The 121,896-nt window shown below is 52.4% G+C and overlaps 6 protein-coding genes across 12 annotated transcripts; 2 read left to right on the forward strand and 4 right to left on the reverse strand.

Annotated features, from left to right (window-relative positions):
- Window positions 1–10,838: 10,838 nt before the first annotated feature.
- On the reverse strand, window positions 10,839–26,021 carry LOC102514885 (zinc finger protein 77-like). Of its 2 annotated transcripts, none has more exons than XM_032466016.1 (4): window positions 25,867–26,021; window positions 18,331–18,457; window positions 16,237–16,417; window positions 10,839–15,827 (listed from the first exon to the last, which is right to left on the reverse strand). In XM_032466016.1, exons 1-4 carry the CDS (start codon window positions 25,867–25,869, stop codon window positions 14,684–14,686), a joined length of 1,455 nt encoding a protein of 484 aa, XP_032321907.1. In that variant the 5' UTR covers window positions 25,870–26,021; the 3' UTR covers window positions 10,839–14,683. The 2 variants fall into 2 exon arrangements, with proteins under 2 accessions (XP_032321907.1, XP_032321906.1); XM_032466015.1 differs by lacking the exon at window positions 25,867–26,021 and adding an exon at window positions 23,624–23,783.
- Window positions 26,022–34,161: 8,140 nt separating this feature from the next.
- Window positions 34,162–43,300, reverse strand: LOC102514625 (zinc finger protein 77). Its single transcript, XM_032466017.1, has 5 exons — window positions 42,932–43,300; window positions 40,700–40,792; window positions 37,274–37,400; window positions 36,085–36,262; window positions 34,162–35,695 (listed from the first exon to the last, which is right to left on the reverse strand). The coding sequence occupies exons 1-5, from the start codon at window positions 42,932–42,934 to the stop codon at window positions 34,504–34,506; spliced, it is 1,593 nt and encodes a 530-aa protein (XP_032321908.1). The 5' UTR covers window positions 42,935–43,300; the 3' UTR covers window positions 34,162–34,503.
- A 4,515-nt stretch (window positions 43,301–47,815) lies between these two features.
- On the forward strand, window positions 47,816–53,880 carry LOC102514370 (zinc finger protein 709-like). Its single transcript, XM_032466018.1, is given in 2 exon segments — window positions 47,816–48,578; window positions 48,976–53,880. A coding segment is annotated over 1 exon segment (942 nt). The 5' UTR covers window positions 47,816–48,578; window positions 48,976–49,114; the 3' UTR covers window positions 50,057–53,880.
- Window positions 53,881–56,003: 2,123 nt separating this feature from the next.
- Window positions 56,004–84,968, reverse strand: ZNF554 (zinc finger protein 554). The gene is made up of 8 exons (XM_032466378.1): window positions 84,736–84,968; window positions 80,202–80,276; window positions 77,842–77,968; window positions 76,291–76,482; window positions 74,599–75,776; window positions 61,413–61,599; window positions 60,808–60,991; window positions 56,004–60,421 (listed from the first exon to the last, which is right to left on the reverse strand). The coding sequence occupies exons 2-8, from the start codon at window positions 80,232–80,234 to the stop codon at window positions 58,885–58,887; spliced, it is 3,438 nt and encodes a 1,145-aa protein (XP_032322269.1). The 5' UTR covers window positions 80,235–80,276; window positions 84,736–84,968; the 3' UTR covers window positions 56,004–58,884.
- A 419-nt stretch (window positions 84,969–85,387) lies between these two features.
- THOP1 (thimet oligopeptidase 1) lies at window positions 85,388–104,966 on the reverse strand. Its single transcript, XM_032466014.1, is given in 14 exon segments — window positions 85,388–88,370; window positions 88,662–88,798; window positions 89,468–89,596; window positions 89,866–89,896; window positions 89,898–90,053; window positions 91,988–92,189; window positions 92,311–92,677; window positions 92,819–92,954; window positions 94,248–94,408; window positions 96,917–97,019; window positions 98,592–98,699; window positions 99,450–99,598; window positions 101,835–102,047; window positions 104,803–104,966. Coding segments are annotated over 14 exon segments (2,064 nt in total). The 5' UTR covers window positions 104,819–104,966; the 3' UTR covers window positions 85,388–88,214.
- A 1,515-nt stretch (window positions 104,967–106,481) lies between these two features.
- Window positions 106,482–121,231, forward strand: SGTA (small glutamine rich tetratricopeptide repeat containing alpha). 6 transcript variants are annotated; one of them, XM_032466021.1, is made up of 14 exons: window positions 106,566–106,631; window positions 111,395–111,597; window positions 112,048–112,221; window positions 112,427–112,564; window positions 113,779–113,885; window positions 114,097–114,181; window positions 114,913–115,012; window positions 115,814–115,918; window positions 116,568–116,706; window positions 117,308–117,370; window positions 118,217–118,254; window positions 118,760–118,849; window positions 119,014–119,136; window positions 119,987–121,231. In XM_032466021.1, exons 4-13 carry the CDS (start codon window positions 112,465–112,467, stop codon window positions 119,126–119,128), a joined length of 942 nt encoding a protein of 313 aa, XP_032321912.1. In that variant the 5' UTR covers window positions 106,566–106,631; window positions 111,395–111,597; window positions 112,048–112,221; window positions 112,427–112,464; the 3' UTR covers window positions 119,129–119,136; window positions 119,987–121,231. The 6 variants fall into 6 exon arrangements, with proteins under 6 accessions (XP_032321911.1, XP_032321912.1, XP_032321914.1 ...); XM_032466023.1 differs by having other exon boundaries at window positions 112,048–112,210; XM_032466024.1 differs by lacking the exon at window positions 112,048–112,221.
- The last annotated feature ends 665 nt before the right edge of the window (window positions 121,232–121,896 follow it).

Here is a 121,896-nt window from a genome sequence, read left to right on the forward strand (position 1 = left end):
GTATTTGCTGCACATACTTGTAAAACAGTACAGATATTTCTTCCCTTCCCCCCACCCAGAGGTAGCCATTTCTATAGCCATTTCTAGTTTGACATGTAGCCTTCTAGTCTCTGATTATGTAGGTTTTTTAAAGAAATATGTGTGCCCTTAACACGTGGTATTTAAATTTTTTTAATTGAAGTATAGTTGATTTACAATATTGTGTTAGTTTCTGGTGTATAGCAAAGTGATTCAGATTATATATTTTTTTCTTTTTTTATTCTTTTCCATTATGGTTTATTACAGGATGTTGAATATAGTTCCCTGTGCTATACAGTAGTACCATGTTGTTTATCTAGTTTATATATAGTAGTTGTTAATCTCAAATTGTTACGGAAATGACGGGCCAGCCAAGAAACAAGCACCACTCGGAAGGTTGGAGTACTCAGATTTATTACGCCGGCGGGCTCAGAGGGGCTTCTGCTCCAAAGATCTGAGCACCTCCAAGACGTGCACATGAGGTTTTATAGGGTTAATTACAAGTATGGGGCTATTAGCCAATAAGGCTCAAACAACAAAAAGCAAGGAATCAGTACACTGAAGCTTATCAATTTGGAACAGATCACGTTACTGACACTTGTTGAGCTTGTATTTACGAGTTAGCTTGTTAGCCCAGTAAACTAACACTAAACTTCAGATTTACAAGTTAGCCCGGCAGAACTTAGATCACTAAACCGACACTTATCACACTTAGATTTGTGACTTAGCTCGTTAGCCCAATAAACTGACACTAAACTTTAGATTTACGTGTTAGCCCAGCAGAACTCGGATCAGTAATCCGACACTTGTTACATTTAGATTTGTGACTTAGCTTGTTAGCCCACCTGGGCTTTTCCTTCACAAAATTCCTAGTTTATTCCTCCTTCCTCTTTCCCCTTGCTAACCGTAAGTTTGTTTTCTACCTTTGCATGTAAATCCAGTGTTTTTCCAACATGGGCAAGATCCTATACGAAAAATGTCAATCTGGGTGGGGAGGGTAATAGCTCAGTTGTAGAGCACAGGCTTAGCATGCACGTGGTCCTGGGTTCAATTCCCAGTACCTCCAGCAAAAAATAAATAAAATAAAGTTGGATAAATTGGAGTTCACAAAAAAATTAAACATTAAAACAATCAACCCAATTGTTGGGTTTGTGGCCAATTACCTGTGTCTAGTACTTCTGGGTTACCTTGGTGGATTTCTCCTCTCCAAGGCTGATTGGATAGCTCCTAAGAAATTTAGAAGATAGAAATTTCAGTCCTGTTCAGGCTACAGTTGATATTACTAGGTGGGACCCCTTCACCTGGCCAGTTAATAACACCTGCTCTGATGCTGGCCATAAATAGGAATTTTCCTTTAGGGTCACAGAGCTCAGTCAGAACAATGAGCTAAGTCTCAGTCAAAACCTATAACCTCCTGTTTATTAGCAGGATACCTCCCACAATCAAGGGATGGATTTATGTGGTTAACACCAGTCTGTGGTCATGTAAGTTTAAAGGCACCTCTAAGTTGGGAACACTTAAATCATACTAAGGATAATCAGCCTAGTAGCATGAGAAAGATAGGCTGGGTACCTGATGACAATGCCTGTGTAGCGTTACCCTTAGAGACAGTGATTGGTATGGAACAGACTAGGCCAAGCGACCAGGAATTCACTGGGTCGCACCTCATGGAACTCAGTGGTTCTGTGGTGCTAAATTATGGCCTTGGCTTTCACTGGGCTGGATAGGAAGATGTACCCTAGGGTTCTCTTGGACTCAAGGTCATGTACGCAACAATTTGGAGATGGCCCCAGCCAATTTACCACCAGTATGAGTCCAATGGGTCAAGAGATCTGTATTCCGCTGGCACGACCATTTAGCAGCTATTTTTGCACCTTCAGTAGGACCCGGGGATGTAATCAGCCATATAGAACCGTTAACAAAATTCTCTCAACAGGCTTTAAATGATAGTGATCAGGCTACTCGCCTGCTGAGTTCTCAGGTCTCTGTGATGAGAAGAGGGCCGCTGCAAAGCCCCATGGCCCCTGGCACCCTGCCAGCACCTCAGGGAGGCGCCTGTGCTGTAATTCAAACCACATGCTGGGTTTTCATCCCTGATGAATCCTCTAGTATAGCACGTTTCATGAGCCATATGAAAAATCAGATTTCCACCATGAGTGACCCCTCCCTAGCCCTGATGACCTCTTCACAACCTGGTTTGGTGTAGAAAGCTCTTGGCTTAAATATCATAACTCTATTAATACTATTAGCTGTATTATTTGTATTTTGCCTGTTTTACGAGATTATTGTTTCTTCTATTCCCAAATGTGTGACTGAGCCTCCGGTAAAAATAGTGATGATGAGGTGACTTGAAGCAGGTGAGCAGGTACATACTTTTTATGAGACCAACGATCATTACAGTGTAACTCTAGATATGGGAAGAAGCAACAGGAGAGAATTTTTTTCCTGGATCATGACAGACCAGTGAGTCATGTGTTCCAGGACTCTGGGCTAATGAGGCCCAGTCCTGTAGTAGCGCGCTGAGCGGCCTATCAGTGGAATCCTCGCCCGACCCAGGGATGAGTGCCCCTTTCACTGTGGGACGAAGTGGTCATGAAGTTCCTCCCAGCGCTTATGGCCATGAGGGAGCCATGCCAACTAAAACTTGGCACTTGCCATCTGCCTCTACAAGGATTAAGTCACGAGCCACCGAAGCTGCTGACCTTCAGCACACCCAGGAAGGAGTTCAGAGTGGAGCTCAGGAATGAGCGCTCTGTGCTCTGGGAAAAACTGGCAGAATAGGTCTTTAGAGAGCCCGATATTTTCAGGAGAAGATTTTATGAGCCCAAATTCTTGCATCTCCTCACGTCTAGAAAAGCACTAATATCATTAATGGAGCCATCTGCTCCTCGTGACGAGCAGCGACTTTCTGCAGAAAGAGTGTGTGTGACTGCATGGACCCCCCTCCACCAAAATCACGTTCGCACTGACCTCCCCTTCGTCGAAAGAGCTGTTACTCGGAGCTGTCTGAAGTGCTGTCTCCTGGGCTGTGGTCCTCCTTTGGCCCCAGATTGAAGTGAACTCTTGTACCTTTGTGAGAAGCCTTCTGGGTTGGCTGCAGGCTTCATTGTCAATTATGTTTCCTCCCCTTGGAGCAACATTTGAGCAGCAAAGCCCTGGGAAAAGCCCAGTGTCTGCAAAGAGCTGGGCCATAAGCTTACAGCGTCTCACACCCCTTTATAAAGATTAAGGGGACCACCTGCTGAGATGGAGGAGCCTAAGGACGGACTGGCTGACACTTCCTCTTTGCCCCATTGCTCTTTGCAGCTACTGCTTTTTTTTTTTTTTTTTAAACAAATTGAAGGTTTGTGGCAGCCCTATGTTGAGTATGTCTCTTGGCATCATGTTGCCAACAGCATTTTTTAGAAAGGCTTTAACATTTAAAACTTTAAAAAATTTATTTTAATTTTTTTAATTGCGGTATAGTTGATATACAGTGTTACAGAATTTTCAGGTGTACAAAATAGTGATTCACAATTTTTAAAGTTTATGTTACATTTGTATTTATAAAATATTGGGTTTATTATTACTTTTAATACCTATGTGTTGTGGGTTCTTTATTTTATTAATTTTTTTGCAGGGGAGGTAATTAGGCTTGCTTATTTATTTTTTTAATGGAGGTACTGGGGAGTGAACCCAGGACCTTGTGCACGCTAGGCATGCGCTCTGCCACTGACTATACCCTCACTGAATCAAAAGGCAAACTGTACTGCAGAGTGTCCACCACATTCTTTCACAACAAAGGGAAGAGAACAAAACATGGAGGTGAAATGGCTGCTTATAAAGTAAATGTTGACTAGTACAAAAACGAGTGAAATTGGTAACTAGGGGACTCGGGTAAATGGGTACCAGTGCTGACAGATGTCCTATGGGCAACTCTTGTAAACTGAAGAAAAAAAAAAAAAGCACAACCTGGAAGTTGAGAATTATGTGTTATTCAACAGGCATTCCGAGTACTCAAGCCTGGGATGCAGCCACTCAGATAGTTCTGAGGGGCTGTTCTGATGAGGTAAGGGAGGAGCCAGGATATATAGGAGTTCTGCGACAAAAACCAGGGAGAGGGACATCAAAAAATTACTGTAATTTAAAGAAAATTAGGCATTTCAAGGTAATGAATTTAGTGCTTTTCTATGTATGGGAAGATGCGAGAGTCTGGGCTCACTGAAATTATTCCTTTGATCTGCACCTCAACTATCTAGGGTCAGTATCCCCCTTTCCTCCATCCTGAATCCCTTCCGGGTGCACAGCTGGGGGCGGCGCAGGGGCTCCTGGCTTAATGGCTGGGACTTCCTTGCTTACTCATATGTCAGGCGACATTATTTGCCCACAATTCTTACATTTCTAAATCTCAGGCTAAGTTTTTCCAAACAGCATTCATTATTAATTCACAAAAACAACAAAAACAAAATAGTGTTTTAAATAAAGACAAATCAAAAGCAATTTATTTGTAATTGGAAGTCACTTTTCTACCATAGGAAAGCATTCTAAAATTTGTTTCTCTTAACTATAATTTTAGTGAACGTGAAAAAACCTCTTGCAAACCACAGAGAATGAATTTTTATAATTATGTAAGTAAAATGGTCAAGGACACTGAAGTTTACTTTTTTACTAGACCTCAAGTTGGAGGGTATTTTCTGAAATGAGCAGTCATAGGAAATGCTCTGTGTTTTGACCTGATTAATCAGAATATTGAGTTTTCAGGTCCAACCCAAACTTACTTAGCCTTTTTCTTAAATCAGTTAAAATAAGAGTTCAATTGCTTTGGCATTTCACAGCCTTTTAGATTTCAAATTTTTCTAGTGACACACTCAAACGGATCTAAAAAACATTTGCTCGCAGCGTAAAATGCACACCTGAGAAATGTGGCATCTCACACCTATGGCTGTGCTGAGACCAGTCCTGCACGGAGGCTGAGTTCTCGGGTCCCAATTCCCATCGGGAAAACGAACATGGGCCTTGGGTTGCTGCCTCAAGCCGCAGAGGTGGGGGCGGGACGAGGAGCCGGGCTTTCCTGTGTCAAAGGCCACACGTAAAAACCCAGCCTGACCGGCCTTGCACGTGGCCAAGTCACTGACAGTCTTTGTTCTTAGAGGGCACATTTCCACGGTGACCTCGCGCTGTGCCATATCCTGACTCCGGAGGTCACCAAGCCCCGTGTCCCGTCTTTTCTCATCTCCACTGGTATACGGCGCGAACCCGGAGGAAACTGAGCCTGGACTTGCAGGTGCAGGAGGAGGACGCCGGGGAGCCCAGAGCAGATGCCGCAGGGTCCCCGGGCGGGAGCGGGTTCTGCGTGCAGCCCAAGTCCCAGGAGGGGGACCGGCCACCTGTGTCCCCGTGGCCTGTCACTCAGGAGCAGGGACGGGGTCTGGTTGAACTGTCCAATCAGCGGCGACAGGGCGGGGTCCGGACAACGCGACAGTGAGGGTAGGATGGGGCCGGAAGGGCTGTCCATCAGGGCGGGGCCGGGCAAGGACTGCCGGCCAATCAGGGCGCAGGGCCCCGGGGAGCCATCCAATGAGGGCGCGCGGCGGGCGCGTTCCCAGCCCGAGGATGTAGCTCTGAGCCGCCCGCGGCGCTTGTGCGAACTTGTCCTCTGGGCCTCAGGTGCCGGCCCCCGTGGCTCTCACCTGCCCAGGTCGCGGGGCCGCGGGGAGGAGGCTTCGGAGAACCCGAAAGGAGGCGGAGATGGTGAGTGCCTAGCCCGGGGCCGAACGCGCGAAAGGCTTGTTGGAACCTGCGGAAAGCGGCGGCCGGCCGGGTCTCCCCGGGCCCCAGCCACCCAGGCGTCCCGGCCCGAGTCTCCCCCTCGGCCGCGGGGTGGGGTGCCAGCGTCCTGTCCCGTCCCCGCGCGACGTGCGGGGCGTCCAGATCGCGCCCTTGGCCCGGGGGGGGGGGGTGTCGGAGGGAGGACAGGACACCCTGACGCGGGCGGGCAGGCTTTGAGGGGGAGGGGGAGGGGGACCCGCCCTGGACCTGACAGACAGACAGTCACGTCCGGACTTGGTCAAGGAGCCTGTGATGCGAATAATGTTGCGATGGGGCCGAGGCTCGGTTTTCAGAGATACGCAGCGTCTCCCACCACACAGAAGACGGCTTTTCTGTTCTGTATGAGGAGGGGGAGCAACAGAGAATTCGGGCGAGTGCGGGCAGTGCGCTGACTGCAGGACCAGCGTGTCTGGACCGGACAGGACCCCCTGGGTCAGCCTGTTCTCTGGAGAAGCTGACCAGGGGCTTGTTCCGAACCTCAGTGTTGCTCAGAGGTGGAAACGACCCCACGTTTAGGGCATGTGGGGAGGGAGCTTGAAGGTGTCGGGTAACAAATGGGACACAGAGAGCTTGGTCAAGCCCAGATGTGAGGGGAGGATATGAAAGGCCGAACCCAGGCTCGCCCCTTCCTCGCACGCAGTGACATCACAGAGTCTTTGTGCTTAAACCAAGGGCACGGATCCACAGTGACCCCGCCCACGGCTGAACCCTCACTCAGGAGGTCCCCAGGCCCCCCTGCCCCGTGTAGAATGGTAATCAGTATTGAGGCTGCAGAGAATAAAGGGCTTTGCTTGGAGTCATAAGAATTGCAATTTGAGAGACATATTTGTATTAAACAAATCAAAAGAATGTTCTGGGGAAGAGAAAAAAGTCAGTAGCTTATAAGGAAAAGCCACAAGATTGTTAAAGTTATCTGGCAAGAATTGTGGTCCAGTCTGACACAGGGAAGGAAGTATTTGTCATTAAGGGACAGGTTGTCAGGAGTTATTTAGGATAAGGGTCCGCTAAGTATCTTGGCTTTCTGGGCCACTGGGCAGATGTTCTGGATGCCTGCATTAAGACAGTAAGTGGTCAAGGTTCAGAGTCCATCTGGGTATAGACCTGTGTAAGCCCCACTCAGTGGCCCCTGGCTGCATTTTAGAGCTCCGTTAGCAATATCGACTACATTCTGATTTTCCTTTCACACCTCTCCCCTCTTGTCAGGGCTCTGCAGTGTTCAGCGGGGGCAGCCATGGACAGGAGGCTCCGAGTGGGGGGAACTGAGTGAGGACTTTTCTATACACCGGAAGGTGTCTGTCTGGCCAGGGGCAGATTCTGCTCACAGCCCACCTTGGTGGCCAGATCCAGGTGCACGGGAGGAAGCCAGGCAGTAAAGGGCTGAAGCCAGCAACCTGCACTTCCATCTTGCTACCCCACGTGACCTCCAGCCCGCCCTGCACTCAGAATCCAGGCCTGCAACCTTGTCAACCAGGGTCCGAAAGGAGGTGTGCCCTGAGTCCGCCCAGTCTGGGCGCGAGGGATCGGAGCCCCGTCCAGTCGGGGGTGGTGACGTCACTCTCACCTGCGAGGCTTCGGGTTTGTGGGGCTGCCGGGTGGATGCTCTAGAGAGCGTGGAGTGGGGCCGGGTTTGTGAGGGGCTGGGGCTGGGGCCCGAACAGCAGGGCCTGGTCCACATTGGGCCAAAGCAGCTGCAGGTGGAGTAGCCCTACCAGACTGGAGCCACCTTCTTCTTTCAAGGTTGTGGTTTCAGGGGTTCAGGCAGAATCCTTGACTAGTAGGGGTCCAAGGAGGAACAGGACGACCCCCAGTGTGGGTGGTCAGGCGCTGGGGGCTCCCACCTTGGACCTGACATGTTTTTCAAGTCCCAGCCTGTCCAAGGAGTCTATTGCAATACTGTTCCCATGGGCACAAGGCTTGAAATTACAAACGCTGTTGGAACAGGGACGAGCCTTGGATCTTAGAAATGCACCGGCATCCCCAACCACACAGCAAAGGGCTTTCCTCTTCTATGTGAGGAGCCTGAGAGCAAGGCTGTTTGTCAGGACCCTGGCTCCCTGCGGGCAGCGCGTTCTCCACCCAGGTCTGCGGGAGCTTGTTCTGAGGCGCAGCGCTGCTCAGGGCGTGGGTGGGTGAGGAGAGATCCAAAGCCAGGTGCCTTTGGAGAAGTCTGAGCTAAATTTGGGTAAGAAATGGATGTTGACCTAAAAAATATAGTTATTTACTAGCAATGTTAGCGGGTGGGGGACCCCTAATTAGGAAGCTCACCAAAGTGTGGGTTCTTGCTGCCAGCCGTGAAAGAATTCACACAGCAGAGGCAGAGGGACGAAGTGGACTGCCACTTTATTGCTCAGAAGGGAGCGGTCAGCCAAGACGGGCAGTAGAGACAGCTCTGGCCTGGGTCGCGCCACGTGCACCTTTATGAGAGGCTTCCACCATCATGTGCTCTTTCCAGGTGTGATGAAACCAATCGGTCCTTGTATGGGCTTTTCCAGCGGCTGTTATGGCTATTGTTACCTGTCAGGGTGCTGGTGGGCATGTCACTTAGCAGTTAATGTGTTACCATGAATGCATAATGAGGCTCAAGTCAGACCCTCCACCCTCTTGGACTGGGCAGGTTCTAACCAGTTCTTGTGTCTTCCCTGCAGCTGTCTCCTGAAGCCTAGGTAAGAGTAATTGGTTTCTAGTTGAGGGAGGGGCAGGGGTATGATCCTGGGGGCAACAGCCTTGGTAACAAAAAGAAAATTGCCAGGTTGTAGATTATGGGTAAGATCCCAATACTTGGAAGTGCGGAAGGAGGGCTGAGTCGAGTGTCGGACTATCCCACGTAAGTGCTTCCTCCTCATTTCCAGCACTTGCAGTAGCCAGCCTCCTTTCGACCATCTCGAGGTGTGAAATGGGATCTTCTTGTGATTGTATGTTGGTTTTCACTGATGATCACTGACATTTAGCACTTGTTTGTTCATTTTTATGTGAAGCAGTCAGTTCACAGTGGTGTACAGCATGTTTCAGTTGTACACACACATGCAAACCTTTGCATTCTTTCTCATTACAGATTCCTGCAAGATACTGAATATAGTTCCCTGTGCTCTACAGTAGAAACTCATTGTTACCTATTTTATATATAGTAGTATCTTCAAATCTCAAACTCCCAACTTATCCCTTCCTATCCCCTTCCCCACTGGTAACAGTAAGTTTGTTTCTATGTCTGAGTCTGTTTCTGTTTTGTAAATAAGTTCATTTGTGTTTTGTTTTGTTTTGTTTTGTTTAAGATTCCACGTATAAATGACATTATATGGTATTTTTCTTTCTCTTTCTGGCCACTTTAGAATGACAGTCTCCTGGTCCATCTGTGTTGCTGCACATGGCATTAGTTTATTCTTTTTTTTTTTTTTTAACTTTTTTTTATTGAGTTATATGCATTTTACAATGTGTCAATTTCTAGTGTAGAGCACAATTTTTCAGTTATACATGAACATACATACATTCATTGTCATTCTCTTTCGCTATGAGCCACAAGATCTTGTATATACCTCCCTGTGTTACACAGTACAATCTTGTTTATCTGTTCTACATTTTGAAATCTCAGTCTGTCCCTTCCCACCCCCTGTCCCCCTGGCAACCACAAGTTTATATTTTTTGTCTATGAGTTTGTTTCTGTTTTGTATTTATGTTGTCGTTTTTTTTTAGATTCCGCATGTGAGCGATCTCATACAGTATTTTTCTTTCTCTTTCTGGCTTACTTCACTTAGAATGACATTCTCCAGGTGCATCCATGTTGCTATAATGGTGTTATGTTGGTATTTATGGCTGAGTAGTATTCCGTGGTATAAATATACCAAAACTTCTTTATCCAGTCATCTGTTGATGGACATATAGGTTGCTTCCACATCTTGGCTATTGTAAATAGTGCTGCTATTAACATTGGGGTGCGTATGTCTTTTGGAATTAGAGTCCCCCCAGAAAGATGCCCAGGAGCGGGATTGCTGGGTCATATGGCATGTCTAGGTTTAGTTTTTAAGGAACCTCCATACTGTTCTCCATAGTGGCTGCAGCAAACTGCATTCCCACCAGCAGTGTAGGAGGGTCCCGTTTTCTCCACACCCTCTCCAGCATTTATTGTTTGTGGACTTTTTAATGATGGCCATTCTGTCTGGTGTGAGGTGATACCTTATTGTAATTTTGACTTGCATTTCTCCAATAATTAGAGGTATTGACATTTTGTCATGTGCCTGTTGGCCATTTGTATGTCTTCATTGGAGAAATGTTTGTTTAGGTCTTCTGCCCATTTTTTGATTGGGTTGTTTGGGGTTTTTTTGTTGTTGTTACTGAGTTGTGTGAACTGTTGTATATTCTGGAAATTAAGTCCTTGTCAGTCACATCACTTGCAAATATTTTCTCCCAGTCCATATGTTGTTTTTTTGTTTTGTTTGTGGTTTCCTTTGCTATGAAAAAGCTTGTAAGTTTAACTAGGTCCCATTTGTTTATTTTTGCTTGTATTTCTATTGCCTGGGTTTTCTGCCCTAGGAGAACATTGTTAAAGTTTGTATCAGAGAATTTTTTGCCTATATTTTCTTCTAGGAGGCTTATAGTGTCTTGTCTTATGTTTAAGTCTTTAAGCCAGTTTGAGTTTTGGGTGCTTAATTAGTGAAGAATGTAAACAGAGGTTGGGCTTGAGGTAGTAAATTTAAGGGAGTATCAAGGTTTGTTGATGGAGGCTTCCCAGCCCTGAATCCCCACCTTCTATCTCAGGATGCAGGGAGTGCACTTTTCACACGGAACATTATTCCTTGCTTTTCAGGGAGGCAGGAGGTTCAGTGTTTCCTTTTTGCATTGTCTGCTTCCCAGGCAACTTCAGTTAAAAACAAGACCACACCATTAATTTCTTCTATTAATGATTTAAAGGAAAATCAAGACTGTACTACAGGTCGGCATTAGAGAGATTTCTATGTCATCATTACTGAGAGCTCAGGGTGAGAAATACATATGGATATCTGAAAAGACTGAGCAGAAACAAGACATGAAATGTGGTTTATTATAAGCCATGCGGAAGAGCTCAGTTGTCCAATACTAAAAGCACAGAATGAAGGTTAAACAGGGCTTTCTAGGCTGTCTCCAGGACACTGACAGGACACACTCAGGCATCTTCTGTTCCCATCCTGGTCAGCGCAGCAGAGACGGCTTTAAACAGGAACCAGCACTTCTGCTCGGCTGCACTGGGCAGGTTTGTTTTTCACACTGTCCAGTTCCACCTCTGTGAAAGCTCTCTGATCCTACACAGCCATGACTCAGAAACCTGTTTCCTAACAGGGACTGGCTCCCGGTGAACAACAGAAAGGAATCACAGGGCTGTGTACAAAGTCCCAGGGCTAGTGTTTCAGTTGCTCTCAAGCACTTTATGCTTCTGAGATGAGGACAGAGATGAGGCGGAGACATGACAGAAGATGTGGAATCCATCAGCACGGGTCCTGCAAGGGACAACCGTCCATCGGGATCTGCTCCTTTGGGATGAGAGTTCGATGCGGACATTGTGCGCCTTAAAAAAAGAAAATCTGATCCACTAGAGTAAGACCTTTTAACTTAATACTGATGGTGTGTTAGTTCCCACATCTGTCCATTTTCAGGGCTCCACAGGCCCTGTAAGGTGCACTGAAGAGGGACCGTGTTCACCTGTCACTGAGGCAGGTGTGTGACCATGAGGCACTGCAACCACATCCCTTTGTGAACTGTCAGCTTGCAACATTTTTTCCCAAGAAAGGTATCAAAAATTGTGTTTTATGAACCCCCCCTCCACTGCCATACCAGGAAAGAGTCTGAAAGACTTTGGACCCAATTCCTTTTTATTTTTTTTAAATTAGAAACAAATATTTTATTTTGGGGGGGTAATTAGGATTATTTATTTACTGGAGGTGCAGGGGCTTGAGCCCAGGACCTCGTGCACGCTAAGCCCGTGCTCCACCACTGCACTCCACCCGCTCCCTGCTTTCTGCCTCTATAGACTTGCTCATTCTCTGCGTTTCATATAAACGATATGATACTGCCTGTGGACATTTGTGGAGCCGCTTAACGTTCTAAGAAGTCTCTGATTTTGTGTCTTGGATCACTACTTCATTCCTCTTGTTGCAAATGATATTCCGTTGTGAGAATATACAGCATTTGCTTCTCCAGATCAGCCAGTGGCCTTTTGACTGGTTTCCACTTTTTGGCTATTGTGACTTATGCTGCTGTGAATATCTGTGTACCGTTTTTTGTGATGATGCTTGCTTTTCCCTCTCTTGGGCAGACAGGTACCTAGGATGATGCGGCCATGTCACACAGTGACTCAGTGTTCGTCATTTTGAGGACCGGCCAGACTGTCTCTCAAAGTGGCTTCACCATCTTAAATGACAGAAATTCAACTGAGTAACTTTTAAAGACCTCACAGGATTTACTGAAAGATCCGTGAATCAAGGCAGCAGCCCACTGAGCAAGCAGAAAAAGAGATCCAAGGACCTACAGAAATCATGGGCTTTAAAGACAGAAAAGGAGCAGAAAAAAGGAAAACTATTAGTGAAGAGTGCATCACTTCAGGCAAAGGCTGCATCGTTTGTTTCCTGAGGGGAACAGAAGCGGGGGAGCCTCTCAGCAGAACACCTCCTGCTGCAGACCAGGAACTGCCAGGTTGACTCAAAGGCCACGTTCCTGGGAAAAGGTGAGGCTGCAACTAGGTTCGTTATTACGTCTTGCTCGGCTGCTAAGACTCGATTTTGGACCTCTTGTTCCCATGAATCAGACTTTATTTTTTAAAAAGGTCTGAGGGCCAAGTGGGTGTGAAATTGGGGTGGGGGGAGACACTAGTGGACCCTGTGTACATACACTTGTGTATATTTTGGGCTCCATGTAGGTATGAACTCCCAGTGTCACGTGAAACACTGTTTTACTGTTCTGCTTACACTATCTTCTGGAACCAGAGGACCAGAGAGGCATGTACGTGGAATCTCCACATCCACCTCCCTCCCAGATGCTCACTGTGCTGCATTTCCTGTGCCACTGTGAGAGGTCAATGGAATCTCCAGGAAGGTGTGGTTCCGCTGAACGTTCTTTCTCTGTGGGTGAGGCTGGGATGCATACTTCCCAGAATCTCATCTTTATAACTCAGGTTAGAATACACCAATAGCCTACCTTGCAGGAGACTTGGAAGGTACAGTGAAGATGCTGTTCCCCTACAGACAGAAGCACCGAGGCACAGGGGACTGCTGGACAGCGGCTGGCAGCTTGTTTTTCTGATTACTGTGTCATTATTGCCCACTGTGTTCTATCAAGTAGGAACCCAAACCAAATGTATAAAAAAATGAAAGAAACACTAAGTAAACACACATAAAAATGCAAGGTAATTAAATATAGTAGGCTTACCATTTACAGAGCAGCCAGCTACAAGATAAAATGCCCACAAAGGGCCAAACATTTTCATAAGTGCTCATTTCCATCATGGAAGTTTCCAGAAACAAGAAATGCAGGGCCACTGCAGAGTTTCAGCAATGAAACAAAGGAAGTAGGTGTCCTGCACTTGTGGCTGCCACATTAAATCTGCCATGGCTGGAGGAAGGAACCAGCTCCTCTATTAGAGGAATAAGATGCTTCCTACACAAATCATGTCATAAGCCGAACTGTTGGACATGGAGGGGGTCACAGGGTGTGAGAAGATCACAGTATGAATGCCTGAAGGAGTGGCCTGATGGACACCAAAGACCTACAGGAACACGCAAGGGTCTGTGTGGACCAGAAACGCAAAGAGGAACCACAATGAGGGACCTTGGGGAGAAGTGTAGAATCTGCTGCCCAAGCGGGAACTAACGTCAAACACGTGTCTGCTTGGGGGCTGGCCCACGTGGGCAGGGCCAGGAGCCAGAAAACTGGGCCCAGTAAGTTCCCGTGTGTCTCCACCTCCTGACAGTACAGAAGACCTGAGGCTCATGGCTTCCTCACCTCTGTCCTCCAGACCTCATGCCTCTTCCTCTTCTCAGGAACTTCAACTCAGAACCACTGACAGGAGGACTCTGGGTTAGGCAGTCTCCCACCGGATTACCCACGCCCACAACACAACTCAGAAGAACCGTCTGCACACGAGCTTTCATCTTCACGCCACCGGGTCACTCAACTATCTCAATAAATCCTGTCCAATTTCCAACCACAATCAAGGACAATGAGCAGAGGTCAAGTTATAATGAACATAACCAGGTGAGACTGCTGTCTTCCAAGACCTCCCACAATGATTAATTTCTGTGAGGAACACAAGTGTAGTATCCGCTAGCAACAAAGAAATATGGAAGACACAGCTTTCTGTAATACAGACTCAAGGGGACAGTAAATACTGAGTCACAAAAAAAAATCACCTGTCACATGGACCAGAAGACATTTCAACAATACAGTTCTCACGTCAGGATCGCATACCAAGATCATAATCAAAAGTATGAAACAAAAATATTTTCATCTAAATTCACACGAAGTTCTACATGAAAAAAAATCAAAAACCAGACACTTCTTGCCATCCCTGGATTCAGAAGATATTATAGCGGAATTGAGGCAAGCACTGTATGACTGTATAATTAAAATCCAAGATAACAAAATGTAAGTAGTACACATGAAGGGGACATAGAGGAACAGTAATTATCTTAAGTGTTCAGATCACTACATGAACTAGAAATTAATACACTGGGATCCTTATTCAGGATGAGGCACTTATGGAGGGAAAACCGTATTTATAGCCATGAAAAGATTTCTGTCCTGCCCAGCTTTCACATACCAGATAAGTGAAGTGCTGAAGGTTCCCCCATCCTTTTGATTCATGTTCCTCTCCTGTGATGGCTCACATTTACAAGTTTTAAGGAGAAAGGAAGTCTCTCCCACAGTCCCTGTCATCAGAGTTCCCCCCGGGGTGTGTCTTCATGTGTCTCTGCAGGGAAATGAGACACCTGTAGGCTTTCGCACACTGCTGACACTCATACGGTTTCTCTTCGCTGTGTGTTACCATGTGCCCCTGCAGGGACCTGGGGTACCTGAAGGCTTTCCCACACTGCTGACACTGATAGGGTTTCTCTTCACTGTGTGTTTTCATATGTTCTCGAAGGGAAGAGGAAGTAATGAACGCTTTCCCACATTCTGTACATTCATAGGGTTTTACTCCACTGTGTGTTTTAACATGTTTTCTAAAGTACTTGGGACAACTGTAGGACCTCCCACACTCCTTACACACATAGGGCTTCTCTCCAGTGTGCACCCGTGCGTGTCCTTGCAGGGATTTGAGATACGGGAAGGCTCTCCCGCACTGCTGGCACTCGTAGGGCTTCTCCCCACTGTGTGTCCGCATGTGCTCCCGCAGGTAGGTGCACCAGCTGAACGCTTTGCCACACTGCTTGCACTCGTAGGGCTTCTCTCCCGTGTGCATCCTCACGTGTTCCCGGAAGTGTGAGACGCGAGTGAACGCTTTCCCACATTCTCTACATCCGTAGGGCTTCTCTCCAGTATGAGTTCTCACGTGCCGAGCAAGCTGGCAATAATAACTGAAGGATTTCCCACAGACTTCACACACATGGATTTTCTGTCCATAACGACCTTTTTCACGTCCCTGAAAGGATGAGGGGCAAATAACAGCTTTCCCAGCTTTCTTAGGCTCTGAGGGCTGTTCACTCCCATGACTCTTCACGTATCTCTTAGACACTCTCCCAGCATCCTGACATTTATAGGGTTTCTCTACAATGTCTGCTCCCCTAGGGGCGCACAGGCAGGAGACACAGATGCAGACTTGTCCACGTTCCTCACACGGACAAAGTCTGTGTCCAGGGTGAGATCTTAGCTGATTCTTCTGGAAAGAACAATCCATAAAGGCTTCTCCACACTTGGTGCGCTTGTAGGGCTGAATTCCAGTCTGATAACCTTCATGGACAGTAAGATTTAGAATCTGGTTCAGGGTTTCTCTGCACTGATGACCTTCTTTACCTCCACAGAGACTCTCCACCCAATGGTTTCTGTTCAAAATAGGAAGCACAGTACTGGGGATTTATAATTATTAATGATGTCTTTACTAGTAATTTATTGATGGATGTTGATGATTATCTTGACTATGTATTTTGCATCTGTACTGAATGGGCAAGTTTTCGCCACGCTCCGCATTTTCACGAAGTGCAACAAGCTTAATGCTTCAGCCGAGGGCTCAAACAGAACCACAGCCTTCAGTGTTTCTTATACACAGGGGTTCCTGATGGTTGTTTCCTGCTGAGTTCTATTTCAGACGCTCACATCCCATGTACTAAAGTGCTGTGTTGTAAAAATGCTGTGAATACATCATTGTTTAGCTAGGTTTGTACCTCTTCTTTAATCTCAAGTGAGTCGAACACTGGACAGAGACCCCCCTTCCCCTCTGGGAGAGCTACTCACCTCAAACGCCCATCCTGGGTTCGGTGGTGATGTCCCATGCTATGAAATGCCCAGCTTTCTCCCAAAACAGGCCTGGAGAGATTTCTTGTGAATCCTACTATTTTGCCTTCGCCGCAGAGCTCACCCTCCAGAGCACCCTGCTCAGGACTTAGCGCGCCGGCTCTGCCTTGAGAGTGAGAACCTGTAACAATCGGTAGCGTGACTAAACCCGTGGGGAAGAAACGACGGGACAACAGGAAGAAGAGAGACCAGATGTCGATTTCTTTTCATAGACTGAAAAAAAGAGTACATCAAATCTTACAAGGAATGACGCTCGTGTGATACTGTGGTGTGTAAGAAATATATATTTGATCATTCAGTTGACTGACATAGATTTCTCAGACAAACTGGGGCTTCATCTATAGTTCCCGCCTGACAGCTCCCCAAACCAACTTCCTGAATGACAAAAGCTATGGAATAGTGTCTGTTCCCCGTGCCTAGTTCCTGAACATGCCTCAGGATCAGGGGGGTGACATAGGTGACTTGTAATTCATAATAAATCCCTTCCATCACAACTGGGTTTCTATTAACGAAGGAAATTGTTGGAAAGAACTTAAGAACGGGAACTGGTTGCCAACAGAAACAACGATGTGATTAAAGGGTTGAGACTTTCAGTCCCACCCACACCCCCAGGTACCCCAACACCTCTGTGGATGGGGGAGGAGCCAAAGAGCGAATCAATTGCCAGAGATAGGAAACCTCTGTAAAAAAAAATAAAAAAAAGAAGTTCAGAGAGCTTCTGGGTTGGTGAACATATGGAAGTGTGGGAGACTGGCACCTGGAGAGGCACAGAACCTCGTTTTCTTGTGCATGTCTTCCATCTGGTTGTTCCTGAATTACACCCTTGCATGGGGAACGCGTAATGAAGTACTATGTTTCTGAGTTCTGTGAGCTACACTAATAAGTGAACTGAACCCGAGGAGCAGGTCACGGGAACCTCTGACTTAGAGCCGCTGGAAAGAAGGGCAGGAGAAAGCCCGGGCTCGAGACTGGCCTTGGACGTGCAGGGACATGCAGTGAGTCTTGTGGGCTAACTCCCTGAGCTGGGGAATCTGTGGCTGTCACTGGGCGGATGGTGGCAGGGCTAAGTTGAATCCTATGATGCCCTGCTGGTGTCCAATAACTGTTTGTTGGCCTTAATACACACACACACACACACACACACAAACATGTTGGAATTGGGTCCAAGCCTAATTTAACACACAAGCAAAGGAAAACTCTGAAGACCTCTGCCATCTGGAAGTTTGGCCATTATAGGGAAAATGAGTCAAAGGGGCAGCGTGTTCACTAAGAGATACTTCAAAAGGGATACTTCAAAGAGGCAAAGGGGAAAGGAGCTGGGCACAATGCACATCCCCAGATGCTCCCTTTCTAGCACGAGCAACAGAAAGACCTCTCGAGTGGGTGAGGGTGGGCGAGAAGCCCCACAGGGGGCCAGGTGAAGGACAAACGTCAAATTCACCAAGACTGAGTCCTGTTTCTAATGGGCACGTCCGTGTACCGCTCCCTCGCCCAGACCTACCCCTTCCGAGAGGGGCGCTCCTGCTGAGAGCAGGCCCGGGCCCCGGGGAAGCCCGCCTCCCCTGCCCCAGCCGCCACCGGGAGGGCGACGCTGTGGGGCTGCTGCCCTGCTCCCAAGAACAGCTCGCGCTGAGGGAGGGCGGGGGACACAGCATTCTGTGAGATGGGCTGGTGCCCTGTCCCCGTCACTGGGGACAGGCACGCGTGGATGAGACTGCAGCAGGTGGCCACACCTCACGTGTGCTGACCACAGCACTGCTCTCGCCGCCCAGTGACCCTGGAGGCTGTGCTCGCATTCACAGGATCAGGGAGCCTCTGATTAATCCCTAAAACTAGGGATGCTGACCAAGAGTAAAAAGTCAGTCGTACGTGAAGCTTTGTTTCCATGGAAACGCCATCTAAGTAGGTTCTACAAGGCGGGGACCACGCCTGCCTTCCTTTCAACATGTCCCCGTCCGTGTCCCTAATAAGAAAGAACAACCGTAAGAGTATCTGTTCCCTGAAGACTGGGTGGAGGTGTGACGCCAGCCTCACCCACGGAGGCCAGGTTCCTGAAGGTCTCCAGCATCACGTCTCTGTAGAGCCTCCTCTGAGCCGGGTCCAGCAGGGCCCACTCCTCCGCGGTGAAGTTCACAGCCACGTCTTCGAAGTCCACTGGGTCCTGAAAGAGACACTGTCTCAGCGAGGCTCCCTCTGCACCCACGTGTGGGGGGATGGGCCCGACAGCCGGCGACCCGGGCGCAATCCGGGACCCCTGGGCTTGCGCTCTTGTGGGAAGTGACTGTCCCCGAGCACATGGAATGCAGTTTCCCCAGCGATGGTGACTGCCGGACGCTGAAGCAGTGAGCAACAACAGTATTTGATAAAGATTCACATTATAATAAAAAACAATTTTTCCTTTTCTCTTTTCAAGAATTGTTTTGACTGAGAGAGCAGAACCGGAGGTGGTAAAGACTGAAAGTGACACCGTCCTTCAGGTAACGCGGGCCAGGACGCTGGGCTTGCTCCTAACTTCCCTCCTTGTCAGCTCCACAAACCGGAGCAGATGCCAGGAGGCCGTGAACACTGATGTTCCTGCTGCATCTGAACAAGTCTCACCTTGAGGCAGCCGCATGGATTGGCCTGGGCTAGAGCACCCACATCCAACAGAGGTGGAGCCTCGACCCCTGCCAGGGTGAGGGGACACTGAGGGCAAGATGCCAGGGGGCCCGGGCCCCGGCTCACCTGTGGAGGGGGCAGGCCTGGTTCCCGAGGGATATGTCAAGCCAGCAGGGCCTCTCAAACCAATAATCAAGTGCCCAGAAATGGAGGGAAATGCCCCACTAAAAAGTCAGGAGGAGCTGGTGGTAGTTGAGCCAAAGGCGACTTCAACACGGAGAACACACGGCTAATTAATGTCTTTAGGATGATATAAGATGATAGCACACTCATGAAATATAAAGCAAATAATTACTTTTAAAAATTCGAAGTTTAATCAAAAATACGTTTGAAAATGTAAATTTAAAAAAATCCCCACTATGTCAGCTACAAAAAAGGCAAGGCTGCATCTGGGGTTGGCTAACCCCACTCCTGACAAGATCCCTGTATTCTAAATACATTAAAAAATCAGGATAGTAATTACAAATCAGGGAGAACAGAAGACAGTACAATTGAATGAGGGGCAAAGAGCATGAGCATACATTTCTCCAAGTAATAAGGACAAATGGCCAGGACCCTCATGAAAATATGGGGCATTAGTCATCAGGGGAATGCACATCAAACCTACAGGCAGGTGCTTCTTCACGCCACCTCGCACGGGTGGATATAAGACAGACAGACAGACAGACAGACAAGTGCTGGCGAGGATGTGAGGAAGTGGGACCCCTCACACAGTTGTGGCAGGAAGGCACAATGGTGACGCCACTTTGGAAGACAGTCCAGCACGTTCCTCAAAATGAGTTAAATACGACACAGCAATCCCGCCCTGGGCCTCTGTCTACCTGGGAGAGACAAGAGCAAACTGACGCACAGTCACTCACAGCAGCGTGGTTCACAACAGCCCAAACAGGGAAACAGCTCAGAGGGCCATGGACTGACCTGGAGAAGCACACGCTGTGATCTCACATGGAGTGTCCCGGGCAACAAGAGGCGCGAAGTACTGGCCCGAGGCACAAAATCAATGAACTCCGAAAACATTAGCAGGACTCACAAAAGCAGACAGGCAGTGCCGCGTCATTTAGGTGAAAGGTGGAGCGTGAGCAAACCTATCAAGTAGGAAAGGCGATTAATAAACTGCCTGCACCAAGGCAGGCTGCGGGCCTGGGCCGGGGGGTGGCTGCCAGCAGATACGAGTGTTCCTTCTGGGTGATAAAAAAAATTGTCTAAAATTAGAATCTGGGATGGCTGCAAAACTCAGTAAATAAACTAACACCTTTGAATTTTCTACTTTAAACCAGGAAACTTCACAGTATAAAATTGTACCTCAATTAAAGCTGTTTAAAAAATAGACTCACACTAGATAAAGAAATCTTCAAACTCCAATGGCAAATTTATCCAAAAGCAGCAGAACCTGGGCAAATAAAAAACAACATGAATTGCATAAGGAACAAAACTATGGATGTTTTAGAGATTCAGCAGGTTGAGGAGACACTACAGACCAACTGTCAAGGGCGCAATGTGTGCAGAACTCAAGGCATGACACTGTTTCCACAGGGGATGAAAGCTTCTGGAACCCAGTCGGTTCCCTTGCAGTGCTACAGGGTGGAAATGCGGACTCCAGAGCCGCCTTAACAGAGGTTTCCTGGGGAGGAGCGATGGCGCCGCAGGCCCCGCCACACGCCAGGGCCCGCCCCAGTGGGAAGACAGGCAACAAACAACTAATAAGTAAGTTATCTGCTTATGTTAGATTAATGAGGTGCAAAAACAGAGCAGGGTGAGAGGACCCAGGGAGCTGGCGGGGTGCAGTTTAGGAAATGTGTTAAGAAGGGCCCCTCCTCACCCCCCCAGCGCCACCCCCAGCACCCCAGTAGCCCCGCCGTCTGTGGCACCCTGGGAAGAAGGGTAAGACAGCCGGAGGGCGCTGGGGATGGCCACCTACCACAGCGCCAGGCTCAGACGCCACAGGGAAAAAGCCCCCCCAAACCAAAAACAGCCTAGTTGCCATTAAAACTAATTTTATTTCTAAATTATGTCTATAAAAATATAAAAATTTTTAATGGATAAGTTCCAAAATATTCTTGAACAGCAAAAGCAGGACAAGGAAATGAATGGAGAGAGGAGGTACCTCCACAGAAAAGAGACCATGGGATCAGCTTCTCCCAAACACTTAAGAATTCTATGATTCTGTCCTTTCAACATACAACCTGGTTTCCGTAGGGGATGGTTCATTCTGTTTTGTTTGACTTAAGAAAAGCTACTTCTAAAAACAAATGGAACACAAATTTCTAAGAATAGCCAAGGTTTTCTATGGATCAAGGAGGTGAGATTTTCCCGAAAGGACATGAAACTTTTAAAACTGCAGTGACTAGGACTGGATGATTTTAACAGAAGGATAGATAAATACACCGATGGAAAAAAAAAAAATCACAAAAACAGGTGGATCTATGTGGATCTATTCAGAGCACATGCTGCTGGGCAGGGCCAGGTGATGACAGTCTAACATGTGGGGGCAGTGAGCACTGATCAGTGAGTATCTACAGGGGAGTAAGAAACCTTTTTCCTTGTCAATTGCATGCACAATAACCAATTCACTGTGGACTTAACTGTGAAAGAAGAAAGTGGGACACTGAGAAGTTACAGAGAAATGCGTTTGTAACTTGAGATTTGGGGGAGTTTTCTTACATAAGAAAAGGAAAAATCAGCTATAGAGGAAGGGATGGGTAAGTTCAATTCAAGCCTGTTCAAGTTAAGACTTGTCCACAAATGTGTGCAATAAAAAATGATAACCCACAATCTGGGAGAACATATTTGTATACCTAGAAATGAAAAAGATGAAAGCCCAGAGTATGTAAATAAAACGTAAGAAATCAGTAAACACACACATGAATTAAAGGTGAGAAAACAACTGAAAACTATTTCACAGAAGATGAACCACCACTTGGTAAGAAATGCTCAACACAACAGTTATCAGTAACACCCAATATACAATCACAGGGAGATCTACTTCATACATAATGGACACAAAGGATGGACAATCTAAGCTGGAGACTAAGTTGCTGGAAATGACACGGAATAAACACTCGGCTGCAGCCCTCCACTTTCTGGTATTTTTAACTTACCCATAATCTACAATCCCAGTTCTCCTAGATGTGAAATATTTATGATGCATTTACACTTGGAGACAAAAAAGAAAATAACAGCACTGTTGACAAATCAAAAATAAACGTGCTGGGGTGGGGGCCGAGCTCTGCGGAGCACCTACAAGGTACCTAGTTCACTTCCGGTACCTCCTTTTGATAAAGAAGGAGAAAGAAAAAAAAAAACACAAAATAAACGTGAGAAAACCCAAGTCTCATCCAGACTGAATGGAGGTATTAACCAGGGGGCCTCTGACACTAGCATGTGGGAAACAGACGGGGGCTGAGAACCAGAGAGAAGCCTTCTGGGGGACGTTACTGGTCTCGCACTGGTCACATTCACTTACTGCAAACTCAGCAGAAGCAAAATTAAATAGAACTGCTAGTGATGAAGGACAGATGTAAAACTGCAACAAAATCCCAAAACACCCCTCCCTGTCCCTGCATAGAACTGTCCCTTCTCCCCGAGCAATAACTCATTTGAAAAAAGGTCTCTTGCCTTGAAGTTTGGAGTTTTCAATTCCACAGGCTGGAAACTAGTGCTCTCGACTGCCCATGTGAAAATTATGAAACTAAGAAGAAGTGGGGGCAGGGGCAGAAGGGTGGCCTCACCCAGTACCACCTGACGCCCATTACAAGAAGAATTGTCTATTACTGACCCCAACAGAAAAACTGAAAACAAGAAAGAATCACCTTTCACAGGCCCCAGAGGAAAAGACGTACACACACTGCCTCTTCTACAAGAAACCAGCCTCCGCAGCCACTAGGCGATGAGGAACATCACCCTGAGGTCGCCATTTTCTCCACGGACTTTCCTTCAGTACAGCTCCTTCCAACTCCCTCTTTTTTCTCCAATAAATAAATCTGTTAGACTTGCCTGAGTCTTTCGCTATACCTTGTCTGTCCTAAATTGTAATTTTTTACTGTTGCTGAATAAATCCGTCTTTGCTGGCAAATAACAGCTATTTTTAACGTCAGCACCCATTTCTGACCCAAACGTTACTCCAGCTTCTCTCCGCAAAGGCCCCAGACTCGGGGTCACTCGCCCCTACACCTCCCAAACTGAGCAACAGAGCTGAAATCAAGTGCCCTGTGGCCTGGGCCGAGAATGCCCTGACCAGAGGACCTCTGACGCTGTCAAACGGCCTTCCTCTCACCCTCCCTTCAGAGAAGAGGAAAGGCCTTGTGTGTGTGGCTGGAGACGCTGCCACGTCCCTGAGGTCCAGCCCCGCCCCTACTACAACACTACCTGCAACACCGACTCCCCGACCAACTCCGGACTCGACTTCCTCTGTCCCGCCCAGGGCGGGGCCCCAGCGCGTGACCGTCCGCGCCGGGGGTCGTCCCGTCCCCGCTCAGACACCCACCGGCCCAAGACTGGGTCGGAACTCACGGGACCCCCCGCGAGGACCGGGCAGGACGCCGGGACCCCGCACCGCGGTCCGCGGTGGAGACTAGGGTCCGGACGGCGGGCGGGGCGTCCGGACCCGCGGCCGCCTCCCGCCAGTTCAAACCAGGCCCAGCCGGTCTCGGCGCCAGCCCCGCGCACTCACCATTTCAGCCTCTCTCCGCGCTTCCAGGTCGTGCTCTGCGCGGCCGGCAGCCCAAGGGCTCAGGCAGGTTAGAGCGACAGCGACCCGACACCTGAGGTCGCCTGAGGTAGGTGCACAGGCACGCCCAAGCGGCGGAGAACGACGTCACCGCGTAAGCGAATGCGCCCGCCCCCGCTCCTGATTGGATGGGGCTCTGGACCACCCCCTTTAGAGGCCTTGATTGACAACGTAGCCGGCCTGGATTAAGCGAAGGGCGGGCTGTAGGTCACGTGGCCGAGCAGGGCGGAAGTGCGGGTTGCCTGCTTCAGGTCTTTACTACCTGGATTCCCCAGGGACAGGGGGACAAGGCCCCAGGATGGGCTTTTAGCCGAATCTGCTTCTGACCACAAAGACACAGCACCAGCGCACCTTCGCCTGAACAGAGAGGTGCTGACTCAGTTTCCCCTCCCTAGTATCCCCTGTCCAGAGCTGCACTCTCCCCAGACAAGGGCCAGGACAAGAGGGGACAGGTGTGAAAGGAAAAGGAAAACGGAGTCGGTATGGCTAAGCGAGCTCTCTAAAATGGAGCCAGGGGGTCACTGAGGAAGTGGGGTTTATGCAGGTCTCCACCAGGATGGAATCTGAACTTTTGGCCACTTACTAACTTAATGCAGGCATCAGGAGTATCTGTCCAATGGCCCAGAAAGTCAAGATACTTATCCGACCCTTACCCTAAATAACTCCTGACAGCCTATCCCTTAAGGACAGAGTCGATCAGAATTCACGCCAGATGACTTTAATAACCTTGTAAGCTGCCTCCTACTCTCTCTTCCCTAGAACAATTTTATGCTGTTGATGAAATATTGATCAACAGTCGGTCTAAAAGTGCAAATAGAGAATTTTACTTGAGCAAATCTGAGGATTATAACCCAGCAGCTTCTCAGAAAATTCTGACGACTGTTTTGCTTGCTAGAAGTCTAAGGCATAGTTATATCCCTTTTTGAGACACAGGATCATACAACAAAATGACACAGTGACATTTCACATAAAGTTCACCAAAGATGCATAGTCCAGAGCTGCACCAGATCACCATGACCCCCAGCAGGATTTAGGAAGAATGTTATCTTCTAAGGAGTTACATTGCTGGTGGCAGAAGAAGGAAACAAAATTTGATCTTTCTGATTGAGCAGACATTCCTGCCTTTGAGAGGATCTGGATAATGTATAATGCAGATGCACACTGCACATTAGGGACGGCTCAAACAGGACAAGGAGTATCTTATGCTTACAATTTCTCTTCATGCCTCAAACATAAATTGTATTCCATGAACTCAAATATGTGTTCCCAAGTTGCAATTTTAAGACCCCCCCTACTCCTCCCCAATAAAGCTCTTTTTTCTTTGCAGCCATAATTCTGATTATTGTTCTACATGGGACAGGAGGGCCTGGGGTCCTCCTAAGTCAGGGATTAGCCCATAGGCAAGGTCACTGTGGATCTGTTGCCTTTAATACCAAGACACTGTGACCCTCCCTGCATGTAAGGCAGTGGCCAGCCCCAGTTTGACTTTTACCCGCCCTCCTGCCCTGCACGCATCTGGGCTTGACCAAGCTCTCTGTGTCCCATTTGTTACCCGACACCTTCAAGCTCCCTCCCCACATGCCCTAAACGTGGGGTCGTTTCCACCTCTGAGCAACACTGAGGTTCGGAACAAGCCCCTGGTCAGCTTCTCCAGAGAACAGGCTGACCCAGGGGGTCCTGTCCGGTCCAGACACGCTGGTCCTGCAGTCAGCGCACTGCCCGCACTCGCCCGAATTCTCTGTTGCTCCCCCTCCTCATACAGAACAGAAAAGCCGTCTTCTGTGTGGTGGGAGACGCTGCGTATCTCTGAAAAGCCGAGCCTCGGCCCCATCGCAACATTATTCGCATCACAGGCTCCTTGACCAAGTCCGGACGTGACTGTCTGTCTGTCAGGTCCAGGGCGGGTCCCCCTCCCCCTCCCCCTCAAAGCCTGCCCGCCCGCGTCAGGGTGTCCTGTCCTCCCTCCGACACCCCCCCCCCGGGCCAAGGGCGCGATCTGGACGCCCCGCACGTCGCGCGGGGACGGGACAGGACGCTGGCACCCCACCCCGCGGCCGAGGGGGAGACTCGGGCCGGGACGCCTGGGTGGCTGGGGCCCGGGGAGACCCGGCCGGCCGCCGCTTTCGGCAGGTTCCGGCCGGTTCGAACAAGCCTTTCGCGCGTTCGGTCCCGGGCTAGGCACTCACCATCTCCGCCTCCTTTCGGGTTCTCCGAAGCCTCCTCCCCGCGGCCCCGCGACCTGGGCAGGTGAGAGCCACGGGGGCCGGCACCTGAGGCCCAGAGGACAAGTTCGCACAAGCGCCGCGGGCGGCTCAGAGCTACATCCTCGGGCTGGGAACGCGCCCGCCGCGCGCCCTCATTGGATGGCTCCCCGGGGCCCTGCGCCCTGATTGGCCGGCAGTCCTTGCCCGGCCCCGCCCTGATGGACAGCCCTTCCGGCCCCATCCTACCCTCACTGTCGCGTTGTCCGGACCCCGCCCTGTCGCCGCTGATTGGACAGTTCAACCAGACCCCGTCCCTGCTCCTGAGTGACAGGCCACGGGGACACAGGTGGCCGGTCCCCCTCCTGGGACTTGGGCTGCACGCAGAACCCGCTCCCGCCCGGGGACCCTGCGGCATCTGCTCTGGGCTCCCCGGCGTCCTCCTCCTGCACCTGCAAGTCCAGGCTCAGTTTCCTCCGGGTTCGCGCCGTATACCAGTGGATGTGAGAAAACATGGGTCCGAGGGCTTCACGGATGTACATAAAACATAAACAATCTATAATGGGAATAGAAAAGACTTTTATTTGAGCCAAACTGAGGACTGTAGCCCGCAGACAGCCTCCGGGATAACTCTGAGGAACTGCTCTGGAGAAGCATGGTTTTCAGCAGTTTTTATCTTGTCAGCACTCCCAAACAACATCAAACAAGTCAGGGATACATTCCTTCAAGGTTTCAAAAACAAACACCTGCAAGGACACAAGGAGTCAGTGTGGTTCCGTACCTGGGGAGGGAGTCATCATTGCAGGTGTATCAGCATTGGTGTCCCGGGAAGGGAGGCATTTAGTCTTCATTTTTAACACAAACATTCCTTACCTCTGGTAAATGCACGCTTTCCTTTAATAGTCAAAGCAGATGTACAATGTATGTTTGATAGCCTGCAAACAGGCTATCTTAGTTAGCATGAATTTCGAGTTAAATCGTGTCTAAGCCAGAATGACTTCCGCAAACCTCAATTGGTGATGATTTCTTTTATCAGCTTGGTCAGGGCCTGGCCTAGGGCGAGGGACGTCACGGAGAAATGTGACCTTTAACAAAGATTTTCAGGGACGTCACCTTGTGCAAGGCAGTGCCAGGCTCTGTCCCTGTCTGACCTTTGACACTGGGAGGCTGTGCCCTTTGTCCCTTCTCCCAACTCTGAGGCTTGAGGTCAGCTATCCAAGGCTACGGGACCTTTCCCCAGTAGGTCGGCCTGAGGCCTGCCTTCCTGCAGACTCAGCACAGCCACTTAGATTTCTTAGTTCTCAGGTGTGCATTTCACATGCGGAGAAATTCACATCACATCAGCTTTAAGTCAGTCCCAGTGAACTGTAAACTGTGAAAGGCTATACTGTACAGTGTTGGTTGTACAGCTGTGAGATATACAAAAAGCCAGAGTTTTAAACTTGAGTGTGAACCTTACAGATGTGAATTACCTTTTCATTTAAGAATGAATTATAAGGCCATTATAGCATACCATTACCTCCTGGTCACCACTGAAATGCTTTCTGTCTCTGGATTGACCCGTTATGGACATTTTAGATATACATAAACGGACTCATACACCACTGAACTTTTGTGTCTGGCTTTGTTCTTCAGCATAATATTGTCAGGGTTCATTCACGTTGCAGCCTGAGCCAGAGTTTCCTTCCTTTCTATGGCTGATTAATTTCCCATCCTATGTACAGGGTACAATTTGTTTATCCTTCATCCACTGATGGACATTCTGGACGTTTCCACCTTTTGGCCATTTTGAACAGAGCTGCAACCACCATTCATGTACACGTGTTTGAGCATCTGTCTCAATGCAGGCAGGAGTGGAGTAGCTGGGTCACAGGGCAGTTCTATGCTTAACTTTTTGAGGAACCACGAAGCTCTTACCTGCAGTGGCTGCACCATTTCCCAACCCCACCATCAGTGTACAATGTTCTAATCTCTCCACATCCTCGACAACACTTCTTTATAATATCTGACTTAAATGCATGTCAGGTCATTTTAATTGTTTTCTTACTAAATTGTTCAGTCAGCAAATACCATATTTCCTTGATCTAAGATCCATGTTTTTATAAAATGTTTTAATGTTTTTTCATCAGTGGTGATTCTTACATTCTGTGTTTCTTAAAGAAAAAGAAAGGTTTCTTCTAAATTTTTACTTTGTACAAGACAAGGGGAAGTTTAAAAAAGTGATTAAACATGATACCCTCAAAAAAATTTACTGAATAAGTGACCTTTGACTACTTGTATATGCATTTTTTCATAAACTTTTTCATGAAGATGCCCTTTCAAAGTTGTGGGAGTTCTCACGTTATTTCAGAATTACTAATAAATTTGTCATGTATAAATTCTGAATAGCAGAAATTCCTTTTCTCCATTTATGAGATAATTTGAGATAGCTTTTTTTTTTTCTTGTTAGGAGGAGGCATCAGACCTGCTGGAGATAGTTTTTTAAATTGAAGTATAGTTGATTTACAATCTTGTGTTAGTTTCTGGTGTACAGCATAGTGATTCAGTTATACACACACACATATACATACATATATATATTCTTTTCCATTATAGGCCATTACAAGATATTGAATATAGTTCCCTGTGCTGTACAGTAGGACCTTGTTTATCTACTTTATATATAGTAGTTAGTATCTGCAAATCCCAAGCTCCCTATTTATCCCTTCCCCCACCCCTTTCCACCTTGGTAACCATAAGTTTGTTTTCTATGTCTGTGAGTCTGTTTATTTTGTAAATAAGTTCTTTTGTGTCATTTTAAAAGATTCCACATATAAGTGATATCATATGATATTTGTCTTTCTCTCTGACTTACTTCACTGAATATGATAATCTCTAGGTCCATCCATGTTGCTGCAAATGGCATGATTTCATTCTTTTTTATGGCTGAGTAATATTCCATTGTATAAATTTATTACAACTTCTTTATCCAGTTATCTGTCAATGGACTTTTGTAAGGAGACAGTTCTTAAATGTGATACTGTGGTGAGTGATGTGACTTGACAGCCTAACATTTTACTGCAAGATACACATGCATAATAATGCATAAAATGTACTTTTGACACAAGTATTACAAAATAAGCACCCAACTGTTTAGCAACAAAAATTCAACCGAGTAAATCTGTAGATCATATGGACTTCTTTGAACAGTTAATGAGTTGGGTATCTAGCAAACAGAAAGGGGCTCCACTGAGTTGCAGAAAAGAAAAGGTCTGTGAAGGCAGAGAGGTGACAGGAGGAAAGTATCAGCAAGGGTCACTGTTTCAGGCAAGGGGGCCTCCTAAGCAAACAGGGACATCGCCGTCCAGTGACCACCTCACCAGTGTTAACCAGAAAATCCCAGGTTCAAGGCCTTATCCCTGGGGGAAGTTAAAACTGCAGTTTAGGTTAAGTGTTAAGTCCTGGATTGCCAATGTGGGGTTTTGCACAAGTCACCCCATCTCGGGTCTGCTGTGTTTGTTATTAACAACTCCCACCTTCTGAATGTAATCTGGTGCAGTCACAATGGGAACCAGTACAGAGGTTCCTGTAATAACTAAACATAGAGTTACCATTTGATCCAGCAATCTTACTCCTGGGCATGTATCTGGGAAAGACGAACCTCTAATTCAAAAAGACACATGCACCTTAACGTTCATAGCAGCACTATTTATAACAGCCAAGACGTGGACAACCTAAGTGCCCATCAATGGATGAATGGGTAAGGAAGATGTGAGAGCTATATAATGGAATATTACTCAGCCATAGAAAAGAATGAAATAATGCCATTTGCAGCAACATGGATGGGCCTAGAGGTTATCATGCTAAATCAGACAGAGAAAGACAAAGATATGGTATCACTTACATGTGGAATCTAAAAAATGATACAAATGAATTTACTGACAAAACAGAAACAGACTCACAGACAGAGAAAACTTACAGTTACCAAAGAGGAAAGCGGTGAGGAGGGGTAAAAGAGGAGTTTGGGATTAGCAGATACACACTACTATATATAAAATAGATAAACAAAAAGGTTCTACTGTGTAGCACAGTTTATTCAATATGTTATAATAACCTGTAATGGAAAATATGAAAGAGGATACATACATGTATAACTGAATCACTTTGCTGTGCCTGAGAAATTAACACGACATTGTAAACCAACTAGACTTCACTAAAAAGATGAGTACATGGGCAGCCTTAGCTTAAAACTTCCCCAGTTTTGCTCCTCAGGGAGACTGCTTTGGGAAAGATCCCCTATCTTCTCCTTACTTGCTGCAAGCAATAAATCCTTCCTTCTCCAGAAAACAAAACAATTCGCACCTTTTGATCAGACTCTCAGCTTCACTGAGAGATGTTATGTTATTTTAAGGCATGAGCACCACCCCCAGCTACCCCTCTGTCCCTCTCTCAATCTTGTGGATTTTGTTCATCTTCTGTGAGGCATCTGCAGGTCATTAAGCTTTTTGTCCAATTCCTATGATATTCCTAAGTCACTGTTTCAGGCTCATAATCTTTAAGTCCATCATTATCTTGGTTCCTTTTCTGATGTTTGTGAAAGGAATATCAAAATGGTGTCAGTGCTGCTAAGAGAGCTCTCTTAAATGGAGCCAGGGATGTATGTATGTATGTGCAAGACTGGGACATTATGCTGTACATCAGAAATGGACATACTGTGACTGATTATCCTTCAATTAAAAACAAAACATAATAGGACCCTCCCCCCCAACCAAGTCATTCCCTTGCCATGCAGGCAATTGCACGTGGCTTGCCGTGGTTGCAGACCCCAAGTTGTAATTCTCCGCTGATTCAAAATAAACCCATCTTTTCTAGAGAGAAATAAAAATAAAATAAAGTTAGACCAGTTACTGTCTTAATGCAGGCATTGAGAACTTCTGCCCAATGGGGAAGAAAGTCAAAATGCTTATCAGAGCCTTAGCCCAAAGCATCTCCTGACAGCCATCCCTCACAAACATTTCCTTTCTTGTGTCAGAGTACAGCCACTCAGCTTTCACCTGTATAAACCCCCGACTCGTTCTCTTCCCTGGAACACTCTTGGTTTTACCAGAGTCTGTCTCCTCTGAGTTGCAATTCTTAAGACCCCCAAAAAAGGTCTCTGTTCCCTGCAACCTCAACTGTTATCGGTCGACACGTCCTAATCTTAAGGAGATTGTTGGTTTGGTGGTAACAGGCTGCAAGAATGTGTCTAAAGCCTCTGAGAGGAGGCGTTAATGCGCCAGGGAGATTATTACTACGACAGGCAGGATATTCCCCAGTGACTGGGGTGCACTTCACAGCCTCGGTCCTGAAGACCCAAATTAGCAACAATCAAGGCAGTCAAAGACAGACCTCACTGGAGGAGTCACTCTCTCTCTGGCTTTTTTTTTTAATTTTATTTTGTATTGAAATGTAGTTGATTTACAATGTTAGTTTCAGCTGTACAGCCAAGTGATTCAGATATACATATACATACATTTTTTCATATTCTTTCTATATAGCTTATTACAAGATATTGAATATGGTTTCCTGTCCTATACAGTAGGTCCCTGTTTATCTGTTTTGCATATAATAGTGTGTATCTGCAAATCCCAAACTCCTTATTTACCCCTCCCTGCCTCCTTCCCCCTTCCCTAACCATAGTTTGTTTTCTATGTCTGAGTCTTTTTGGTTTGTAAATAGAATTTGTACCATTTTTTGGAGATCCCATATATGAATGATACATGCTGTTTTCCTTTCTGACTGACTTCATTTAATATAACCTCTAGTCTATACATTTTGCTGCAAATGGCAGTATTTCATTTTTTTAAATGCCTGAGAAGTATCTCATTGTCTAAATACACCACAGCTTTCTTATCCAGTCATCTGGTGATGGACATTAGGGCTGTTCCCGTGTCTTGGCTATTGTAACTAGTGCTGCTGTGAACACGGGGGTGCAGGTGTCTTTCTGAATTGAGAGTTTTCTCTGGGTATGTGCCCAGGAGTGGGACTGCTGGATCACACGGAAAGTCTATTTTTAGTTTTCTAAGGAACGTCCATAGTGTTTTCTGTGATCTCTGCATCAATTCACACTCGCAACAACAGTGCAGGAGGGTTCCTCTTTCTCCACACCCTGTCCAGTATTTTTAAAAATAGGTATTTCTAGCTCTGGGACCATAGCTCCCCAACAGGTTCCTGGAAGGTGGTATGCTTATTAATTCTGACTATGACGGATCTCATTTTAGTATTTATTTCTCTTTCTTCCCTCCCTCTCCCCATTTCTTTCTTATACTTTGGGTCACTTGGAGTCAAACTAATGCCTACAAGGAGCATGCCGCCGAGCTGGAAACTGTGTGGTAGTTTACAGTGCACCTCATTGCATGGAAATGTTCTTGATTTGACCGGTTATCTGGTACCAACCCAACCCATTCTGTGACCAACTTATCCTAACGTGGGTGCCTCTGAGTTCAGTGGCAAGTGTTCTGACAGTTCTTAAGTTCTTGATCTATGACCACCAATTTTTGTGGATGTTTGGTTTCTAAGATCCACGTTAGCAGTAGCCTTTATCTACACAAAATGAGACAAACACACACGCGCACCCAACCAAACCAGCAAGAGCCCAGACGTGTGACCACAGGTGGGTTGGGGGGGCTGTGCGCACCGCCAGCACTTCCCAGTGCGGGCCGAGGAAGGAGACCCCAGCACGAGGGGCTGGCGGACTGGAGCTGGGGCGAGGACTGTGCCGGCAGCCCCAGCAAGCGGGAGCTGTGGGATGCAGCTTGGGAAAGGGACTCCAAACAAGCAGGAAATTACAGACCAAACTAAGGACCAGGGACTCGGGTTCCGGATGGGACCATCTTCCAGCGCAAGCTGACCCACTAAACCCTGGACTGGAAAGCCAGTTTGACTGGCGTGCAACACAAAGCGAGCAGAGCTCAGAGCTGACAGGAACTTACCCACAGCCCTCAGAGACATGGTGAGAAAGACAGCGAACTCAGAAAAGGGCTTGTGGGCATCACGCCCGTGTTTCTTTCCTCTGAATATTGTTGGAATGCCCTTCAATCCCACTGTTGACACCAAATCTGTTCAACAGCAGAAATTCACTGAGTAAACTTAAAGATCAAATTTAATTAGTTGAAACAATTGATGACGCAGGCAGCATCTCGTCCAGCAAGTAGAGCGGTGCACCACTGAGCTGCGGGAAGGAAGGTCATCAGCACACTGTTTAGAAAGCTGTGTCTGCAAGAGAAAATGCCCAAAAAACTGCCCCAGATACACTCCTAAGTGGTTATTTCAATCATGGAAGAATCTAGAAACAAGAAATTCAGGGTCAGTATAAACTCTCAACAATGCAGCCAGGGAAGCAGGTTCCTGCTGCCGTATTAAATGTGGAGGAAGGAACATCCCCCCTACTAGAGGAACACGAGGCTTCCTACAGAAATCATGCAGGAAGGTCTGCTGGACGGGGGCAGGTCTGCTGGACGGGGTCAGGCATGAGAAGATCACTAAGTATGAACCTGAAAACCAAAGAGGATTCATGCAGGAACTTGGTGAGAAGCACCCAAGAAGGAACTAATGTCAAACACGTGTCTGCTTGGGGGCTGGCCCACGTGGGCAGGGCCAGGAGCCAGAAAACTGGGCCCAGTAAGTTCCCGTGTGTCTCCACCTCCTGACAGTACAGAAGACCTGAGGCTCATGGCTTCCTCACCTCTGTCCTCCAGACCTCATGCCTCTTCCTCTTCTCAGGAACTTCAACTCAGAACCACTGACAGGAGGACTCTGGGTTAGGCAGTCTCCCACCGGATTACCCACGCCCACAACACAACTCAGAAGAACCGTCTGCACATGAGCTTTCATCTTCACGCCACCGGGTCAGTTACTCAATGCATCATGTCCAATATCCAACCAAAATCAGGGACAATGGGCAGAGGCCAAGTTACAAACATAACCAGGTAAGATTGTCACCTTCCAAGACCTCCCACAATTCCTAGTTTCTGTGAGGAACACACACATACACGGCATTACTAGCAACAAACAAACATGGAAGACGCACCTCTCAGTAACAGACTCAAGGAGGACAAGGGTAGAGTCGGGAGATGCCAGCGCCTGCGACGCTGGACCAGACAGGACGTTTCAACAGTGCCGGTGGCCTATCAGGATCACAACACCAAGAAAGAATCAAAAACCTTTTCATCTAAAAATTATACCAACTCGCACATGAAAAAAAAAAAAAGCTGAAAACCACTTCCACCCCTGGGTTCAAAAGACACTGTAATGGAAACAAGACAAGTTTTTATATGACTGTGTAATTATGTAAAGTCCAAGATAACAAAATGCGAGTAGCCCCGGTGAAGGGGACACAGAAGGACAGCGACGATCTTAAGGGTTCAGATCAGGACACGAACTAGAAGTCAACACACTGGATCCTTATCCAGGATGAGGCACTTATGGAGGAAAACCTGTGTTCATATCCAAGAAAAGATTTCTGTCCTGCCCTGAGTTTTCACATATAAAGTAAGTGATGTGCTTAAGGTCCCCCCACCTCCTTTTGATGTGTATTTCTCTCCTGTGATCGCTCACATTTACGAGATTTTAAAGGGGAAGGAAGCCTCCCCCGAGTCCTCGTATTCAGAGTTTCTCCCCAGCGTGTGTCCTCATGTGTCCTCGCAGGTTTACGGGATACCAGAAGGCTTTCCCACACTGAGGACACTCATAGGGCTTCTCCTCGCTGTGCGTCCTCACGTGCTTCCGTAATGACGAGGGCCAACAGAAAGCTTTCCCACACTGTGTGCATCTGTAGGCTCTCTCCCCACTGTGTGTCCTCACGTGTCCTCGAAGGGAGGCATGGCGCGTGAAGGCTTTCCCGCAGTGCTGACATTCGAAGGGTCTCTCCCCGGTGTGCGTCCTCTCATGCTCTCGAAGGGACGTGGAACAACTGTAGGCTTTCCCACATTCCGCACACGCGTACGGTTTCACTCCACTGTGCATTCTCACGTGCTTTTTAAAATACCGCTCGTGCCTGAAGGCTTTCCCACAGTGCTGACATTCATAGGGCTTCTCTTCACTGTGCGTTCGTACGTGCTCTCGAAGGGACGAGGAACAACTGTAGGCTTTCCCACACTCCATACATTCGTGGGGCTTCAACCCACTGTGTGTCTTCATGTGCCTTCTGAAGTACCTGGGACAACTGAAGGCCTTCCCACACTCCTTACACACGTGCGGCTTCTCTCCAGCGTGTCCCCTCGTGTGTCTTCCCAGGGGTCTGGGGTACCAGAAGGCTTCCCCACACTCCTTACACTCATAGGGCTTTTCCCCCATGTGAGTTCTCACGTGCCGCAAAAGGTAGGAATAATACGTAAAGGATTTCCCACATACTTCACACACGTGGACTTTCTGTCCAGAGTGACCTCTCAGATGGTCTCGAAAGGAAGAGGGACAAGTGACAGCTTTTCCAGATTTTTTACAGTCAAAGGACTGCTCACTCCCATGACTCTTCACATCTCTCTTAAACACTCTCTCAGCACCCCTGGCGTTTGCAGGGGACAGAACAACGTCTGTTCCCCCAAGACTGCACGGGCAGGAGACACAGTTGCAGGCTTGCCCGCACTCCTCGCACCGATGAGGTTTGTGTCCACTGTGAGATCTCAGCTGATTCTCCAAGAGAGAGTGGCCCCTGAAGGCTCTTCCACACTCATTGCACTTACGGAGCTGAAGTGCGGTCAGACCGCCCTTGTCCTCAGGACGGTCTGGAGTCTGGTTCAGGGTTTCTCCACACTGACGACCTTCGTTACCTCCAAAGAGACTCTCCACCCAATGACTTCTGTTCAAAATCAGAAGCACAGTATTAGGGATTAATGATTATTAATCATCTCTTTGTTTATAACTTATTGATGGATAGTAATGATTATTTTGACTATGTATTTGCCATTTGCACTAAATGGGCAAGTTTTCCCCACTGTCTGCATTGTTTCAAAGTGCAACAAGTTTAATGCTCTGGCTGGGGCTCAAACAGAGCCGTAACTTTCAGTGTTTTCCACACATGAGATTTCCTGATGGTCGCTTCCTACTGAACTCTGTCTCAGACACTCAGTATCTACATCATATTTATAAAAGTATTGTGCTATAAAGATTCCGTGGGTACATAATTGTTCAGCTAGGTTTACACCTAACAGCGTGCCAAGCCCCCCCTCCTCAGTGGGAGCCACTCACCTCAAACGCCTCTCCTGGGCTTGGCGATCCCTGTTGTTACGAAACATCAAATTTTCTCCAAAAACAGACCAGGAATCATTTCCTGGGAATCCTACCAGGCTTTGTTCACTGGATATTTCACCCTCTAAAATAGCCCACCAAGAACTTGATCCACTGGTGTTAACTTGAGAGCAAGAACCTGCAACATTGGTAACATCGCTTAATTTCTTTGAAAAAAATTGTGGTATAATTGAAAGAAAACAGACCATATGCAGACTTCTTTTCATAGATTGATCCGAAAATGCAAACATGTTTTTTAAGGAAAAGTGGACACAAAAACAAAGGAAACTCTGAGGACCTCGATGATTTGGGACTTTGGGCGTCACAGGGAGAATGAGTCACAGTGGCAGTCTGCTCACTAAGAGGCACTTCAAGAAGAATGGAGACTGATGTTGAGGTCACTGTCATCGGAGAGGCCAAGGGGAAAGGAGCTGGGCGCAACGCACGTCCCCAGATGCTCCCTTTCTAGCACGAGCAACAGAAAGACCTCTCGAGTGGGTGAGGGTGGGCGAGAAGCCCCACAGGGGGCCAGGTGAAGGACAAATGTCAAATTCACCAAGACTGAGTCCTGTTTCTAATGGGCACGTCCGGGTACCGCTCCCTCGCCCAGACCTGCCCCTTCCGAGAGGGGCGCTCCTGCTGAGAGCAGGCCCGGGCCCCGGGGAAGCCCGCCTCCCCTGCCCCAGCCGCCACCGGGAGGGCGACGCCTGTGGGGCTGCTGCCCTGCTCCCAAGAACAGCTCGCGCTGAGGGAGGGCGGGGGACACAGCATTCTGTGAGACGGGCCGGTGCCCTGTCCCCGTCATTGGGGACAGGCACGCGTGGATGAGACTGCAGCAGGTGGCCACGCCACACGTGTGCTGACCACAGCGCTGCTCTCACCGCCCCGTGACCCTGGAGGCTGTGCTCGCATTCACAGGATCAGGGAGCCTCTGATTAATCCCTAAAACTAGGGATGCTGACCAAGAGTAAAAAGTCAGTCGTACGTGAAGCTTTGTTTCCTTGGAAACGCCATCTAAGTAGGTTCTACAAGGCGGGGACCACGCCTGCCTTCCTTTCAACATGTCCCCGTCCGTGTCCCTAATAAGAAAGAACAACCGTAAGAGTATCTGTTCCCTGAAGACTGGGTGGAGGTGTGACGCCAGCCTCACCCACGGAGGCCAGGTTCCTGAAGGTCTCCAGCATCACGTCTCTGTAGAGCCTCCTCTGAGCCGGGTCCAGCAGGGCCCACTCCTCCGCGGTGAAGTTCACAGCCACGTCTTCGAAGTCCACCGGGTCCTGAAAGAGACACTGTCTCAGCGAGGCTCCCTCTGCACCCACGTGTGGGGGGATGGGCCCGACAGCCGGCGACCCGGGCGCAATCCGGGACCCCTGGGCTTGCGCTCTTGTGGGAAGTGACAGTCCCCGAGCACATGGAATGCAGTTTCCCCAGCGACGGTGACTGCCAGACACTGAAGCAGTGAGCGACAAGAATACATGTAGACTTAGAGGCACAAGATTAAAAACAGCTGCATTTACTGAGAGATCAGATCCTGAGACACAGGAAAGACTGGAGTGAAGTCATTGTTCAGGTCACATGGAAATGGACACCTGGCTTGGTCAGAAGTTACTACTGTGTTTTCACCTCCAAGAACTGGAACCAAAATGTCAGGATGCTGTGAACACTTCGGTTTCCAGTGCTGCTGGTCTGAACCACTCTTCATTCGAAGGCAGCTGTGTCAAGGAGCCTGGGCCCGTGCCCTCAGAGGGGACAGAGGCAGAGACACGCCCCCTCCCAGGGCGAGGGGACATTGCGGGCAGACGCAGGTGGGGCCCGGGGCCCAGCTCACCTGTTGGGGGGCAGGCCTGGTTCCTGAGGGATCCGTCAAGCCAGCAGGGCCTCTCAAACCAATAACCAAGGGCCCGGGATTCAAGGAAGATCCCCCACAAAGAAGAGCTGTTAAAGGACCCGAGGGTAAGAGAGCCAAAGTGACTTTAGCAGAGAGGAAAAAAGCTCCTAATCATTATCTTTAGAGAAATATGAAACCACAATGCACTGGTGATAACAAAGACATAACAATTATGACATGAGAAATCAGACATTTTTTTCAGCAGAAAATATGGTCTCAAAATCTAAAGAAAGCACGAAAGGGCAATGGGACTGCAGCTGGGGTCTGCTTGTCGCAGCTGAGGGCAGCCTTGTATCAGAGGTGCTTGAAAACTGACATGACAGCAATAAAAAATAAAAAAAAACAACATACAAGGCAAGTGATACAGTGGAGTAATGGGGTGCTGAGTATGGACAGACAGTTATGCAGAGAAGATATACGATGGCCAGTGAGCACACGAGAGGACCGTCAGCACCACTAGCAATGGGGACCCATGTGCAGAACTGAACTGTGGCGACACCTCCTCACCTACTCCGTGAGGCCAGCATTACCCCGACACCGAAACCAGAAAAAGACATCACATGTCAAGATATCTGCAGAACAGTATTCCTTATAAATACAGATAAAAAAAAAAATCCCTCAACGAAATACTAGCAATCCAAATCTGGGATGTGTAAGGGTTCAACACCACAGCCAAGTGGGGTCTATCTCAGGAGTGAAAAGGTTGGTTCAAAGGGACAAAGCACTGGCATCATATACCTTATTAATAAAGAACAAAATCCACACGATCACCTCAACAGACTCAGAAAAAGCATCTGTCAAAACACATCACCTCATGATAAAAATACTCAGTAGAGATAAAAAAAAACTCCGTAGGGGGGAGGGTGTAACTCAGGGGGAGAGCAGGTGCTTAGTGTGCATGAGGCCCTGGGGTCAATCCCCAGCACCTCCATTTAAAATAATTTATTAATTAATTTAAAAAATACTCAGCAAACTAGGAACAGAATGTACTAAACGCTAAAGGGCCTCTTGGAGAAGCTCACACTTAACACTCAAACAGACATTTCTCCAAAGAAGGAACACAAATGGCCAGTAAGTTCATGCAAGGATGCTGGCCATCAGTCACCAGGGAAACGCGAATCGCAAGTACAAGCGGCTACCCCTTCACGCCCAAACACACCCCAGAAGGCCAGGACGGGCGTCACCCTGGGGCCGCCCAGTGGGAGGTACTACCAGGAACCAAGTGAATAAAAACCTACACCTTCAGCTAATGGAACAAATGTCTCCTGTGCATGTGCACTGAGTCACACGGCACCAGGATCCACGAGGACCCGAGAGGGACAAGCAGTCAAGCGTGAGCCGCTCAGACCAGCGCCCGCTGCCCACAGTGCACAAGGACACTCCCAGGCAGCAGGTCACAGCCGCCCTGAGCTGGGGGCGGGAGCTCCACACCTGCCCTCCCCCCTCACGGTGGAAGTGCCCCCGCCCCTGGGCCTCCATTCTCCCCCAGGAGGAACCACTCGAGTTTAAATTCTGACCCAGAAAAACCCTCAAATTCACTAACCCTCTCAACAGCAACTGAGCCCACGGAACCGTCCCGAAGTCTGACCTCCACAGCCTCACTCAGGACGCACACATCACACTCAGCCCATCAGCTCCTCGGATGAGGCCAAAACCAGAGTCAGGGAACAGCACAACCTCAGAGGACACGCCGCCCCCAGCAGTTCTGCAGGTGACCCCCTGCCCCCACGCTCGCGGCATCAACAGCTCCTTCTGTGGCGGTTCTCTGGTCTGGAGGCCACCTGCATGGGGTGGGCGACAGCAGGACGCAGGGCACCTTCCATCACCTCCCGGAGTCAGCTTTGGGCTCAGCTTGTCCCCACCCCAGATGACGCACCTGCTTCAAGCACCGTGGGGTCACTTACAGCAGACAGACCCTCCTCCCAGCGTGTGAGTGAGAGCCCCGGGGATCACTGCTTCCTCCTGTGTTCACTGGGGAGTCCACCTGAGCCACCCTCCAGCCGCACCCACTGACCCAGCCCCACCCTCGTGCCATTTAAAGGACCAGGACGCACCCCTTCCCCTCAGGAAGCTAGCAGGGGAACCTGTCTTATCTTCACTCCCTCCTGCTGCAGCAAGAGTGCCAATAAAGCCTTGCCTGAATTTCTAGTCCGGCCTCTGATCAATTTCTATTATTTAAAGAGCCCAAAGACCTTCCATTGTTTAAAGGGTTGGTAACAGTTTGAGTAACTGGACACATCCCATGCCTTTCAGAAGACAGCTACCAGCTCCCCAACATCCTCCAGGATAATGAGCTGAAAATCATCTAATCAGAAGTGAGCAAGTCTCAGTAGCCCAAGTCACATGTCACAGCATCTCCACGGATCTGTGCTGACCAGCTACTGACAGGAAGTGGCCCAGGATCAGACAGCATCATCACTCTGCTCCCTGACGGCACCATTTCTCTGAATCTTTGTAATCCGTATCTCCGTCCATTTCACATGAAGGTGGGGGAGTGCCGGCACGTCCCTCAGTTCTAATGGGAGACATAAGACTTTCTGCACTGGGACACTTGTCCCCAGAGGCATCTCTGGTTAAGGCCCAAAGGCCAGGAATAACACGTATCTGCAGGAAAGAGCAGAGACCTGAGATGCTTCCTACCCTCACCGAGGAGAAGAAACCAGAAGAGAAGAAATCAGAACTTCACACCTGCTGAAACCGGAAGCTGGAGCAGGGGAAGCTATCAGTGCTGAGCTGGTCCCAGAGGAGGCTGCTCACAGGGGTCAGGTGGCAGGGCTGAGTCTGTAATAGAGGAGAACAAATCTGACTCCATACTGGATCCGTTCCTTTAGTTTTAACCACCGTGCCCTGTTTTCTAGGCTCAGTCCTGCCAGCTCTGCACCTTTTGTGAAACAATGTTGCCTTTAGCCTAAAATATACAGGACAGCCTATTCTCGGGGCTCTGATTTTTAAGGATGCTAGCACTTCTGCACTTAGGTAGAGATGGCAAGTTGCAAAATAGAGAATGACCTTTGTTTCATTGGAGATTTACAGGTACACCATGGCCTGATCCACATGGAGGGCTGCCAGAACGAAGAATTCCTGCACCAAGAAGTTTGCAGCAACGAAGTACAACCCCTCCCCTGTTCTGTTCTGGGTTTTTTGGTTTTTGTTTTGTATAAAAGGAGCCTGTATTCTGACTGGACCTGGGTGGTTCTCCAAGACATTAGTGGGCCATCCTCTGTCTGCTGCCTTTCTGAATGAAGTCGCTATTCCTTACCCCAACACCTCATCTCCCGATTTATTGGCCTGGTCTCCCGATTTATTGGCCTGTCATGTGGCGAGCAGAATGAGTTTGGACTCGGTAACAAATCCTCCCTGAGCCCTGTGCTTCTGGAAACTTCCATGGAAGGTCAAAGGACCCCCCCCCACCCTTCTGTGTTCTGGAAAAGGGGCAGGCTGCAAGAAACCACCCGCTTCCCTCTCTGACTTAGAGAAGACTCACCAGAGGCCCCTCGTTTATCCAGGACAAGGCCAGACAGGCCCCCACATCCCAACTCCCCCCCATCAGTGATGAGCTGAACTGCTAGCAGATCCTTGTTGGCCAAATCTTGTTCAGCTCCTCTCCTGACCCCCGACCCCTGATCTTTGGCCTCACCCCAGCCAGCAGACACATCTCTAAGGACAGGTCATCTGAGCATCATACCTGGTCCTTCCTGATTTTGTTTACTCTCCGTATAAAAGGAAAACTCTGAGCCCAACTCCTGCAATGCTCCCGGATCTCAGGGTCTCGTTCGCCCTCCTGCATAGCCCCTCATCCCCGGTGGAACCGTCCCTTCTCCCTGAGCAATAATTCTTTTGTGTGAAAGTCTACCTTTAGGAAGTCTGGACTTTTCATTTGACACTGGCTTGACCAAGTGTTCCAAATTGCCCATTTATTAGCCAAACTTTACTTAGGCTCCTGTCTCCCCACAGGCCCCTGACTTGGGGTCACCAGCCCCAACCTCACCCCTCCAAACCCCCAACAAGCCCTGAGATGCAGAACAAAGCTCCCCACTATCACGGCCTGGGCTGAGAATGGACTGACCCACAGGGAGGCCTCAAGCAGTCAAAGAGCCTTGCTCTCACCCTTCTTGCTTAGAAGAGAAAAGCCCATTTCTGTTACATTGGACACCCCCCGCACATCTGTGAGGTCAGAGACTCCTCCAGATTCCAAGTCTCTGGAACGTTAAAAATAAGACCACTGGCCCCCAATGGAGTGGATTATGCCAAGTCCCCAGTCACCACAGGGAGACAATTACAGTTTCAGCCCCTCCCAGAAACGGAATCTGAAACCAGTCAGTCAGGAATTACCTGGTCAGCACAAGTGAGGTCATCTGCCCAACAGACCCCTGCCCTCCCTGAAGTAAAGCAGCCCCGCCGCCGACAATCCACTTTCGCTGGCTCCTCCGCCCGCGCCCTTCTGCCTATAACCCCTTTCATTTAGTGCGGCTCCCGGCCGCCTCCTTTTCTCTACTGGGTGAGAAGCTGCCTGATTCGTGAATGACTGAATAAAGCCAGTAAGAGCGTCACAAATTACGGTGCTGAATTCTATTTTTCTTTTCTTTCTTTCTTTGTTTCTTTCTTTTTTAACAGGACTCATGTCTGTCCTTATCTGAGTGAGGATTTGACTTCATCTGTCCGGTCTGGGCGGGTTCCCCTACCCCAGCCTGACCGCCGCCGGGGTCACCCAGTCCTCCCTGGGACCCCCCCATACTCGGGTCAGGACCCCTACCCGGGGTGAGGGGAAGGGACAGGACGCCGGGACCCTACCCCGCGGCCAAGGGGGACACTTGGGTCGGAACCCGGGGGAGCCAGGCACGAGAAGACCCAGGCCTGCTTCAGCTCCCTGCTGTTCCTTAACAGCCCCTCCTGATCTGGGCCCCGGACCCCTGCACTCACCATCTCCGTCCCGCTCCGGGGTCTCCAGGGCGTCCTTCCCGCGGTCCTGAGACCTGAGCAAATGAGAGCGACAGGGACGGGACACCTAGGGCTGCGCCCAGCAGGTGCGCAGGAGCGCTGCGCTCCGCAAAGAGGGTCGCCGGCGCGGGCTGGGAGCGCGCCCGTCGCCGGCCCTGACGGGAGGGAGCTCCGCGCCTCCGCCCTCGGATTGGTTGGTGCTGCAAACACTCCCCCACCGGCGTCTTCTGGGCGTATAGCACTCCGAAACCCGCCCCCAGCGCCCCTTATTAAGATCACCAGACCCTGCCCAGGAAGCCCTGATTGGATGGTTCTTCGAGAGTCGGCGCTCTGATTGGACGCTACTCCAGTCACTCATCATATTGAGACCGCTAAACGGATAATACTCGGCAAACTTCGGGCCCTGATTGAACAGTTGTTCACCACCCCTGTCCCTTGATTGGGCAGTTCCCCAGGCCCCTCCCCAGCCTTTCTTATTATACCTGTCTTCCCTGATTGGACTTTGTTATAGCCCCGTGGACTGACTGACAGGCAGGGATATCGGTTCAGGGGCCTATGCCAGGCGGAAGTGCGCATTCTCGGCTTCAGCCCTTCCTTGCCCGGCCTCCTCCTCGGGACCCGGACCCTCCTGCCCGGGACGTGGACTCCGAGCAGAATTTGTTCCCGGGTGGACGGCCAGCCCGCAGCTCGACCTCCTCTCCTTGTCCTCCTCCTGGACCGGGAAGCCCTGACTCAGTTTCCCCGCGGGGCAAGGAGAGGGCAGAAGTCGAGAACCCACGTTTCCGCCTTGTTAAGTGAAGTCATCTCCGCCAGCGCCCATCACTCAAGGAGGGGCGCTGCAGAGGCGCAAGTCGCCCAATCGGGGGGTCCGGGGCCGGGGCCGATAGCTCTATCCTGAGGCTCCAAAGGCGGTGCCCGAAGCACTGTCCAGTCGGAGTGCGGGCCTCTGGAAACTACCCAATCTCAATTCCTGTGAAAGGAGTGCCTGGAGAACTGCCCAATCAGGGCGCGGGGGTCCGGAGCAGTCCTATCAGGGCCAGGGGCGGGCACGCTCCCAGCCCGTGTGAAAGTCACTCTCGACCGGCGGTGGCGCTCGTGCGCAGCTTCCCCGAGCGGCGCCAGGTGTACTGGCTCCGTCGCTCTCACCTGTCCGGGCCGCCGGGGGGACGTCCGGGAAGGTCTGGCGCGGGGCGGAGATGGTGAGTGCGCGGGCTGGGGCCGGAGACCAGGAGGGGCTGGCTCGAACCGGCCGGAACCGGCTGGAAGCTGACGCGGGCCCGGGTCTCCCCGCCCTTGCCCCGGGGTCCTGGCCCGAGTCTCCGCCCTCGGTCGCGGCGTGGGGTCCTTGTGTCCACCCCGCTCCCGGGTTTTTCCTTTCAGTCTGACTAACCAAGCGGGTAGACTGTTAAAGCTTTAAAACTAGGGAATGTTTTAGTTTCTCATTGCTTTATCGCAAGCACAGGGGAGAGGGTCCAGCACATATTACACACTGGGTATCTGTTACGAGTTGGATGGATTCTGATGCCCGTGGGGTTGCGTTTCTTACGTGTAAAACACTAGGGTTAGAATCAGCAAGCATTTCAGTTATAAAGAATGCGTTGGGATTACACTGACCTTTAGATGCATTCGAGGGTGGATCCGCAGCCTTGACAGTGTCGGGCGCTCGCATCCACGGTCTTGGTTTGTCTAACAATGTTTCATTGTTTTTGTTATAAATGTCTTACCGAAACCTTGTCACTCTGCACCTAATATTGATGCTGGTTTAAATGGTATCTTAAAAAAAATACCGTTCCTGGTACATAGAAGTAAACTCATTTTGGAGCATCGTTCTTACTATCCTTTTTAGGTGCAAGTATAGATTTTAATTATTCTTCTGTAAATTTTCTTAAAGGTTACCTGCAGTATCTTACCTGCAAATATTTCAGCTTTTTTCTTGTCATGTCATTTTACCTTTTTTCTTTTTTAATGATTCACCAGGACCTCCAATCCAATGTAGAAGAATGTACTCTGTCTTGTCTTCTTGACAAGAGAGCTGTTTCACTATTTCAGATTTTTCTTTCAATGTTGCAGTAAGTGTTTTATGCACCGTCTTCCCCAGTTAGCTGAGTTCCTCCCAGCATATTAAATTTTGATACCTAGTGGGGGACGCTATAGCTCAATAATAGAGCGCCTGCTTAGCATGCACAAGATCCTGGGTTCAATCCCCAGCACCTCTGTTAATAAATAAATAAACCTAATTACTGCCCCGCCCCAAATTTTGATATCCATTACCGACAGTAATATGTCACTGTTTTGGATCTAAGGACATGAATTATGATTTTTATACGTTTTCTATTAGTATGATAAAATGCACTAATTTTTAAACAGTCTTGCATTCCTTCAATATTCCAGGAGACAGGCAGGTGTAGGTCTGCACTGCCCCCTAGAGTACCCCTGGCGTCATGTAGCTGTTGAGCTTGAAATACAGCCATCAAAATTGAGCTGGAAAATACATCCCCGCAAAAATAACAAAAATTGAGTTGGTTGCATGTGTGAAATCCATACCAGACGTGTAGCACTTAGTATGACAAAGGTAATATGGAATATCTCAACCCAATTATGTTGGTTATATACTGACACGATATTTTTATTTCCTGGGCAAAATGAAAAATATTATTACAATTTCAGTACGACTACCTCTATAGACAAAGCTTGCTCACCTCTGCTCTAGGTCACATTACTCATGTTGAGGAATAACAGACATGATCATTGTGTAACACATGGACAAAAATGCAGCTAGTAGGAGTTTAGGCTTTGAAAGCAGGCAGACCTACGTATGACATTCTAATTGGGTCACACTGAGCATGTTAACTGACTGTCCCCTGGAGTTTCCTCTGCTAATACCGACTGTAGTGATACCTACTTCGGAGATTTATCATGAGAAACTAAAGAACTCGTGTGGAACTCTGTATGCAAAATACTTCAACGTCACAGATGCTCAAATAGTGCGTTTTGTTATTGGCATAGTTGTGAGGCTGTCAGGTGCCGTGAGGGCTTTGAAATGGCACCTGACACACAGCAGTGGAAGAGTTAGCTGAACCCTATCTGTGGGTAACAGTTTGTTCTGAGACAGGGCTAGATACCAGTGTACAGGAGTAATTAGGGGTGCCGGAGCAGCTGACTTGACTTACAGCCTCACGAGAGTGTCCCCAGCCCGGAGCATTCTAGTTCTACAGCTGTTTGATCTGCGGGCAAAGCGCAGCACCCGCATTGCAGTGGGGCAGCCTGTGTTCGCGCCTCTGTGTGTAGAAGCTGATGGAATGATTCGATTCACTTTCTCAAAAGCCAGGTTTGTGGGGGACCCTGGGAGCCACTGGATTCCACACTCAGGGGTTGGGCAGTCGTGCCTGCCAGCCTGCCCAGGGGCGCGGGACTGACTGTTGTCTGGAGCCCCCAGGGGGCTGGTGTAGAGGTCGGCGCCTCTGGGATTTCAGTGCGAGCGGATGTCCTTTGGAGGAAGGTGCTGCCCGGCCGGTCCCTTTATCCGTTTTATGATCTGGGCAGATTCACAGCCAAACCCTTCTGGGCTTCAGTTAATTCACTTCCACACTGGGGCCCCTAACTGCCTCTTCACAGGCAGGAAGGACCAGGGCACTCTTTCCTGGGGGAGGCAAGGCTGTCCTGGCATCTCGTGATGTCAGTCTGTGTGTAGAGGAAGAGCTGTCCCCTGTGTGACGTCCCCCGTAAGTGTGATCACTGGTAACTCTGCACGTGGGCCCCGCGTAAAGGCGCCGTGCTGAGGGCTGAGGTCTCAGGCGCCCTTTGTCTCGCCTGGGCTCCCACTTGTCCACGCACTGCCTGTCCCCTGCAGAGCGTGTCCGGAAACGAAAGGCTGCTGTTTTACACAAGGACAGGAGACACGCAAGTGAGTATTAATGATTCTCATAAAGAATATTCTTGTCCCACCAGGTGGACTTTCCGGTTCATGATGGATTGGAGTTTTTCAAGGAAACTTATCCATCTCAGGGCCTGGGTTGAAGGTGGGACATAACCAGGCCTCTTGAGAATCAAATTGTTGTTGAGGGAAAAGCAGGAAGTACTCCCAGACCTTCACTGTGTTTTCATCCGTTACAAGCTCATCCACGTCTGACCTTGGCTTCTTCATACCATGCTGAGGCCTGTAGTGGGCCGTGAAGGAGGGGACAAAAATTTTTTTCATGAAAAGGAATTGATGTTTTCAAAACCAAAATAATTGTTTTGTTTGTATAATATTTCTTTAATTTTCTCCAATGTGTGGACTGTTCTGGACCCTTCAGATGGAGGAGATGAATGGAAGTGGCCACAGTCACACTTAGAGAGAATAGTTCACCAGAGATGCTGACGAATCTAAGGTGCAGGCTGGCGGCCCTGAGGAAGCTGGCGCTGACCGAGGGGAGAGACGTGGTGACAGAGCGCTGGGGTTGGTGGGAGACCACAGGCCCGTGTGGGAACTTGCTCTGAACTGAGTCCCGGTTCCCCGGTGCCATCAGCCCGCCTTCCTCCTGCGCGCGCGTGGAGAATGGTACTGTGTTAAGCCAGAACTTGCTGGGTGTTTCAGGACTCAGTGGTCTTGGAGGATGTGGCTGTGGCCTTCAGCCCAGAGGAGTGGGCTTTGCTCGATGTGGCTCAGAGGAGCCTCTACAGAGATGTCATGCTGGAGACCTTCAGGAACCTGGCCTCCATAGGTGAGGGGCACCGATCCTTCACGTCCTCTGCAGAGCGCAAGTATCCCCAAGCTGCTGAGCGGGTTTCAGGACTTGGGCTGAACGGTGGGAACCTACTGCTGAGGAAGGCAGACAGGGTCGCGTTACTGTGGAGCCCACCGTGGGACAGCTTTCTTGTGTATGTATGAGACCTGCTACTCTCTCACGCGATGTTTCAAGCCTCTGTGAGGGCTGTAACTGTTTCTTAAGAGGAGCAGCCCTGGTGGGGGAGCCTTCCATCTGGAAACATTCCTTAGAGAGAGGACTGACTTCTTACTGAGCCCGAACGCCTGTTACTCTCCTTGCTTGAATTTCACAGACTCCTCGGCCTCCTTTTTTTAGCTTTTCATCCACCCTCACGAATGTCCTTGTCCACGCTGACAGACCTTCCGTATTCCCTCTTCTAAAGTTAGCATCTGGGCAGGTGCCTCTGGCCCAGTTCTATCCTGGGTTGCCTCCTGACAGTAGGGCCCTTATGTCGCCAGAAGTCTCAATCCTCGTGCTAGTGTTTCCAGGAAACTGCCCACCATTGTGGCCTCTTACCCGTATTATTGTCCAAGTCCCCAAGTCGCCAAAACTCCTGCAACTCCTGTTCTGCTCAAAAGTGCATTTTCTCTGTATAACTTGTTTATCTTTTGGATCACTCTTGAAATGTGCATGTTTCCTACCTTTTTTCTTGCCCTCCTCCCACCGGTTCTCTCCAAAGAGAGTAAATTTGTTACTGTTTTTGATATTACGGCACTCAAATTAAAATCGGTCAGATCCTCTACAGTGGATGTTGGGGGAAGAAGTATGAAGTGAACAGAATATAGTTTCAGAAGAAATGACTGCTGATTCTTCATTTTAGGAGAAAACTGGGGATGCCATAGCACCAAAGGTCAGCGCAGGAACCAGGGACCATGTCTGCGGTGAGTGACACACATTGGAGGAAGCAGGTCTCAGGAGAGAGAGCTGAGACATCAGTGTGCACGTGTGTCTGTGTGTGCAGACACGTGTCAGGCCTTCCAGTCACAGAGCTTCACAGGACAGGTTTGTAAAAGTGACACAGATGTTTGTGGACTGTTTGAGGCTTAGGTCAGCTGTAAGCAATTATCAGGAAACAAAATCCCATATAGGAAAACACTGAAAGTGGTACCCGGCGTCAAGCCCTCTGTCAGAGCATTCAGCTTTTATCACTTTGAAACAGTTCTTTCAGGGCAAGAAACATACACGTTCACTGAAAATGGTAAAAATGTAATCATATTAATCATGAAAAGCTATGCTGAATCATTCACGAATCTATCCCTGTTAACCTGTTTTTAACAGACGGCATGTGGTGGAGAGGCCCTCAGAAAATCGTGACGGTGGTGCGCGTGGAGAAGCCGACCGGACTGCCAGGCTTACTGTGCAGGAGAGGCTTCCTGCGGGGGTGAAGTCCTACGGGTACAGCAAGCTTGCAAAAATCATGGCTTCTTCATCTGAAAAAGCCACTGTGGGTTCTTCCTCACTAAAGGCTCCCACAGCATTGCCTCAGCATGGACAAAAGCCCTATTGATGTAAGGAATGTGGGAGAACTTTTAGTTGTTACTCATCCTTCAGGGCACACGTAAGAGCTCACACTGAAGAAAAACCCTATGTGTGTAAAGAATGTGGAAAAGCCTTTATATATTTCTCCAAACTCAGAGTCCACGTAAGAACTCACCCTGGAGAGAAGCCTTATGAGTGTGAGAAGTGCGGGAAAACCTTCAGATCGCCCTCAAACCTCTGGACGCACAGAGAAACTCATTTGGTCGAGAAACCCTATGCTTGTAAAGAATGTGAGAAAGCCTTCTCTTCTCCCTCTTCTCTTAGAAAACACGTGAAGGTTCACGGTGCAGAGAGAGCCTGTGAATGTAAGGAGTGTGGAAAAGCCTTCCTCCATTCTTTTTACCTGCTCATCCACGCAAGGATGCACACTGGAGAGAAAGCCTACAGCTGGCCCTCAGACCTCAGGATCCACCTGAGGACACACTCGGGAGAAAAGCCTTACGAATGTAGACAGTGTGGAGAAGCTTTCAGTTCTCCTTCGTCCTTTAAGGGGCATCTGCGAACTCACACTGGCGAGAAGCCGTACGCATGTAACGCATGTGGGAAGGCCTTCAGCAGCCCTTCACACTTCAGAACACACATGCGAGTCCACACTGGAGAGAAGCCCTGCGTGTGTCAGCAGTGTGGGAAGGCGTCCAGCTGGTCATCGTCTTCTCAGGGACATTTGAGGACTCACAGCAGAGAGAGACCTTGTGCGCGCGAGGAACGTGGTAAAGCCTTCAGTAGGCTTTCGTCCTTGCAGGGACATGAGGGAATTCACGCTGGGGAGAAACAGAATGGCAGCGGCGTGGGAGAGCCCTCTGTAGCCCTGTACCCGTAAGCACATGCCGGCGCACCCGGGATGGAGCTCCAGGCCAGCAAGCAGTGGTGGAAGGCCTCCGCGCAGCTCACATTACTGTGCACAGCAAACTGCCTACCCCTGGAGACTTTTTTACAGAGAGCCTGGATGTTCTGTTGGCTTTATCAGTGCCTTATTCTGGAAGTAGGTCCCTGTCACATTGTCTCCAGTTCTTTCAGAGAATAACATCTATGGGGAGATACTCCTTAAAGTATTACTTTTCCAGGGCTGCCTAACAGGTGGCCGCAGAGGTGGCAGCTTAAAGAAACAGAAGGATTCTCTCCCAGCTTTGGGTGCTAGAAGTTGGAAGTCAAGGTGTCTTTACGGTCAGCTCCTTGGGAAGGTTCTGAGGGGGAATCTGATCTATGCGCCCTACAAACTTCTAGTGGCTGCCAGTAATCCCTGGTGTTCTCGGCTTGTAGGCGAATGATTCCAGTTTCTGTCTTCATTTTAACATCACCTCCTCCTCCAAATGTTTCATCCTTTTCTCTTAGAAGGAGACTTGTCTTTGGGTTCAGGCGCACTCTAGTCCAGGATGATCTCGTCTCAAGATCCTTATTACATTTCCAAAGACCCTTTTTCCAAATAAGGTCATATCACAGGTTCTGAGCGGAAGTGTCTTTGGTGGGGGACGGTGGGCACCATTCTACTCGCTACATACCCTGTCTGCCAAATTGCAGACCTTTGGTGTATAGTTTTTTTCATCAAATTGCTTATACAAAAGTTATGTACATTATGAAGTCTTTTGGACCCATAGGTCTTTTGAAGTTTATTTAAAAACAGGTAATTGTTGGGATGTTAGTTTGATTTCTAATTAAGCTACAGTGTGGATTTCTCTGGCAAGCTCCCACACGTCCCTCTGCACCACTGGCTTCTGCCCTCGTGGCTGGTGGTGACCTTCTCTGACACTCTTCTCTCCAGCTCTTACCATATCTGTGTTAGGTCTGACCTGCGCAGTGACCGTCTGCCTGCAGTGCCTGGTGGTCCTGTGTCCCGATGCCTCCCTGAGACCTGCAGCTGCGATTTCCCCGGCTGCAGCGTTGAGTGGCTGCATTTGCCCTGTTCTGTTTCCACAGCTCTGTATGGAAAAGCGGTAACTTGCAGACAGATGGAACAAACTGTGTTTTCTGTTATTCACAGCTGAATGCAGTCTCTGAACCATAAACTTAATATGTGGTCAACTATTACAACTTCTGTTTGCAACATAAGATACTTTTTTTTTTCGTCGGAGAACTCTCGCTGGTGCCTTACTCCATAACACATCACCCAGTGTCCTTGTTTGATGACAGTGTTGTGTGAAACGGTTTCTGTTCAGCAGGTCACGGCCGAGGAGTGAATGCCACTCCAGTAGATCCCAGTTGTGAAGGGCTGATTCTGCTTTCTGACTATGCAAATGCTTCAGTATGTTTCTATCCGGCACTGTTTTGTTTCCCTTGTATTAGTTCAGTTAACACAAATCGAGATAATCCTCCAAACTACATTGTAGGCACGTTTATCTCCTTCGTGAGTTAACTAGGGCTTACAGATCGCAAAGCTAGCAAGTGGTAGAGACAGGATCAGGACTCAGAAGACGCCCTTCTAGCCTGGAGACCGTGCTCTTCACCTGATGGGACTTTCTGAACCTCTTTAAGGTACTGGCCACTCCCAGCCCAGAACCCATTCTAGAAGCCCATTCAAAAGTCCTTGCATTTTAACGGTAACCCACAAACCTCAGGCCAAGTAAGGATTCTAGCCAGTGTCAGTGGGAGCTGACACATTGATTTCGTGCATCTAGCCTCCAAAACGGAGAGAATTAATTGAAGCCACCCAGTTCCGTGGTCTGCCCCACCTTCTGGAAACACATGCCCTCTTTTTCACAAGAGTTTTAAATGTTCCAGGTAATGGTCACCAAGACCAGCTTATATCACAAAAGGATAAATCACCTTTGGGGGAGTCTGCAGCTGATCCAGGAAAGACGTGAGTACAGGCGGCAGGCGCACACCGGAGCTCTGTTCCGGCAGTGTTTTGACAGCTGTGCATGTGGGCAAGTCCCTCCTAGCATGAGACAGTCCAGAGGCAAAGGAAAGGGAGCCACCACCCGGAAGAGGAATGCAAGGGAACACCCACACAAGGGGCTTCACAGGGGACCAGAAAAGTGGTGGTGCTCTGGGAAGCCTTTGGGTCAGAGCACTCCAAGGGCAGCAGCTGCCTGCGTCTGTTAACAGCTACATGGGTCACCTTATTTATGGCCAGCAGCTCTTGGGTGCCGCTTCACAGGGCATGGTAAGCAAGCAGGCTCTTAACAGTTAAAATTGGGACTCTGTTTAAAACAAATGGACATGCAAAAACCTGAGTTTGGCACCAGGGGGCTTTTGAGCCTTTAGTCTGTAATGAGCAACTAAACAGTATACAGACACCATCTTTGTCTCATGTATGCAACTTATGTATATACTTCCACCTGGAAACACACGATCGCTGAATTGTTCTCATCAAAGTATCAGATCTGGACCTAGTCACACCTCTAGCTCTGAATTCCAATTATCTGCTAAATAACAGCAGGGAGATGCAGTTAGAAAACCCACTGTATTAAATTTCTGTGTGACTTATTACATTCAACAATTACACTGCAAAGAAAATGTGGGACTATAGCTTAAATATAAAGGAGATAATAAATTAAAATTATGGATCTTATTGGATCCAATGCCAGCAATCCAACTGCAAAATTTTTTAAATTATGTAGACCATCAGGGAAATTGACCACTACCACCTATATATTTGACTACATTAAGGGATAACTGATCATTGTTAGGTGTGATAATGGCATTATGGTTAAATACAGATATATATCCCAAAATCTCCAAGGATGAAATATGCTGAGAACTGCTCAAAATTATCCAGAGGGAGCTGCATGTTGTAGAGAAGAAGTGACGGAAAATTGTTGAAGGCAGATAATTGGCATATGTGGTTTTCTTAAATCATTCTACATTTACAAAGTTTGAAGTTTCTCAAAGTATTAAAAACACACAAGGGAGAACTATTATGAAACGAATTTTTGGTACATTCTCTATGATTATGCTGCATAATGCAGTCTCTTTCCTGAAAGGGTATTCAGATGGTGTGACAAATTGCATTATTGGTTCAAATTTTTCAACCCCCTGTGAAACAATCTAGCTATGTCCTCATGGTAGCAAGAATGTAACTATTTCTCCCCTTGATTTTGAGTCATATGACTTGCTTAAGTCAATGCTATGTGAGCAAATGTTATGGGAGAAACCCTGAAATGTGTTTGTGCATTTGGCATTCCTCTATTCCTCAAGGGATCTGTCATGAGGAATCTTCCCCAAGGTGGCTGCTATCCAATCCAGCTTCAGCCCCAGAATGGACATACTTGAATCAGAGCCAGTTCACCAACTAGAATAGACTTGAAGACCCACCACTTTTAATAACCTACCCAAGCCAACCATCAGACCTGTGGGCATGAAAACAGATGTTTCTTGTGACATGTCATAAGCAAAAATCTGAGTAAGTTATTTACAGTTATAATAAATTACAAATTTTGCACAATTCACAAGTTAATGTCAGACAAAACATGCCATGTATTAAGTAGAAACAATATGCGCTGGTAGGGCAGAGAAAGAAGAGAATTCTTAAGACTGACAAAGGATCAAGAAAGTCCATGCAGGAATGGTTAGTGGGTGCTTGCGTTTCCTTATTTTATGCAAATAAGATGATATGAATTTGAAATATCGGGAAACAAAGTGTTGCTGAAATGATACAAAGTTAAAAGACTTTTTCAAAGACTGAATAAATTCAAACTGAAATGTAAATTGTGTTTACAGTCTTGCCACATAGCTTCTTTTTGGTATCCTACAGAAAAACCAACAAGATGGCACTGTGGCAACCACACCACATTATATATAGTTTGGAGAGCTGTTTTGGTGTCATCTGTTCTTTTACTTTAACAATTAATACAATCTAAAATATTTACTTATCTGACAATCATCATTCAAGAGCATCTGGTGCGACCACTGCTGGTATGGAAAACTGGAGTAAAGCTCTGCATCTTTGAAATTCTAGAGACGTCCGAATTACTGCCAGTGTGAGCCACGCTGTTACAAGGAGTAAAGTCTGAAATACTGGAGCTCAGAAAAAACCTCTGCAAATAACTGTGACACTTTCTCTCTTCAGAGAGATTAGATAGATAGATGGACATCTGGACACAGGAACCACCATTCAAATACCTGAACTCTCCCAGACATACACACACGTGGTGGCGTGACGGACAGACCAAATCACACAAACTGTCACTGGGACGTGCATGTGGACACACTCAGATACACACACACAAACTCACACTGGCAAAGGTGAGGTCTCCAGAGAAATGAACGCACTCCCAGAGATACATAGCCTAGGCCCTCTGCGACTCCCCCATCCCCCGACGCCCAGCACCCGTCAGAACTAACCAACATCAGATATGCTGTTGATCTGACTTGTTGCCTCTTCTCCTGGAACAGGGACTTCACACTTCCTGAACCTGCACAGCGCAGAAAGTCTCTCTCTCCCTAAGAACCACAAGACCGTAATCTGTGGGAGCAACGTCCGGGGCCCGACATGGCTGGGGACATGATGTTCCAGCCCCCAACCCCATGCTGCTTAGGATTCTTCCAGCAATACACTCATCACTGCTTTTACCTTTTCTCACTTTGCGTTCCAACTGGAAACTCAATGCAGGCGGCAATGCGGTCTGTCTCGTCCAAGGGCAGCCACGTGCCCTGCATTGTGGTCCCCTTCGCAGCCCTCTCTGTTGGCCTCACGTGCCTGCAGACCCGACTCCACCCGTCTTGGGCGGCCCCAGGGTCCTCCCCGAGGCTCCGAGGTTCGGTGCTTCAGGAGCTCAGGCCACACCTCTAAAGGCCACAGAGAAGCCTCTTGCAAGTTGACGCGCTGAGGAGGTCTTCCCTCTTCCCCGGGGCCGCCTCCGAGTCGCCCCGCCCAGGCGCACCTGCGCACTTCTGCGAAGAATGCGCTCCGAGGAGTCTCCAGCAGCCTTTTTAAACAGGCGATCGCGTTGCATGCCGGGAGGAGTCTGCGGGCGGGGATCCCGGCGTCCACCGCGCCTCTCTCTGAGGGTCTCCAGTTCCCACAAGCCGTAGGGGCTGAGACCGTGGCGCGCAGGCGTGGTGGGAGTGCGCATGCGCTGCGGCGTGGCGGCCCCAGAGACCCGGAGGAGCCGTGGTGAGGATGCGGAAACCCAGGTGAGGCCTCCAGCCAGACTGGAGCACCTGCCATCCGACATCCTCAGGTGGTGATGATGGAGTCGGTGTTTGTGCGTGCGCGCCGACGGGCAGGCCATGGCAGGACGTCCCTTTGTGGCGTCGCTGGAGGGTTTGAGACTGACGTGCGCCTTGATGTGCATGAGGAGGTCAGGGTGCTCTGACAATGACCTGTGTCCCCTTGTCGCAGGTCCTGCCCCTGCTGTTTCTGTCACCTCTCAGCCCCCCGGGGGGGCTGCCACGACGTTCCACGAGCAGGAGTGTGGAACCCTCATGACGTCGCCCAGCAGAAAGTCACAGGACCCTGACTGATGCAACTTTAAAGGGGGATGGCCTCCAGACAGGCCCTGGAAAGACATGACGCTGATGCCCCCAGGCAGGGGCTCTTGGAGAAATGTAGGAGCGCCTTTCTGTTCCAGACCACAGCATTCCCAGATATCTAACTGGAGGGACCTGGCATAAACTCAAAGATTCCAGGAGCCCTTTCACTTCTCTCCTACTATGTGAGGTGAGGGAAGACGTGGCCCTTGTGGGTGTTTCCTAACTTCAGACTGAATTTGCCAAAATGGAATTTTTGGCCCCAAGTTCTTCTCCCCCATTCCCAAGTCCCTGAACACTTCTTAAGAATCCTAAATTAGGGTGGGGGGTGGGTGGACTCAAGACTCAGGAGTTTAAAATTTCCCTTAGCAAATGAAGGTTTTATTGTTTTTTCTATTATTTATAATACGCATGCAGTACAATTCACTAAGTGTAAGTGCCATGAGTTCTCAGAAATTACACTTGCCCTCCAGTGTTCAAAATTTCCAACAGTTCCCAATAAAAATTAAGCAAATATAAAATTTTTCCAAACCTGACACTGCTACGAAGGACTAAGTTAGCATGGAAAAAATTGTAGAATTATGTATCTTAGATATTGTCTGTCTTTATTACAACACTAAGGTGTTACACTGCTACACTTTTTTCCTTCCCTGGCTAGTGCTGGAAGTCCACAAGGGTGGAAATGATACCTGTGAAAAGTAAAGTGGGCTCTTGGAGCTTTGTGGATCATTACAACAAAAAGCTTCACCCTTCCTTCCTTCCCATAAAATATTAAATTTTTTCCTGTTTGATAATGTCAAATACAGCTTCTTTTCTACTATACCATACTCAAGTTGACACTTCATGTTCTGGAGCTCACCTCCCAACCACAAAAATGATTAACCGTTCCCCTCTTCTTGGTAGTATGACTGACTGCTTTTGCTTACCAGTCAGTTTTAACGTAGCTCATTTATGCCTTCTAAACTCACCAAACATAAACCTGATCCAAAAATGTATTCTTTTAAACAACCTCTGACTGATAGCCCCACTGTGTGTTCATTCAAATTGCTTTAACTCAATACACCCAATTTTCTTTGATCAAACCAGTGTGGGCCCAGTGGGTTTTGGCTGAAGAGCGTTGACAAAACCATTACTTCAGTTTTTACTGTTAACAATAAGCAATCCATTAGTGACAAATGTTGAAGTATGTAACAATAAAAAATAAAGTTTACATGATAAAAAATACCTTAACGTGTATAGACCAGGTAATGTTGACTCAGAATGTATAATGCTTAAATTTAACAGAATTGGTTGAAATCCATAACTGCAACGGGAATATTTAAAAATATTCTCAGTAAGTGAAAAAGAGAGTAACATTTATGAGTCTTATGGGTCGAATTGTGTTCCCCCAAATCCACATGTTGAAGGCCCAGTATTGCAGAACACGACTTACTTGATAATAGGGTGTTGCAGGTGTAATGGGCTAAGAGGAGGTCATACTGGCATAGGATGGGCCCTAAGCCACTCTGTATGGCGTCCTTATAAGAAGAGCCACGCGTGAGGAGCCAGACACACGGGCAGAAGGCTGTGTGAAGACCAGCATCGCTTCCTTCAAGCCAGCGAACTAGCAGACGTGGGCGGCGCGGGAACGCCCCCTCCCCAGGGCCTGCAGAGAAGCGCAGCCCTGCCAGCGGCCTGACCTGGGGCTTCGGCCTGACCTGGGGCTTCGGCCTGACCTGGGGCTTCTGCCTGGCCTGGGGCTTCGGCCTGACCTGGGGCTTCTGCCTGACCTGGGGCTTCTGCCTGACCTGGGGCTTCGGCCTGGCCTGGGGCTTCGGCCTGACCTGGGGCTTCTGCCTGGCCTGGGGCTTCTGCCTGACCTGGGGCTTCTGCTTCCCGGACTGCGGGACAAAGATTCCTGTTGTCCGAAGCCGCCCCGTCGCGGCGCTTCATTCCAGCAGCCCCAAGGAGCTAACAGTATACAAGTGACTTGAAAACACAGTACGCAAGGTGTTTCTAAGAAGCGAAGATCCTGCTTGCAAAGAAAACGCACTGCAATGAGTCAGAATCAAACATGACAATCAAACACCTATCAAGGAGCTGCATTCAGTTCTGAGTAACAGACGTCTCCCCGACCTATGAGGAAGGAGTTTCTCGCGTAGAAGGACTGAGTCAGCATGTCACAAAGCACGATGGGCTAATAAAGTCCCGTGTGTCACTTTGTTTTGCTGCAACAGTGTAGCTCTCGTGGCAGAATCAGGATCAGAGAGCCACTGAAAGTTCGGAGAAAAAGGAGTTTGCTGTGCAAGTTAGACTTACAAAGCACGTTAGCGTCTAGAGGAGTGGGCTCACAGCACCGGAGATCACTAACGAGGCTGCAGGACACGCGCGAGTTTGTGGGAAAACCCACGTTGTGAGTGCCTGACCACATGAGTGCACCCTTCACATGGAGCTCCCGGAGATACTTACGGGAGCCTGCAGCTCTGAGAAAAACAGAAATCAAGTCGTTGGCACTTCTTTTCATGATACTCTTAAAAGAGCCAATGATCAGATGGGCTGAAAGCTGGCGCCCAGGAAACCCCTGTGCTTCTCTCCACGATACTTTACTGTGACTCCAGAAGCTTGGGAATGGCTTCACACCCGCCCTTCCAAGTCTCATGCCGACAGGCTGCCAGTGAAGTCAGACGCAGGATCGTGGGAAGGGGTTCTGGGAAGTGCAGATCCCAACATTATCCATGCCGACACGACACAGTCCCAAACTCTGTCTCGTGGTCACATCACAAGGGTCTCAAGTGAAAACCTGTTGTTCAATTCCCAACCACAAGCAAGGGCAGCACAGAGGGGAAGCGATCAAAGTAACAATTCACACGCAACTCTGCGTAATTACACATTCCTGCCGACTATAAGAAAACTAGAACAAGCCTCCTCGGGCCTAAATAAAGACTCTCAACACCACGGGCGATTATCCAGCAGCTGCCACACCATGCCAGTAAGAAATTCCCAAGTACCACAGTGTCACTATTCCAATAACCCCTCAGAGAGCAATTTAAACAACTAAGGTATTTAAACTACTCACATATTGAAAATACACTTCCAGTCACCCATGATTCCAACAAACTAGATTTCCTAAACCATGAGAAAAAACACTACCTGCAAAATGTACTAGAGCTGAGGACTTTGACAATTTATTTTCATCTGAATGTTCATTTGCAAAAGAACTGGAAATACACTCCCTGTGGGTCCACTTTAAGGATGAGGTACTCATAAAGGCAACACCAGATTTACAGCTTTACTTAGGTTTCTCTCCTGACAGGAATTCTCTGAAGCACCGTGCGTCGGTTCACTCCCAGGAGGACTTCCCACGTGACGGAGGTAGCGTGCCTCTGCAGTGTGTATTCTCGCATGTCTTCTTAAGGATGAGGAACAACTGAAGGCCTTCCCGCACTGCTTACACTCATAAGGCTTCTCCCCGGTGTGCATCCTCATATGTATCGGCAGAGATGACGGCCACTTGAAGACTTTTCCACATTCCTTACATTCGTAAGGTTTCTCAGCCGTGTGTGTCCTCACGTGCTGCTGCAGAAGTTCGGGCCAACTGAAAGCTTTCGCGCACTGTCTGCACTGGTAAAGCTTCTCCGCGGTGTGCCTCCGCATGTGCTTCTGTAAGGAGACGTGGCAGGAGAAGGCCTTCCCACACAGCTTGCATTCGTACGGCTCGTCTCCAGGACGCATCCTCACATGCTCACGAAAGCAAGCAGGCAAACTGAAGGCCTTCCCACACTGCTTACATGCGTAGGGCTTCTCTCTGGTGTGTGTCCTCATATGTTTTCGTAAGGATATGGGCCAGTTGAAAGTTTTCCCACACTGGCTGCATGCGTAAGGCTTCTCTCCGGTGTGCACTCTCGTGTGGCCCCGGAAGGAGGAGGGGTGGCTGAACGCCTTCCCACACTGGGCACACTCATAGGGCTTTTCCCCACCGTGCGTCCTTTCGTGTCTCCGGAACGACTGGGGGTAAATGAAGCTTTTCCCGCACTGCTTGCATTCGTAGGGCTTCTCTCCAGTGTGAATCCTCTCATGCCTTCGGAAGGACTGGAGATAAATGAAGGTTTTCCCACACTGTTTGCATTCATAGGGCTTCTCTCCAGTGTGTGTGATCACGTGCCTTCGGAAAGCTGAGAAGTAGCTGAAGGCCTCCCCACACTCCATGCACTTGTGTGGTGTCTCCCCCGTGTGTGAGATCATGTGTCGTCGGAAGGTCGAGGAATAGCTGAAGGCGTCCCCACACTCTGCGCACTTGTAGGGCTTCTCCCCCGTGTGTGTGATCATGTGTCGTCGGAAGGTCGAGGAATAGCTGAAGGCCTTCCCGCAGTCCTTACATTTATAGGGCTTCTCTCCAGTGTGAGTTCTCACGTGACTCGTGAGACTGGAAAAGTCGATGAAGGCCTTCCCACACTGCTGACACTCACAGGTCTTCTCTGCGGTGTGAGTCCTCGTGTGCCGGTTGAGGGAAGAGGTTCGTGGAAAGGTTTTTCCACACAGGTTACAGGCATAGGGTCTCTCTCCATTGTGGGTTCTCAAGTGTGTCCTTAGGTGTGAACGACAGCGGTAGGCCTGCCCGCAGTCCTGACACTGATACGCCTTGTGTCCAGTGCGAACAGCGCCATGACTCTTGAGGGATGAGCGGCACGCTAAGACGTTCCCGCCTGCCCTGCATTCATACCGTCTGACCGCAGTTTGCTGACTGAGGCCTTCCCCACGCTGGTCAGCACTTTCACAGAGTCCCTCCACCACAGGGTTTCTGTTAAAAATGAGAAGCATGTTATCAGTGGTTTGATTGATAATGATTTATTAGTAAATACCAGGACTCCATCTTCACGAATTTCAATGGACTTCTCAACCTGACTTCTTTTAAAGCAGAATGAACTGAATGCCACGGCAGGGGCTCAACCACAACTATTACGAACACGGCGTTTCTTAAACACAGGCTTTCCTCCTGATCGGTTTCAACTGTTCCTGACATTCAACATCAATGTCACAGTTAAGGAAAAAAATCTTTAGGAAAATCTCTATGAATAAACAAACCTGCTCTCAGCTCCTGTGAGTTTTGTCTGTCTGCTCTTTAAAGTTCACGACACACTGAGATTCTCTCCTGGAAGACTGCCTTCTCTCCTGAGTGCAACTCACCTCGGATGTCTCCCCTGGTCTGTATGCTGATCTCCAAGGCTAAGTGCTTCCCAAATTCTTCCTACGACGGAGGCCCAGGAATCACTTCCAGTGAACTTTGATATTTTCTGTTCCTTGGGTATCTTATTCCCACAAATACCCTGCTGAGAAACTGACCCATTGGCCTTAAATTGAGTGTCATCATCTGAAAGCAAAAAGGGAACAAGACAGAAGGCACCTGTTAGCCAACGCACACTGAGGAGTTCAGCTGCGTCAAGACTTCATCACTAACAAGCACGAGGGGTCAAAATGGGAAGCACTTTAATCAACACAGTAAAATTCTCAAAGGCTCAAAAACAGACCTCACTGGGTACCTAGGGCCCCATGAAACCTAGACCCACTAGTGATCCAACAGGAGCTTTCTTTACGGCAAGAAAAACTCAGCTGATACATAGATTCTCACCCTCATGGGGAGAAACTATCAGAGTCCAGCTCTGTGCTGGCTGTGACCGTGTCCGTCTTACCAGTTAACGTCTTCCCTTTCCACGTTCCCAGTCCTGGAACAAGTGATGTGCCAGAAATGCTCGTCTCTAAGTGACTCAGTGAAGTAACGACATCATTCTTACCCACTGAGGCCAGGTTTCTGAAGTTTTCCAGCATCACATCTCTGTACAGCTCCTTCTGAGCAGAATCCAGCAGAGCCCACTCCTCCACAGTGAAGTCCACGGCCACATCCTCAAAGACCACCGAGTCCTGAAACATCCAGTACAGGTGCAGGAGCACAGGTGAGACGCACAGCGTGGGACTTCTGGACTTCAGTCACAGGAAGTTCAAACAAGATTCTGTGGTCACCCGACATCCACTCTGTGACCCGGTCATCACACCTCTTACTGTGTCCACATGTCCTCACAGGTGTAACAGCACTAACACACTGAGCTCGGCTCAGCACTGTCACCATGACCACTAAGTCTCACTCTTCTCTCACCAAAGCGTTCAGACCACGCTGGGGAAAGGAAGAAGCTATACAGATGAAACAGGATTTGCATTTTAAGACCCATCAGCCCTCATGACACAAGCGACCTCAGCTCCTTCCTCTGGCACACTGTCCACAGGCACATGAAGCCCAAGGTCAACCTGGATGAGGCTCTAAGGAGTAAAAACACACTGGAAGACTGGGAACTTGTCTTTCTACCCTCCTCACCAAACACAAGAGGCCAATGGGCCTGGGGGACCCAGGGTGCTGCAAGGGCCAGCAAGCCACGTTGTCTTAAAGATCCCCAGGCTACAAGGACAGTCCCACCAGCAGAGCAAAAAGGTTTCTTTAGAAGGATGAATTTTAACTTTTTTGTATAATAGTTACCACCAGCTCACTTTCTACTCTTTTTTCTCCACAGATTTTCATGAAGATGGGACTCTATTAAGAAGTGAGAGCTCAGGAAAGAGGAAAAGGACACGAGGACTTGGACCTCCATAAGTTCCCCACCCTCCTGAGTCCAGTGCTACTGCCACCAGCCCTGAGTTCACACACGTGCCACCTGCTGCCAGAACAGCCCTTCTACCGCAGCCATGAGACTACTCCCGCTGGCCTCGGGGATAAGAGTCCTACTCTGCAAAGGACTTTATTTTTTCCCCGGTATCTGAATAAATCCATTTGTCTTTTAGAATATATTAATCTGAACAATTTGGGGGGAAGGAATAATCACATTATCAAGTCAGAGCTAGGGTGACCGTGTCATATGGTTCAAGCCAGGACATTTTTGAGAATAAAAGTGGTATTATTATTATTGTTACTGTTATTTTACAAAGGACTTTAACATCAAAAACATCTGATGGGGGGAGGGTGTAGCTCAGTGGCAGAGCACATGCCTAGCATGTACCAGGTCCTGGGTTCAATCCCCAGCACCTCCATTAACAAATTAAATAAACCTATCTCCCCTGCCAAAACATTTTTTTTAATTTAAAATTTTGAAAAAAAAAAAAAAAACCTGACAGTGAATTTATCCTTGCTTCTAACATACATAAAAGAATTTAGCACTTCCTGCAAAGGGAACACTCCGTCGCCTCAAATTCCCAGAGCCAGTGACACACCCAGAGCACCGAGGCAGCGGCAGTCCCCACTCTCCCGCGCCCAAGCCCCTCCCCGCGGGCGCGTGAGCACGTCAGGCCCGGCCCTAGGCACAGGGGCCAGCGAGCTGCACGCCTCCCTTAAGCCGTCCATCCACGACACACAGGCATGAGCACGGGAAAGGAAACACCCTCATGCAACTGAGGCCAGAACATGGTACCCATTCAACAGAGCAGGAGCCCGCCAGGAACACCTCTGCTGGCAGCTCCCCGAGTCAGGCTGAGCTGCTCTGAGCAGTTATCTGTAGTCTCCTCTAACAAAGTTCCCCGACCGCGGGTGCAGGAAAGGAGCTAACACTGTAAGCGTTAATTTTATTCTTAGCAATGACTGCTGGCGAGGTTGGCTTTGCCTGGGGTCGAGGAACCTGAATTTGGAAGGTTCCACACCACCCTAATGATGACTCACTGTCTCTAAACTGATTGTGCAGACAACAGGGTTAACGCTGAACACCTGCTTTTGTGCTGGGAGTCTGGGCTTCGGGTACCTGGCAGGCAGAGGACGTGCATGTGACCAGCTGTCAAAAAGTAAACATCCGGGCACCGAGTCGCCGGTGAGCCTCCCCGGTGGGCGGCGTTTCACACAATCACAGCTCACTGCTGCGGACCTCGGGGCGGCCTGTGCGACCCCACTGGGAAAAGACTCTTAGAAGCGGGCACCTGGTTACCACTGGCGCTCTCCTGTGTCCTTCCCCTAGCTGGCTTTGCTGTGTGTCCTTTCGCTGTGACCAGTCAGGTGTGAGGACAACTATAGGCTGAGTCACGTGAGTCCTACTAGCAGGCCTGGGGGGGTCTCAGGGACACCCAACACATGAGGAGTGGGATTTGCTAGAACAACCCTGACTTACTAAAATATGGCAAAAGCCCTGTGTCAAAGTGGGAGGGTGAAGGCAGCTGTGCTGCTCAGGTGGCGCTGGGGTCCCCGAGCTGCCGGTAGCTGGGAAAGCTGATGGAGAGGAAGGCAGAGCCCCACTCCGGGAGGGCTGGCTCATGGCGCACCCGCCACTGCTAGCCACGCCGGCCACGTGAGATGGGAGTCAAAGCCCAGCACTGGTGACACTGGTGTCTGCATTTTGCTCTCCCCTCTAGAGCAGGAGAACGGCCCCCAGCTTCCCCAAATGGGCAAGAAATCGCATGACAAGATGGAACTGCATTGGGAGAAAAAAAAGTTACATCGGATCCTGGAGCTGAAGCAAAAAGTAGGACAAACCGAAGGGAAGGGGCAGGGGACACCCTGGCCTTCCTCTCCCCCTGCCCCCGGCTGCTGGGCTGCTGGGCCCACCGCACGTGCCAGCCAGGACCTTCCTGGGCAGCGGTCACGCCATCCCTGTTACTACGTGGGGACTGTTATGGGCTGAACTGTCCCCTCTCCCCAGAAACATGCTGAATGCCTAACCCCGGCACCTGTAAATGTGAGCTTATTTAGAAATAGGATCTTTGCAGAAATAACCAAGTTAAGACGAGGTCATCAGGGTGGGCCCTCATCCAGTGGCTAGTGTTCTTAAAAGAAGAGGGAAATGCCGTGACGGCAGAGACACAGGAAGGTGGCAACGTACAGACGGACGTCTGTCAGGCTCGCTGGGGCCTCCAGAGGCGGTAAGAGACAGGAAACGAGCCTAGAGCCCCGGAGGGTGCCGAGGGCGCCGCATCCCACCAACTCCTTGGTTTCACATGTCCAGCCTCCAGGATGGTGACAGGACGCACTTCGAGGCCTCCCTCACGGTGGTAATTTACAGCAGCCCTTGGAAACCCACACAGGGTCTGATTCCAGGAGAAAAGAAGGGCTTGGTTTTTTGTTTGCTTGCTGGCTTTTTTCACTTAAAATGGTTTTGTGTGTGTGGCTACCGCACCCGCTTGTATGATGAAAACGGACACAAACACAATGTTATAAATGCCGGAGAGGTGCCCCAGCCTGCGCAGAGGCAAAGCGAGCCCTACGTCCCAGCTGTCTGCAGCTGGCGCCCCGGCTGGGATTGAAACGCAGCGCTAGACACAGGCTGGAGTCTCCATACATGATTTTTTTTAAACTATGACTTTTACCTATTGGAGGTTCAAAAAAAAAGAAAGAAAATGAAAAAACAGGTGATCTCTGAGGAGAGACACACTTACGGAATTCAGGTGGCAGCTGCACTTTGCTAAAGAGCTCTTATGAAAACCCACTGCCACTGCCCTGGGGGCGCGGCCCGCCTGGCAGGGGTCAGTGGGCTCTGCGGCAGACGCACCAGAAAGGAAGGGCTTAGGGAGCCTCCAGGCTCCCTGCGCTGGGAGCATAGCCGTCCAGCCCGCAGGGCCCGGGCTGCGCGGTGTGGGACCCTATTCACAGGTCCCAGTCCCCTGGACGTGGCTGCAAGCTCAGACCCGACAGCACCCGCCCCCACCAGGGACAGGACCTGCCTCGGGAGACACTGCCCATCTGGAGCACTGCTCCTTGCGGCCCTGACCAGGAAAACCTCAGAGGCTGCCCACCCGCCAGGTCATCACAATCACCATGGAGGAAGGGCCAGGTCTGCAAGGGGACCACTGGGGATCAGGCCATGGATGAACCGCAGAGCTGTTCTTTCCTCGCAGACAGCCTCCAAGGATGTCCACACCACTGACAGGTGTGGACACGTGTCCTGGGTAACAGAAATGAAGCCAGCCTGGCTGATTCGGTCTGCGCCCCAGGGTCCTGGGAAGGCTGCCCATCCGGGGCAGTCCTGCCCGAGCTGCCCTGCCGACCAGTGGCTCTGCCCTTCCAGGGGACCCCGTGTGCCCTCTGGGGTTGTCCTGCTCGGTGGGCATCCCACCAGGTCATTGTCATATCCCAGGAAGAAACTTCAGGCCAGCTTCAACCCACTGGCCAGGCTGGGCCGTGCGGGAGCTGCCTCCTGAGGCCAGGTAAGACAGCATATGGGGGGACGCCACGTGCAGAGAATACAGAACTTGAAGGCTTTCTAAGACCTTGATGGTTAATGGGATTCAAGCACCCACTACCCGAGAAAGACATACACAGAGCCTTCTACACACTAGCCCATACATTCTAACTCCATAAAGCAGACATCATTAACACTAGCTCCCGGCAGAGGAAACTCAGAACAGTGAATTAGTAATACTGCTCAACTGGGAACCTGGCCCTTCTCTCAGGCACCCCTTACAGCTGCTCCACCATCGGGACTGTCACTTCCCAGTGGGATGTGGACAAGAGCCAGACGTGTGCTGGGCGCGTGGCGAGCAGTCCACAGAAACACCCTGCTGCGCCCTCACATTTCCACTCCTTCTCCTGGTAAAGCCCTAGCTCTCATGCAAGACTGCTTTGTTTGAAGACCTTACGTCTGGCTTTGTCATTCAGTAAAGTGTATTCAGGTTATAGTTACAGAGGTCCTAGGACATGAGGGCACCAGGGCTACAGAACTAAAAAAAAAAAAGCCAAAATTCTGAACAATGTGACTCTTAAATTCTTTTGGAGGAAAATAATCAGTAAATAAGCAAATCAAATATAAGTACTTGAGGAAAATGTGGCAGAGCAAGGGGGTGTGGAGGGAGATATACACACACAGAGAGGAGAGAGACACAGAGAGAGAGGGAAGGAGAGGGAAGGAGAGACCCTCCCGTGCGTGTGTGCATGTAGACACTGACATCGATACACGTATATGTGAAGCAGCGGCTGCAGAGGAGAAAAAAAGTAAAATAACCATTCGAGATAAGGCTACAAACTGATACGTAAAAATACACACATGCATGATTACACATAACTATGCACAGCTTCACGTAACGCAGCGCGTCGGTCACAGGTGCAGAGGGGGGCGGGGCCGGTCACTGGCGTGCACTTCAAGTCTGGCGGGAAAGCCTGTTCCACATTTAGGGCTGAGTTTCAACTCACAGAGGACTTTTTTAAGTATTTCTGTCAACAGTACATACGTCTCGTGCACATTCCTGCACTGACGTTATCTTACGCAACAGAAAATTCTAAAATCAATTCACGTGATCTACCTGCAGTCACCTTAAGGGCTGCCGGAAACCATTTTGTAATACTCAACGATCATTCACAAACACGCTTACCACTCCCCAGTGGTAGATGGTAATGTGCGTGACCCGATGAAGGAAAGTCAATAAGATCATGTTCAAAAAAGAACAAAGAACATATAAACGGTATGAAGTTCTGTTTTCTCCAAGACAATTAGGCAGAAGTGAAGTACGCCTGTTGACCTCACTCTTAGGCAACATTATACTAGGAAAAAAAACACTTGTGCTAATACCTAACTTGAACGACTGTACATAGAGAACACCAACAGAACAGAAAGATAATCACAGAGTAAGATTTTGAACAAGATCTCAGACTAAAAACTCAATATAAAAATAAATGTCACAACAGCACTATTTACAACAGCCAAGACATGGAAACAACCTAAATGTCCATCGACAGATGACTGGATAAAGAAAATGTGATATATATACCATGGAATACTACTCAGCCATAAAAAAGAATAAATAATGCCATTTGCAGCAACATGGACAGACCTAGAGATTATCACACTAAGTGAAGTAAGTCAGACAGAGAAAGACAAATATATGATATCACTAATACGTGGAATCTAAAAAAAAAAAAAAGAGAGAGACACAAATGAACTCATTTACAAAACAGAAACAGACTCAAGACATAGAAAACAAACTTATGGTTACCAGGGGTGAAAGGGGGTGGGAAGGCATAAACTGGGATTTCCAGACTTGCAAATACTAACTAGTATATATAAAATAGATAAACAACAAGTTTCTACCATATGGCACACGGAAGTACATTCAACATCCTGCAGTAACCTATAATGAAAAACAATCTGAAAAAGAATATACATATGTACATGTATGACTGAAACATTACGCTGTACACCAGAAACTGACACAACATTGTCAACTGACTGTACTTCAATAAAAAAATAAGTAAATAAAATAAATGCCATTATCTTTCTAATCAATGGCAGCAGTTAGAAAGTTGGAAAGTTCACTTTAGGTGGGGAGGGTATAGCTCAGTGGTAGAGTACGTGCCTAGCATGCACAAGGTCCTAGGTTCAATCCCCGGTACCCCCATTAAAATTAATAAATAAATAAACCTAATTACCCCCCCCGCCAAAAAAAAACTATCAAAATGTTTTAAAAAAAAAAGAAAGTTCACTTTAAAAAGATAACAGATACCATGGTAAAAACCTAATTTAACTCTTACAAAAATTGGTTTAATTAAGGCTATACAAAGAACCTACTAGAAAATTTTTTAAACATTCAGGATAATAACAAAGCAAAATGAAATAAATGAAAAGATGGCACATATTCTTTAAAATAACTCAGTGTTACCAAGACATCAATTCCCCACCCTCCCAAGACAGGCCTCGAGTCTTTGTAAAATACTTTGCAAACCTAATAAGAACAAATGTCCAAAAACAGCCAAAATATTCTGAAGAGCCAGGCGGGAGCAAGGACTTTAAAGCAGTAGCACTCCCAACACGACGGGCTTGGCAGAGCAGGGACAGCTGGGTCTGGAAAGGCACGGAGCCCGACACAGGCCTGTGTCCACGGGGAGACCCGATTCAGGACAGGGCAGCCACTCCAAGCCCGGCAGAAACGACAGAGGCTTCAATACAGGGCACAGAACAAACTGGTATCTGAGGAAGCAGCTTGCATTCCCACCTCATCCATGGGCAGTAATCAACTTATTGCAGATTTAAACAAAGTGCCTTGTCGACCGTAAGAAACAACAGCATTATTGTTGTCACAAGTTAAATAACTGGTATTTGGGGGGATCTTTAAAATGCGCCAATTTCACCACTGTGCTATGGGTATTCGCTTCTCCGCAGCCGCACAGGAAGGGGGGGTGTCTTCTGCTTCCCGGACATTCTTTTCCTCAGGAGGACTTGGGAGGCTAAGCCCTGGAATTCCACTTGTTACCACTCTAAAGAACAGACCTGAGATACTTACTACAAACTGGAGATGAAAAAGAATGTTTAACAAATGGGATGTAAGACATTTTCTTTTTTTCTTTTATTTCTTCCTGAAATTCACCCCTTTGAAAATATTTTATTTTATGCTTCCTGCTGTATTAATTAAATGTATTTTACAATTGCTGAAAATCTGAGGTTCCAGTAACTGAATACATCTTTCCAAGGCGACAAGCCCAGGGAGGGGCAGGGCTGAATCGGAACAGGCACAGAGGACTCAAGGGCCAAGAGCAGCCACGCTGCCACGCGGGGCGCCCACCGCCACTGCTCACTGAAGGGCTCCCAGAACAAAGGACGCCGGCTGTGTCCCCGCTGTGTTGCCGATGCATTCTTCTTGGGGGACCTTGGGTACTGCCCCCACCTCATGGGTGGCCTTTCCTTGACCTTTGGGTTAGTTTTTCCCCCTTCTCCGGGAGAACTCAGGGGACAGGAATCATTTCTGTCTTTTCCCTTCAATACCGGAGTCGGTCAGCTGACGAGAGTCCTCCAGGGGATGAGAACTGGGGTTGGGGTCACAAAGGACAGAGGCCCTACCGGGAGCCCCTCCCAGCACAGGGCCCCTAAGCAGGTCTCCGGGGCCCCCCTCCCCCAGGCTGCCGCCAGGAGGAGCCGACCAGGGACTAATATCCCCGGCCCCCCCGGCGGAGGGCAGCTGTGCCCACCTGGGTCACGCAGGCAGTCCTGAGACGCCGGACCCACAAGCCGGGACCCCACCCCGCGACCGCTTTCAGCCGGTTCCGGCCGGTTCCAGCCAGCCCCTCTCGGTCTCAGGCCCCGGCCCCGCGCACTCACCATCTCCGCGCCGCTCCAGGCTCTCGCACCGTCCTACCCGTGGCCCAGGCAGCTGAGAGCGACAGAGACCAGACACCCAGGGCCCCGCGGGGCAGGTGCGCACGAGCGCCACGGCCTGCGGGGAACGACGCGCACTGGGGCTGGAGAGCGTCAACCCCCGGCCCTGATTGGACGTGCTCCTGGCACTCCCTTCCAACGAGATCCTGATTGGAGGATGCTCCGCGCCCCGCCGCCCTGACTTGACAGCGCTGAAGGCATTCCTACTGCACGAGCCCCTGAATGGGCGGTTTCCAGAGACCCGACCCTGGCGCCCCTGATTGGACAGTTCTCCGGACCCCGCCCCTGCGTGCCTGATTGTTCCCCGGACCCCGCCCCTGTCTTCTGATTGGACAGTCCTCACATGTTCGCCCCTATTATTGAGTGACAGGCCTCTGGGACTCACGTAGCTGACCCGCCCGCCCCAGACGTGGGCTCCGAGCAGAACCCGCACCCGGAGGGAATGACCCGGCGCCCGCCCTCAGCTCGGCGGCCCTCCCTCGTCCTCCTCGTGGACCTGACTCAGTTTCCCGGAGGAGCATCCCCTGTCCGGTGCCGGGACTGGAAGCAACGGGACGGGGGTAGGGGTGTCTAGCGACTTCCGGGGTCAGGGGTCTGCCCGGGGGCGAGGTCACCGAGAAAACGTGCCCTTTGTTTAACAACAAAGACGCACAGTGACGTCACACTCTTCAAGTCAGGGTCTGGCTCGAGTTTGACGTGTGACCTTTGACACCGGGAGGCCCCGCCCCTGCCTCTGGGGTTTGAGGCCAGCGAGCCCCGGGACCTTTGACCCCGTGGGAAGTCGGACCCCGAGGCCCCAGCCTCCGTGCAGGACTGGTCTCAGCACAGCTACAGGGGTGCGATGCCACAGTTCCCAGGTGTGCATTTTACAAGCGGGGAAATTCATGTCTGATTAGGTTTTTAGTCTATCCCCAGAGAATTATGAAAATGAAAAGGTTTTCATACTGCGGAACAGTGTGAATGTACTTAATATCACGGAACTGTACGTTTTTAAATGGTTAAGAAGGTAAAATTCGTGTTATGTATATTCTGTCACAATATTTTTTTTCACTCAATCAAGAAATACTGAGCACATGGGGCCTGCACAGTATTTTTTTAAAGGTTTTATTTTTTCAAAGGCTATGATATCCCTGAGGCAATTGAATTCCCACGTTAGCTGATAAAAAACGACGACAAAAGCTTATATAAATTTGGGATGGACCTGAAGACTCTGAATACACTTAATGGAAGGGGGCTAAGCCCCTAATGCATTTAATATGCCTGCTTCTTTTAGAAAGCATGCTCTCATTTGACACTGAGTGGATGCCCAAATTCTATCACATTTCATTTTATTTTAAAAATTCCTTTTTTGTGGTTTCCAGAAAGATTTTAGATGTTTTCATAAACAGTGTTTAGAAATATAATATATTAAAAAGTTCAAGGCAAAAATAAATGACTCTTTGGATTTATAACCTATTAAAAATAAAAATATATGCTTTTAAAATATGGATTAATAATAAATCAGCATGGAGTTTAGAAGCCTGCCCTAAGACTGGGTCCTGGCCTAGACCTGGAGCACTCCTGTCTGTTTGCCATAATGTGTTCAGAGATATACTCTCTGAGCATCACACACAAAGGATGTGCCATTTCATTTATTAAGGTGAAAAATGAGGCTGGTTTCTGAATTCTTCCCCAAACATCCACAGCCACAGGAGAGAAGAGTAACAAGTACGGCGATCCGAGGGAAAGGAGGTGTGATTCGAGATATTTAAACCATGCTGGGAGGTTATTCCCGCATAGAGGTAACAAAGACGTTCTCAAATCCACAAGGCCTGAGAGGGACAGTGAGGAGCAAATTCTTCTCCCTCTTCCCGCCTTCCATCCTCTCTCCCACTAGCCGAAGCTGCTGGCAAAGTAGAAAAGCGGTTTGCAGCATTTCGACCCACATCACAAAGCAAATATCAAAAGGTAGCTGTGATCAGCAGAATAAAGGCCCCCAAAGATATCCACATCCTAATCACCAGGCCCTGCAGGCAGAGGGACTTTGCAGGTAGGGTGAAGTTAAGGGATGGAAGTGTCATCAGAGGGTCCTTATCAGAGGGAGGCGGGAGGGTCAGAGTCAGAGAGAGCGGTCTGTGCTATTAATTAAAGCAGACAAAGAGATCACTTCAAAATGACAAAGGGTATAATTCACAATGAAGACCTGCCATGAATTATTTACCCCAAATAAAAGAAAACACAACAAAACAGAAACAACAAAAAAGGTGAAGCAGAAACAGTGGACAGTAAGCCCTGAGGGAGATTAAGCACAACAGGAAATGGTAACAGTTCTCTTGAGCCCATTGTCTTAGTCAACAAACTGAGGACAGTAAAGGGTCGGCAGTTTCTCAAAGTGGGACTGAAAGAGATGGGGCATCAGTGCAGCCACCTGGTGAGTTACTTAAAAATGCGTATTAATGGGCTCCAGCTCCCACTTACTAAGTCTGAACCCCCGGACAAGAAATTTGAGAACCACTGGTTAATAAGGTTGATGGAATAGACAGGTCAGGTTCCAAATCATAAAAGCAGAGAATTCAGCTTCTTCTTAAGATCTGCGAAATACTTATAAAACTCAACCACGCAGTAAACCACACAGCAAGTCTCAATAAATTTCAGAGACTCAGTTCTCAGAGCACAGCATAATAAAAGCAGAAGCTTCATAAATGAACCCTGATGAAAGGCATCTATGAAACCCTGCAGTGAACATCGTACTCCATGGTGTGAGACTGAATGCTTTAACCTTAAGGTCCGGGTCAGAGTAAGGAGGTCCACTCTCAGCATTCCTACTCAACACTGCTGCGGGACAGAGCCAGTGCAATAAGACAAGAAAAAGAATTTGTTTTTAAAGAGTGAGGAAAGGACATTTAAACCCCCAGAAGTGTAAAGAATACTTTTGAGTCAGAGAAATCAAAACACAAATTGTAAACATTTTTTTAAATGATCATAAAACCAAATGTGAACACAAAGCTAGCAGAGGCTGTCCTCTGGCTAAATTCCTCACCTTGGATCCTCCAATGACTCACCTCTCAAATGAAATATCAGGTCCTCAGAAAGGCCCTACCTGAGTAACATCTGTCCCTGGCCCTCAAGCCCTCACAGGACTGGCTACGTAACATGCAGGGCTCACTGCAAAATTAAAATGGGGGGGGGGGTGTTGTTCAAAGTGATTGAGAATGTGAAGACAGGTACTGCAGAGTATTAAACCAATCACAGGACATTTCCGAGGCTGGAGCCTTGGGTGTCTACACAAATCCAATGCCCTTCATGAAGCTATCCTATTTCCTGACCACGGGAAATTATCTTTAGCGAAGGCAGACACCTTCTCTGTCTTATCCACAGCCACCTGGCAAAACAAAGAATTCAGGGTTTCTATAAATAATTGTTGGAGGGAGGGAGGAGGTGATTAAGACTGAAAACTGGAAAGTAGTGCACTTAAGACATCTCTAATCCAGGGGTTCCTAAGAATATGATGAAGCCTAGAGATGCTTCCCCAGAAAATACATGTATGCCCCCAAACACATTTTGCATCCAGCTCATGGTTGTTCACACAGCCCTTAAACGTACCCATCAACCGAGTCAGTCCACACAGACCCCAGCTGGGGGACCTCTACAGAAAGGCAAAGGTATTCACATCATCAGGTCCGACTCGGGTGAGATGAGCTCTGACAGGCAACCTCTCTCACTAGCTCCAGGAAAGGGGGAAGGCTCCCACGAGAGTTTGGTGACTTTTAAGGGGTGATCTGGAAAACCCAGCTCCCTTGTATCCCTCCTTGCAAACACGGCCTTGGCCTGGCATGGGTTGCTCAAGTTCCAATCAAGATCCCACGACTTTCTAGTTGGGTGACTTCGGGCAAGATACCTTACTTCTCTTTCCACTTCTGCAATGTGGGGACCTGAGTGGCTGCTATTTCACAGGGCTGCTGAGAAGGTGAAATGAGGAAACACACACAGGTGCTAGAGTGGTGCCGGGAACACAGTCAACACCCAATACACGTTAATGAGTACGATGTACATCCACACTTGGGTCTCTACTCTGGCAAGTACCCTCAGCATTGGGACTCTCCCCAGGCCGCCGAAGGTCACTTCACCTCTCCACATGCTGAGACCTACTGTGCTGTCTCCTTGCCACACCCTGGTATCCACAATTCTCCCCAACTGATCAATGACACTCGATAGCCCTTGGGGGTCATTTGTTTTTTACTTGTGGTCGAAATGCAATACCAAACAAAATGACAAAAGGCAGAAAAAAATCACACATCACCAGAAGACCCTGACAAGGTAAACACGGTCATTTCTCATATCCCCATCCAGCTTCTTCCCATGTATGTATGTATGTATTTTGACTTCACTGGATACAATTACATATATTTTGCACTCTCTACTTTTCTCTTTGCAGCCAAAGCAATTTTTATCTCAGCACATGCTCTGCATTGCCATGGTGGTGCGTGAGACAAGTCAGGACTTAGCCAAGTGACCAACAGGGGCAGAATGACTGAGCAAAATATTATTGAACATACTGAACAGATATTCAACAGATTCTTGAAACAAAAAGTTGAAACAGAATACCTTTGTCTGAATCACTAAATTAATGTAGAAAATCTCAGCAAAATCTCAATCCTTGTTAGCGTTTACCCATTTACCAATCTCTTCCAAGAGGGCTGAGCTCATTGGGTTTAGCTCAATGGCAATTTCTCCCCATTAAAAGGTCCCTTTATAGCTCCGGACCTCAGGGCTTTCCTTCAAGAGTGTGGCATAAGCCTGCTTCTTCTCAAGCAGTACGTCACTGGGGAAAGTCTGAACATACTTACGTGGGAGAGCGCTAAGTACTTCACAAGGCAGCAGGCAAGCTCTAAAACCCAACGAGGTGGCTGCTCTGGGAGAAAGCTTCCCTGCAATCAATTATCTTATAGGTTTTCTGGCTGGTGTGAGCTTTCTGGTGTGTGAGAAGGGAAGACCTCTGGCTGAAGGCTCTCCCACATTCACAACAGCGATACGGCTTCTCTCCAGTGTGGGTTCTCTCATGCCGAACCAGGGAAGACCTCTGGCTGAAGGCCCTGCCACACCGGTCGCACTCATAGGGGTTTTCGCCCGTGTGCGTCCTCTCATGTTGGTTAAGAGATGAACGGTCGCTGAAGGCCTTCCCACATCCATTACACTCATAGGGCTTCTCGCCTGTGTGCGTTCTCTTGTGTAGGATCAGGTAAGAGCTCTGGCAGAAGGACTTCCCACAGTCTTTGCATCCATAGGGCTTTTCCCCCGTGTGAATCCGCTGATGCTGGGTGAGGGACGAAATTCTGTTGAAGGCTCTCCCACACTCCCTGCAGGCGTAGGGCTTCTCTCCAGTGTGAGTTCTCAGGTGGCGAGTGAGGGTCGAGCTGTGCGTAAAGGCTCTCCCGCATTCCTGACACGCGTATGGTCTCTCTCCTGTGTGAATCCTCTGATGTTCACTCAGGGAATGTCTCCGGTTAAACAGCTTCCCACACTGCCGACACTCGTAGGGCTTCTCGGCTGTGTTACTGTTGCTGTGTGTGGTAAGGGCCACACCATGGAGAAGTGATTTCCCACTGTCTGCACGTGCAGAAGCTTTCCCCTCTGTTTGAGTTCTTCCATGTGGAATAAGGTGACTGTTTTGCCTGAGACCTTTTCCAAACGCATTCACACTTTCATCAGGTCTCTGGTCTGTGTATCCCACCTGATGATGGTTTAACAATGGATCAGACACCAAACTCTCAATAGCTAAGTCACCATCGTGGAAATGTCTTTCTATAGAAACTCCCTGTGATATAACAAGGTCTGAGCTCGGATTGCAGTGTTCCCCAAATTCATACCAGGCAGTAGCCTTCTCTTGAGCAAATGCCTCTACGTGGATGTACCCCATTTGCCTCAAAAGCCTCTGGGGGTCTTCATGTATCTCTTCAAGTTGACCACATCCCTGGTCTTCTCTGGGGAGCTTTATAATATTCATATCACCAGGTGGTTCTTCTGCCAAAACCAGCTTCTTATAAACTGACTGTTGGCTTTTCAGTTTAGTCTCCCAACCTGAAATAAATTGAAGGGCGGGGGAAGAAAGAAACTTCTAACTTAAGAACGGTGGCACGAAAGGATTTCTAAGATGTACAAGGCACATGTGGATTTATGTGCAAACGTCAGCTTTGAACACGGGGGAAGGCTAGGCGAAGGGAAGATGGGTCAGTCTGCTGGGTAGGGGGTGGAGACGTAGAAGGAACTTCTCTAGAAAGAAGGGGGAATAAAAATGGGAGAGAAGAAGAATTATCAGGGAAGCAGAGAGTGGAGAGATGTAACAGAAACACAGGCAGAATGGCTTCCAGAAGGACATGGGATGTTATTTTTTTCTGTACCTGAAGTGGGGTAGTAGACGCTGGTTTATGGAAGGAGAAGGGGGCTGGAGGATGAGCTGAAGGTACAGGGGACAAGTACAGCCAAGGAGCTCAGCCTTCTCCGTAGACAACGAGGGCCTCTGTGGGGGGTCTCTGGCCAACAGTCCCCGGGCAGCTGCCCCCGCCCCAGTGGCTCAGATCTGCCCGGTTCTTACCCGAACAAGAAGCCTGGGGAGCTCCTTTCCCCGCCATGCACATGGCTTCTCCTCGAGCCCGGGGAAAAGGCAGCACCGGCGGAACGTGGGAGCACGCCGTCGGCGGACAGGGACTGCTGACCGGAGGGGCGCGTGCCAGGGGCCCCGCACTGCCCGCTGCGCCCGCGCCAGGGCCGCGTGTCCTAGAGGGCTCTGGGGGAGACAAGGGTGCCTGGGAGGGGCTGCCCGCAGACCACGCCGAAGATTTTATTCTCCTAACTTAAAAAATGTGGATCTGACATTTCCCCAAAGGGAGACAAATGTTGAACCAGCACATAAAGAGACAGTCGACCTCATCAGTCATCGGGGAAATGCAAATCAAGATGGCAGTGAGGTGACACTTCACCACCTATTAAAATGGCTGTGATTGTTTTTCAAAAAGGAAGAAACAAAATAAGTATTGGCAAGGATGTGGAGAAATGGGAACTCTCATGCCCAGCTGGTGGGAATGTAAAATGTGGCAGATGCCATGGAAACCAGTTTGATGGATCCTCAAAAAGCTCAACGTAAGGGAGGAGGGGTGTCGCTCAGCGGTAGAGCACATGCTTCGTAAACACAGGGTCCCAGGTTCAATTCCCACTAGCTCCAATTGAAAGAAAAAAATAATAAAGTTACAAAAAAAAAAAAGTTCAGCATAGAATCACTGTAAGATCTAGCAATCCCACTTCTGGGAACAGACACAAAAGAGGTGAAATCACAGACTGGAAGAAATCCTTGTACATCAGTGTTCACAGCAGCACAATTTACAACAGCTAAAAGGTGGAAACAACCCAAGTGCCCACTGGTGGGTGATGGATAAACACAATGTGGTCCATCCACACTGGAGTGTAATTCAGCCTTAGAAGGGAAGGAGATTCTGACACCTGCTACAACATGGATGGACCTTGGGGACATGATGCTCAGTGAAACAAGCCAGACACAGAAGAACAAACACTGTCTGATCCCACTCACAGGAGGACCCAGAAGAGTCACATCTATAGAGACAGGAAGTAGACGGTGGGTCCAGGGCTGGGAGTGGGGGAGGGGGGGAGGGTGTCAGTGTTTAATACACGGTCTCAGTTTAGGGTGATCAAACAGTTTTGGAAGCATTGGTGATAGCTGCACAACACTGTGAGTGTAATTAATACCACTGAATTGAATGCTCAAAAATTATTAAAAAGGCAAATTTTATGTTATATATATTTACCACAGTTAAAAAATTTTTTTTAAATCATGGCTCTTCAATTTGGCGGAGAGAGTACAAATGCCCTGAGTCTGTAGCCAGGAGGACTCAGGGCGTTACCTCCGCCTGCGCTAAGATGCATGTCCACGGTGGCTCCGGCTTCCACAGCCTGAAGCAATCAGGCCATTCACCGTGCCAGAGAAACCAACAGACCGTGGGCCCCACCGGAGCAGCAACCATGGCCCCCTTACCCAGCAGTAAAGCCCCACTCCCCAGCAGAGACCTGGACACGGAGCAGATGCTAAGTACACGTGACCTGATGGGCGCGCGAAGGAACGGGCGGGTCTCACCCACGGAGGCCAGGTTCCTGCAGGTCTCCTGCATCACGTCTCTGTAGAGCCTCCTCTGAGCCGGGTCTAGCAGCTCCCACTCCTCCCAGGAGAAGTACACGGCCACATCCTCAAAGGTCACGACCTCCTACAACACCATGTCAGTTCTGCTCAAGAAGGATGCTCTCCAACCCGCATCCAGAGGAGGAAGTTTGGATGGAGAAGTCGGATCCTACTCGTGGTACTCGTAGGTACCACTCTGTGGCTTCCAACCCGGGGGGCTGCGGCAGGCGCAGCAGAGACAACCAGCGCCCAGGTCTGATGGGAATGCTTTCCCCTTCCTTGTTTCTTATCGAACTGCTGATTCTAACCTCTGGGGCCGTGAGAATGACCCACCCGCTTGAGACTCTGCCCCAGCTTACTTGTGGCTCTGCGTCTCTACGTCTGACCAGGGAGGCCCTCCAGAACCTGAGGTCCTGGAGACCGGTTCTCTGGGGCCCTGAATTGGCATTCCATTGTGACAAGGCACAGAGGACGAAGCCGTGGGATTTGAAGCCCCCCAACCCCCGCCCCGCCCCAGCCCAGAAATGGCGGAGGGCAGAGTTTGGGAAAGGCAGTATGAAGGTGTCTGGCCAGCTGGGCTGCTGGCTGTCCCCAGAAGGAAAATTCACCCGTGGAATTTGACAGTAAGAGATCCAACCTGAGGAAAGCGGGGTGCTGGGCCCCCTGGAAGGTTTGGGTCATTCTGGTTGAAATGAAGGGGATTGAGAAAATAATAATAAAATAAAAAGCTCGTGCTGGTGGCGCACGTGGTCTCTTCTCTCCTCCAGGAGGAGGCAGGGCTCAGGCACCCCCAAGGGGCAGCGGGGACGTGGGCCAAGCATACTCCACGTCCCCGCTGCCCGTCCCTCCAAGCAGGAGGACAAATGTTTAATTAGCACCCAGGGCTGCCGCAAAACTTTAAATAGAGCAGGAAAAACCCAGCCTTTAGTCCCCGCCACTGCAGCTGCTACAAACTCCCCCACTGGCCCCTTGGCTCCAGCTGGCTCCCCGACCCCAGCTTTAATGTTAACCCTGTGGTTGCTAACTCACTGCAAGGGTTTGAGGAAATTTGCAAGGAAATAAGAAGGAAAAACATGTTAATGGCTTGGTGTTTTATTACAAAGAATGGATAATAAAAAATGAGCATGAAATATTGGTTTATATTTATTAAATAATATATTTGTACAATTATATAATAATTATAATAGCATCATTTCAGTATTATAATAAATTATGATTATTATTTATAATAAACGATATAAATACATTATTAGTTTCATAATAGAGAGGTTGTTCAAGTCGGGGAAAGTCGGGGGCAAAAGTATTAGTGGCAAGCCACTGCTTTGCTTATCGCGAAGCTCCCAGCTGGAACCTGCCCATGTCCGGAGCCACAGCCGGGCTGAGCTGAGACCAGGTACAGGCGCCATGACCAGGACTTGGACTCAGGGACAGAGCAGACCCAGGACGCCTGTTCAAGGGCTCAAACCAGTGAGACTATCACAGGCGCTGCCTGGGCCATCTGGGTGACAAGCAGATGTCCACAAGAAAGGGCTTGTTCTCCAAGGGGACCTGACGCTGAGCTGGGGCTCAGCCCTGTTTTTCTGATGTGGAGAGTCACTGCGCATGGTCACCACCCCAAGCTGAGAGTTAGGGGACTGGGACTCTGTCCACCCTCTCCTGACAGATCTGCTGCCCCAACTGAAGTGCAGGTATCCCCAGCCTTCAAAAGGAAGGAGATACTGACACTCACTGCAACGTGGATGGACCTAGAGGACGCAATGCTCAGGGAGAGAACCCGACACAGAAGGACACACACTGTCTGATCCCACTCACAGGAGGTCCCTGGAGGAGTCACATCCACAGAGACAGAGAGTAGACGGTGGGGCCGGGGCTGGGGAGTGAGGGTTTCATGGGGACAGAGCTTCAGTTTGGGAAGACGAGAAAGTTCTGGAGATGATGGTGGAGATGGTTGCACAACAATGTGAATGTGCTTAATGCTACTGAGCTGTGCACTTTAAAATGGTTAAGATGGTGCATTTTATGTTATGTGTATTTCATTACAATTTTAAATATACACATATGTTAAAGGGGACAGTGCCTTGGGGCAGCCCCATCATGGGGGAAGTTCTGAGGCATTCAGGCAGCGCCCTCAGAAGGAAGCACAGCCCTCAGGCAGGGATACTGCGCACATCTTTGGAAAAGCCCAAGGGCTTGAGCCCAGATACTCTTGGGGACTCCTCCCTCCCTTCCCACACAGCAAAAGGGGCTCGGGCTCTGGCAGGCGAGCTCCCTCCAGACCCAAAGGATATCTTCCAGGGGAGGAGGAAGCTCGCACTCACCTGGGGCCAGGGAAGCAGGAGCCCTGCAGCCATCCTCTCCTCCTGGGAACGAAGCAGGCTACTGGGCAGGCGGGGCTGCGGGGGGGTGGGGACACAAAGACAGAGTGAGGACCAGATCCAGCCTGTTCCCAAATCCCAGAATCCCCTCCCAACTTGACATGACCTCCCCCGCCCAGAGGATGGTCCTCGGAAGCCAGAAGAGGCCGGGGTCTTAATGGTTCCATTTGTAGATGAAGATACTGAGGGTCTTGGAAGCACACAAGTTCTACGGTGAAGCACCCTGTATCAGCGTCCTGGGGCGGCTGTAACAAATGACCACATACTAGGGGCTTAGAACAACAGAAATTAATTTTCTCCCAGTTCTAGAGGCCTGGAAGTCCGAGATCAAGGGGTGACAGGGCCAAGTCCCCCTGGAGTCCTGCTTCTTCCAGCTTGTGGGGGCTCCAGGCACCCTCAGCTTGTGGCCCCATCACTCTGCTTCCCCTTCAAGTGGCCGTCTTTTCTGTGTGTCTCTTTCCTCTTCTAATCAGGACATCAGTCACTGGATTAGGGATCCCCCTGACCCCGGCTCCAGTATGACCTCATCTTAACCACTCAGATCTACAAAGACTCTTTCTGAATAGGGTCACATTCAGAGTTTCCAGGTGGCAACGTGAATTTTGGGGGGGACACAATTCAACCCCAGTACAACGTCCCAGACCCACAACCAGGAAGGCTCGGTTCAGATCCCTGGAAGCGCCCCCACCCCTGCATCAGTGAGCTTCCTCTCTCCCCACGGCCGGCTCCTTCTCCCCTGGACTCTTCTGCCCAACTGCTGGGTGCTGTAGTGGGGAGGATCCAGATGGGCCTCTCCCACCTTACAAGCAGCAGCAGCACGTGGCCCTGAAGGCCCATGGGGAAACCTGAGCCCCCCCGATACCTAGGGGCTCCCCTTCCTTCCAGGGAGAGAGTTCCGGGGGGATCTGGGCTGTGCCGATTCTGGAACCCTGCACGGTGACAGGACTTTGTCCTTGAGCACGCGTTAGTCAAGCCCCTTTGAGCTCTCATCCCAAATATGCCTTGACTTTTGGGCTCTCAAGTTCGTCTTTACATTGTGTTTTGGAAAAACGCTGCTAAGTCACTTCAGGGAGAGTCCTCGCCGGTTTCCATTGTTATAGGAGCTGCCACCGTGGGGGGTGGGAGGCGGGCACGCGGGACTCTGCCGTGTCTTTGCAACTTCTCCTGAGTCTATAATTCATTAAAAATGTAAAGTTTTACATGAATGGACCTGGAGATCATCATTCTAAGTGAAGTAAGCCAGAAACAGAAAGAAAAATACCAGATGATATCATTTATAGGTGTAATCTAAAAAAAGGACACAAATGAACTCATTTACAAAACAGAAACAGACTCCCAGACAGAGCAATCTTATGGTTACCAGGGGGTAAACGGGTAGGAAGGGATAAATTGGGAGTTCGAGGTTTGCAGATACTGACTACTATTCATAAAACAGATAAACAACAAGTTTCTTCTGTACAGCACAGGGATCTATAGTCAGTATCTTGTGGTCACCTATAATGAAAAGAAATACATGTATGTGTACGTATGACTGAAACATGCTGTACACACCAGAAACTGACACAACATTGTAAACTGACTATACCTCAATTTAAAAAAATTGAAGGTTTTAAAAAAATAGTAAAAAGAAAACAAAAACTGAGAACACTGGCTGAGGAGAAGCTGTGTGAAAGTACATGGCAACTTTCCATTCCATTCTGGCAACTCTTCTGTAAATGTACAATTATTTCAAAATAAAAAGCTCATTTAAAGAACAGACATGTCTCCAAAGATGATACACAAATGGCAAATAAACACATGGAACGATGCTCATGTCACCAGTGACTAGGGAAATGCAAATCAAACCCACAGTGAGGCAGCATCTCACCTCCACCAGGATGGCTAGAATCAAAAAGACAGATAATCATGAGTGTTGCCAAGAATGGGAAGAAAACGAAACCCTCACACACAGCGTGTGGTAGTGGAAAACGGTGCAGCCACCAGTAAAAAAGTCTGGCAGTTCCTTAAATTATTACAGTTTTCACAGGAGCCAACTCCACTCCTACATCTCTCCCCCAAAGAACTGAAAAAAACACATCTACACACAGCCCGTATGCCCATGTTCACAGCAGTAAAACCCACAACAGCCAAAAGGTGGAAACAACCCAAATGCCCATCAAGTGAGGAATGGATAGAGACCACGTGGCATATCCACACAATGGAAAATTATCCGGCAGTGACCAGGAGAGCAGCCCTGACACCCGCCACCACGTGGACAGGCCCTGAGAGCACGGTGCTCAGGGAGAGAAGCAGACACAGAAGGACACACAGTGTGTGAGTCCATGGATGTGAGGAGTCCAGAACAGGCCAGTCCACAGACACAGGGAGGGGGCTCCTGGCTGTCAGGGGCTGGGGGAGGGGTGATTGCTATTGGGGGTGGGGTTTCCCTTTGAGGTGATGGAATGTTCCAGAGTTAGCTAGACATAATAGTTGCAAAACTCTGTGAAAATACTACAAAGCATTAAATTTCATACTTTAAATGAATGAACTGTATGGAATGTGAGTTACAGCCCAATAAACCTGTTATAAAAAGTAATAAAACTAACAAAACCTGAAACCAACATGATACTTACCTACAGATCTACATGATACATAGATACATGTACGTGTAAGTACATGGCAAAAAGCCAGCAAGGACAGACATCCAAAGATGTCAAGGCACCAAAAAGGACCTGGGCTCATGAGACGTATCAGGGGAGACGTGATGCACAGTCAGCTTCTCTTGTAAACAGCATAAATCAAGATAAAATAGAACAAAAGTATAAAAATAAAAAAATGACAGCCACTTCCACTGAGCTCCCCAGATGAGGGACCAGAAAAGATGTGATGCAAATGCTTTTCCCGAGAGCATCTCTGACTCACTCAACTTGGGTGGTTCGAGCAGTGGGTGACAACGCTGTGCCCGGCCAAGCCTCACAGTTGCATCAGCTACATCTCTAGGACACACGATAATTTTACCCTGGGGAAACATCTGCTGGTGATAAGACTGTTGGGGGCTCAATCATGTCCCCGAAAAGAAACGTTCAAGTCCTGACCCCCAGTAGCTGTGACTGTGACCTGATTTGCAAATATGATGTCTGCAGCGGTAATTAGTTAAGAAGAGGTCATACCAGAGCAGAGCGGGCCCTACATCCACTATGACTGGGGTCCTTCAAACAGACAGACACACGGGGAGAGGGCCACGGGACCCAGAGGCAGACACTGCAGTGATGCACCTGCAAGCCAGGGGCCACCAAGGGCTAACGGCCACCAGCAGAGGCTGGAAGAGGCAGGAAGCACCCTCCCCTTTCAGAGGCAGCGGGACCCTGTGACACCTTGGTCTCTCTGCTCTTGAGCCTTTAAATTGCAGCTCACGGCAATGAGTCCAGGACCCCCCGCCCCTTCCTAGCCCTTCCGGACCAATCCTCTCCCACCCTTGGGTGGCTCACTGGATCCCTCCCTCGTGGTTGATGTCACTGATCCCGTTAGACATTCACCCAGGCCTGTGGCACCTGGTTCAGGGTCTTCTCTTTCAGTATCAAAACACTAAAACTCATCTTTCCTCCCCAAGAAAGGCCTGATGAGGACTTCCCGGCGGCGAAAAGGGAAATCAATCCCAGGGAGGGGAGAGGTCGGTGAGCTTGGGGTTGGGACACTGACAGAATGGCGAGATGCTTCCTTACTCCTTAGCAGGTGCGTGTGGCCATAACTGGAGTGGACCCTTGATCTCTTACCACTAGGATCACAACGCTAAGGTGTAAGCCAGGGTCCCTCCCCCTCAGTACTGGCGACTGGGGCTGGGCCGTCCTGGGTACTGGGGGGTGCGGTGCAGCGTCCCCGCCCCGACTCAAAGCCAGGAGCACCCCCAGTCGCCACAACCACAGACGTCCCCAGACACCGTCCGGCGTCCCCGGCGGGCAGAACCACCAGATGAGACTCCACGGGCCAGCCCAAGCGTCCGAGTGAGTCTACACTCGGGAGCTGGGCGTGGTTCACTCCGTTTCCCTGTAACGTTCGGCCTCGGGGAGCTCTATTTACTTCACAGCAGAGTCTGCCCCACGGACCTGTCACCCAGGGGCATTTTCGCAGGGCAGGGCTCAGACTTTGCCATTCTGGGTGCGGGGCGGCCTTCGGCAAGCTGCCCGACCTCTCTGACTCTCCCTTGCAGAGTGACGGAGCGAACCCAACGGGAAGACCCCAGGTCACCCCGCCCGCCGGGACCCCGCCCCGCCCCCCGCCCGCCTAACCGCCCTCACGGCGGGCCAGGGAGCCGCGGTGCGCGGGCCGGGCTGGGTCGGCGTCACGGCGTCACAGCCCCAGGTGTGAGCGCAGGGGACGCACAGCGCAGCGCTCAGGTGCCGCCGGGTCCCCCTGGGGCCCGCCACGGCGGAGGCACTCGGTGCCGCGCGTGCTGGGGGCCCCTAGCCATTCCGCCCGCCCGCGCCCCCCGTTAACTCACGCCGCAGCCGCCGCCCCCGGACGCGCGCCAGGACGGGCTCGGCAGTACGCCTGCGCGCCGCGAGCCCGCGAACTACAAGTCCCAGCAGGCCCCGGGCGCAGCGCTGGGGTCCCTATCCCCCCAGGGGGCCGCGAGTTAAGTCACAGCACCCTCTCCGGGCGGGAGGTGTCTCCACAGGACTGAGCTGCCTCCTGCCGCGGAGCACGCCCTCCGGGCTCCGAGCGCACGCGCGGCCTCTCCTTACTGAGAGAGAAAACACAGCAAGTTTAGCACGATGACAGGGACATAAAGATTTGCCATTAAAATAATTACTATCAACAAATTAATAAATGTGTAAGTCATTGTATACTTAGTAAAGTTGTTTTAATGGTGCTTAGTTATCAGTAATAATATACTTGTTAATAATATTCTATTAAATAATAAAACTGCCACAGTTAATATATTATAGAAAAAAAATTTAAAAAGACTAAAAAAAGGAAAAGATTAAAAATGTATGTATTATAGGTTAGTAATATATTTTTAATACAAGATGGTAACATAATATATATGGTAAATGTAATCATTTAATAATGTTTATTAATAAGTTACATGAGTATTTATTATATTTATTACTGTTGTTACTACTGGATTAAGCTGTGATGCATTTTCTCTCTTCCCTGATTCTGTCTTTCTCTCTCTATATATAGCACTGTGTATGCAGCAGCCCAAGCCCTCTACACGTTTTCTCTTCGAGAAGAAATGAAGTGTCCAGAGAATGGAGAGAAGTTGACACTGCTTCCCCCATTACAGCTAACGACCTGTTGGCACTTGATGGTGTTTTCTGTGATGTTCTGATTGTGACTTTGTCATCTGACCAACAGGTGCTTGGGCAAAATGGATTAGGGTCCTTTCTCCAGAGTTCTGTCTTGCCTGCTTCAAAGCCTTGGCTGGGAATCTAGTCTTCAAGGGGCTTTTGGGTAGAATAAACATCAGGTAGAAGGCTCTGATGGTTGGATGAATTTGGTTCTGATGGGGAGAGTGTGGCTCTGTGCTGAGAGCTTGGTCTCTGGTGTCTGGAACTGGTTTTACACCTTAGGTTCTCCACTCACGGTTGCACTGCCCTGGTCAAAGTACTGAGCATCACTAAGCCTCATTCATCAAATTTATCAAATAGGGATAATAAGGCTGCATACATCTCATGGTTATTGGGAGAATTAAACCAGCCTGGTCCAATAATAGTGCTAAACTTAGTGTGTGGCATTTACTATGACATAACAATACAACTATTATTATTACTAGAAAAGAATTGGTCATCTGGACCTCTCCCTCTGCCACAGGGAACAACTTACCTGCAGTCGGGGTTGGTTTTTCCTCAGAACTAAAACATAAACTTACCTGGACCTAACATTTGGAAATTAGTTCTTTAACAAATCTGTTGGGTCTTTTTTTCTGCAACTAATTATTTTCTACTCATAGTTTTCTATCTTTTCCATTACATTTTGTAAGTATTATTCCCAGAAAATTTCAGCCACTTTGGGAAGTAATTTTTTTTAATAAAAAGGAAATGCTTGTGGCCGACGCTTTGGCCACGTAAAGAACCTTCGTAGAGTCCATCCAAGCCTAACCGAGCCCGCCTGTCGCTCACAGTCAACAGAGAAAAGCCAGGGACTTCCTGACCCCTGGGGTCTCCTTGGACATATTTCGTTTTTCTGGTGAGACTGCAAGCCCACGGCACGAGGCTGCTCTGGTTACCCTGGCGACCACGTACACCAGCAGGACCCCAGCGCCCGCTGTCCCCGCCACCTCCTTGGTGCTCTGAGAGCAATAGTCTCCATGAGGCACAGGGTCCCCACCCCAGAGGCTGGGCCCCTACTTCAAGTCCATCAATGACCAAAGACACACAGGAACCAGCTGCCAGGAAGTCTGGGCCCCAGACAGCTGAGCTCAGCATGAATCTGGGGCTCATGCCAGGGCAGAAGCTGTGGAGAGCAAGCAAAAACCTCCAGCCGGCATTGACTAGACCCTGGGCCCGGAGTCTGGGGAAAGAAGGCTGAAGACTGGGGCCGGGACTCACCCTCGCAGACCTGAACTGCCCACGCAGGAACCATGTGACCCACAACCCTGAGGCCTGTAGCCCCCTGACTGCCTGGAGCACAGCTGGGGGTGCCAATACCACATCTGGATTCTGCACGGGGACCAGATGGCACCCATCTGGGGGCTCGGTACAGGAGAAGACAAGGGCTCCCAGACCCCAGCACCCATCCACCTCAGGAAGTGGCCAGACAGAAGGCTGGTTGTGGTTCAAGCCCTGGGTGACTCCAGCATCAACACAGCCTTTCAGCACGCCCTTCTGGCAATGGGCCGCCCAACCCCCAGCTCTGGGCCACAGCCCCGCTGGGAACACCTGTTTAGAAGGTGCAGACACTGGGGCAGGAAGCTGAGCCGGGTCTGCGAGGGACCGACCCCACAGCCCAGGCCACAGCCGCCAGCACGGGGTGGGTGAGGGAGCAGCAGAGGGGAAGTCGGGGGCCCCACTGGCCTGCCCGCCAGGGCCTCAGGGAGAAGGACTGGAGAGGATGGAAGTCCAGGGAAGGAAGCACAGGACAGACGGCCCAGACCAGGCGAAGCGGGCACCCACCCCCCTGCCTGAGTGAAGAGCCCTTTCCTAACTCCCACCAGGGCCAGGCAATGCCACCAAGGCCGTCCTCCAGAATCACCAGGACCCAGAAGGCAGCCCCTTGCCGTGGTCCAGGCTTCACCGGGCTGCCAACAGCCAGAGGGAGCCAGCCAGCTGCGAGCGGAGGGCAGGCGCAGCCGTGCGAGCAGGTCCAGGGGCAGGAAAGCCACAGCCCGGCTTCCCTCAGCTGCACCCACTCATCAAGGCCACACCCCGTCTGTCACAATCCCAAAGATGGATGCCAGGCTCAAGAGAGGAGTGCGGCCTGAGGGCATCCGCACCAGCCAGCACCGCAAGGATGAGGCGGGGTGGTTCCAGAACAGTGACAGGTGAGAGGCTGGCAGGAGACAGGCACCTTGGGGAGCAATCCTAGCGGGCTGGCACCACTGTCTCCACCGCCTGGAAGAACTCCCTCCACAGCTCAGCCGTCTCCCGGTGACCCAAACGTGTCATCATCCAGACCACTCCAACATGCCACTCCCCTGTGGTAGAAGGGAGTCAGAGACCAGACCAGAAGTCTTTTTTTAATGGCTGCATTTCAAGAACTGTTTCTTAACTAGGAAAACTCCCTGGGAAGGGGCCGCGTTAGTGCAACAAACAGGAGCCCTGAATGGACACAAGGCTCCCCAGACACCTCAGGCGGAGACCTTTCAGCCCAGGGTAGCTGCTGGGGGTACCGTGGAGAGTAGCGGGACATGTAGCCCTCCCCCGACCTATCACCAGGCTGGAAGCCCCCACTTCCCACCCTGCTTCCGGCTGGGCGCTAAGGCACCAGGGCCAGGGAGCCGGGTCCAGCCCACAGGGATGGGCAGAACCTGTGCCGTCAGCAGGCCGGTGGCTCACAGCCCTCAACCTGCAGCCCTTTGCTCAGTAGGAAGGCGTCCTGCTTGGGGTCGCGACCTAGGAAGAGCTTCAACATGACACTGGCATCCTCGGAGCCACCGGGTCTCAGAATGCAGCTTCTGTAGTCCATGCCGACCTGCTGAGGCGGGGGCAGGGCTGGAGGAGGGTCCCAGAGTCCCCTCCCCTGCTCCAAGGGGCAGGGCAGCATCCAGAGAGGGGAGCACACCCAGACACCAGAATGGGGATGTGCGGGGTGGGGGACGCACAAGCGTGTGAGGCAGGAACCCCATCCTTCACAAATCCTCAGGGGACCTCCACCTGCACAGGGGCTGGAGCCCTGGCCAGCGTGGCCCCCCACCCAGGAGGGTCCAGGGGTGCCCTGCCCCACGCAGCTGCACAGGCACTTGGGTCCAGGCCGGCCTCCCACCTTGCCGCTCAGGATGCCCTCCTGTTTGAAGCGTGTGTGGAACATGTCGGCGGAGTACACCTCGCTCCACAGGTAGCCGTAGTACTGAGCGTCGTAGCCACCCGCCAGGTGGCCGAAGGTCGCAGGCATGTTGGTCCCTGGGACAGACGTGGACAGGCTCTTGTTGCGGCCCCTTCCCAAGGGAGGAGGCCTCAAAGCAGCCCCATCAGACCCCCCACCAGAAGAGGGAGCTGGCCCGACACATCTAGAGACCAGGGGCCTTGCCTGCCTTGCGGGAATGTGGCCGCAGAAAGTGAAGCTCTGCCCACTTCCTGCTGAAGCCCAGGGAGCTTCACCCCAAAGTGTCTCACCCATCAGGTCAGCTGCTCACACTGAGCAGGTGGGGATGGCCCTTAACAAGGAGCCTGTGCTGGCTACAACGCTCCTGAAGGAACTTTCTAGAAGCTCATGAAGGGGTGAACCACTGCAAGGCTTCCTACTTTATCAGACTGTGTGTCTGTGCCGACGTGCGCTAGTTCAAACCTCCTCTCCCCTTTATGTCAGGTGCGAAACCCCTCATCTCTTCTGCCGCTTCCGGGCTTTTCACAAAGCCGCCTGTGGAGGACGCCCCTGCCCCGGGACCCGACCACGGACCCCAGACCACAGGGCTGGAGGAACCCGCCCAGGAACCAAAGCAGAAAGAGGCCAGAGGTCGGGTGCCTCCTTATGGCCTTGGCTGAAGCCTGTAGATTGGTCCCCCTTAACGCATCACCAGCAGACCCTCCTGACCCTGTGCTCTAAGGTGGGCCCGGCTTGAGCGCAGCTACCTGGCGTGGCTGGAACCCCAAGGATGTCCTGGCAGAGGCGGGCGTACTCCTCGGCGGGGTCTGCGACCGTCTGCGTGTGCAGGGCCTGGTCCACTTTGGCCAGGACGATCTGACGCAGGTTGAAGAGGCCTGAGCAGGAGGAAGGGGCACGAGCCAGCGGTGAGCAGGGGCACTGGGGACCCAGAAGGCCCAGGGGCTGCGGGGTCTCCTCCACCCTGGTCCCCTACTCAGAGCTCTCGCGGATGCGGTGCGGGTGCAGGTGAGAGGCAGTACCGCGCGAGGCAGGTGCCACGGGGCGGGTGCAGTGCGGGCGCGGCACGATGGAAGGCAAGCGCGTTGGGGTGCGGGGTAAGGGGGGGCGGTGCGGCACAGGGTGACGGGGGGCGGGCGCTGCGCACCGGTGTTGGCCTGCCGGGACTTGATGAGCTTTGTCCAACAGCTCCTGGGGGAGCGCAGTGCCCGTGCGGTAGTGCTGGGACATCCGGAGCAGCGGCTCCGCCTCCCACACCCAGTTCTCCAGCATCTGCGAAGGCGCCTCCACAAAGTCCCGCTCCACATGCGTCCCGCTGAACATGGCGAACTCTGCCTGTGGGGGCGGGGCAGAGCTGCGGCGGCAGGATGTGGCGGTAGTGACCCCACCCACGCAGCCAATGCCCTCAGAAAGCCCTGCACCCCCAAGGGAAAAGGCCCAGAGACGGGAGTCTGGACTACGGTGCCTGGGCAGTTCTTCCCGGATAACCGCCGGGGTGCAGCTGAAGCCCTGCCTTGCAGCCAAGGAGCCGCCCCTGGCGCGTCCTCCCCAGGCCTGAGTGTCTGTGAACTCGCCCCGTCGGGAGGCGCCAGGGTCATTCGACGCCCACCTCTGGTTCCAGCTCACTGCAAACAAGCGTCCTTTTCAGTCTCCTGAGCACCCTGATCTTTCCGGTTCTGTTCTGGTGGGTGATTCTGTATCTAAAATGCACCCCCCCCCCAACTGGCCAGTGTCCCCCGTGCAGGAGGGCGATGCTGTCCTCTGAGAAAATGCAAGTGTCAGATGAGCTTGGTTTGGGCGAGAGTTGCAGCCCTGCCAGCCAGGAGCTCAGTGTGAGGAAATCAACTCACAGCAGAAAAGGTGTCTTTAAACAGAAGTGAACAATCACATGACACTGTGATGGAATGGCTGTGACAGTGTGGTGACAGTGGCTTGCAGGAGCCCGGTCCCCGTGTCCTCCCTCGCTCAGTGTCCTCAGTGATTTTAGAGAACAGAACTGCCTCGAACAATGAAATCAACTGTATCAAGACTGCCCTGTGGTGGAGGGAGGTTATAGCTCAGTGGCAGAGCATGTGTTTAGCATGCACGAGGTCCTGGGTTCAAGCTCCGGTACCTCCATTAAAAATAATAATTAAAAATAAAAGACTACGTTATTACAAAAAAAAAAAAAAACAAAAAACACCTGAGGGAACCGAGGGGCCGTGAGGGTTGCTGGCAGAGGAGTGTTGTGGGAATGGGAAGGGATGCGTGAGCTGACGGTGCAGAAGTGGGAAGAGGTGAGGGGGCGCGAACGGGGCTGAGGGGCACGAGGGCTCCAGCCAGCGGATGGACACAAGCCGACTTGCCCTGAGCTGCTGCTGGTCTGCGAGTGGGTGACCCCCTACCCTCAATCATAATGGAGGACACCAAAAAGGAGAGCTAAAACTACAAAACTAGGGGGAAAAAACAGGAGAAAATCTTAGCACGGGGACAGACCCTGAGAGCACGATGCTCAGTGAGAGAAGCAGACACAGAAGGACAGTGTGTGAGTCCATGGATGTGAGACGTCCAGAACAGGCCAGTCCACATACACAGGGAGGGGCCTGGTTGTCAGGGGCTGGGGAGGCGGAGGAGGGAGTGACTGCAAAGGGGCATGCAGGATCTTTCTGGGGCGATGGAGATGTTCCAGGACGGGCAGTAGTGATGGCCGTACAGCCTGGTCAGGTGCCTGACGCAATCCTGTGCAGCCATCAGAGCCCCGCTCTCAGGAGAAAGGACTGCCTGACGGCGAGAAGGCAGAGCACGGCAGATGGGCAGCTGGTATGCCCCGGAGGCCAGGCTGGGGGCCGAGGCATCCCAGGGTGAGTCTGCCTTTGCCCTGAGGGCCTATGGGGGGAATCACCTGGACTTGCGGGGCCAGTACCTCCACCAAGGGGGGTGGCAGCCCCGCAGCCTCCTCACTGGGCTCGGCGCTCACCGGACCCAGAGCTTCCCTCCAGTTCTCATCACTGGCAGTCATCGGGCCCCAGGGGCAACATTCCTTTCGCCCTTTCCCTTTTTTTTTTTTTTTCAAAAGAAAACTTTTAAAGCGTACACTTGTTTAACTAGCCCTGCTGACAGCCTGGTCCCGGACTTCCCGCCACTAGGACCATGAGCTCACATTTCTGCTGTTCATGCGGCACAGTCTGCGGGGTCTGAGGGCGTCACCGTGTCCGTGGTGCCGCTGGATGAAGAATGCGACAGTGAGGGGCCCGCTGCAGACTGCCCCCCGGCCTCCACCGCACACCCACCTGGGAGCAGAGCTGGTGCATCACATGCCCAAACTCGTGGAAGTAGGTCTCCACCTCGTCATGCTGCAGCAGGGAGGGTGCGTCGGTGGTGGGCTTGGTGAAGTTGGCCACCATGGCCGCGATGGCGATCTGCCGGGTCCCATCCTGCCGCAGGCAGCCCGGCTGCAGGCCGAAGCAGGCCGCGTGCCCATACTTCCCTTCCCTGGTTGGGGGGAGGCGGGTCAGCCCCTCGATTAACTGCTTTGGCCTGCCCTGCCCAGATCCTACACACCCCACCGCCCCACAGAGAGCTGCCCACACACCCCAGCCCGGCCCACACGCACCGAGGGTAGAGGTCCAGGTAGAACTTCCCGATGACCTGGCCCGAGGCCGAGTCCCTGACTGTGTAGAGTGTCACGTCCTCGTGCCAGACGGCGGCGCCGTCCTCCAGCTGGAAGGTCAGCCCCAGCAGCTCCTGGTAGATGCCCAGCAGCCCACGGGTGACCACCTGCACGGGGAAGTACTCCTTGAGCAGGTTCTGGTCCACGCTGTAGCGCGTCTCCTCCACCTGGTTCATGTAGTAGCGCATGTCCCAGGCGTTGATCCGCCCATCGAAGTCCAGGCCCCGCTTGGAGCACTCGGCCTTCTTCAGCTCCAGGATCACGGCCCGCTCCTGCTCCCCGAGGGGCTTCAGCTTCTGGGCCAGCTCGTCTGGGGGCGGGGGGAGAGGTCAGGGTACCTCCTGCGGCGGCCCCCACCCTGTGTCTTCGAAGCCAAATAAAGGATCAGGACAGACACTGGGACCCCGGGCGGGCAGAGTGAGGCTCTCAGGCACCCAGGGAGGCGGGTTACCTAAGAAAGCGGCCACCGCCTGGCTGCTTTTAGCCATGTTCATCTCCAGCACGTAGTCGGCGTGCGTGCTGAACCCCAGCAGGCTGGACTTCTGGGCACGCAGTGCCACCAGCTCCCTGAGGATCGCACAGTTCTCCTGGAACCACAGATGCTGCGCGGTGGGCCACGGGCCACGCCCTCCCCGCGTGCGGCTCCTCTCCCACCCAGTCCCGGCGGGCAGGCCAGGGTGGGGCTCAGGCCGCTGGGGGACACGGTCCGGAACCTGGGATGCTGTCCGCTGCACCCGGTTCCCCGCCTCCCTCCCCTTGGCTGGATTTCCATGCACTTGGTGTTGTCGTAACACGTGGTCTTTGTAAGCCCCAGGTCCTCTCGGAAGCAGAAAGGGTGTGAACCGTGCCGGGCTCCAAGGCCGAGCGCAGAGGGCAGTGTGCCAGGTTCTGCAGCAGCACCATGCAGAGCCACGGGGCTCCGGGCTCACCCAGCCAACCAAGCTTGTGGGACAGACACCAGACGACACCCGACTGATTAGTTTACAAGGAGAAACAGGCCTATTCAAAGTAGAACAGAACGCCTGCCAGCCCAGTTCATCCGTGGGAAACCAAGCTACACCCGGGAAGTTGAGAGCGTCCAGCCAGGCAAGGGGCACTAAATCCCCAATCCCAGAACTCCACCCTCAAGCTCTGCCCTGGGCAAGCCCGGGGCCAGGAGGATGTGAAGACACCAGCCCCCACCCAGTGCAGACCAGCCCGCGAATCTGCGGGCTCAGGCTCAACAGCACAAACTCTGCTGCCCCACAGAGAGTAGCACGTCCCCAGGGAGCCCGAACTCCTGTTCCCTGGACGCTTCTACAGGCGGCCAGCAGCTGGTAAGTCCCAGCCCCAAAGGTGGCCGTCTTCTCTGGGGCCAGGTCTCCAGTTCTGCAATGGAGGTTTCTCCTGGGAGCCCGTGGTCACTGCAGGCCAGACATGCCTGTCTACACCCCAAGAAGGCAGGGACACAGGACTTTCCCATGTGCTCCCCTGCAAGGTCACCCGCAAGGTCATGGGAGCACCACTGGTGTCCTCGGGGAGGATGATGGGGTTCAATCACTGCCCCGTCTGTTTGAGGCTCAAAAGGAGAAGCAGACAGTGGCCACATGCTGAGCGTCGAGGCTCTCCCCAGGGCCACAGCTAGAAGGCCGGCCCTCATGCGGGAGGCACAAGAAGAGAGGGGCATGCCGGCAAATCCCAGCTTGCCACCGGAGAAACTAAGGCACGAAGGGGTGGGATGGAGGACAAGCTGGGAAGAGGGTCCCTGGGGCTGGGCAAACAGGCACAGAAACCTGGGAGGGCAGAGCGAGCTGGCAGGGCCCCACCAGTCACTGAGCCGCCAGCGCTCACAGGCAGAGCCACAGGGCTCTCAGGCAGACGGGACCCGAGGCGCCCCTCACCTCCTTGCACCGACAGTTGAAGGCCTCCTCCACCTTCCTCCTTGTCTCGGGCACGTGGCACTTCTTCAGGAGGGGGAAATAGTGCGGGTACTTGAGGGTTACCTTCAACTTCTCATCCTCTGTCTTCTCCAGTGAGTTCAGAAAGTCTTCAGGGAGCCCTCCTACAGGAGTGAAATCGGGGCTTTGAGAGGACCAGCAGGCCGTCCAGCCGAGGTGGGGGGGAGGTGTGGGAGCTCACGGGGTACAGCCTCCCACACACTCTGGGACTCTGGCCGCTCACTTCCTCCTCCACACCCCAAAGGGAAGATGTCGAGGGCTCTCCCACTGCGGAGATCTGCTGCTGTTCCCATCAGGACGCCCTTGGGGAGGCAAAGCTACGTCCAGCTCCACTGTGGGGACAGTCTCTACCCTGGGACAAGCGTGGTCTGCCAGGCGCTGCCGGCTCCCCTCGTGTCCTTTCTGGGTGAGCAGCACCAGCCCCTACTGAGCAGAGCCCGCGCCCCCTCCTGCAGCCAGCACTGCCGCGATGGCCTCCCACCTGGTCTCTGGCCACCAGCCCGTCCTCCAAATGCAGAGACCCAGGTGCACTGCCCTCAGACTAAAACCTCCAGGGGCCCAGGCCTCACAGCTGAGGAGACATATGCAAGGCCACCGTAACCCCTGCTCAGACCACGGAGGCCAGGCCACCAGGAGCCCCCACCATCTGGCTCGGCCCTGGGGCACGGGAGCTGAGGGAGGGGCAGAGGCATCCCGGAGGGTCCCCCTCAGGTGGGCCGCCTCGGCAGGCCCCTACAAAGGGGTGCCTGTGACTCGATCAGCAAAGCTCAGCCGTGGACCCAGCCCAGTCGGCGTGGAGAAACGGCCCAGGAAGAGCGGCCCTCGCGCCAGAACCGGCACCGCCCCTCCTCGGGCGTAAGACCCCGGGACACTCCCTCGCTCTCTCTCGTCCGGGATCCGGTTCTCAGCGTTGGGGAGGGCAGGAAAACATGAGGGGGCACCACCCCGCGGGGCGGGGAAGCAGAAGGCTGTGGCACGCACCACGGACGTGTGCGCACGGATAAGGGTTTCCCGGCCCCCGTCTGCTGAGGGGGCCTAGGAGCGATCGCCCTCTGCACCCAGACCTTGGCCCTAACTACCCTACCAGGGTCGGGCCAGGGCAAAGCAAGCCTGGTGCACCCGCTGTCAAACAGAAGGTGCTCAAAGAACTGCAAGGGCACGGACGTCCCCTTGAAGGGGTCCCTCTAGGCCAAACTGGACAGTCACGCACCAAAGCAAACGAGGACAGCGAGGGACCACTCCCTGAATAAGAGAGACCTCTCAGTCCACGGGCGGACAGAGATCGGGCAGTAAACACAAGAGGGGTGGGAGCCCTTCTGACTCACAAGAGGACACAAACTGACAAAGACCGTGGAGTTAGAGAATCATCCGCTGATGAAGAACTAGCGGGCAAGATGCGAGGAGCCGCGGTGTCTAAGCATCTCTGGGAAGATCACTGCTTACGAAGGGGAACCAGTGATGCTACAGGGACGCCTGGTGGAAATCGCCTTAACCAAGGGATGAAGACTTAGGAAAAGGAAATGAAGTTTTATACACCTGTAAGCACACATGTATGTGACTGAGAGGGAAACAAGACAGAAACAGACCATCCATGCTTGTGTAAGATGACACCCCGCCTCCTTTCCCAGCCGGAGGAAGCCAGCGGGGCTCCAGCTCAGCTGGAACTGAAACTGCAGATGGGCCCCACCCTGCTGGGCTGACCACATACATCTGGCCGCTGCCCTGCCCTGTGAGGCTGGGGTTTGCAGCGTGTGCTCCACGGGGCTGAGGGTTCATGCTCCGGCACAGGAGGCTGGGCCAAGACCGCGGGGCCCCTGGGCTGGACAGGTGGGCGGAAAAGCAGCCCCATGGGACGGCGAGTGCGAGCAGTTTCAGCTGCGGGATCCCAGAGGCCGGCGATCACCCCAGGCAAATGCTGTGTCACAGGCAAACCCTGACGCACAGAACTGGCTTGGATACTCAGCCCCTTGTAGGGCTGAGCCCCTGGGCAGAGTTCAGAGGCCACTGCCCACCCGGCCTGGGTCTCTCCAAACTGTCAACGTGGGAAAGATGGAAGGAAGGTTGTCAAGGCTGAGGAACTGTTCGACCGGAGAGGAGCCTGGAGAGACAGAATTGAAAGTGGTGCTCGAGGCCTGAGAGGAGCCAGAGGGACAGAAACGTCACGACGGTCCTAGGGATGGCTAGGGGACCTGCTTGGTGCCCTACTTCCTGGGGGGACGCGTAAGGAGGGCTGGGCTCAGGAACAGCACACACACAGCGTCCCGGGGCCCACGGGGTCTCCCTCGTACTATTGCTGCCACTTTCCCACAGGTGTGACGTGTTCCAGAGCATTTGGGGAAGAGAGCAGAAGCTAAGAAAGCCATCCAGGCCCCAGCCCCTCCGGGCCCCGCGCACAGCCAGCTGCAGGAGGGCCCAGAGATGAAAGGACAGGCGTCACGGAGAGCAGGCGGGGGTCTGGGGGACGCCTGCGGGTCAGGCAGAATCTCGGCAGACAGATCACAGCCCTCCCCCTCCCCAGGGAAGGATCCAGAACCCTGGGCTCCAGACGCTGTGAGGGCCCGGGGGTGGGAAGAAGGCCCTCCGCGGCCGGCCCACCGCACCGCCTGGCGCACCCAGCTCCTCGCGCGAGAACGGCAGGACGGTCGTGTCCTCGTTCAGGTTCTTATTGAAGTCGATGCACAGGAGGCTCAGCTTCTTCTTGATGCTCTTGATTTTCTGAAGGAAGGAGGCCACCGTGAGAGCTGGGACATGCACGGGGACAGGAGGGGCCCCCAGGGAGAAGAGGCAGGAACAAGAGGGCTGCGGGGACCCCGGGGCTGGGGTCCCATCTGCTAGGCCCGACCCTCTCCTCTCGGGAGCTACCTCCAGGGTCGGGAGCCTGGGCTCCAGCCATTTTAAGGGAGCTGAACTTTTGTTTTCTCGGGCTCAGTCTGGTTTTTCAAAGCAAAAGTCAACTGAGTGTGGGCGAGGGAGCAACTCCCTGGGGAACCTGCCCAGCCCCTCGGCAGGACCGCAGCCCCGCAGTGGCCAGAGCCGACCTGCCCGTCAGGACGAGGTGGGTGGAGGCAGCGGCCCCATGGCTCTGCCAGGCTCCTCGGGCAGCACTGGCTCCGAACCACTGGCGTGGTGGGCAGCCTCTGCTGGGTGCAGGCCTGGTCTCACTGCAGCCTCACAGCCCCACTGGCCACAGCTTGGCCCTGGAGGGTGTGGGGCCACATGGACGGGAATGGCAGCACCGGCCAAAGGGGGGACACACTGCTGCTTCAGGAAGCAGGGCAAGGCCTCGCAGGAGGCTGGGAGGACCGGCGGAGACAGGCCCGGGGTGGGGGGCGTGAGCCCGTCGGGAGCCCCGGGCAGTCGTGGGGCTGCCTGGCTCAGCAGAAAGAGAGTGGTGAAGGCAGACACCACACTTGTCGGCCTCTCGTCACCCTCCCAGCCTTGGTGCCCAGCTGGGAGCCAGAGACACCGCACGTGAGACTCTGACTTGTAAGAACAAAGTTACGTTTGGTCGGGGCGCCCATTCCTGGCACACAGCTCTTAAGACCTAAAACCTCAGGGACTTTTAGCCCCACCCCTCCCCACTTCCCAGGAGGACACAGGGCTCGGGGCTGGAGGTTGAATCAGTTGCCAACAGTAAAAACCCAAAAGGATGGGGTTCAGAGATCTTCCGGGTGGTGAACACGTGGAGGCGTCAGGAGGGCGATGCCAGGTGAGGAGGGTGGTGCCCGGCGAGGGCAGGAAGCCGGGTGCCCTTTCCCGCCCCTCCCCCGCATACCCCGCTTCTGGCCTTTCCTCTGTAACAACCTGGGGACCCAGTGTGTCGACTGCTTTCCCCAGCTCTGGGGGACGCTCTAGCAAATCCACGGAACCCAGGGAGGGGACGTGGGAGCCTCTGACAGCCCGTCAGCCAGAAGAACAGAGGACAACCTGAGCCCTGAACCCCGGGCTCCGACGCTGTCCCTGGGTGGGTGGGGACAGAGCTGAGCTGGAGGACACGGGCTGTCAGAGTGGCTGTGGGAGAGCCCCCAGGCCCGGTGTCAGGATGGGCGGGAGCAGGTGCTGCAGGTGGAGGAGACTCCAGAGGAGGGGGTTCTTCCTCAAGACCTTCGCCCAGGAGCCCGGGGGGACCGGATGGGGGTGCAGGCTGGGAGGGACTCAGAGAGGGGCTGACATGGCCTGTGCCCCCTCACACTCTCCTTGGCTGCGGAGCCCCTTGTGACCCCAGAGACCCAAGGGCAGACCCTCCTTTCGGCCGGGGGCTGGGCCTTCAGGCGGGTGGGCACTTGCCTCCTGCGTGTCCACTGGCAGGTGGAGGCCGTTCCTCCTGCCCAGCTTGACGAGCCGGTCCAGGTACCGCAACGCCTCGGGCTTCAGCGAGTCCTTCTGGACTTTCTCCTAGAACGAGAAACCCACAGGTGTGCTTCTGATGAGGCCCGGGCAGTGCCAAGCGCCAGGCCGCGGGGGGGCCGCCGGGGACAGAAGCCAGGCGGCTTCCAACAACGCGAAGCAGCCCCTCTCCCGGGGCCTGGCAGGGCGGTCACCCTGGAGAACCGGAGACTCCGTCCTCACAGAACCTGCCACAGATGTGCCCTTACTGGGAACAGCCCAGAAGTGATAGTGGCCCAGGGCCTCCCGCAGGGTGGGGCGAGGGGCGGGCAGCGCCGTCAGGGTCCCGCGTGAGGCTGACTTGACTCCCAGAACCGGACCCCGGGGCACACTGGGCAGAGCGGGTGAACTCGCAACCGTCTCAATAAACACTTCAATTAAAAGAAACCCCACTGCGCTTCCAGAGCCGTCTGCACCGAGTTTGCACAAAGCTCCCTGCGGCTCCCCCTGCTCCCGAGGGAACGCCCACCAGCGACACGAGAAGCATCCGCAGTGCCTGCCATGGGATCGGCGGCGCTCAGCCAGATGTGAGGGCACCGACGGGGCGGGCCCTGCACACACGTGCCCCTCATCCCCCCGCCTCATGGGGCAGGTGGGACGCACCCTCCGGGTGGCGCCAGTGAGGTCGGGAGAGGGCCAGGACGGCGGGCGTGGAAGGGCTCCTGGAGTCCAAGGTGTCTCGGACTTCTTTTCTTTCCTCTTCGCTTGGCTTTGTCATGTTTTTAACGCTTTCTCTTAGAGGAACAGAAACTCACTCACCTGCAGCCACACGATCCTCTGGTACACATCCTGCCTCATGCTCATCTCCACGTCGAACTCCGACAGCTTCTTGTCCGCCTCCGTGCTGGCCGCCCGGATGTCCTTGGATGGGGACACATGCTGGGGAAAGTCCAGGATGTTCCTCTGAACTGAAATGGGGGGACGAAGGGGCAGCTGTGAGGCTGGGCCCCGCACAGAACCTGGCGAGTGCCGGCCTCAGCCCCGGCAGAGGGCTCATCCGCGTCACCGAGTCCTCAGCTAGCACTCCAAGGCAGCCCTGGGCCGGAGCACAGCCGCCCACGTCCTCAGGGACCTCACAGTCCGAGTGGGAATGGACTCAGTGGACTCACTCACGACACCCCAAGCCAAGGAAGGTAACAGAGCAGCACAGGAGAGGCTGGAGGGACTCAACGCTAGAAAGAGAGCCCCTAGCTGCCGACGGGTCTGCCCCACATCCCGGTGAGTTTACACCACGATGCACACTCTGTGAACAGGGTTAGTAGGGCCCCCATATGACCCAGCAATGCCACTTCCAGGGGGATACCCAAGAGAGACGGAACACTGTCCACCAGAAAGCTGGGACACACGCGATCCCAGCAGCATGATCCGTAATAAGCAAACAGTGGACACAACCCAGATGTCCATCAGCAGATGAATGAACACACCTGTCCCTCCACACACGGGAGCATCACTCAGCCACAGAAAGGAGAGCAGCCCTGACACCCGCTCCCATGGGGACGGACCCTGGGCGCACGATGCTCAGGGAGAGAAGCAGACACAGAAGAACACACAGTGTGATTCCATGGATGTGAGACGTCCAGAACAGACCCATCCACAGACAGAGAGGGGGCTCCTGGTTGTCTGGTGCTGGGGGATGGTGATAATGGGGGTAGAGCTTCTTTCTGGGGTGACAGAAATGTTCTAAAATTAGATAGTGGTACTGTGTGTTCTAAATATACTAAACAAAAATCTAAAGAAATGTACATAGTATACAAATTCTATCTCAACAGAGCAGTCTAAAAAGCATGTCCTTTGCAGTGGGGAGACCTGAATTAAAATCATAGTTTGCTGGCTTCCACGGCTTCAGGCCGATGACACTGTCCGCAGGTCTGGTGGGTGAGCGGCCCCAAGGAGACCTCCATGGGGCAGTGACCCGCTCAGCTGACTAGACCAAACACAGGGGGCCTCTGGAGAGAGCCGTGAAAAGGACAGAAACAGCCTCTGTCCTTCGGGGATTTGCAGGCTGTGGCTGCACCGAGTGTGACAACAGAAGAGCAGAACGGGGGATTAGTCCCGGCGGCGGGCTGGGGCGAGGGGGCGCGGGAGGGGCGCCAGGGGCAGAGGTCCATCTGGGCTCAGAGAACCCGACACCTGGCAAAGCAGGGGGGCGAGGACATCCAGGCCGGCACGGAGCCCCAGGAGGAGGTGCAAGGTGGCACGAGGCGGGCACCAAAGGCCACGTTGAGGGCCCCACCTTCACCTCGAGGGCAGTGGGAAGGCACTAAGGGCAGGCCGAGGGGAGTGCCACGGTTCAATTCCAGTTTTCTTTAAAATTACCCAGGCTACTAAGGGGAGACAGGAATCAGAAGCCTCGGGAGTAGGGGTGGGGAAATGAAATCACGTCTGGCAGGGTCACGCTGGGTAAGTGGAATTGCATCATCAACCCTTCAGGGCCTCCTGCCAGGGACGAGGAGAGACCGAGGCCCACCCGCCGCCTGGGCCGCAGCCCTCAGCTCCGGGCCCACAGCACACCAGCCCCCTGCAACAGCGGGCCCACGGGAGTCTGAGCCACAGGCCAGGGGCTGGCAGACCTGGCAGGGTGAGGAGTCAGGGACACGTGAGGATCCTACAGCTGGAACTGAGGGGTTCTAGATGGTTCCCAGAAAAACAACTTTCCTAGAGCTTTGGGGGTGGGGGTTTCCATGGCTTGGAGTTTTCTGCCTTGTCAGCCTCCAAAGGGGCTCCGGGAGCCAGGCTCTGTCCACCTGACCCCACAGAGGAGAGGAGGAAGGAGCCACGGGGTGGCGGCATCAGGTTACCGGAGCACAGGGCAGTGGGAAGGGTGAGAAGGGCTCCAGTTTCAAGGCTGGCACCTGTGCTGGCTCAGGGACAGGAGGGCTTCACACACTGTCCGATGCTGCCCGCTCTGGGCCCTCAGATGACCTGGACCCAGGGACAGCGTGCAGGCCGTGTCTGGGGGGCATGGAAGAGGGCACAGGGGCACTGGCTACCCTCCAGGCTGCCTCCCGCTGACCAGTACCCACTAGGCGCCTTTACCTGGTCAGCGCATTTCTCCATCGGCCCCCCAGGGAGGAGGCGGCTTCACCCTGCACAGGGTCCAGGCCTGAGCTGCCGCCTCCCTGCCTGGACCCCGCCCTGACTTACCTGTATAGGACACCTCCACATCGGCCAGCGCCTTGAGAGTGTTCTCGTAGGACACATCCTGGAGCTCCTGGGAGCCCACGCGGTCATACACGCGCTTGGTCTGCTCGATGAGCTCAGCGGTGAGCTCCCTGATTTGCTGGGCGCTCAGGTCCCACCGGAGATAGTTTACCGCCGAGCACGGCGCCACCACGTCCAGGGCATCTCCTGCGCAGGCTGGACACGAAGACAGAACCCCACACCCAGTGTGTCTGCTTCAGGCCCAGAATCAGAATCAGAGTAATGGGAAGCAGGGGAGGAGGGGATCACCGTTTCTCCAAGCAGATGAGCAAGGCCCAGGGGCTTTGTGGGGACACACAGGGCAATTGGTCCTCTAGAGCACAAGGTGATCCTGTCCCCAGGGGACACTCAGGGATGTCTGTGGTTGCCATGACTAGGAAAGGACACTGCTCCATCAGTGGGATCAGGCATGCCTCTCAACAGCCCAGTGTCGGGAGAGCCCCCCAGGAGAGACCCAGCCCCAAACGCCAGCAGTGCAGAGGTGGACGTCCACCATATTCCTGCATCTCACTGAAAGAGCCCTTAGATTACAGGGTGTTACCCACCACCTCCCTGGACGTGGCATTCGTACTATATCACGTTTCTGAATGAGGAGGACGTCCTGACTAGTGAAACATCCCTAGCCCCCAGTGTTTGGATAATAAATCATGGTCTCAAACAACAGCCATCACTTTAAAACCCTCCTGCAGTATTCAGGGATATTGTGACCTCACTGACTCCTCAGAGAGTTCTATATAAGAATCCTATGTTGCCCCGCCTCACAGATGGGAATTCTGAGGTCTGTAGAGTTCGGGGCTCTTGCCATGATCCACAGCCAGCAAGCGGCAGAGGTGTGGTTCAAAGCCAGGCGGCCTACTTTAGCCCCCACACTGTGCACCAGTGGACTATGTTCACCCCACCTTTGTAAATCTGCACACCCAGGGGTCAGGTCCTGTTCCCTTCCCAGGGCTCCACCATGCACTCAGGGTTGAAGTCCATCCGCTTTATAGGAGCCTACACCAGGAGCTGGCAAACAACGGCTTGCCTGTTTTTGTCCAGCCCCAGAGCTAAAACTGCTTCTGCTTTGACTGAAGTGTACAGTCAAGTCTAACCCATGTGGTCCTATACAGACTGACCCCTGCTCTCCACTGCCCAGACTCTACTGGGTCCAGCATGGCAGGTTTGGCCAGATGGTTTTGCCAACTTCTCTGTGCCCCGCCACACTGGCTTTCTTCAACAAGTTTCCCGTGCCAGTCTTCCTTTTCTCATCGCTTTCTGAGAGGCCACCCAACGGCACTCTAGGAGCACTTGCAGGTCTGTGATGGCCACACCTGTCCCAAATTACTTGAGTGAATGGGGGGACTGTGCACTCCCCCCAGCGGGGTGTGTGGTGCACAGTGAGTAGAAGGTGCTACTCCAGGAAACACCCACCTGTGCCCCATTTCCCTCTTGTGGCAGGCAGGAATGGAGCGGGGGCCACGGTGATGCCGGACACCCCCTTTTGAGACCCCCGCCTACTGGGGGTCTTTGCAGGGTGCTGCTGGCTCCAGCCTGTGTTTGGTGTCTCTTGGGTAGGTTTTGTTTCTGTTTGTTTTTTTAACAGCATTAACATTCGTGGCTAGGTCATTCTCTGTGGGGAACCATCCCGGGCACTGCAGGGTGTGGAGCAGCCTCCCTGCCCCAACCCACTCAATGCCAGGAGCCTCCCAGTCATGATGACCACAGATGTCCCCGGACATGGCCAAGTGTCCTCTGGGGGGGGACACAATCACTCCAGCTGAGGACAAAGGACACACATTAGGCGGAAAGAAAAAAAGGCTCTTAAGTCAGTAGAGGTTAGCTTTTTCCAGCGAAATGACTGCTGTGAACTTAGGGAAAATCTTTGTTTGCACAGTATTTTGGATTTCAGAATTGCAGAAGAGGGACTGTAGGTCTGCATTAAATTTGGTGGTAAAGAAGGGCTCCAGGAGCTCAGGAAAAGTGGGAGATCCGCACAAGCTGGAATTGTCAGGAAAACCTCCTGGAAGAGCTAGGATTTGTAAACTTTGAGCAGATCCATTCACTTCACAAATATTTGCTGATTACCACCTTATGTGCCAGGGCTCTGAGCTAACAACTCTGCAGCAAACAAGGCAAATGACATTCCTTCCCGAGGCTTGAATAACCCTAATTATGATTTTATCATTAATACAATTATCATCATCATCTCAAAGGGCTGCAGAAAGAGCTGGGGGTGGGGTGGGGTGAGGTGGTTAGGAGGGCAAGAGAAAGTTCCGGGAGCCCCCACTCAGCAACCTGAGCGGTTTTCTAAAATAGAGTATGCGGCTCACATTCTTCCTCTAAGTGAAAACCGTTCCATTACGCCCCTTTGCCGTTAACATAAACGGGACCCCCCAGCTACGTTCTAGCCACAACGACTTGCTCTCCAAACGCGTTACCCGTGTGCTGGCCTCCCCGCCTTTGCCTTCGCGGTTCCCACCACCTGGGACGCTCCTCCCGCAGGTCTTGGCAGGACAGTTGCTTCTAAATGCCACCTCCTCCTCCGAGAAGCCCTCCAGGGCCGCTCTCCCTAAAGAAGCACCGACCACTCTCTAAAGCCCTCGCCTGCTTTTTGCTTGTCGAACGTCCGTCTCCGGCTCTGGAACTGCATCTAGAACTCCCTGAGAGTCCGCCAGACCACAGCACGACCCGTCCTCAGCAGAAGCGACACGGAGTTTGACGAATGAGTGAAGAGCCGGAAAAGCTGGTTCATTCATTCGGCAACCGAGGGGGCGGGGTTCTGGGCTCACAGACCCCCACCCCCGCCCCGGCCCCGGTCACTCGGGGGTCACTGGGCTCGGCTTTTAGGCCCTGGGGGCGACCCAGGGGGGCGCCAGGGCGCTTGGGGCGCACGGGACCGGCGAGCAGGAACGCACCAAGGGGCGGCCGGTACCTGCGGGGGGTTTCATGACGAGCGGGTGCGCACCTGCGGTCCCTCCCTCCACCTGGTCCGCGTCGGCTCAGCGGTCGGCCAACACTGTCCACTCAGCAGCCGCAGCCTTCGGGACTGAGGCGCCCGCCGCCCGCGCGCCCACTGAATGCTGGGAGAGCGCGTGCGCAGGACTACGGGGCGCACACGTGCCCCAGCTCAGCCCACATCCCCGGAGCGGTGCTCCAAGGCACTGACTCACTCTGCGCACGCGCTGGAACCACCCCTGCTCGTCATTGGCTCCCGGTGATAAGGGGGCGGAGCCCTTGAGGAGGCCAGGGAGGTGCGTTTCCATGGAAACCTACACGCAGCTGGCGCCTCGGATCCTCCATGTGGTTCTTTCAAACAGTATTTCGCCTTAGGCTTCTAGTTCTTGTATTAATTTGTACTTGCCTCCTTTCTACCTCAATTGTGTATTTGGCTAGTTTTGCGAGTTTTCTCCCTCATCTAAGGTCCTCCTTTAGTGACCGCTTACCACATCTCAGGCGCTCATCTCATTCCCAGCATCCTGCCCAGGTTCTTAGCATCTGATGAACAGAGAAAGTGAGCCACATTTGTCAGCTAAATTCAGTTAATCAATTAAATTAAACATACACTTCTTTAAAATCACAAATGTAAGCAAGTAAGTATATCGAGAAAGCTTCAGTGAACGAAGCCAGGACCTCAAACAACAGGTGTTTTGGAACAGCGCAACTGCCTGACCTATATCTAGTGTTGTCGGTTAGAACAAAATCTTGAACCGTCTAAGGTACGCAGGAAAAAAAAAACAAGAATTAAACTGGCCCCCAAACCCACCTCCTTTGTTTCTGCAAAACAAATGAAAATAACCAAGCATGTTACACGTGCTTGCGTTTTAAGTAGGATAAAAATGAATTGGGAGAACACTTCTGGCAACTTTAATGCTAATGGCGGTCATTAAATAGGGAATTTCTCATTACCCGCCCTTGATTTTTTCTCTCTTTAGGACTTCAACCTTTATTCTACGTTAGTTTTCATTTTCGCTGTTTCCTGTACCTGGAGCTCTTCCTGCCCCCCACCCCCGCCCCGCAGCCCGCCCCCTTCTCCAAATCCACACATGACAAAGAGGCCTTCCCTAACTATCCCAGCCAACTTACCTCCCCAATCACAATACCCCATTTTTTCTTCATAGCGCTTGTCATTAAGTAAAATTTGTTCATTTATGTACTAGCTTACTAGTTTATAGTTTGTCCACCCCAATAAAAGATAATGAAAGCAAGCATTTTTCTGGTCTTTATAGTTGGTGTGCAATATTTGATTGTTAGGCACCTGTTGTAAACAAATATCTCTGTATTGCTCTACTCTTATGGATTGAATGAATGAAAGAATGCACTTGTGGGTGGATGGGTGGATGAATAAATGAACAAAGACGGTGACTGGGTAACAGTCGCTCCCATTTAAAGAGCGCCTGTGATGCTCTGGGCGCCAGAGACCCAAACGCAGCTGCACCACGTGGCGGGCTCTGCCAACCAGCCAGAGTCCACCACCGTCCCACCATGCACCACTCCATCCCGGCTGTAGAGGACGAGTCAGTCCTGATTTCCGGCCTCCGTTCGGTCGCAGAGGTCAGTTGCCTCAACGACCAATTCGGCCCGGCTTCTAAATTGCGTCACTTCCTTTCACTCCTGCCTTGATAATTGGCACGCTTGCGCAGAATGAGCGTCGGCGGGCGCTTTCTCCTTCCGCGCAGGCGTCGCGGTGGGGGGGGCGGGGCCGGGCGGCGCCGCGGTGCGCAGGCGCGGCCGTCGGTGGGTCGGGGTTCGGCTGCCTGAGAGGTGAGTGAGGGGCTCGGCGCTGAGCCGCACAGGCCTGAGGCCCGCGCTTCGGGAGTCCGGGGGTTCCAGGGCCTGTAAGAGGACGTCGGTCTGGGGCCAGAGTGGCTGCGATCCGCAGGGTGCAGTGAGTGGGCGGCGCGGGGGGAAACTGAGGCCGGGCGGCGTCCGGCAGGCCCTTGCCGGCCCCAGGTCTCCCTCGCGCGGACCCCAGGCCCGAGGAATGCGTGTTCGCAGGCCTGTATGTGGACCGCGGGAGGTAAAGTGCCCCGCACGTCGTGAGCGCTCGCTGGATGAGGGCTGCTTCCCGGAAACACGGTCCTTTTGAATTGGGGGCCCCAATTCGTGGGGTTCAAGTCGGGGCTCTTGTCCCATCGCCGCCACTCCCCACCTGGGTGACCTTGGCCCGCCTCTCGGCTTCTCGGAGCTTCAGTTGCCCCCGTTCTGTAAAACGGGCGTCGTCACAGTCCCTGCCTGGGCTGGGGGGCTTCCCGGGAGGATTAAAGCCACAGGGCCCCCAGCGCCAAGTCGGGGCTCAAAGGGGTCAGCAGTGGTTAGTCTGAATTCACACGGAGGGTCTTCTGCGTCTTGTGCTCGAGGTGGGAGAAGTCGGGTTGAGGGCCGCTCCTCCGCCTCTTGACAGGCTTACTCTGTAAGCTTGGACAAGTCGCTCCCTCTTTCCTGCTCTCCCTTTCTTCCTACAATCGGGACTGTAGCAGTGTATGCCTCTTAGGGTCCTTGTGAGGTTAAATACATGGGGAACATTCTTTAATCACTTCCTGCTACTTTTCTAGAGCTTCCTGAAGAACAGCTAGTTTTTTTATTATTAGGGGCCAGGAAACACGTGCCCACACTGCATCCCTGCTGAGTGGTATCCCCATGTTCTTTTGTTTCTCTCTGATTATTTTTTTTGTCTGCTTTTCCTCTCCCTAGACCTGTGAATTGTCCTCTCAGGGGACACTGGGCCATGTCTGGGGACATCTGTGGCTGTCACAGCTGAGGGGCTCCTGGCATCCAGTGGGTAGGGCAAGGAGGCTGCTCCACACCCCACAATGCCCAAGATGCCCCCACAGAGAACGGTCCAGCCCCAAACGTTCATAGTGCCCAAGTTCAGTCCTACCCTGGCCTAGTGATTCTTCACCCATGGGCTCCACAGGGGGCGGGGCGTGTGAACTGACAGGAAATCAAGTGCCAAGTTTTGTGTGGTTGCCTACTTCTGTGGGGTGAGAGTAAAGGGCACTTTGGAGTTGAGGCTCTGGAATCAGCTGCAGGTTCAAGGCTACTGATTTGCATCTTCGCCGGCTGGCCTGGAGTGGTGCCCCCCAACTCTTTGAGTCTCAGTTTCTTGTTCTGTAGAATGGGACTGTAACCCCGGGGGCCAAATCCCACTGCAGCCTGTTTCTGTGAGTGAGGTTGCGTGGGAACACAGACCACCCAATCCCATACATGTCACCTGTGGCCTGGGAAGCTGTATGTCCTCCCTCTGGTCCTTTCCAGAAAATGTTTGCTGACCCGTGAAATAAGCTGTTGTGTGTCTAACACTCAGCTCAGGGCCTGGAGAGTCCTGGGCACTCTGAGGATTTCCTGAGGTTTATAGTTCAGTCTTCCTGGAAGGGCGAGTGTCTCTAAGTGAGGTTAAGCTCTGCCTGGGATTGAAAGCTGTAGTCTTACTTGTTTCTGCACTTTTTTTTTTTTTTGGTTGAGACCCCACGCTGGTCCCAGCGGCCCCTGCTTAGTGAGGGGGATAGCATACAGGGGACAGTGGGGAGGTAGGCAAGTCACAAGGTTTGTTATCTCCTCTGCTAAAGAGAAAACTGAGACCCAAGCGAAATGCCCCCCCCCCCCCAGGAACTCGGTCATGTGACTTTGAACTCGACCAGGACCCAAGGTTTTCCTGAATGCATAGGGACCGCTGAGTGCTGGGGTCCTAGCAGGAGGAGATCTGTCCAACATCTCATGGTCCTGGGGGGGGGCAGGGGTGAGCAGGCCAGGAGAGAGTTGGGAAGCCTCGTAGGAGAGGCCGAACCAGAAGCAAGACTGGGACGTGGGCTTTGCTGGAAGAAGAGGCCGTCCTTGGGAGGAGGATATAGCTCAGTAGTGGAATGTGTGCTTAGCATGCATGAGGTTGTGAGTTCAAACCCCAGTATTGACATTAAAAACAACAAATAAATAAATAGCCTAATTGCCCCCCCAAAAAAGAGGCCTCCCACCATCTGGGTAGATAACCTTCCAGCTTGCTGCTGAGGAGGAGGAGGTGTTTCCCAGATGGTGGGAGCAGTTGTGTTGAGCGGAACCAGCAGGTTTGGGAGGGGCCACGTGTGCCCAGGGTCTGTGGGGGTGACGGCCTGCCAGCATCTGAGAAGGAAGCACGGCTGTGCTATGGGGAGCGGGCTGAAGCCCGAGTTCTTGCTCTTGGGGCAGTGTTTCTCCGAGACCTGCGGTATCCTGGAAGGGGAGAGAGGACTAGCTTGCACACCTGCGTGCTTGTGAGGAGAGCTGGAATTGGGGTGGGGGCTGGGTGGGGCACCCCGCAGGGGTGGGAGCCCTTCAGAGCAAGGGTGCTCCTACCTGGAGGCCGGGTCACTCATGGTGGTGAGACCTGCTGTTTTTCCTTTGAATGGTCGGTTGTGCGCAGGGAAGTAAAAGGGATCGCGGTTGGGAGGTTTTAATGAGATGATGAAAGGTGGGCTGAGAGCCGGCAGGGGTCCCACAGGCACGGGAGGCACTGGTACGGGGCCCTGCGGCCGGCGTTTGTCCCTGGCCGGGCTTGCGCCTGCAGACCCGCACCTCTGGTCTGAGCCTCACAGAGCCCTCGCTGTTCGCGGGGAGCGTGGGCCCTCCGAGGGTTCTGTCCAGCAGCCAAAGCCTGACAAGTCAGGATTGTTCCTAAGACCCCAGCGCCCAGTGGCCATCGGGGAAAAGCAGATCCTCGCATCAGGCTGGGCCGGCAAAGTGAGGAGCAGGCAGGCCGGGGATGAAGGGCCTCCAGCGATTTTGTGCAGGTGCTGGGTCCTTGTCGTGGACCCACGGTCCCTGACCTGCAGTTCTGAAACCCACAAGATTTGCTGAAAGTTTGCGGCAAAGTCATGTGGACAGAAAACCCGACCTGTGGTGACCTTTGTTTTTCCCATGCAGCGTTGATCGGTGACTTTCAACTAGGGGTGACTTGGGGATGTCTGGAGACCTTTGTGGTTGTCACCAATGGAAGAGGGGGCCGGAGATGCTGTTCCATACCCCACGGTGCCCAGGCTACCCCCCAGCACAGAGAGTGACCCTGCCTCCGGTGTCAGTGGTGCTGAGGGGGCAGGCCCTGCATTCATCATTTGGGAAAAAATCGAGTTTGATCCCTGCTCACACTACACACCAGGATAAACTACCCCAAGATCAGATGTTGTAAACCAGGGTGACCCCCAGTGTCTGAGTCACCTCCTCCCTCTCCCACTCAGGTGTGTACTTAAGTATGTGTGGCACTCTGGGACCGCAGTAGGTTAGATGAGTGTGGAACAGTCTCCTGGTGTCAGTGGAAACTCCTAACCCTGGGGGGGGTGTCACCCCGAGTGGTTCTGCCCCCCACCCTCACCCCATCCCCCGCTCCCAGAGGACATCAAAAGCCAGAGATGCTGTTAAACACCCTACAGTGCACAGTCCCCCACAGAAGGAACCATTAATTACAGTAAAATAGGTGTGGTATAGTTCACCATCGTAACCACTTGTGAGAGCACAGCTCAGCGGCGTTAAGCACACTCACACTGTTGTGCCGCCATCCCCACCACCGTCTCCAGGACTTTCTCATCTTCCCAAACTGCAGCTCTGTCCCCATGAAACACCCACTTCCCAGCCCCAGCCCCACTGTCTATTTCCTGTCTCTGGATGTGACTCCTTCAGGGATCTCCTGTGAGTGGAATCAGACCGTATCTGCCCTTCTGTGTCTGCTTCTCTCACTGAGCATCACTCATGTCCCCAGGTCCATCTGTCTTGTAGCAGGTGTCAGAATCTCCTTCCTTTTTAAGGCTGAGTGATGGTCCACCATGTGGAGGGACCACATGTGTTTGTCCATCATCCATCCGTGGACGTTGGGTTGTGTCCACCTTTCGGCTGTTGTGAGTGATGCTATCTGTGGCAACAATTATCTGTTTATATTTTAAATATCCGTTAAACACAAGAACGTTGACATTTTGGGCGTCGGCCAGCTGGTTCAGCTGGGGAGACTCCTGGCCTTTTGGGGCCTCACTGTCTTCAAAACTAGCAGGTTGTGGCGCTCTGTCTCCATGGGCCTCTCTGTGTCGGCCCTGAGGTCCTCGGGATCTGGGACTGGCTGTTTGTCCTCTGGGCTCTGTCATGTCCTGATCTCAGACCTCCCAGTTCCAGGGACGCTCTTGGGCCAAAGGCCCTTGCTTGGTAAAGGCTCATTGTATCCAGAAATGGGGGAGGAAGCTCATGACCGTCCCCAGAGAGCTTCCCGGGGGTGGCAGAACTCCCTGTCCAGCTGTCCAAAACACAGCTGCCTGACAGGCTTCCGTTCTAAAATTTGAGATGTGATTCACGTACAATCAAATTCAGTAGGTTTTAGTATATTCGCAATGCTGTGCAACCATCACCACTAAGTCCAGAACATTCCATGACCCCCAGAAAAACCCCATCCCCTCCCCCAGCCCCTGGCAACCGCAAACCCCGCTGTCTGTGGGCTTGCCTCTTGGACGTTTCGCATAAATGGGATCGCATGCCACGTGGCCCTTTGTGTCTGCTTCTTGCCCTTTTGCGAGCAGCAGCTGTCTACGGATGTAGTTTTTCACGAAGCAGAAACAAAGCGCCCTGAGCATGGCTGGCGTCGCGTCTTGACTGCACCTGCCCGGGACTCGGAAGTGCTGAGGGCTGGCATCGCCCCGTCTGCTGTCGGCCAGCGTGCAGAGCCCGGGGGGTTAGGCCTTGTTCCTCCCGGTTTGATTTCACTGCTGCCAGTGGACAACCGGTCAGTGATAACTCGCCCAGGAGGCCACCCCTCGACCTCCTGGACACACAGGCTGCTCATCCCACAGGGCATTTTACGGGGACCGAGAGGCTTCACACCACAGGTCCCAGCCGCCCCGGTCCTGCTCGGCCTCGGACAAGCGTGCGGCACCCTCCCAGAGGGGGAGGTGGTCCTGGGGAGGGCACCGGGCCAGCCCTCCGGGGTTGGACCCCCCGCTCCTGCGCTCACTCTCCTGTAGGGTTTACGCCTCGACCCAGCAGCATCCCTGCCCAAGCACGCGACGCCAGGAGCCCCCCAGTCACGACCACACCTGTCCCCAGACGTCACCAGCGTCCTGCCCAGCCTAGCACTACAGCTCGTGGGAGGGGAGCTGGGCCCTCTGGCCCTGGGGTCTGCTCAGGCCCACCAGTGGTCCTTGTGTGACCCACATGGGTGGTGTCTGTCCCCCAGGTGTTCGGGGCTCAGAAACTGTTGGACCGTTTTGGTGTCCCAGGCACAGAGAAGCAGCAGATGTGGCTGTGGCTGGCCCTCCGTGTGCCTGGGGACCACCCTCCAGCCCTGCCCAGTTGGTGAAGGGGGACACCCACCAGGCCCAGGGCTGCATCACCCCTGGGTTAGAATCAGGTGGGAGTGTGAGGGGCTCTGGGCTTCTCATCTGTGAAGTGTGGACACTTAACGTTTCTGCCTCACTGTCAGGCAGGTGAATTAGCCAGTGAGTTTACAGTGGCTCCTGAGGGGCCTGGAGGGCCTGGAGCAGGAGGGCTGGGGCGGGGGCAGAGAGGCCCCCTGTGCGGCTGTCCCGTCCTCACCCCCTTGTCCACGTCCTCAGGTCCTGAAACCCCAGGCCTCATCTCTTTCCATTTCAAAATGGATAATAAGAAGCGCCTGGCCTACGCCATCATCCGGTTCCTGCATGACCAGCTCCGGCACGGGGGGCTCTCATCCGACGCCCAGGAGAGCTTGGAAGGTACGTGCAGGCCACCAGGATGCGAGCCCCCCCCCCCCCCCCAGCTCCCAATCTCCCTTCCACCCCTCATGAGCACCTCGGCCTGTCACGGGTGGGAGTGATGGGCTGGCACATCTGACCAGCCCGAGGTGCCAGCTGCATCCTTGTCCCAGGTGAGGCCACCGAGCCCCAGGCAGGCTCAGGGACCAGCCTGTCCTGCTCCCGCCCAGGATTCTCCCCCGCGCAGGGCTGCACCTCCCTGGGCCTCCTACAGGTATCTTCTTTATCTCCACTTAAGTGGAAGTGCGATTCCAGAAGGTTCTCCACCCCACCCCCATCGTGTGTGTCTGTACTAGTCAAAGGGGAAAGGCTCATGAGCCTGGGCCAGACCTGCTGCCAGCCCGCTGGGTGCCTGGCTGCACGGCAGGGGTGGCTGACCAGGGTCAGGGTCCTCAGGCACCCAGTCCTCTGTGCCCTTGTCCCAGGAACCTCGTCCCCGCCCGGCGGGGAGGGCCTCTGCCTTGCTCAGCTGAGCTGAGGGTCCTCAGCGTGCCACTCACCACCCCTCCCCCTCCCCACAGGTCTTTGTGAACAGGAGCCCAGGGTCGGGCTGAGGACCCATCGCTGGGGCTTCTCCTGGGGGTGGAGTGACTGTGGAGTCAGGGCCCAGGGCTGAGAGGGTCCCACCCCCAGAGGAGGCAGCCCTGGTGTCCTGGGGTGGAGCAGAGGGGCAGGGGTGGGCCCTATGGGGACCTAAGCCACTGGGGTGGGTGGGCGGCTGCAGGGTCTGGCCCTGCCATCCTGTGAGCCATCATGCAGCCGCCCGGTCGTGCAGACAGGGCGGGCCAGCCTCAGGCTCTGGCCAGATTCCCCGAGAGCCAGACAGAGCGACCCAGGCACCTCACCTGTCGTGAGGCGCTCCAGGCCGCGCTGAGCCCCCGAGGCCCCCAGCCAGGCGGCCACAGCTTTATGGCCCCACAGAGAGCCCTGATGTCACCATTTGAGCCCCGCTGGGAGGGGACAGCGTCTTCCCTCCTTTCTGCCCTCAGAGCTCCAGGGGCATGTCCGTCCCGAGTTCCTCCAGGAATCAAAACCAGGACCTATAGGGGGGATAGGTGGGACCCGATGCGTCCCGAGGCCTCAGCGAACGCGCTCCAGAGAGAGTGGCAGCGCTGTCCTCCAAAGCCGTAAACTGGGGGTCAGTTTCAGAAGAGCACACCTTTGTCCCCTGGCAGTTGCAATCCAGTGCCTGGAGACTGCCTTTGGGGTGACCGTGGAGGACAGCGACCTTGCACTCCCTCAGACTCTGCCGGAAATCTTCGAAGCGGCCGTGGCGAACAGGGTGAGTCTCGGGGCTTCTGGCGCTGGGACCTGAGTGCCCGGGCCAGGCCGCGTCCTCTCCCAGGATGCTGGGCACCGCGGGGCCCGAGGGCCTGAGACGCTCTCCCTCGGGGCTCGGCTGTCCTTGTGGGGGAGGCCAGAAGTGCCGGGCTGGAAGGAGGAGGCGGTGGTTCCCTGCTGTCCCTCAAACAGCTGGCCTTCACTCGGGCCAGGAGCTGCCGCAGGACCTAAGGAGCCCGCAGCGAAGCCCCCCTTCGGAGGAGGACTCGGCCGAGGCGGAGCGCCTCAAAACCGAAGGTAAGAGGCCGCCGGGCACCTCGCCCACCTGGCCTGTCCGTGGTGTGGGAGGGTGGAGGCCAGCTGGTCCTGGGCTCTGGAGCCCCTTAGCTGCTGAGCGATGCCCACATCACGGCCCTCCACACGCGGGACATCGCTCAGCCGTGAGCAGGAGAGCAGCCCTGACACCCGCTCCCACGGGGCCGGGCCCTGAGAGCACGGCGCTCAGGGAGAGAAGCAGACACACAGCGTGTGAGTCCACGGATGTGAGGCGTCCAGAACAGGCCAGTCCACAGACACAGGGAGGGGGCTCCTGGCTGTCAGGGGCTGGGGGGTGGGGGTGATGCTGATGGGGACAGGGCTTTATTTTGGCTGATGGAATGTTCTGGAATTAGATAGTGGTGAGGGTTGGACAACTCTGAGTGTACTAAAAACCACCGAGTTGTACACTTTCGTAGTGTGAGTTTCATGGTACTTGACTTACATTAGTTAAAACAGGGCTGTTTCTGAAGGAAGAAGCGGAAGTGACAGTGTTTGCGATTTAGGCTCCCAAATACCATGGCCAGAGCAGTGACACAGTGAGGGTCAGGCCGGGCCCGCGCTGGACGCAAACCTCACCCTCCTCCTCACGCCAGCACCACCAGCCCACATCCTGCCACTCGACGTCTCACACCTTCATGTAGAAGCCGGGAGAGCTAGGAGTGACGGCCCAGGCCTCGGGGTCTGATGGAACGTCTCCCCTTTCTCTTCAGGGAACGAGCAGATGAAGGCGGAGAACTTTGAGGCCGCCGTGCACTTCTACGGGAAAGCCATCGAGCTGAACCCCGCCAACGCCGTCTACTTCTGTAACAGGTGCGGGCCGGGCTGCGCATCCCCAGGCAGATGGGAGGGGTGTTGGTTCCAAGGTGTGTGACAGCCCAGCCACTGTCCCAAATCCCAAGCCCGTGCCAGGTGGCCAGCGAGGTATGGCCGAGCATCAGGGACGCCAAAGGTAGGCAGCAAGTGTCTGCGTGGACGGGGTGGTGCCCCAGGATTCGGGTACGGTGCCTGTGGTGGTGTCACCACTGACCATGAGAGTCATGCCTGGCCTGCCCATAAAGGATGTGCCAGGGCCGGGGGCTCAGAGTGGAAAGAGGGCCGAGGATGGAGTAGCCGTGGGAGTGGCCAGGCATCAGAGAGGTGGGGGCCGGTCGAGCCTGTCCCCCCACCCAGGGGGAGCCACTCTGTGCTTTGGGCTCTGTTTTTAAATGCTTCCTGGGGGACAAGTCTAGAGTCACAGGGAAGTGGCACAGATTGGACAGAGGGCTCCCTGTACCCTCCGACCGCCCAGCCCAGCTGCTCCTCCCTGTGTCTCTTGCCTGACTCCTTTCTGTCCTTCCATGATTGGAAGAGACACAAGGTGGAAATTCGGATGAGAAAGATAACACTGAGGAGCCTGGCTACATAAGCTGGGCGTGGGCTCCAAGCCCCGGGGGCCCCAAGCGCTGTGGCCACTGCCCCTTGCAGCCCTGTGTCCCCTGTGAACCTCCCCCCCGCGCCCGGAATGGCGCCCTGCAGACACAGCAGAGCCCGGGTCTGTCTGACAGCAAGGGAGACCAGGGCTGCCCCCCGTGAGGGCCCAGCTCCCCGACTGCCCTGCCCTGCCTCCTGCAGAGCCGCGGCCTACAGCAAACTGGGCAACTACGCCGGGGCGGTGCAGGACTGCGAGCGGGCCATCTGCATAGACCCGTCCTACAGCAAAGCCTACGGCCGGATGGGGTGAGTGCCGGCCGCCCTGCCCCTCCTGTCCCCAGGGCAGTCCAGTTCTGACACTCTCTGCCTGGAGTCATGCAGACCCCACAGGGTAAGGACTCCGCCCCGCCTCACACAGCAGTGACAAGTCCGGGCTGTTCCCTGAGCTGAGGGACCAGCTATAAATCAGGGTCCCATGACCCCTTCCTTGGGCACAGCGATCCACTGGTAGGCTCATGGAACGTTTAGCGGCTCATTGTGAAGGACGCAGAGAGCAGATGAGGCAGAGGGCGAGGTTGGGGAGGGCCTGCCCTGTGGGGTTGGGGGTGCACCCCCACCTGGCACACAGACACCGTCGCCGGTGGGGACAGTCTCCAGTCTCACTGTTGGAAGGTTTATGATGTCTCCAGTGCCCCCTCCCTCCTGGGGGATCTGGGGTGAGTTCCCACCCCTTGATCCGAGCAGCCCTTCCTGAGGCTTCTCAGAGGATAAACTCAGGTGTGGTCAGAGGGCAGGCCTGCGGTTCAGCTCTGCCAGGAGCTGGGGAGGAGTTCTGACCACCCGCCCGCCACCTCCTGGCCCAGACTGGATGAGGATAGTGACCCCCAGCAGTTTGGGGGGAGGGAGGGCAGGTGGCCTACTGGCGCCCCCTCCACGCCCACCGTCTCCCCCGCAGCCTGGCGCTGTCCAGCCTGAACAAGCACACGGAGGCCGTGGCCTACTACCGGAAGGCCCTGGAGCTGGACCCCGACAACGAGACCTACAAGTCCAACCTCAAGGTCGCGGAGCTGAGGCTGAGAGAGGCGCCCAGTCCTGTGAGTTCCCCCGGGGGCCGGGCTGGGGGTGGGCGGCCAGGCTGGCTTCCTGCGGCCTGTGAGTGGAAGGCCAGGCTTAACTGTGTGAAGAACGTCTCCGGCCTTGGGGGCCTGGCATCCATTTAACCCTGTCCTGTCGTGAAAGATGAAGAAACGGGTGGGGGCACACGTCACATAGGGAAGCCCCGGGCTCAGCCAGGAGGCAGAGGGAGGGGCCTTTGCTGTGCTTCCCAGGGGAGGGGTGGCCAGGTGGGGGCACAGGGGCTGCCAGCTGACCGGGGCAGGGGACGGGCCGGGTGCGGGAGCCCCTGGGGGAGGGGGAGGGGGCTCTGCAGGGCAGTCTGCACGTGAGAGGTCGCCCTGAGCGGGCTTTGACAGTCCCTAGAGGTTGCCCCACCACCACCCTGGCCCCGGGAGGGGCCATCCCCGCCCCAGGTGCGCGTCGGAATGGGGAAGTCGAGCTCTCCTGGGTGGCCCGCGCCGCATGTTTTCTCTGGAGCACCATCCAGGCTGCCCGGGTTCCCAGTCTGCCCCACAGGGGACCTCAGCGCTCCGTTCCTGCGAGCCAGAGCCCACTCACTGGGGCTTCTCTCACCCACAGACAGGAGGTGTTGGCGGCTTTGACATCGCAGGCCTGCTCAACAACCCGAGCTTCATGAGCATGGTAACCCCCCCGCCCCGTTTGCAGTCAGATAACCACAGACATGTGCTGTCAGGTGGCCCCCCAGTTGGACCCTCAGTGCCCAGCTCAGAGGACAAGCTGAACCTACCTCTCCCAGCCAGATAAAGTAACCCGGGAAATCTCCGTCCCCACTCCATCCCCAGCTTGGCCCCCTTGTGGTATAGATGCGCCTGCTTCCAGGGGTTTAGATGGGACAGCGCAGGGAGGGCACGGTGCCCCACAGAGGAAGGACTGCCTCCTGGGGCCAGAGACTTAAAGATGTCCTCGGAGAGCAGGCACCCAGCTTGCGCCGCACAGACCGTCCCTCCCTAGGTGGTCTTGTGGGACCTCGGGCTGCACTGTGGGCTCTCAGGGCACTGGGTCTCAGACGGTCCAGGAGAGAGGACCCGACCCCCAGCACCAGCCATGCCCAGGCGCTCTTAGGGCAGGTGGATGGGGCTGAGGCTGGCCAGGGGTGCTCTCTGGCCCATTACGGACAGAGCTGTGGCCTGGGGGCGCCCCCCTGGCTTCCTTCCTAGCCACACGTTGACCTGAGCCCCAAGGAGATGATCCCAATGGGAAAGAGTTGATGCAGGAAGGCGTCCAGGGTGATGGTGTTTATCCACAGAGCAAACCTGGACGCTGACTCTCCAGGAGTGTCCCGGGTCCGGGAAGGCTGACGCGGTGCCTGGAGTCTCTTACAGCAGATCGGGGTGGGAAAGCGGGGGGGTCCCAGTGCACGGAGGAGGGCAGGCAGGCCCCGGGTGCTCGGCTGGAGGCCTCGTGCTTGCAGTGCCGACAGAATGCTCTGGGAGCTTGCTCTTTGTGACAGGTCTGTTCTTTCTTCAGGCATCAAACCTCATGAACAACCCCCAAGTTCAGCAGCTGTAAGTGACAGCCGTTCTCCTCCAGGGTTTATGGTTAAGCTGCTTTTATGGTGAAAGATTGCTACAATTCACCGTTTTAGCCATTTTAACGTTTACAGTTGCGTGATGTCAAGTATGTTTACAGTGTCACATAGCTGTTGTCACCATCTAGTTCCAGAACATCCATCACCCCAGAAAGAAGCCCCATTCCCATCAGCAGTCACCCCCCAGGCCCCCCAGCTTCTGACAACCACAGACCCCCTCTGTCTCTGCTGGTTTATCTGTGCTAGACGTTTTGTATAAGTGGATCCATATGTGTGGCCGTTTGTGTCACAGGCATCGGCCATTGTCTCTGGGGGACAAAGTTGTGCCGTTGAGAATCCCTGTCCTTAATCCAAAAAGGACGTTCCTGGGAAAGCTGGTGAAACTGACGGGCCGCAGTAGAGAGCAGGCTGGGCCCAGGGTGGGGGTGGGGGGCCAGGGGGAGGGGGTTGTGCCATTCGAGGGTCCAAGTCTCTCTCTACAGCATGTCCGGCATGATTTCGGGCGGCCACAACCCTCTGGGGTCTCCCGGCACCAGCCCCTCGCAGAATGACCTGGCCAGTCTCATCCAGGCGTGAGTCCACCTGCCAAGTGGGGCTCATAGGTGGGGTGGAGCTCAGCCCCAAGGGAAGACGGATCGGCTCCGCGTGTTCCCCGGGCATCCTCAGGCACACGTGGGGGAGGCGGCCGGGGTGGGGGTGCCCTGGCCTGGGCTGAGCACCCCCCTTACCCCTACAGGGGCCAGCAGTTTGCTCAGCAGATGCAGCAGCAGAATCCAGAGTTGATAGAGCAGCTCCGAAGTCAGATCCGGAGTCGGACCCCCAGTGCCAGCAATGATGACCAGCAGGAGTGACCGCCCACGTGAGTCCCGGGGCTGGAGGGGGCGCCGCCCACCTGAGTCCCGGGGCTAGAGGGGGCGTGCGCGGCCAGCATCTCCTTCCCAGGAGTCCCCACCTGATTCCCCCTCCCTCTTCCCACTCAGGCGGGTCACACAGATGAGGGTGGGACCCCACAGCCCCCATCGGGCGGGCACAGGGAGGCTCGCGCAGAGAGGCCGGTGGCAGGTTGCTCCCCGGGCTCGAGCGGGAGGTGCCCGCCTCTCGCTGACGCTGGGTGTCCTGCCTGGGCTTTGTGATCGTCTGTTTGCTTGGTTGCTTGGTTGGCTGGGGGTGTTTTTGCTGTGAGCAGATGTTACACGGTTGCTTAAAAATACACCCGGGTGTCCCAGAAGAGTCCCCGGTGGCTTTGGCTGGCTTGGTTAGTGCCCGGGGTCGTGACCTCCGTCGCGGGTGCAGGCGGTGCTCCTGTCCACGCGGTGCTGTCGCTGCTTTGACGGAGCCTCTTTATCTGTCGTCATCTGTCCTCACACATCTAACCATGGTTTTTATTAAAAAATTTTTAAAGGGCAAAAACATAAAAGAGTAGCCAAAACCAACTTTAATCTTTGTACTCACAGCAACACATGTTAATGTTTTGTGTACTTTTCCTTCGTCTTCTTAATGCTTTTTTATTTATTCATTTATTTTTTACTTTTTTTGAGCGGAAGTCATCAGGTTTGTCTGTTAGTTTATTAATGGGCGCACTGGGGATGGGACCCAGGACTTCGTGCGTGCTAAGCGCGAGCTCTGCCACTGAGTTATACCCTCCTCCCTAAATGCTCTTTTGAAAAAACAAACCAACAGGCATCTGAGGTCAGTTTTGTGTTTATCAGCTGTAACCACGTCCCCAGAGAACCCTCCTCAACACTCCTGCACCTGGCCTCCAGAAGCACCTGTGACGGTGGCTGTGTCCCCGTCCGCGCGGCCTCCTCCATCTCCTGACCGCCATCCCCGTGTCCTCCCTCCAGCCATCCCTACACATCGGGTCCTTCCACCATGTCTGCCGCCGCCTGGAAGCCGTCTTCTCCCGTTGGACTGCCCGAGAGAGAAAGAAATTCGACCTGCATGTTAAGACGGATTTTTTTTTTTTTTGCCTCCACCCTTCCCTCCCTTTTTGTACTCTCTCACGGCCCCCAGACCCTTCTCGAAACAGAGCCAGCAAGCTGTGAGTGCAGAGACCAGCACCCATCTCCCTCCCAGCGCCCCCCTGCCAAAACCCAGTCACTGTTTTCTAGACTATTCCGGGGTGGGGGGCAGGCCCTCCGAGCAGCGGTGCACGGGGGATGCTGTGTCCTTGAAGCCCCTTCTGCAGCCCCCGCCCCCTCGGTCCATCCTCAGGGGCCTCCCAGCCCACGGGAAGCTGCTTTCTGAGTGGACCTTGGCTGCCCCCGCTGCCTCTGCTCGGACAAGCTCACTGCCAGCCTCGCCCGGCCCTGGGCCCGGCTCTCGCAGGAGGGACTCCAGTCGTGGGTTCCTAGAAGATGGTTCCATCGCCTCGCGCCCGGTGGGAGCCCACGTCCTGGGTGCGCAGGACCCGTTTCTGGGACTTTTCTTCCAGTCAAGCATTTTGACGGCCGCCTGTCTGATCTCCATCCTCTTTCCCAGGGCTCAGGACCACTGGACCATGTGGTGTTCTCATGACCTTGGCCCAGCCCCCGAGCCTGTCCCCGCCTGTCCGTGTCCCAGCCACTGCCCTCTGCCTGCAGGTGTCCGCCTGCCCAGCGGGCTCTCCGCCTGGTCAGGGTGGGGCCGTGGGGCCTCTGTGCCACCTGTCTTGGCCTGAGGTTGCGAGGCGGCCACCAGAGTTGCTTCTCAGGAGAGCGACCCAGGGCCGGCGGCCGTGTGGGTGTCCCAGTGGCCCTGGCCGGGTTGGGAGGAGAGGTTGGCTGGATCCTTGGCGGCTTCTGGGGGTGTCAGCGGTCGGAGAGGTAGTTGCAGTGCCATGTGTGTTGTAGGAACCGATACGGAGGTGGGCCACCCGCAGTCAGGCACTTGTCTGGTGATGTGTCCCAACTCCTGAGTGCTAGCCGTGGTGACAAGCATAATGTGTGGGGAATAAATAGACATCATGACCTCTGCTCATTTCTGTGCTGACCTCTCCAACCGTCACCACCCTCCCTGCTTCTGAGCATCCAGGACCCCCGGCCTGGACCCTGAGTGGGTCACCCTGGAACCGCTGAGCCAGGTCCTGTGTGAATTCCTGTTGCCACTGAAACGTCCCCACAAATTCAGTGGCTTTTAACCACATGCATCATGTCTGTTCTGGAGGCCAGAAGTCAGACACAAGTCTCCCAGGGCGGAGTCCCTCCAGGGGCTCCGGAGGAGACGCTCCCTGCCTTGTCCAGGTTCTGGAACGCATGGGGTAGGTAGAGGGGCGCTGGGGCTGTACCCGGCTCCCAGCTGGCCATTGGGCTGTGGAAGCACTTTACGTCCTTCGAGCAGAAAGCTAGAAATGCCCCCTGCTCCGGCTGGGGCTTCCAGGGGACTGATGGTGGTCCTTCCAGCCTCCGGTGACCTTGAGCTGCCGCCCTGCAGAGGTTACTTTGACTTATTCTTTGCTTCTTGGATGGGGGCCAGTAGGGACAGAGGGAAGTTCAGGGAGGAGGAAGGGTCCATCCCTGGTGCTGCTGAGGGGTGGGGGGTGAGAGCTGCCATGGTCCTCAGCCCCCTCGCCACCCCAGCTGCCTGGCGTGGGCCCCGCTGGAGGGCGTGCGGGAGGCGGTCCCGCTGGCCTTGGGCTCCC

The sequence above is a fragment of the Camelus ferus genome, chromosome 22 (assembly GCF_009834535.1).
Source record: "Camelus ferus isolate YT-003-E chromosome 22, BCGSAC_Cfer_1.0, whole genome shotgun sequence".
NCBI classification, from domain to species: domain Eukaryota; kingdom Metazoa; phylum Chordata; class Mammalia; order Artiodactyla; family Camelidae; genus Camelus; species Camelus ferus.

What these genes read in the sequence shown, in the direction of transcription:
- LOC102514885 (XM_032466016.1), bottom strand. An exon ending in CAGGAACCTGGCCTCCGTGG is followed by an intron (nt 16,418 to 18,330) that starts GTGAGGCTGGCG and finishes CGATTGTTACAG; the next exon opens with GTTCTCACTCTCAAGGCAGA. An exon ending in ACCCAGGATGGGCGTTTGAG is followed by an intron (nt 15,828 to 16,236) that starts GTGAGTAGCTCT and finishes TATTTTGAACAG; the next exon opens with AAACCATTGGGTGGAGAGTC.
- ZNF554 (XM_032466378.1), bottom strand. Translation starts at nt 80,234, where the DNA reads ATGGCTGCAGGGCTCCTGCTTCCCTGGCCCCAG. An exon ending in CAGGAACCTGGCCTCCGTGG is followed by an intron (nt 76,483 to 77,841) that starts GTGAGACCCGCC and finishes TGTCTCCCCCAG; the next exon opens with AGCCCTCTAGGACACGCGGC. An exon ending in CAGAAACCTGGCCTCAGTGG is followed by an intron (nt 60,992 to 61,412) that starts GTAAGAATGATG and finishes TTTTGCTTTCAG; the next exon opens with ATGATGACACTCAATTTAAG.
- SGTA (XM_032466020.1), top strand. Translation starts at nt 112,465, where the DNA reads ATGGATAATAAGAAGCGCCTGGCCTACGCCATCATCCGGTTCCTGCAT. An exon ending in CGCCCAGGAGAGCTTGGAAG is followed by an intron (nt 112,565 to 113,778) that starts GTACGTGCAGGC and finishes GTCCCCTGGCAG; the next exon opens with TTGCAATCCAGTGCCTGGAG. An exon ending in AAGCGGCCGTGGCGAACAGG is followed by an intron (nt 113,886 to 114,096) that starts GTGAGTCTCGGG and finishes CACTCGGGCCAG; the next exon opens with GAGCTGCCGCAGGACCTAAG.
- LOC102514625 (XM_032466017.1), bottom strand. An exon ending in CCAGCTTCCGGTTTCAGCAG is followed by an intron (nt 37,401 to 40,699) that starts GTGTGAAGTTCT and finishes TGTCTCTTTCAG; the next exon opens with GACCCGGTGGACTTCGAAGA. An exon ending in CAGGAACCTGGCCTCCGTGG is followed by an intron (nt 36,263 to 37,273) that starts GTGAGGCTGGCG and finishes CCAATGTTGCAG; the next exon opens with GTTCTTGCTCTCAAGTTAAC.